At 40.5% G+C, this 140,195-nt stretch overlaps 3 protein-coding genes across 3 annotated transcripts in view; 2 read left to right on the forward strand and 1 right to left on the reverse strand.

Moving 5' to 3' along the window:
- Positions 1-13,175, forward strand: part of LOC113407004 (E3 ubiquitin-protein ligase HECW1-like) — a 373,262-nt gene extending 360,087 nt beyond the window's left edge. Inside the window, exons 26-28 of the mRNA XM_026654044.1 lie at positions 1,107-1,221; positions 2,689-2,887; positions 13,064-13,175. Coding sequence (XP_026509829.1) covers positions 1,107-1,221; positions 2,689-2,887; positions 13,064-13,175 — 426 coding nt within the window. The remainder of the gene's footprint in view (positions 1-1,106; positions 1,222-2,688; positions 2,888-13,063) is intronic.
- A 12,653-nt stretch (positions 13,176-25,828) lies between these two features.
- LOC113407008 (serine/threonine-protein kinase 17A-like) lies at positions 25,829-79,557 on the forward strand. Its single transcript, XM_026654054.2, has 7 exons — positions 25,829-26,096; positions 46,097-46,309; positions 63,143-63,287; positions 76,353-76,479; positions 77,882-77,930; positions 78,015-78,194; positions 79,198-79,557. The coding sequence occupies exons 1-7, from the start codon at positions 25,918-25,920 to the stop codon at positions 79,529-79,531; spliced, it is 1,227 nt and encodes a 408-aa protein (XP_026509839.1). The 5' UTR covers positions 25,829-25,917; the 3' UTR covers positions 79,532-79,557.
- Positions 79,558-95,168: 15,611 nt separating this feature from the next.
- LOC113407009 (cytochrome c oxidase assembly factor 1 homolog) lies at positions 95,169-113,047 on the reverse strand. Its single transcript, XM_026654056.1, has 5 exons — positions 113,017-113,047; positions 105,550-105,651; positions 101,366-101,517; positions 98,926-99,002; positions 95,169-95,491 (listed from the first exon to the last, which is right to left on the reverse strand). The coding sequence occupies exons 1-5, from the start codon at positions 113,045-113,047 to the stop codon at positions 95,395-95,397; spliced, it is 459 nt and encodes a 152-aa protein (XP_026509841.1). The 3' UTR covers positions 95,169-95,394.
- Between the last annotated feature and the right edge of the window lie 27,148 nt (positions 113,048-140,195).

Consider the following 140,195-nt stretch of genomic DNA (forward strand, 5'->3'; position numbering starts at 1 on the left):
GGGGGGGGGGGGGGCGGCCGGAGGCTTTTTTGCCTGGGGCAGCAAAAAAGCCAGAGCCGGCCCTGCTCCCATTGTTTCCAATGTTCCCATTGGTTCCTAGGCTGCCCAGGCGCATTTGAAAATTCCCATAGGCACGTATCTGCATCATTAGGCACCTAAGTACCTTTGAAAATCTGACCCCTAGCCACTAGTGGCTGTTCTAAGCAATAAAGGCTTTTTGAAAGATGTTGTATAAAATACTGTAGTGAAGTATGGGTTCCAAATTTTCTTCTTCTGTTGGGGGTTGGAGTGTGAGGAAGTACAGAATGAACACATGATTGAGGAGGAGAACTTTCCAGAGATAGTGAGACATACTATATCCCTAAGGAACTCATCACAGAGCGGTTTGACATCTAGCATTCTATACTATAAACTGTGGCTAGCCCTAATATATAAAATGCTGGATCTCCAGCTTGTGTTAATGGGCACTGCTCCATTGAAGTCATTGGAGCTATGTCAATTTACGTCAGCTGAGGATCTGGTTCCAAGAGTTGCACTGTGGCAGAATTCATGAAAGTGCTTGAGCGCCGCAAGAACTGACAAAGGCTGAAAAGCTGTATATTTGTCTCTATATTCCGTGATCATCCGAGTACTGTACAGTTTGTGAAGGATTTTTTTTTAATACCATTAAGAAGATAAACCTCAGTTTAATCATGCATGAAGTACTAAGGCTGCTATCTTGTAACCATATTCTGACACAGACTAAAAGTAATAAAGAAAAATATACCCTACATTTTGCAAATCTCATATGCAGTTGACCATTTATATCACTTTTCAGAAGAGATGCTGTAGGAAGAAGTCCTCTGCACAAACTATTTCCTTTTCCTTCTGCTGTTCCATTCTGATCATATCTCCTCATAGATCAGCATTGTTTACAATTAAAATTCTCAGCAAACTCACAAAAGAAGAGCAACTGATTTATTAGCAGGTGATTGGAATCTAACTGCTGACATGCACTCTTAGTCACAGTAGGCAGCTAATCATCAGAGCCATGACTGAGTTTTTCTGAGACAATGCATCTGCTGTACCTCCAGTCAGAGTGGACTCAAGAATGGTTTGTGTTTTAGGTTGTAGACTCCAGGCTCGTCTCCATTTTTGATGCCAGGGAGCTAGAGCTGGTGATTGCAGGCACTGCAGAAATAGACCTCAATGACTGGCGTAACAACACAGAATATCGTGGAGGTAAACTATCTACTCATACTTAGTAGGATCTTCATTATTATCAGGCCACATCCTGAGATGTGTACTCAGTGTTTGCTCTAATTTTCCTGAGGGAAACTCCCACTGAATTCAGACGGTTTCTCTCAAGAAGGACTCAATGAAAACTAAATAAGGACCTCATGATTTGGCCAATAGACACGTTAATACTAGAACAGGTCTTGCAGTTTCTACTCAGATCTTACTCAGACAAAATTCCTTTGACTTAATGGGAGTTTAGACTGAGTAGAGACTGCAAAATTTAGCATATACTTTATTTATATTGAACAATATGAGTAAAATCCTGGCCTTATTGAGAAAATGGCAAAATTCCCATTAACATTAATAGAGACAAATTCTGCTCCCAGTTACACTCTAACAAAATTCAGCGCTAAGTTAAAGCACCTAAGTCAAAGTGTTTCACTCCTTCATTGAACACCAGCACTAAATGCCCTGCCCCGACTAGTTGGACTTGTTTTGTTTTGAACAAAGAGCATAGTGTGTGCAGGAACTGTTGAGTAATGGGCAAATGGGTTGTCCCCCCAGGTCCCTCGGCTCTGCAACACAAAAGAAAACTCAATGGAGTTGATCTGTCCTCCCCCATAAACACAAGACGCAAATTTTGGCTGCTGGCCGATCACCAACTATTCTTACCTATTTGTTGCTTAAGCACTGAGCTACTAGCTATAAGGAGGGTTCCCTATAATGGTTTTCATGTTTAACTCTTCTGCGTAGAGTGTTATTTAAATATAATTATTGAGCCAGATTGAGCATGGGTTCATTCTGGCTTTCACTAGCATGATCTCAAGCCCAGAGCTGTGGTGGGAAGTCTGCCAGGGAAGGGCTTGCAGCAGCCATGGTATTGGCCATGAAGAGGGTATGTCCCCTTATCGTGATTCATACCTAGGATGCAGGGAGCTGGGCCAGCACTTTCCTATGCTAGCTTCACGATCTGGACCATTGATTTCATTTCTTTACCCCTCTTATTACATTGTTTTAAAGAAACACCATTGAATGTTATCTGCTATAGATGTAACAATTTATCCAGTTCTACAGCCTTGGTTGTATTTGGGAATCAGAAATGTAGCCTTTCCATCAAGCTGTCATGAGCCATATAGAATATCAACTTTAGTCATTTATATTTATCATGGATAACCACAGTATTTGCCAAAATGTTTTGGGAAAGGGCTGTATACGTGAGTTATAAATGTGAGCTTTGCTGTACATGGAATTTTGTAGTTTCAAATTAGTTAGCTGTATTAAGTTATCCAGAGGTGAGAAGACAAGAGGGCTAAGACATAGCTCATCAATCATTAGATCAGTCCTTTGGCTGAGGTTTTGTAGCAAGAGAAGCTAATAGCTCACATTCCTTTTTGTGGAAATGTATTGAAATGGTACATCATCAGATCCAGTTCCCACTTAATTTGAATGTTTCTAATCTTTCTCTCTCAGGTTACCATGATGGGCATATTGTAATACGGTGGTTCTGGGCAGCGGTGGAGAGATTTAACAATGAACAGAGGCTACGGTTCCTGCAGTTTGTCACTGGAACATCTAGTGTGCCATATGAGGGGTTTGCAGCCCTTCGAGGGAGCAATGGTCTGCGGCGCTTCTGTATAGAGAAATGGGGGAAAATAACATCCCTTCCAAGGTATGTCTGTATTATGAATAAAATCTTAAATGCTGTGGAGAAGATGAGCACAACACTTCATTTCAGTGTTTCTAGCAATTAATGAAAGTGAATACAAGAGCAGCAAAGGACAAGTCTCACTTCATCACGACACAGCCACTGAACCTACAACTGCACTCAGTGAAGGGTGATTTCTTTTGGTATCCTTTATATTTAGAGATGGGTTGAAACCAGACCTTCACATTTGGAGTCCTTTAAATAGTAGGGAATGGTCAGGATGCTAATTCCTCAGATCCAAACCAAATCTTTTTGTGAGATTTCAGAGCTTGTGAGATTTCAAAACGTGTCTCTGATTCAGCCAGATACCCATTTCCTAGCCCAAGTCCCAAAGGGATTCAGATCTGAACACCTCCACTGGATCTCATTTGTTCCATTTTGTCATCCCACTATTCAGCATGTCATAGACTCATAGAGTTTAAGGCCATAAGGGACAACCAGATCATCTAGTCTGAGCTCCTGTATATCAGAGGCCACCAACCACCCAGCATCTGCACACAAAACTTGCATACTAATGTGTATGGGACCATTAGGAAGCTTAGTGAGGAAATGGGCTGTAGTCAGTGTGATGAGTACAGCTCAGTGTGGGAGGGATAGCTTGCTAAACCCAGGGTTGTGAGTTCAATCCTTGAAGGGGGGATCTGGGGCAAAAATCTGTCTGGGGATTGGTCTTACTTTGAGCAGGGGGTTGGACTAGATGAGGTCCCTTCCAATCCTCATATTCTATGATACCACCCAGATTTATATATCCATTCTAATTGGCTCAGTATGTGCAGCTGAATGATTTACCCAGTTCCTAACAGATTGAAGCTTGCTTGAGAACTTGCTGAGGCTCACCCCAGACAAGACTGGAATAATGCATATAGGCTGTGGGAAGATTTTGGGAGAAAGGTAGAGGCAATTGTCTTGGTTTAGGGAAAGTGCCTGGTGTTTATGACATAGATTCACTGCCTGGGCATCTTGTTGGATTCCACAGCTGCACCAGTGGCCAAGAATATTTGCATCCATTTGTGTCCAACCATAATAATAACAATAATACCTAGCTCTTATATAGCACTTTTCATCAGTAGATCTCAAAATGCGTCATAAAGGAGGTCAATATCATTATCCCCATTTTACAGATGGGGAGACTGAGGCACAGAGAGGTGATGTGGCTTGCCCAAGAGACCAATAGCAGGGCCAGGAATAGATCCTGGATCTTCTGAGTCCTAGTCAGTGTTCTGTCAACTAGACCACACTGCCTTCCATCTAGGTTCTGACTTCTTTTCTTGAATGTGGATTCACTATGTCTAGCCATGCTTTTGTCTCCTTGAGATTGTACTACTGCAATGCACTCTATATAGGCTACATCTTACCACCATTAAGAGATTTCAACTAAGGAAGTGCCCTATTTGCTTAACATTCCTCATTCAGGGAAGACCTCTCACCTGTGCTTCAAGATCTACATTGGCTTCCAGTTCATTTCCAGAAAAAAAAAAATTAATGGAGATATCCTATCTCCTAGAACTGAAAGGGACCTTGAAAGGTCATCGAGTCCAGCCCCCTGCCTTCACTAGCAGGACCAAGTACTGATTTTTGCCCCAGATCCCTAAGTGGCCCCCTCAAGGATTGAACTCACAACCCTGGGTTTAGCAGGCCAATGCTCAAACCACTGAGCTATCCCTCCCCCCTATGGATATTCAAAGTGTTGTTCTTGCCCTATAAAGCCCTCAATGGCTTGGGACCTGCGTACATTAGAGACCACCTCCAGTTAAGAACAGCTGAGGTGATCCAACATACAGTCCTTTCAGGAAACTGGGGGAATTAGCCCTAGTTTCATCTGCATCGGGAATTAGCCCTCGTTTCATCCACCAGTGACCAGACAACCATGTAAGCTGTATTGGTGCAAACCCCATTTCAAGCAGTGGTAAACTGCACTGTTGCCAACTGCAATTTACCATATCTGCATTAGGGGTTTGCTCCAGTGCAACTGTTCTGGTGGGTGGCCAGGGATGGCTGGAATCAGGGCAAATCCAAAGGGTAGACAGGCCTGGGAGGGTGCTGCTGACCTTTGATTTTCAAGGAGAATCCTTTGATTTTATCACATGCTTCCTACTTTGGTTTGACAGAGACCAAGTCTAATGACTTTCCTGGCATTCTGCAAGTCCCATTTGTTTTCCCGAGTCTTTGAGAGGTCCATAACCACCTCTATAGATGGGCTATAGAGGTGGTTATGGACAGTCCTGATTGTGAACATGAAGAATCACAAAAAGTACAAGTTCCAAGTTGTGCAGCATTTCTGTAGAAATCCATCTACATTAGACTTCTCTGTGTGAAGATGAGCGGGTTTTGTAGTGTATATAAGAAATGCCAGGCTGACCTGTCAAGGTCTAAAAAGGTAATTTGCCTCATTCTGCTCTGCTTAACTTTCTGTGTTAACCTAGACATTGCTTATAACCTAGATTCAGTTAGCCTCAAGATATTCAAGTTAACTGCCTTAAGTTTGTCCACTGATTACTCAAGTCTCACTCTCCCCCGAAGAAGCCTTCTCTCCAGGTCAGAGCTACAGAACCCTCTAGAACTTTCTGAGCAATGTGATCCAGAAAAGTGAAGCAACCATTTCTGATGGGGGAAAAATCCAGATTGTTCACCATGAACTACCATCTTTATTATTTAATAATTGTAGAGCGCTGTTGAGTGCATATAGCAGTCAGAAATATAAAAAACACCAGGGCCAAAATGCCAAAAACTGGACACTGAAAATTAAGCTCCTAAATCCACATCTACTTGAACTTTTTATTTAGATGCCTAATTATGGATTTGTTTAGAGGGTTAAAGAGCATCTGACCATATCCTCTAGGCACTTGGGCATAATTTAAAAATGCACACTAAGTGTACCAATTTAAGGTAACTCACTACGAATCCTTCTCCCACTCAAACAATTCCCCACCTCTACATTTGCGCTTATCCCCCTCCCCCATTTTCTAATGCATGGGGAAAATAGATGACCCTTTCTATGTGCCCTAGAAGTAATCAGATTAGATCAGTTAGGTGTTCAAATATGGATTTAGGACCCTAACTTTTGGCTTGAGTTTTTTCATGAACGCTACAAGAGTCTTAGGCCCCAGTCCACCAAAAATTATGACTGTTTCTTCTGCCATAGAAATCTGCAAAAAGTTGCATAAACCTCCAAGCAGTTGGCTTCTTCAGCTGGGCCTGGCACAGAGATGGATGTGGGGTTGCTGGGTTTTAATGGCTAGGTCTGGTCTGAACATTTCCAGATGTTTTACAGAGTATCAAGAAGAGTTTTAAATATTTTGTAAGAACCCAGGGCTCCCTCTTTGGTCTCTTCTTCCTTCTCCTGATAGCTGTTTTAGATGTGTGACTCTCCCATATACATTGTCCTTATGCTTTAGTGATGCAGTGTGCAATTGCTCCTGTTTTGTTTACCAATGAATACAGATGTAGTAATGCCTAACACTTGCCAGAACATGCAGCACTATCAGCAAAGACACAGGGTGTGAATTTCTGAGGTGAAATGTTACTTGTAATAGTACTAAAATTAATACATAGCACTCATGGTAGGGCTTTCTGGAAATAGCAGTGTAACCGCAGTGGCAGGAGGGGCCATCCACCCAAGTACATACCAAAGGCTGGTCTATACTGAAAACTTACATCAGCATAGCTACTTCTCTCAGGGATGTGAAAAATCCCCCCTCTCTCCCAGGAGACAGGTGTTTAGACCTGACCCCCAGTGTAGGCTGACAGAAGAATTCTTCCATTGATGTAGTTACTGCCTGTTGGGGAGGTGGATTAACTACAGTGATGGGAAAACCCCTTCTGTTGCTGTAGTGAGTGTCTACTCGGACGAGCTACAGCGACAAAGCTGCAGCAGTTTAAGTGTAGACACAGCCTAACTCTAGCAGTTTAAGTGTAGACACAGCCTAACATCTTGCAAAGGATTGTATGCAGGGTGCCTAGCCCCTCACATTGTCATGGGTACACTTCTATTTTTAATGCGGTCCTCAATTAGAGCTAGCATGGATATGTATTCTCAAGATGGAAATTACACCTCCAGCTTCAGGTATAGACATATCAACAGTAGTCATGACTTTAGAGTGGTTTGGAAGATTTGGACTCCAGGAGCTTTATTCTAACCTCACTTATGCTGGTGTGAATCAGGAATAAATCCACTGAAGTCAATAGAGCAACACTGGTGTGAAACACTGGTATAAGGAATATCAGACCCAACAGGTGGATTATTTCTATTATGCATGGGAAATGAGACATAGGTTATTTTATTCTAATCTACATCTATGTATCACATTAGAATAAAGGCAGCCAAAGCAGAAAACAGATCAGAGATATTGCTCTACTCCCAGACCACAAGAACGTGACTCTGCAGCAGTATCCAACCAGAGTGTGTCTAACTCCTACAGGACTCTGTCAATGTAAAACTATGGTTTGTTTTTCCTCCAGACTGCTGTAGCGAATCAAATGAGATACCACAAACTAGGTAACAGAGTCCAGGCACTTAATGTTATTTATGCTGGTTTCTGTTCTTCAGGCCCGAGGTTTACTCTCCCTGTTTAATATGGAAGACTCCCCTTTGAAATGCAGCAGTTATACATTGACTCCCAGTGCTTGGTTTTTAGTAAGTTTCCCATGGGGGAAAGATCGTTCTACTGTTTGGGTTTATAGCTGGATGAAGATCTGAGAAAACCTCTTCCCATCTATAGCCTTGTTGAAGCAGGGGAAGCTCTTATCTTGTATCATGCAGATTTTTGGCTCTCAGCCAACTCCCTCCGTCTCTCAAGAACTTGACCTTAATTCCCCACCATACTGTAATGAATACCAAAAAAACCTTCTTATATTAAATCATGTAGCTGTGTCTAAAACTAAGGAAACAACTTCATCTGAAAAGTATGTGCAAAGAGAGGGGAAAACATTCTGTTACAGCTGTCTGAGAAGACAATGCCCTCTGCTAAGAGCTTGATCCTGAGAAGTGCTGAACACTTATACCTCCCATTGGGACGCATCCTGAAATCCTTACTCTGTTTCTCCTTCACAGTCAGGCAAAACTCTCATTGGCTTGAAGCAGAGTTCTGCCTAGGTAAAAATCAAATAAGGACCTCAGGATTCGGCCCAGCGATTTCAATAAGAATTGCAAATAATCTGTACCTGAGAAGCCTTTACTTTCTCAATCAACATAGAGAATTAGCTGACTTTCCTTTGAAAGTGATTTTAGTTCTACAAAGTAATTTATAAATACCAGCATATTGTCTGCAGTTAGCATATGCAGATTATCAGTACATATTTGATCTTACATAAATGATCTCTCTAGGTCCTAAAATATTTATTAGGCACCTGTCATCATAATATCCAGAACTGCCATATAACAATTAAGGTACTGGATATACAAATAACAGGATATAAATTCATCATTTCCCCTTTTCCTAGTGGTGTGTGTGTTGTTTTGTTATTTTTTTAATCCTTGGTCCTTCTCCTCCTCCTCCTCCCCTCTCTTTCCTTCTTGAGTCCCTTCCTCTCTCCTAATCGCCCTATTACAGTTCAGTCTAAGGGAGATGATTATGGGATATAATATAATTCTCCTATTCGAAGTATAGTTCCTATATTGTTGTTCTTTATATTCTCATTATGTATATGTTTGGCAAAATTTTATGCTGACAATAAAATGTTACTAGGACAGTCAAATATCCAAGGCACAAACTGATTCAGATATGTGACCCTTGGAAAACTGGTCCTCCAGTAAAGGAAGCATAAACCATTTTTGTTGAAGACAACAGAAATATAACCTTAGAGCCCCAGGTCACTTCTTAAGCAAAAAATTCCCAAGAGGAACCATTGAGTGTTTCCCTTCACAAACAAAGAGGAACAAACCTAGATATGTGTATAGAAGATCTGAGAGATTTGAGGATTGTGGCTGGGAGTTAGTACCTCTCCCTAAAAAAGCAAGGTGAGAGGAACAAGTGGCCCATTTCTGTCTCTCTGGTACTGTTCTGTCAGAAAGCAAGCCTTATTACAGCTGACGGGTTAAATCCATAAGTTTGACAGGGGAGGGTTGTGTGTGCATTTGCTGCCTTTGGACTGTCAGCATTATAAAGATTAAGGGACGTGACAAAAGAAGAAGAATGCCAAGAGCTTAAAAGCTTACATGTAACTTTTAGAGAGGACATTTAAAAGGAGAGAAGTAGCAGTGGAGACACTAAGAGATTTAGAGATTCAGACCCCCACAAACTACCAGGAGTTATAACTACAGACTGCAAAGAAGAAAGAAATTTAAGTTATCAGTTGATAGTTTTTCTCCCTTCAAGACAAGAGCATGATAAGTAGGTCATAGTTTAGATTACTTTATCTTATGTTTTCTTCTAAAAGTGTAGGAGTCAGTTTCATAAAGGTGTAAATACTCTGCTCTTTCGAGTTTGGGTCCTCATACTTGCTGAATATGCTCTCATAAATGTCAACAGGCTAACAGGACTAGCTAGAGGCTTAACTGAAAGAAGAAAGCCTATTCGCAAAATGTAATTATTGTTTCTTCCCTTGCTCATGCAGCATTTCCACTCCAATACACACAAAGGGCCGAATACTGCAAAATGCTGAGCCTCTCCTGCCATGTTCTGATTACAGTGACATCAGGGGCCTTAGAGGCTGCTCAGCACACCTTAGGAAGTGCTCAGCCCCTTGCAGGATTGGGCACAAAGTTAAGGGACTGTGACATTACAGAAAATGTCCCTGCCTCTTAATTGACCTATGTGCTTAGGAATCACATAACATATAATATAAACAACCCAAGCGCTGAGTTGAATGCCTTTTGGTTCAGCTGGAAAAGGAAAGGGTTTCAACTTTCAGTTGCAAGAAGCAAAATTAATGCCTTCTCAGCAATACTGAGAAGGAACAGGGAAGGCTTATCTTCCTCCTGTCTATCCCCCTCCCCAAACCAAAAATCAGAACTTGTCACTGCATTACATAAGCAGACACTTGACACCCTGGGCCCAGCACATCAAGCCTGTCCCCAGACTTTGGCCCTTGCAACAAAGAACAGGAAATGACAGCTGGCCCACTTACAACGCTGCAGAAGGTCACACGGAAAAAATTTGTTCTTAGTTACACTGGTGTAAAACTGGGCTGACTACATAGATTAATAGAACAGAATTTAACCCCATATTTTGTCCTTTGGCAATGTATGGTACCTGCATGGTAGTTGGCCTGAGAGTTTCCCTTTTTTATTTGGTTGTTTGGGGATCTTTTTGTATGACAGATACTTTTGGGTTAGAGGGTACAAATGTTTTGTTTGGATAAATGTCCAAACATCTCCAGACATTTTGAGGTTCCCTTCCCTTTTTTCCCTCCAATAGTTCTTCCCCCGTTATATGACCCTGTAATAATCTGTTGTACCCGCCTGTCCTCCTCTACATAAGCCTTTGTCCTGTACAAACCCGTAATCCGATGTTTGCTTGTATGTCCAACGAAGGGCCATTTGTATGGCTCTGAGGACACACAGCATGTTAGGTCCTTGCCTTCCATTCAAATTGTAAAGGAATGACACAAAGAAGATTCTTCTCTACCCCGAAATGCTCTTTATGTGTGACACTCAAAAGGTTAATAATGGCTTCAGTTTCGAGGGACTTTGTTTCGGAGAACTGGTAATAGGAAAACAAGTAGGTCTGTGCTCTGAATCTGGCCCAGATGAAGAGTGACTGAAAGTCATTAACATCAGAAGCTTGCTCACTGGCTTGATTGAAATGAGTTTGATTATCTCAATCCAGTTCCTAGTGGACAGGTGTCCATATCACAGTAAACACCATTGCAGGTAGCACTAATCAGCACTTTTGCTGCTAGTCTCAGCAGAGTCCGGTGACTGAATGGACCAAGGGAACTCAACCACCTTCTAGCTCCTGAACAGGGTTGACACACATTGGTAGGGCTTAGTGGGGATGGCTGAGGAACACAAATAATGGTAGAAGGCTACTCATCTCTAATGCATACACCACACGATGCACTAACTTGTGAAATGTATTATAATAATGACTTTATCAAGGTTCATTTATTTCTCTAACTCCTTTATGTTCCCAGTTCACTTTCAAAGGAAATTGCTTTTATTGCATACTCTCTCAGAGAATAACCAGTTTGCAATTTTTTATTCAGAAAAACTAGTAAAAGCTCTCCTAATTGAAATGCTGCAGTGCAATGGAGACTATGCCTCTGGCTGTTTCAATTTCCTGATAGCTTTTAATGATTCACCGTGAGTGCTTGATAAATCTCCCCTTTCAGTTCTACAAGTCTCATGCCAACTAATCTGCCTTCAGCCTGGTTTTTTTGGTTGGCCTAACAAATGAGCAGCAGAGGATAAGAGGGAGTCTACTTTAGGAAGGGCTCTTCTGCTTCAGCTCGTAGGAAATAATATGCATTAAAGGATGAGATCTGAGAGCTGGAAGTAAAACAAGGTAATAGATTCTAAAAATACCAGGAGCCAGATTCTCATCAATCACCATAGCTCCATTGGCTTCATTGCAACTCTGCCATTTTACAGTAGCTGAAGATCTGGCCTGATGTGGATATGAAATACCAGACATGAACAACACCTATCACCATGCCTAGGGCTTTGGGGGGAAAGGAGACATATATGTGCACTCCCTACAGAGATAGATTAAGCACAGCATGATGGATTACTAAATAGCATGGTTTTGAGGCTGTTGGGGATATTTGTAAAGGTCAGTGTGTTTCAAAACTAAAAAGCAAATAGCATTTTTATGCTGAACTGACTGGAACAATTTTTGTTAGTAATTTAGGATTAGCCTCCCGTTCTTGGGGCCTCCTCCTGCTCCCATAAAAGTATTTTAAATCTTGAGGATTTTTGATCACCAGGGTTACTACAAGAAAAGGAAATAGTAAAAGATTTAGCAAAGCCGGAATACAAACGGAAATCTTTCCCCCGATTCAAGCGTGATTTAAAACTAGAATTGGTTGGAAAATGGGGATATTTTTCATGGGAAATGTGTCCCGTATTTTGTTGAAAAACGTATCAACTGGCTTAAATTGTAAATTTTTTGTGAGAGGGACATCTTGTCTGTGTTTGTACGATGCCTAGCCCAATACATAGATTCTGACCTGCTGTACAGCACAGGCTATAGAACTTCCCCAAATAATTCCTAGAGCAGATCTTTTAGACAAACATTCAATCTTGATTTTAAATTGCGAGTGACGGAGAATCCACCACAACACTCGGTAAATTGTTCCAATGGTTAATTACTGTCACTGTTAAAAATATACGCCTTATTTCCAGTCTGAATTTGTCTAGCTTCAACTTCCAGCCATTGGATCTTGTTATACCTTTCTCTGCTAGACTGTAGAGTCTATTATTAAATATTAATACCTCATGTAGGTACCTATAGACTGTAATCAATGGGGTCCTCATCCCTGACTAGGGCTCTGAGATGTTACAGTAATACAAATAAAAAATAATAATAATATTTAAAACCCAGCTTTATAACAAGTGAGTTACAGAAACAGCATTCTGCTTTCTAGAGACCTTCCTCTTTCAGGCACCCAAACCAGTTGGTTTTATAGTGTTTCCTGTGTTCCCTCTGAACCTACAGTTGTTAGTCCTGTCTTATTACTCTACTCAAAGGGCCAAATTTACCAATACATTCCAACCGTTTTATAACTGTCCTGTAGTGCAGAGCTTAATGAGCCACTTATACCGGATGTATAGCTGCTTTGCATTTCTGGAACAGCACAAAACAACCAAAGTGGCACCAGTGAATATTACTCTGTATGAAGTCTGAGGCCTTAATTCCACAGTGAACCCCACATTTGCACAGGGGATTCACCGACATGGAGCTCATTGCAGGATCTGGGCCTAATGCAGGCTCTAGCCTGTCATACAGATACTTTCTGTTAATGCTTAGTTTGTCTATGTATATATATATAGTTCAAATTGATGCATGTATATTTTTAAAATATCTTCTGGCTCTTTGGATTTTAGAGGCTTTTATTTTAACACTCAGGCTTTATTTAATTAAAGCTTTTTAGCAATTTAGAGGACATAAGTGAACTTCCGTCAGAATAAGCAGTGTTTTCTCATTAATATATTTGTTAAAAGTAAATGAAACTTACCACACTGCATTTTTCCATTTGCAGGGCACACACATGTTTCAACCGCTTGGATCTTCCACCTTACCCATCTTATTCTATGCTGTATGAAAAGCTGTTGACAGCTGTTGAAGAAACTAGCACGTTTGGACTTGAGTGAGGGAATTCAGGCACTTCTGGTATTTTCCTGGCTGATGATATCACCTTCCTTCCCCACCGTCATATGATCTTCGTTTTCCATGTTTTTATTTATGAAAACAAAAACCAGGATTGACAAAAGCTGTGCATGAAGAACTGCCTCCCTAAGATCTAACCTTCATGCTTTCATCCTCAGTTTCCAATGGACTCCTGTATGCAATAGAAAAACAACTGTCTCAAGGTTTCTGTATGTCTCCACATACCTCCATTAATAATAATGAAAATACAAATGCAGGTTATGTTACACTTGACCAAATGTTGATAAATGTTTACTTCCACCTACGTTGATTAAAAAATAAATAACCTCATCAACCATTCCAAGCTTCTATATGCCTGTGTCTTCTAAACAAATCCACAGTTCATCTTACTTCTTACCAGTTGAATTCAGTCCTGGGAGGTGGTCAAGCGTTTCTTTCATCCATCCTTGTTTTTCCTGTACATATCGTCCATCATAGAGATATCTATGAGTAAAACTGAAATTTTTATACATGGACTCAAGATCCACATCAACCGGAACTGGCCCAGGCATATGATGCAGATAAGACATTAAAAAAAAAAAAAAAAAACCTGTAATGCAATGCAAAGTATTCCAGTGGTTGCTATGGATGGTTACTTGCCGTACTGGAAAGAACTTGCACTTCAGACATTTTGGGAGGGGCATCTCTATTGTAATGTTTACCACACAAGAAGCACAAATTTGTGCACACTCAAGAAGGATGTCTCATTATGTAGCATAAAGTATAAGGATCCCTTACCTAAATATTGTACATGACAAAGAAAAGGGGACTAAGAAGAATGTTCTGCTCTTGTTAATATCTTTGGATTCTGTTTACTGATTCTTTGTTATCTGATGTTTAAAACACATCCTTACAAATGAGAAGTATAGACAATCCCGTCCCTTATATCAGAAGCCATTTATTTCTTGTCAGGCAGGGCTAACTTCTGGTTGTTGTTTTTTCCCTTTGTTGTCAAATGCAAACCTCCATAGCCTCAGAATTGGTTGTGCACAGAAGGGTTTAGACAAAGTTCTATTAAATGTGCAGCTGCAGCGAGATTGTATCTCTCTTTTGCTTAAGCATTTGTAGCAACTCTTCTTGGAGTGAAGCTCAATGACCCACATGGCCTCATTAGGTACCAACAAATTAAAGATCCAGTTCTTTTCTGGTGCTTAATTGAGACCTCAAATTCTTTAATTTTGTGGGCTTCACCTTTCAGCTCCAAAGCCAGGAAAGGCAAGGCACACAGCAGCATGCTTGTCTTTGATGCATATTGCTGAGGCTATTACAATCAAACCCACAACACTGGTTGTCTTCAACTTTTAACCTTTGCTGCCCTTGTTTTCCAAAACTAATTGTGGATTGAAAGTGTTTGTCTTAACTGGGAAAATGTGAAGTGAGCTCGATAGGGTCAAAGACTACCCATAACAAAAACTAAGTGAAATATACAGGGTAATTCTGTCTTGATAGGAGCAATAGCTCACGTGAAAAGGATGGCAGTCAGATACCACACCCATCTGTGTCTCTGTTACTATGCTCATTTTATTGTTATACTTCCAGGAGCGGCGCCAGGTTTTTGCCACCCTAGGCGGCAGCGCTCCGCCTCTGAGCATTCGGCATCAGGGGGTCCTTCCACTCTGGGTCTTCGGGGCACTTCAGCGGCGGGTCCCGGAGCGAATGAAGGACCCGCCGCCGAATTTCCACTGAAGACCCAGAGCGGAAGGACCCGCCCGCCGCTGAATTTCCGCCAACGGTGGCAAAATGCCGCCCCCCAAATCCTGCCGCCTTGGCGACTGCCTAGGGTCGCCAAGTGGAAGCGCCAGCCCTCTATACTTCAGAAAGCTGTCAAGTTTATCGACTAATTCAACATCCAACACATTCTGTTCTTATAAACCTTCCCTTCAAAGAACATAGGCCCAGCCTTTCCATGCGTTTTTACTGACCGACATATTTAGCTATTAATACGTTAATGTGTATATGATTGTTTTCTAATATTTTTGAATGATTTTCTTCTTGATTTTAAAATTAGGGCATGTCTTAACAGTGACAGGTAAAGACATGCTTCTAAGCAGAAATACTATATTTTGGTTTAATCAGAATATGAATTTTTAAAGTGCTCCATTAATTCTACGTCACTAATATTTGATGGCCATTTAACAGTATTTTTATTATGTGTTTCTTTTAAGTATTTATTTTAGAATACACATTGTTATTTATTTATTAAATTATTTATTAATTTATTTATTAATGTATTTGTATTATGGTAGCCACTAGGGACCCCAACTATGAATCAGGGCCTCATTGTGCTAGGCACTGTACACTCGTGTAAAAACACAGCGTCGGTCCCAAAGAGCTCTCAGTTATATAGTCAAATACTGTGGGTGTTATCGCTCACAATAATTATGTAACCTGCTTCTTTATGCATCTGTTACATCACGGTGAATTATATGAGAGTGCATTATACCAGGATTGCCACAAAGGTTCTGGCTCTGATGCTGCAGCGTGCTCAGCAACCTCAACCCCATTCAGTAGGAGCATCTCATAGGTTGGGTCCCAAAGGCCAATTTTTTGTGCAAGATTCCTGTTTCATCCCTGATAGAATCATTACAAAATAACATGCATTATATTCATGCATTATCTTCAACAATACAAGAAAATAAGCAAAGACAAGTATCCATCTGGTTGGTCCCAGGTTGGCGAAAGAAAACTGTACATCAAGAGCTGTCTCGCTAATATAAAAAAAAAAAGGGGAGGGGGAATTCTAGCCTTTACATAACTGTATAGTTAGAATTTTTTAAAATATTAAAATATTTCAAAGCTGTATTTTATTAAAAAAATAAACTATTTTTTGTAGCATAATAAAAGATATTTGTATTTGCACAGGCAGCATCTAGCCCCAGACTGAAACAAGACTCGCTCCTGAATTCCTTCTTCAGATCAGGTTCTAACATGGGCCATATGCTAGGGGTTAGAATAGGTTGTAGGCATCTACATACTTGACAGTTATCATGTCAAGCAACTTGGTGTTCTGGATAAAGAAAATATGTGGCATGGCCAGCTTCTTTTCCATCAAAATCTCTGGCAAAAGCACTCCTGCAAGTGCACGGCATGGAAATATTTCAAAAAAGCTGTTTTCTCAGATGATTCTGATAGCATCAAAATGGAAACACCCTGCATATTCTTGGATCAAAAATAATAGTAGGGGAAACCAAATGACTCTTTTTCTGCATGTCCTCATAATCCTTCTACACATGCTTTTGCTAGACTTGTCACCAACACATTGAAACGGGGAAAAGAATACACCATATTTTATCTTTTTTTTTTCTCCTCCAGAAACTTCATCTGATCCTATCTTTTTAATTCTCTTCCCCTGAGAAAGTCCTTCTCAAGTAATTTTCACACATTGACATCTCTGGGATATCATTTCTTATGATGGTTTGCATAGTTAACATCTCACAACAGGAACACCCTATTCATTCTCTCTTATCCATTTATTGATCCTTTTTTTCAAAAACACATACACAAGAGGAACTGTTTTCCCATGTTCTTCAATTCAAATTCCACTACTTATCTATAAATGAGAGACAATTCTGATCTCTCCACAAGTCTGCACATTAATCGTAAAAATTTGGGTTATTCATGAGAGCCATTTTTTCTCGGCCCTTCCCCAGGAAGGAATAAAAGGTTTTCCACAAGGAAGACTACTGTGAAGCAGATTAAAGATGCACAGAACAATCATAACCCATTCAATTCCCTTCTTAAAATTTTGTGTTCTATCATTATGCTAAAATTTGATACTGGTATCAATACACAGATTTTAGGCTGCGAGAAGGAAAGAATAGAAAAACAGATAAGTGTTGTAAATGACAGTCTTTTAAGTTCTGGGGTCCAAAGGCACCACAAAACTGAAAGCAAATAGGCCAGTCTACATTTAGTTTTGCATAGAAACCATGAGTTTTGTAAAGTTATGATGAGAAAATATAAATGTTCCCCAGTTTGCTCAAGTGCATATGAAATTTCAATGAACTGTGGTCGAATTGTGAATTTGCAAGCTAAACTGAAACCCAGACTGTTTTGTTTTTTTAGGTTTCATCGTAACAAATGTTTGACATAGCCTCAGTTGGAAAAAGTTGGAGATTGAAATCATCACACCAGGTGGGGTAGGGAGTAGAGAAAAGGTCATAATTTGGAGGAGTCAGCTAAGACCTTTGAGCAAAAAATAAAAAAAGTTTTCATATGTATATATACTTGAATACTTAGATATTACCTGGCAGGTTAAATTCATCCCTGGTGTTAATCCTGCTGATATAGATGGGGTTCCAGCAGGATGAATTTGGCTTTAGAATTCTTTGGTTAATTTATGTTAAAATCATGAATGTTCAGCCTGTCTTCATAGCAACATGAACAGGGCTTCCCAGTGAAGATTAAACACTTTCACTCACATGCAGACCAACAAACCTTTCTACAACAAATGTGGTGCTTATTATTATTATTGCTGTACCTCGGAGTTTGTTATTAAAAATGACTGCAATATACTACAAGTCTGGGATAGGTTTTCCAGCTATAACAAGATCCAAAAAATTGGATTGTTACGTTCTCCCTAATGAGTCATGTAGTCCCTTTGTTCTAGAAGACAAACAGATGCCTGTAGATAGTAGGTACTAGGTATAGTAAATATTGTACCATTAGCCAAATTCCCTGCAGCTTCCAATTAATCTAAAAGAAATGTCTATTATTGTTTTGTTAAAGACTTCATACAAGTCAATGGCAGTAAAAGTCCTGGTTATTGGACTGATTTTGCTTATATTGACAGGAAAATGTCACATGATACTCAGGCTGCGCTTTCTATTCAATCATATCACTATACAGGAATGTCAATAAAATCACTTTGTTATGGCATCATGTGTACTGTTTATTAACAATAGTTTCTTTTGTGCAAGATGCATTTTACTATAATGGGGTAAATTCATACCTGGTGGAGCTCCATTGACTTGAGGAGTTGTGTTTGCACACACCAGCATTGGATCTGGCCTGATGTCTGCATTGCACAGTCTCTCAGGGCTTGTGTATTATCTCAGATCCCCACATGCATAGCACCAAAAAGTGTAAGTACAGAAATGACTGTGGGGTTGGCAGCAGCTTCAATGGCCTGGACATGTGCCCTTGAGTGTATGCAGACAGGGCCCCATATTCCAAGAGCACCATCCTAGGGCCAGCCCCAGCTTGGTAGTACAAAAGTTTGTTTTATTTTTTAGAAAGTATGCTGACAAATATGATGACAAAATGCGACTACTAGATAGCACTGTGTGATCAGTGGGTAAATGCTGATTTCTTAACAATTGCTGGGCCTGTGGTAAATGACATCAACTAGACAGAGAAAGCCCTGGAGCTCCTGCCATACTTTCACTAAGGTCTCTACACTGCTCTGGTTTCAATGTAAATGAAAATCAGGCCCATAGTGTTCTGTGACAGCTCGTTTAGGTTAAATACAACAGAAGCCTGTGGAGAGCACGTCAAGACTGCAAATAGCCTTCAGTGATTTTTGCAAATTATTGATGTTTTAGGGTTTCACATGATAACAGCTTATAGGAGGGATTAGACTGCAGGAATTTTTATCTAAAGTTTTATAGCTTTAAGCCACAAAACACTAGAGCTGCGTGAGAAAATTCTTAGTGCCAACAAAAAAATCACTCTTCTGTTTTTGTGAAAAGCAAGCACTTTGTGGATACACCTTGACCTTTTATCTTTTTATTACATGAAAACAAACAACTGCTTTTCCAGGCTCTTGTACGAGTTGTTTGATGCCCTGAACAGTGACCCTGCTAATGAAACGAGGCAGGGGCAATGAAAAAAAAATTTAAATTGTACACTGTATTGGAGCACACTAGTTCAGTCTATTTCAAGAATAGGCTGCAGCTCATAGTCTGAGAATTGCTGGTATAAATTATTTTAATTTTTTTTAAGGTCATATTTAATTTTGCTTCAAACTACTCTTGGGAATGCTGGATCAAGTTTGAAGGATGAGCTCCTTTTGCTCATTTTTCAGTCCTCAAAGCCTTACAGTCATTTACCACCAATCTTTAGCTAAAGCAGTATAAATTATCATGCTTCCTAAAACCATCATACTCGGATAACAGCTTTTCAGGAATGCAGCAGTGGCAGCATTGGAATCTTCTGTGAGATTTTGGGTACAAGCTGTGATTTGATTTTAGTATATCTTACATGGCCTTTTATTGACAACTCTGTAACTTGTTAGTGTGTTTGTATTTCTAGAACACTGCTGAGGACAAGCACTGAAAAAAGTACAACTTTTCTGATCAGTCTGCTTTCTCTTTTGAAAATAAGCCTCATAACTGGTGATGAAATCAGTTCATCTTTAGGACCATAGGATTTGCCTTACTTGATCGGACCAATGCTCCATTGTATCCAGCATCCTGCATCTGGCTGTGATCTATATCTGATGTTGCAGAGGAATGTGATATCCTCCCATAGTTCCCAAATGGTGTAATGTTGTATATGGGAGAAAAAATTCCTTGCTAAGCCATCAACCTAGCTATGAAGAATAAGATTTTATTACTTTTTGGACATTAAGTTAGGTGACTATAAATTCAAAGAGACGTGCTCTTGAGGCTTAAAATAAATAAAGTTATATAAATGGAAAGCATTTTTCCATCCAGTCTTATACTATAATGGGATATTCCAAGTGCTTCCAGGCATCCTGACTTTTATATGTGGTCCTATTCAACCATGCTCACATTTTTAGTAACAGATATTTAGTGCAAACAATTAAAACAATTGTTGTAGCATTTACCTGCAGCACTCAGATTCTGGGTGACAACTGCTGCAAATAGCAATCCATGTCCAGGTGTAGGAAGAGTCCCGGGAAAGGATGTTCGTAAGATCTTCCTACAGAGAGCTTAATCACCTGTTCCACAAATTATTCAGTTCAAACACTGTGCCAAATGAGTGGCAGTTTAGATAAAAGCTTCCACCCACGTCAAATAGTAATTCAGGAATCCGGCAATAATGATGCAAATATGTGCCTAATGCTGCGATCTGTGCATCTTTGTTTAAACTGCAAAGTGAATGTGAAGACTGACGAAATTGCTACAGTTGTAGCTGATAAGAAACCTAGTTTCCCTGCTGTCCTCAAACTACTGAATCAGCTCAATTTCATCAAAAAACAAAACAAAAAAAACCCACAACATCCTCATGCGAACTGATTTTCAGAGGTGGTGAGCACCCACAGTTCCATGTGAATTTAGTGGGAGCTTTGGGACTCAGGCCTTACATGTTGACAAGATGAATTCAAGAGTACATGGCTGACGTACCTCAGGTTAGGATAACTATAGTATATCAATTTAGAAGAAATAAAAGAAAACACTTCTGCATACAGCATGTAGTCAGATTAGAATTTACAGTTGCAGAAGAACATATGGTGTTACATACAGTACTATCACTAGATTAAAGAATGAATTTTATTAACATCTGAATAACATGCTGAGTTATATATGCTAGAATAAAGGATACTCAAATATGCTTCAGGTATAAACTGATCACCACGTTGGTCAGAGAAGGAATTATTTCTTTCACACACTGTTCAATTGAATATGTTCAATACTGGGAAGAGAAGGGTACCCTCATCTGAAGAATTAGTCTACCAGACTGGAAGGACCAGTAGTCTGATCTAGTCAGGCAAATTCTATGACCTATACAACATTGTTTGATCCACTTCTTAAGGGCAGAACTAAAAATAGGCTTTCACTTTGGTGCATGCAGACATAAATCTAAAAGGACATTCTCCTAAACAAAGCCCGAGAGGCATTATCCTCCACTCCACTTCATTCTCTATTGCTTGCAGGCCAAGTACATCTCATAAAAAAGAATGAATTCCTAGAACATCCTACGCTGAAAGGGAAAAAATGTTGAACCATAAGACACTAATAATATCAGCAGAAACGACTGTTTGTTATGCTATCTGAGTGTAACTGAGCATAACAAGAGCTCTCCTCTACATTATATGTGGCTAAATACTAACACAGAGGCAAAAAAAAAGAGGAATCACACACAAACTTTCTCACTGTGCAGTAACTGTGATCAATCTAAATATATCTATTAGTTAGCTTCTAAATGGATGAAACTATGTTCACATAGGCTGAAATTCACCCCTCTGAGGATGGCCAGCACAAGGCTTATTTATTCTACACCATTTACATGCCACATAAGTCCTATTTTTTAATACTTAAGTGAGACTAAAGTGGTGTATAGGCCTTATGCTGGCCCTCTGCACAAGGGTGAATTTCACTTATGCGCTACAGTGCAGTTATATACTCCATAGTAGTACATCATGGCTGAGCCATCTACAATATATGCCAGTTGCTAGAGCTATTGTGTAGTGAAGTGGAAGGTAAATTGACTTAGTCAGTCCACAAGACAGTTAAACAAAATGGTTCTTCTGTTCACTGCCTTTCTATTCAGCAGGTAATTCTGATTAATGATGCAGCAAATCCACCTTTCTGTTACTTTAAAACATTGAACTTCAAACAGCCTTCTTTAGGCCTTTCCTACCATATGGTGGAGAAAGAGATAAACACATTAAAGAATGGCAGGAATTGGAATTTACACATTAGGATGTATTGTAGAGGTTTATGAAAGAAATCTGAGGTTTTCTGAATGTTTATCCAAACTGGAAGAACCAGTCTGAATCAAACTATGAAAAACTATATATATTGGTGTATGTATCATAATGTCTGTAACAACACGTAGGTGATGGAACTACGGTGTGGGGGGTGGTGCAGCACCCCCCCCCCCCCCCCCCCGGCTTGAAGGGTTTCCATTATATACAGGGTTTACAGTTTGGTTCAATGGTTCTCAGCACCCCCCACTATAAAAATTGTTCCAGCACCCCGTAACTACCTGTGTAAAACAGCATATTCAGCAAAAACACACACATGTGTTTTGTACTATATAGAAAAGGAAGTCCTGAAAGAACCCACTGCATTTGTGAGAGGACAAATATTGACCCTACTCCTCTGGGCAGATTACAATTGAGGTACTTGTATTTTGCTTACCTACATTTCCCTTGCAGTTCCATTTAGAAAACACATGTATTCACTTCCTGTTCTGAATTGTTTTGTGGTGTTCTGTGAACTACTGGACAACTGCTGTTTTGGGCTGGTTTTTCACTCCAAATATGGGTGCATTTCAATGACTGATGAATTGATAATTGTGTGTAGTATGTAACTGTTTACGTTTGTAAAGTATTTGAGATCTTTCAGGATGAAAGACAAAATCTAAATAGCAGATCTACTGATACTGATGGAAAACAATGCTGGGATGTGTATGTAAACACAGTTGGCTAACTAATTTCATGGGTATTGGTTATCCTAAAAATACCACATATAATTTAATAACAGATATTTGGAAATAAAGAATAAATATTAGTGAATTGAATATCAAAGAGTATAGTAGGGACATATTCAACTCTAATTTCTACTTGCTGCATCAATAGTGAACAAAGGGTGTCAACATGGCTCACACTAGATCCTGCTGGCAAAGGACATGTTGGACAAGGAAGGCAGGGTGGAATATACAATTTACCGCTCTGTAGAAAAGGAACAATATGGACCCTGTCTGCCCTATGCAGCCCACCTTGGCCATATGTGCTGTAATGTGCTCTATTTAGTTCTACCATTGAAGAGATGATGCTTTCATATTCTGAAGTAGAATGCAGCCACTTGTCTCCAGAAATTAGGTGGAATGAACATATTACACTGGTACTTTCCTGCTCAACACTGGCTACCTATTAGCTTTTGGGTGCAATTGAAGGGGTTGATTGTGATCTTTAGGACCTTAAATGGTGTAAGACCCTGTTTTCTAGGAAACTGCAACCTGCCTGAGGTGAAAATAAGTAAAGAGGGAACATATGGCAAGAATTAACTGTTCATTTCTAGACCTACATGTTTTTGAGGTAGAAGTATTCCAGGGAAATAACACCACATTGTCTGGATGTTAGTTAACACCCCTAATGTGCACTTTCAACCTTAACAACTTCCTAACTAATAGTTAACTCCTAGTTTTTATTGCTTAATAATAATATTCTGCCCCAATTACCATTTACACAAAATTCTGTGTAAGATATGCACTGAAAATGTCAGTATCTAACACAGCTCTGATTTCTGTGGCTTTTCAATTATTTTATATGTTGTTTTTGTAATTTATTTTTAAAAGATTTCATTTTGCAACTCTGACTTGGCATTTGCAAAACTACTCAGTCATCAATTTGCTCACTCACCCTTGAATCATCATTGATCAATGACTGGGGTGGTTTAGAATCCTTTCCTATATGTGGGGCCATTACCTCATTAATCTTTTTTGCTGCAGGCTCTGGATATTGGCAGGCAGTAGCAAAGGGTGTCTTTGTGCATTTAACAGAGACAAATGCTTTAGCAGTGTCTATTTTAAATGGTCGTGTCACAGAAGGTTTTTCTTCAAAATGTACCTAAAGCAAAATTGTAGCGCTTAGGAGTTGTTAGGTAGGATAAAAATGACCATTCCTCTAACTTCTTCCAGTCATACTCTATTTCTTACCCACTAGACAACCACACTTCCCTCCACGAGAAAACTCCAGTTTCCATAGAACTAGACAGTGAACTGGGACTGCCCTATCAAGTTAGAACATATTTAGGAGCATAGAAATTCCCTTACCAGATCAGTCCAGTAGTCCTTCTAGTCCAGTGTCCTACAATATACAGTAACCAAAAGCATCACAGGAAAGTGCAAGAAACCCATAATGAATGATTATGGAATAACCAATTTAATTTTTTTTTTAATTTTAACCTGGTCATAGCAAAAATATTTGCCTAACCCCAGAAGTCAGTGGTTTGCTAATGGCTGGAAGAAAGTTCATAATCCCTATATTTTTTATCCTATTTAATGTAACTATATATGTTTTCATTATCCATATCAATATCTAATCCTTTTAAAAAAGCCTGTTAAACTCTTTGTTTCAATGATGTGTGACTGTATCAAGTTAATCATGGATTGTGTCGTGAGGAAAAAGTATTTAATATTAATATTTCTTGTAATGTATTGTCTTTCAGTATAGTTGGCTGTACCCTTGTCTTTGTACTGTGAGGCTAAGTAGAAGCACTCAAATTGCCTATACTAGTCAGTTTGCTGTATCTGTATCACATCTTTTTAAACAGTCCTAATGTTTTCAGCCACTCAGTGTATGGAAGTCTTTCCATGATTCTAATATATTTTTTTAAAATCTCTGGTCCCCTTCTGTTTCTGCTGGAGCACATACTCCAGTTCGTCAAGTCCACTTTATGCCTGTGCAGGATATCTCTCCACCAGCAAAAAGCTGACTGAGGTAGCTCTGCTGCCCCGGTCAAACTGGCATCCAAGGAAGATGGGAGATGGCTTGTCTATTTAGTCTATAAGCTTTTTGGGGCCCTGTGTCCTATTATGCATTTGTACAGTTTAAGTAATATCTGTAGGTGCTACTGTAATACAATTAATATTGAGTAGTAGTAATGTGATATTCTGCCTTAATCCAAGCAAGCAGGCCACCGTGAGTTCTAGAATCCCACATATGCTGTGAGCTGCTTCTTTATATTACAGTAGCATTAAAGAACTGCATGGGCTGTATTTGGCCTATTGACCACAGTTTGACCCTCACTTATAGCAAGCATTATGTTGCTGCATTACCGTTCTTAACAATGTTATCATGCAAAGAGGAATGGGCTGGCTTATTTATTTTCAACACAGTTCTGGCTTGATATTTTTGGCCAGGACACAAGCCCTGTTTTTTATAAACACACACACATGAGTGCACATTCCATAGGTATACACATTACACACACAGCCTGGAGTGCTCAGCATGGAGCAACATTTCCAGCGTCACCAGCCTCTTGATTTTATCCCTAGTCTTGCAATATTTGGTGCTTTACTTAAAGCCTCAGCTCCTGGAGTCGGGTGATTTCTAGGCTTCATGTTTTCAAGCCTTTCTCAGCAACCATGAAGGCTAAAGTATCAAAAAGCAGAAGACAATAAGAACCTGAATTTTGTTATAGTTTTCAGCTTTGTGATGTTTTAATCAGTTGAGGATTTGGGGATGTGGCTATGAGGGGCGGGAGAGGACGCCAGGACTTTTAACAGGTGCAGTTAGCCACGCTGCCACTGCATCTCCTTAGTTCAGGTGCTGCTGTGTCAGGGAGGCGAGGCAGCTTGTGCAGGAACGGGAGGAGGCTGTTTGGGGGAAACGCAGCCCTCTCGTTTGCTTTCATTGTGGTCCCCTGCGTGAACGGGATGAGCACAGCAGGTGCGGGCAGGAGCCCAGGGCGAGCTGCCAGCCTAGGCTCAGGAAGGTGGCTGTCCTCCAGGCTGGGCAAGCGCACGCGCGCACACACAACCCACCATGAGCCGAGGCGGCGCGTGCGGGGCCCGGCAGGTGGCGCAGCCAACCGCCACTTCAGCCCTGCCGCTTTTTTTGGCGTCGCGGCAGCCACGCCCCCTCTGGCAAAGGTGAGGCAGTGAGGGGCGGGGTTTCGCCCCGCCCCGCCCCCTCCTTTCGGAGCGGCGCGTGTGGCACGGCTGGCTGCCTGCACAGCTGCCCGCTCGGCTCTCCGGCTCGGGTGCTGCTGGCTCGCGCCTCGACTGTTACCCGCACGGACAAGGGCTGCGCTCGTGCCCCCGCTCCCCGCCATGAGCCCCGAGGAGAAGCCCCCGCCGGGCCGCTCCCGCGGGAGCCGGGCGCCACCGTCGCAACCACCCTGTGGCCGGGGCCGCCGGCGGGGCGGCTTCCTGAGCGAGATCTGCACCTCGATCCGCACCGAGCCCTTCCAGGAGCGCTACAGCCTCAGCCCCGGCAGGGAGCTCGGCAGGTAAGCGACGGGCCGACCAAACCCCTTCCCAGTTACGGGGGCAGCCCGGTCCGCGGAGCCCCCAGCCCGGTCTGTCAGGCAGCTTCTCTCCCCCCAACACCCCCGGGGAAGGGGTCAGACGGTCCCGGTGGGCTCCGGTGCTGGTGCACCGCCGGCTCCGCACTGCCCGCGCCGGACACTCGGTGCAGCGCACTGCACTGCCCGCGCCGGACACTCGGTGCAGCGCTCGCCCGCGCGGCGGTGCTGGGGCTCTGCCGACTCTCCCCTGATCGGTGTCACTGGCCTGGGCGCAGGTGGGAAAATGCTCCACGCAGCCCAGTATGGGGGCGCTCCCGCTGGCCCCGCGATTGGCTCTGGCCAGTGTGGTCAAGGGCAAGTAGTGTTGGGCGCTGTCTGCACGGGAGCCGCTCGCTTTCCTGTGTCCCCCCCCAAACAAGAGCCAATGCAAAACACTTCTCCTTAATTTACTTGGGGGGTGTGTGTGGTGGTGGTGGTGTTGTTACCTGAACTAGGTCAAATGTGACACAAGGGGAAAAAGACTATTTAAGGGAAGCAAATGGTTAGAGCAGGGTGGCGAAGGCAGGTGTTTTTTTTTTCTCCAATTATGCTTTTCTCTCAGCGTGGGATTTTCACCACTCCTCAAAAAGAAAATAAGTTATGAAAAGTTTTTTGTTCTGGAAAGTGACTCTTGAATTGTGTTCCATGTTTGTGGCTCAGCTCTTTTTATATTAAGCTTCCTCAGTGTACACATACATTTTGCATTTTGAACTTGGAGAAACTCATATTAAAAATAACACTTCTGTCTGAAAGTTTTACCACATCAGGGTGTTGATCATATATGATGACTGTCACTGAAAGAGATTAGAGAGAGAAGTTACTTTCTCTTTTTTTTTTTAGTTGGCTTCATTTGACAGCACTCTGTGTAGTCAATGACACATTTGTTCCTGTATAGTCAGTAATCCTTTTGTTTGCCTGGGTCTTTCACACAGCAATAGGGAAAAGAAACACTTCCTTTGGAGGGGGGCAAAATAGAGATGATTGTGACTCAGGAACAAGTATAGTTGCTGTTAACTACTTTTTTAAAACTCTTAAAAATTGTCTAGACTTCAAGTTAACTTTGGCATTTTAACAAATCTAATTAATCAGAATGATATTAGCAAAATATAACAGACATCAATATCTATATAAGGAGAAGGTTTCTATATAGGTCTCTTTAATGTAGCAAAGAAAGGTATAATAAGATCCAGCAACTGGAGGCTGACCCTATGTAAATTTGGGCTAGAGATAATGGACAAATTTTAAGCAACCGTAATTAACCATTGGAATAGTTTAACAAGGAATGTGCTGGATTGTCCATCCCAAAATCTTAAAATCAAAATCGGGTGTCTTTCCAGAAAGCACACTCTAGTTCAACCATGAGATAAGGGCTTGTGATGCTGGAGTTACTGGGTGAAGTTCTTTAGCCTGTGTTATACAGGAAGATCAGACTATATGATGATCCATCCTGGCATAAAAAAATTGTTAATTTAAGGTTAATGGGGCTTCATACCTTTGCCCTGTTAATGGGGGGGACGGGTGGGGAAAGTACTGCAATAAACTTTGTATTGTATAATTAGGACAAGCAAATCTCAACAAGATGTCTTTTTACATAGTCATTTACTGATCAAAGCTGTACTTTAAGACATTTTTTTCCATGACTGCTGTGACTCTATACCTGCGATTTTCATTAACTGATCAAGTTAAAACGAATAATGCCTTTTTGGCTTTTTTGTTCTGCAATAGTCTGCAGAAATTTTGGTTCATACTGTCCCCTTTTCAACACCACAAAAGTCTCTGAGATCCTTTTTCCTCATAATATAAAGAGATCATATACTTGAGTTTGTAGATTTAATTTCTTAGCTTAATTCTGAAGATTTTTTTTTAAAGTAGTGCAAAAATTTAAATTGTTGGATCCTGGATTCAACACTAGCATATTCATAAAGAGGGAATTTTTGCTCACTGTTGCAAAACAAATGTAGTGAAATTAAAAGGCTCTTTGCCATTTGTCACCATATTGTTATTAAAAACTGATGATAAAGCAGGCTAAATTTCATCTGTGTCAGTTCATAAAAGGTGCTTTCGCTCTGAAATTGAATGCTTATTTTTCTTAATGACTTAAGAGTATGGGTTTTTTATAACACTTGTTAATGTGTCTAAGAATAATTCTGCAGATGAATAGCAATCTTATTTTTCAGGCAAAAAGCATCCCTTGTGCACACAAACATGTTGTGTTTATTTTAATCCCTGTTTTTTTGAAGGGGGAATACATTAGATTTATGTGTTTCAAAAGATTACCTGTTCAGCTACTGGGTCAGGCAGCAATCCCACCTTGACCAAATACAGCACATGCTGGAATAAGAAGACTAGTTCAGGAAGAAATACCAAAAGAGTTCTTATTTGTTTTTGTGCTGCCTCCTTCAACACACAGATTGGAAAAGTTCAAGAATGAGAATGATTTTACTAATGTGAAGCTTTCCATATTGCAAGTACTGTTCAAATATCAGTACTGTTGACTTTGAAAGCAAATTTTTATGTTCAGATGTTTTCTGCCATTTTAAAACTACTTGAGCTGATATAGGAGACAGAACTGCATTGCAGACTTTATAGAAACTCCTAATCTTTTTTGTATTCCCTTGATTGGAATGCTAGTGGCAGTTTTTGTTCTTTTTATAAAATTACACTAGCATGCAACAGGTCTTTTACTTGAAATCATGGACACATTTATGGCTGTATTGTTAGCTCAAGATATAATTAAGTTTTGTCCCTAACCCCCACTCCCATCCACACATAAAAATCTCTAGTTTGAGTTAGGTGGCATCTTTGGGCTTATCTATGCAGTGCATTAGTCCACACCAGAGGGGTATAAATTCTAGTGCCCACTAGCATGTCGTGCATTAACTGGCCCGTGTGAACGTTGCTGGTGTGCAGAAAAAATTATTTACTGTGCATTAAAGTAGGACTGTTTGAAATGGAACTATATTAATGAATACTGGGGAAGTTTTAGTTGCATACCATTATGCCCATCTGGTGGAGAGACACCCTCAGATTTGGGGGTGGTGAGTTAAAGCTCCAGTGATGCTGCTGCTGAAACTAGTAATGCAGTGGGGATGCTGCAAGATGAGTTACAACTTATCTGCTAATCAAATTGTTCTGTGCTGGTAATCAGACCTCGGTAGCTTCAGTGATAGTGTGACAGTATTTTGAAGTATGGTTGCTCTCACTGGAGATAGGCTACCTCAAGTGGCGTAACATGAGTCTACTACCCGTTGCAATTAAGACCATTGTAATAGAAATGCCATTGTAAAATGGGGAGCAATATGCTTTTTAATAAGATTTCTTTGTAGAGATGTTAAATGGTTTTATAGCTATTACAGGTCTGAATACTTACTGTTTCGATTTTTGTCACGAGCCCATTCTATATTGTGAAGCCAAAAGCATATCCAAAAAGGAAACCTCAACCTTAATTTTCCTACAGGTTTGCTTTCTTATTTTTTCTAAAGTTCCTTTTAAAGGTGCTGACTTGCAGTGTTGATTTACATGGATCCTAATCTTTTTGCGAGGAAGAGAGGAGTGTAGCCGTCAGACTAATAGTACTTTTGCAGACAATAATATGCTTATTAAATTTCTAGACAAACTTATACAATTCTTAAGTTTATTGACGTTTTTGTTAAGTGGCCTGGAACTTGCCATGCACCAGATCAAAGCTCATCATCTGCTAATGTCAAAAACTGTTCTGGCTTCTCAAATTGGTCAAGTAGTGTCCACCTGACACTGTGCTGCTTTCTCATCAGAAAGGCAGTTTGTTTTAGTTCTTTCAATTGCCCTCAGAATAGGTTTTCCCTGACAAAAGATTGAAGACATATGGGACTCTAAAGTAAAGTTCTATTGATTCCCTCAGTTCACTTTTTCTTTTGAATAAAAAGGACATACTGAGTCTCAGTTATCATGAACTGAGAATAACAGGCTCTAAAGAAGCACTGAGCAGGTGGAACAGCATAATAAGGAAACTTGGTTTCACACTCTGGACATTTCAAATGTAGAGATGTGACTTCATGTGCAGACTGACACATGCCTTCATGATAGTACCCAGATGTATAATGAACTTAATCTATCTTAATGTTGTGAGTCTCAGTTCTTGGTCTGTGATACTGGATGCTTGTTGTCCGTCCGTCCGTCCGTCCCCCCCCCAGCAATAAGAATTTGTAACTAGAACATACGCTGAATGTTTGCCACATTTTTGTCTTATGCCTCAGTTATCTGAGACCTTCTTCATACAAATATAACAGGTGTGGAACAGACTCGGGGGATGTGATGGACAGAGACGGGAATGGAGAGAGAAGTTGCTGGCAATTGGACCCATCCCTTGAAAAGAAATTCTGAGATTAAAACCTTCTTGCTAAAAACAGTCTTCTCTCTTACCCGTAACAACAGAAAAAGTGTGGTGTGGGAGGAAATGCACGCCAGACAAATAGCACTTGTGATGAATTAATTCTATAGCTAATTTTATGCAGTTCCGTTCCTTTCAGACAATCTCTTTTTAAGCTTTCTAAAAGATGAATATGCTCATAGAAGTCACTATTAATACTGCACCCACAGTAGTGACAGGAGGTTTTGCAGATCACTTTGAGAAAAGATTACTTAAAGTAATGTCAGATTCTCTGCTGCTCCCTAGCAGAACCCATGACAACCCAAAATGTGGGTAAACATATGATGTAAAGCGTTCTTGCTTCATTTGCAATTACTAAGACTTTTTTGTTTCCTTTCTGTAAGCCAGGATGTGTGCCAATTTAAATAATGCTAATGATGGTGGTAGTGTGAAGAAGTGACCTTGGGCTTTTTAGTTATGTGTTATTTCAGAAAAAATCATTTTCAGTTTGAAGTAGGATTTTTATTATGAAGATTGTGTGATAAAACATGAACTGTAGACTAAAAATTAGTTTGCTTTTAAACACGTTCTTTGTCATGTTGGAGTGTGGATGTCTTTATTTCTTACCTAGTATTCTCCCCCACCCCCAATCCGTTCCTTTCTAACTTTAGTCATCTCAGTTACCCCCTCTCTTAATCACATGGTGCCCTGAACTATCACTTTCTCTTGGTTTGTCCCCTTGTTACTGTATTTTCAACAGTAAATTCACTTGCTTTTCAAGAATTCCCTGTTAAGACTTCAAAGTAAGACTTTGAAGAAAGGGAAAATGAGGAGAATCCAACTTGGAGCTTGTCTGAACACTTGGTAATATAACACAATGCTTATTTTTTAAAAACCTATCCTGGTATATCTCTCTCAAAGTACAAATTTATATCAACTTCAACTTAGATTGCCCAGCACATTTTTGCTGGATTTTTGCTCTGGAGTTGCCTCAAGCATGAATCTTACTAGTTGCATAGTAACTAGTTTCTAAGAATTATATTTGTAAACAGTCTAAATGTCTATGTAACCTGACCCTTTTAATTAAGTGATGCATCCGGTGTCTATCTAGCTCAACTGTTCTGTAAATATGTAGCACACACTGTGTCTTATTTTCCTTCTTTGTGAATAGATATTGTATTTCCATAGTGACAAATGTTTTGGTTAATCTGGCAATACCAGTATTTATATTAGACTTCCTCTTTGCTTCCAAAACAGCTTTTGTATGCAGGTCTGAGCAGCTTCTTGTGCTTCATGAAATCAATATCTTGTTTTTAGAGAGAGATGAAGTATGACAAACTACTTTGGTCAAGAGTTTAGTGTGTGCTAAATTGTGAGTGGTATTGACTTTGTGGTAATTTGAGGAAAATTACACATTGAGATTATACAAATTGTGACTCCAGCAGTCAGTATTTAAATCATGAGGATTAGAACTTTTTACAGGATGTGCTATTAAAGGGTCAGAGCCAAACCCAATGGAAGTCTTCCCATTGATTTAATTGATTTTTTGCTCTGTCACAAATACCAATAGGCCATGCTAGGTTTGTTCCTACAAAGAACTGATCTTTTGCTGCTGTAAAGGGGCAGCATCAGCATGGATTATAACTACTTACTGTTGAAAATTAGTTTGCTGCAATACTTCATATTGTAAACGTGGCATTCAAATTTCTCAAGTTTACATGGCTTCATTTTGAAGCAATTTAGAGTCCTTTCCAATGATTCTCTAAGCAGAGTTGGTGTCATTCATGATCCGAATTTAAACTTGAGAGCACTTTTTACTTAACCGACTATATGTTTAACATGTTATGACATTAGCTTTTTAAAAAGAACCACTATGCATACATTACTTAGCTCTTTAGAGTGTGCAGCCTTCTGATCCTCTCCACATGATTCCCATGGTATCCTTCCCTGCCTGCCCTTTGCTTTTTGTTCTTCCTTTTCTTCCCCTACCCCTTCCAAGCATGCTTTTGAGTCCATCTCAGGGTGCTTAGCACATTGGGCAGTTTTTATTCTAGGCCCTGAGTGGCCAATTCCAAAGGTGCTGTTTGACAATGATCTTTTAAAAATAGGTGTTGGTTTCAATCTTTTAAAATATTCTAAGCATTTTTGTGGGATTTTTTTTTTGCAGTGAAATACAGTAATGTTATTTTGTAGTTGAGATTTTGTTTCTTGCACAATCAAATTTATTAATGGTTCTATCAGGTAGCTTTGTATTTCCTGACACTCTGCATTTAAAAAATCATAACATCTTGACATATGTATTAAATATGAAGAAGTTTCTCAAGAAAATACTTACTTTGGGCCTCACAGTGCTTCAAAAACCCACATTGTTACTGTCCATGTGCTTTTGCGAACATCTGGTCAGTTTACTGTACTTCAGTTAATGTTTGCAAATGGTATATTTGAGGAATGATGATGATAAATATACCTTATTAAATCAATGGTTGCAATTCAGATTATTTTTTTGTGGGGTGGGGAGCCTAAATGTCTGTGGTTTTTATTTTGTTTCACTTAATTGATTGTGAATTAGCAATCCTGAAACTGAAATACTTTAGTTTTCAAAAGGTACTGGGAGTCCACTGAGGAGCTTGCCTTTACGGTACTGAATAAATTTTTCATAAAAACAATACTTGATGCTGGAACATAATTGCTGTGCTATATCAGACCAGTGGTCTGTCTAGCCCAGTATGCAGTCTGAAAGTGATCAGTCCGTTCCCAGATGCTTCAGAGAAGTGCAAGAAACTTCAGAGTGAACAACTCTGGAATAATGTGCCCTATGAGAAGTTTCTGCCAAACTCAGTTTAGAATTGACTTGTATGCTGAAGCAAGAGGGATTTTTCATCTTTAATTGCTTGTCATCTAATGCAACCATGTCTGTTCTCATCCTTTTTACATATCTAATTCATTTTTAAGATCTTACTGTATATGTATTTGACTCATCTCACCATAGTGTCTCATCTCACACCCCCCAAGTTTTGTTTGAGGGGGAAACAAACCTCTATTTTCTGCAACTGTAAAGAGTAGCTTGAAACATGGCAGGTTTTTTTTTTTTTTTAACGTATGAGGGTGGGCTGGGGATAGCTAAGATTAAAGCAGTGTGTGTTGTATTTGGTTCTGAAAGCTCAGAGGGTAGTGTTAATTCTGCTTGTAGGAATTAATTCCATGGTCTAAGTCCATCTCATGACAAAGTTTTCTCTCGTGCTTTCAGTTCTCCTCCTGTTCATAGACAATTTGATAGAGGTCATGGTCATGGGGAGAGATGCAGTTTCTTGAGGAACTAGGGTCAGGCCTGTGAGGAGCTGATGATATTAAGAATGAGACATTTTGAATTGGATTTTGTATTCATTGGAGCTAGTGTAATGAGTGGAACCCAGAGGTGCTGTGATCATAGTGTCAGTTGCTGAGCAGATGGGCTCTTTTTCTTACCAGTTGAAGCTCTTAGGCTGTTTGCCTTTATTTATAGGTAGGATTTGCAATAATCTAATTTGGAAGTCATGAAAACATGATTATTGTGACCAGATCAGTTTGATAGGATAGGGCACAGTGTTCTGGCCAGCTGCGAGAGAACATGGGTGTCTTTCACAATCATGGATAGCCAAGAGTACCCCAATGCTATTCACTGACTCTGCAATCTTCAGGCAGATGCATTTGACCAAGGTCTCAAGACCTTGCCTTCTCCAAACATCTTCTCTTTTCTCTCTTGTTCGGGTTTAGTTTCAGCCAGCTGCTCCTCATCCAGGTATTTGGACAGCTGGCAAATAGTAATGTTGACATCTGAGGCAAGGGAGAGGTCAGCAATACACAAACAATACCAGCTCTACACCTCAGCCCATATGTCTAACCAGCAACTTCAGACAAGTATTGAATAAGATAGAGTATGGGATTGACCCTTGCAAGACTTAATAGGAGAGGCCTCTGGACATGGAGAAACAATGGTCCAGCTCATCCTTTTGAGTTTAGTCTTGGAGAAAAGACTAAGTTTCAAAGATACCTTGGGCAAACAAGTTCCATAGATTAATCATGTTTTTTGTGGAAAAATATTTTATCTGTTTTTTTAAAACTTTGAAAGCTTTTATCACGTCCCCTGGTTCTGTTATGAGAGGTCTGTTTAACTAGGTCTGTTATGAGAGGTCTGTTTAAATAGGTCTGTTTGATTGCGTATTTAACATTCATTATTTTGTGTATCTCTGCCATTGCTTTTTAATTTGTTTCCTCTATAAATTAAACAGACCCAGTCTTTTCAATCTCTATCCATGCCTCTAATCTTTATCACCTCTTTTTGGATCTCATTTATTTCTTCTGTATCTCTGAAATACAGTGAATTTACACCCTTACCTGGAATATTGTGCCAACATTAACTTATCTAATTGCATTAGTAAATATGAGAGTGCTCAATGCACAGGGGCAGTCAAAAAAGCAGATATTTTCATCAGGGTACAGGCGAGTCTCATCTTACATTGGGGTTCCGTTCCGCAGTTAGCGCGTAAAGCGAAAACCGCGTCTAGTCAAAATTACATTGAGTTGAATGGCGGGCGAAATTGCCCGCATTATAGGTACAATATTAAAATTGTTATTCCCTTTATTTGTTTTTTGTTTTTGCCAACCGCGTAAAGCTGAAATCACGCATGTTAAATGCGCGTAAGATGCAACAGACCTGTATCCAGAATAACACAATGGTCTTGTTCCAGAGAGGTTAGAGGTAATTTTAAAAGCCACCAATATGTAGAAATAGTTCCTTCTGATGTGCACTCACTTTCATTAGTCAACAGTAAAGGTGCTGCCTATTCATCTATCTTTACTAGGTTCCTCTCGGGATTTCTTTCGTCTTCTATAGTCTGTCTTATATAAAATATTTGAAGATAATTTTATCTTCCTATATACCCTCATTTCCAGATTGTTTGTTGGTGAACTGGGACATCCCACTGTTGTTTTGGGGTTTTTTTTGGTAAGGGGAAAATTTACTTTCCTTTTTGAGTTATGGTCCTTATGTGTATTCCATGGGATGGGTGGTGGTGGTATGTGCTCCATATAATTGAGATCAGAAGATTCTTGCTAACCATATCCTTAGGTCCACACTTACCCCTTTCTCTTTATGTTCCAAACTGAGGGCAAAAGGGGCAGTGCAAGACTGAACAGCTCTCCAGTTCTTTTCTGCTGCCTGTGGTCTGAGGTGGAACCTCTTCATTAGCTAGGTTCTGCATCTAACTGTAATTAACAGTAAATAGTTTAAAATGTAGTTTATATTTTTTATAGTTCACATAGTTCTTAATAGGGTTTGGTGGGTCTCTACCTACCTGAACCCTTCCCCCTCCACACCTCTCCATGGAGTGCCTAGTTATTCCCAAGATCTGCAGATTCTAAAACTGCGTGTCCTGTCCTCAGGCCTTCCTGGTCAGTGATGACCACCTCAAGTGCCTCTACAGCACTGCAGCCCATTTCTGTGGGTGAAAGGAAATTCTGCGCGCATAACATTAATTTCTGCAAAATTCTGCATTGCGCAGTGGTGCAGAATTCCCCCAGGAGTAAGATTGATAAAATAATTTTGTGACATTGTAATACCTAATGTGCACATTAAAAACGCCACAGCAATACCTGGGGGGAGGAGGGCACTGAAGCTTGCAGCATTCTCGCAGCTCGGGGCACCGCTGGATCAGCCCATGCCCGGCAGAGAGGGCACTGCTGGGGGCAGCCCTGCAACCCCCTCCCCCCACCTGGCTCTGCTTCTCTTGCAGCTGGCTGCAGTGGTGGGTCTGCCCAGGAACCACTGGATCTGCCGGAACATTTGGATCTGCCCTGGCACTGCTGCTCTCCTGGCAGTGATCTGCCAAACTAGCCGCACTAGGCAGCACCTAGTAACTGGGATCAGAGCAAGGTGCACAGCGCTCAGCCATGCGCATGCAAACGATCCCCCAGCCCACAGTACTCCACTTCCAAGGAGAGACAGCAGGGTGCCCCCCCCCCCAAGCCAGGGGTAGATTTTGAACTTGTTAACAATTAAACGGTTAACTGATATAATTTTAATAGTTTAAATAGTTTTAAACGATATTTCCATCCCTATTCTTCAATAACCTCCAAGTTAGGACAGACTCTACACCCCTGTAGGGAGTTTCAGAAGCTCACAAGGAGCACGGTACCATTCTCCTGGCTCTGAAGGGCAGAAGCGCCCCAAAAACAATTCTAAGTGCAGGAGCTGGACTGTCCCCAATACAGATGAGGGAATAACAAAAGTAGATTTCTCTTACTCTGATGGTACCAATGCACCATGAAAAGGAGTTGTTGGTACTGAAGACAGCAATGAGATGGCACTGCACAGAAAGACAAGCCAGTCTGTTCACTTGCATCAGGGGATACATACGAGGACCCCAAGGAGATGTCCATCTATATGGACTTGGAATCCCCAATTCTGTTGGAACCTGTTCTGACCAGGAAGGTCTCCACACCATTGGTCCAGAGCATGCAAGACAGGGAGAGCCACTCACCAGTACAGTCTGCCAGTTGGGGCATAATAAGGCCTCTGGCACTGACAGCACCATCCATAGAATTCGAAACTGCCACTGCTTCTGGAAAGTCAGGTTTTGGTAGGAGATCATCACCACTCCCATAGAGACAAAGGATCAGACCAGTCAGAGGACCCAGAGTCTCATAGGCACCATCCTGATTTCATAAGATTGATTGTGCACCTGGAGGGATTGTGGTACCTGGAGACCAGTGGTACTCTCCTCCATGGTGATTGTCCCAATTTGTATTTGACCCCTCAAATTGGCCTTACTGGAGACCATCGGATCCATACATGCAATACCTTGAATCCAGATGATCCCATTGGGAAGCCAAACAACCCTTCGTTCGCAGAGAAGATCTCGAACCTCCTCAAGAACTAGTGGAGGAAGAGGAGGAACTAGATCAGGCAGAACCACCAGCCCTGATGAGACTGTCATCTTCATCTGCAGATGTGATAATTGTACTAGCCTCACCATCACTGCCTAGTGGTAACAGGCAACTTGAAGATTTACTGAGGAGGATTGCAGACGCATTCCATTCCTCATAAATTACTGGACATTTTCCAGAAACTGGTACCATTAATGAAGCCATCTTAAAATCAGCCAAGACCATCTGGCACACTCCAGCCACTTGTGCCCCCACTCCAAAAAGAATGGAGAAGTACTTTGTGCCATCTAAAGGGCAGAATTTTTATTTATATGCCCTGCTCTGAATTCATTAGTAGTACAAGCTGTTACTGAAAGAAGTAGACAGTGTCTACCCCCTCTGATAAGGAAGCTAAATACTTAGACCTTTTTGGAAGAAAAATATTTACTTTGAGTGTTCAGTTTCACACAGCAAATTACCAAACCTTACTGTCAGAATATGATTTTATTAATTATACTAAGTTTGAGGAATTCACTAATTCCCACAAAAAGATAGGCTGCAATTCCAAGCACTCATTGAGGGTAAATTGCTAGCCAGATCATCCCTTCAAGCCTCAGTTGATGCAGCAGATAGAACGTCCTTCTTGATGGCAACTTCTGTGGTCATGCATTGGGTGTTGTGCTACTGTCTCCTTCCAGGTTCTGACCACCTCAGTCCCAGTCGACTGTGTCACAGGCACCACCAGCCAAGAGGCAATTTTGAAGATTTGGTCGAAGGTCTGATTAACCTCCCCCGACAACTAGTGTATATTACACAACCTACCCAGATGTTTGGCCACCGACTATGGCCATTTTACCAAGCGTGGGCATCCATCACCACAGATCACTGGGTAGTGGAGATAGGACATTCTAGGTATATCATCCCCTTCATCTCCATCCCGCCTACCCATCTGTCTTCCCCGTCCCTCTTTAGGGACCCTTCTCACGAGCATCTTCTACGACAAGAAGTAAACTGTCTTGTACAGCTAGGTACTGTGGGACATGTTCTAGTACAACTCAGGGGGAAGGGGTTCTATTCCCACTACTTCTTGGCTCAAAAGAAACATGGAGGATGGAGACCCATTTTAGATCTCCAAAAACTCAACAGATTTGTACGTACCCACAAATTCAGGATGGTCACGCTGACGTCAATAATTCCAGTGCTGGAAGAAGGGGACTGGTTTTCATCCCTCAACCTATAAGATGCATATTTTCATATCACTATACACCCTGCACACAGACGATTCCTACGGTTCGCAGTAGGGAGAGCCCACTTCCAATACAGAGTGTTACCATTCGGACTCTTGACAGCTCAGAGAGTCTTTACCAAAACCCTGGCTGTAGTAGCAGCACACCTACACAGACAAGGAATTATGATGTTCCCATACTTGGATGATTGTCTCTTGAAGGGTTGCACTCAAGCAGACACTTTTCCATACCCGAAGGCTACAAATAAATCAGAAGAAATCTACTCTACAACTAGAATTCATCGGAGCTTACCTAGACTCGATAGAAGCCAAAGCTTCGTTACTAATGACCAGATTCTCCACAATGACCACTCTCCTATTGGTAGTCACAATCAGTCTAAGGGGCTCTGCACGCACTTGCCTATAACTATTAGGACACATGGCAGCCTCTATCTTTGTGGTCAAGCACGCATGACTACACATGCGCTGTCTCCAGGGATGGCTGAGCACAGTCTATGTACCATGCACGCACAGTCTAAACAGACTCCTGTCACCACCACCAAAAGTCATACAATCACTACAATGGTGGCTAAACCCACGCAGTGTGTGTGCGGAGTCCCATTTCACCAAGACCCAGCATCTATCCTGATCACTACAGATGCCTCACTGATTGGATTGGGTGCACACTTGAACCAACACACAATCCAAGGGAAATGGTCTCCTGCAGAGTCGTTATTACACATCAATCTACTCGAATTACGAGCAGTTCAAAACATGTGCCAACATTTCCTACCGATGATAAACAAATCAGTAAGAGTAATGACAGACAATGTAGCCTGTATGTTCTACATAAACAGACAGGGAGGCGCTCAATCTCGTTCCCTGTGCACAGAAGCCATAACATTATAGAACTGGGGCATTATCCACAATATTACCATTACTGTGTCGTACCTCCCAGGCATGATGGCAGACAAGTTGAGCAGACAGTTTTCCCAAGAACATGAATGGGAACTGAACAACAACATCGCACAACGCATATTCCGCAGGTGGGGGTCACCACATATTGATCTGTTCGCAACATCACAAAACCGCAAATGTCCAAGGTTTTGCTCACGAGCAGGACTAGGACCGCAATTCCTAGGATATGCCTTTGTCATCCGATGGAACACGCCCATCCTTTATGCATTCCCACCGATACCGTTTTTATCCAGAGTGATACACGAGATACAGATCGACAGAGCCTGGATCATACTGATGGCTCCGGTATGGCCCAGACAGAGGTGGTTTCCATACCTGAACAGCATGGCGCTTTGCACCCCGTACACCCTTTCTCTGTGTCAGGATCTTTTCTCTCAGGACGAGGGTCATGTTCTTCACCCGAATCTACGAAAACTCCACCTGAAGGCATGGCTCCTCCATGGCTCCATCACGATGAATTAACCTATTTGGAAGAGGCTAAAAAGGTGTTGCTAAACAGCAGGAAACTTACCATGTATACCATTTACCTCCATAAATGAAAGAGGTTCTTCTCGTGGTGTCACGACAGACCCATACCGGCACTTACAGCGCCAATACATTCGATTTAGGAGTACATGTTGCATTAGAAACACATGGGGCTATCTATTAGTTCACTTAAGGTGCACCTCACAGCCATAGCTACTTTTCACAACAAGATAGATGCACGAAGGCTGAAAACCATCTGATTACAAAATGCTTCCTCGCAGGTATTCAGAACATGTACCTGAAGTCTGCAACCCTACACCAGCATGGGACCTAAAACTAGACCTCAGAGGCCTTACCAGAGCCCCTTTCAAACCACTTGCTACCTGTTCTCTACTACATTTATCAATGAAGGTAGCGTTCCTGGTTATGATTACTTCAGCACGTAGAGTGGGTGAAATTGGGGCCCTCATGGTCCATCCTCCTTACGCCATATTCTTTAAAGACAAAGTGACTATGCGACCACAGCCTAAATTTGTATCGAAGGTACCTTCGTCATTCCATCTCAATCAACCTATCCATCTACTTACGTTTTACACTAAGCCACGTGGGTCTACACAGGAATCTCCACACTCTAGATGTTAGAAGAGCACTAGCATTCTACCTAGATAAAACAAAACCTTTCTGTAAGTCTCAGAGACTCTTCATTTCCACCACTGAACGATCGAAGGGCGCAGCCATTTCGAAACAAAGACTATCAAAATGGATTTCAAATTGCATCCATTTATGTTACCAACAACGAAATATAGAACCCCCGACAGGGATCAGAGCCTATTCTTACATAACGTTCCAATCGGAGAACTATACTAAGCTGCTACTTGGGCTTCCATACACACATTCACAAACCACTATGCAATAACTCAGAGTTCAGAGACAGATATGATACTTGGGCTTACGGTACTAGCCTCAACTGTACAGTCAACTCCGAAACCCATCCTTCCATAATGGGGTACTGCTCCCATAGAGACAGCACTCAAAGGAGAGGGGGTTACTTACCTGGTGCAGTAACTGAGGTTCTTTGAGATGTGTTTCCCTGTCGGTGCTCCACTACCCGCCCTCTCCCCATCCCCCTTTGTTTTGCAGTTCACAGAAAGGACTCTATCGTAGAGAAGGAACTGAGGAGGTCGGGATGCATGAGCGCTAGATAAAGCGCCAATGGTACCGCAATACAGCTACTGCACACATGCATCCTTACCAGGCACTGCTACCAAAAATCTCTGATCAGCAGCGCCGGGACGCACTGACACCTGAAGTGGAGCACCCACAGGGACACACATCTCAAAGAACCTCAGTTACTGCACAAGATGAGTAACCTTCTCTAACCCCTAGAGGAATCCATTTACTTTCAGGTCGCGCAGTTTAACAAGATTTTACTACCATTATTTAATATCACTTCTACCAAGCTGTGGCAAAAGATTTTGTTCAAAGAATGGATTAAGTCGAAGGACTTCATCAATTCATGAATTTCAGAAGCTGAAAGCACAGCTTGTTTAAAACCCACACAAGGGAGCTCTTGCATGGGGCAGAGAGTTGAGAGGAGAATATGCAGAAACTATCTTAAGTATTTTTAAGGTGTTTGTGTGGAAAGATTAGCAAAGCATGTTGTATTTGAGGTGCTTTTCAATAAGAATCAAATTTAAAACTAACCAGTTTAAAGGCACTACCTCCAGATCTTGAACTTTGCCTCTTTTTAAAAAAACTTAATTTCACTGGTGGCTTTTAAAGTCCTTACTTACACTTGCCCCTTTGTATTGATCTAGTTTACTAGTTATTGCCTAGTGTAGCATTTATTTTTAAAAGCAGAGATACAAAACTTCTAAGAGTATTAGAAAATATTATCATAGTCTGAGAACTAATCAGACACTTATAGATCTGTGTTTTTTTGTAAGAACTGTTTGTATTACACAAAAATTGTTGCATTTTATTTTATAGTTGTATACACAGGGCTTGCAAATGGATTTTTCACTTGGCGAGTGCCATCAGTTTCCATACAGTCTGAGCTTTTGTTTTAAAACAAAGGCTGTAGCTTGTCGTGTTAGGTCTTGGCCACTAGAAAATGTGTTTTCACTTTTATTTGCTTGTAACCATTTCTAATTCTATCACTTATACTTGATATCACTTAATATCCTATTTTGTTTTTGTTTTGTTTTTATTTTTAATCTAAACAAAATCAGGTCTAGTTTTGACTTAGTGATTGTTAACTCTAGTTAAAGTGATAAGCTGTCCTTTGTCTCTATATAGGAGCATACAAACCTTATTATTCCTCTGAAAAGTCGAGGAAAGGACATTGCAGAGCACGTGCTTTTGGGAAGATTCGGGGAGGGGGAAGTGTTGGGGTCATCTCTACTGGGTATTACCAGAGCTCCTGTATGCCAGAGTGTGGCTGGGCTGTAGCATCCAGGTTGCTGCAATCATAATTACTGAGTCAAACCTGCTTAACACACATTCAGTGTATGCTTGTCTGCTGGCTGGCAGGGTACAGGCTGTGAGCCACAGCAGAATAGCATTTAAGGCACTCGGTTACAGGGCAGGCAGTGAGACAACCTCTGTGGGGATTATGCCCCACAACATGACATCCTCCTTTATGGCTGAACAGCTGTTTCATTTATAAAGGGACTGGTGGTGGAGAAATCTTTGGATCCATCTGTGTCTCAGTGGTGCCAGATAAGAAGAAGAAGAATTATTATTATTTATTTAGTGTTCTAAAAGAGAGCTTGCTGACACAGACCATGACCCTGAGGTTCCACCAGATGAGCACCTGGGGTGTGGGTTCTGCCTCTTCCCCTTCTGATGACGCTCCGCAGTTCTGTGACCTGGTGGATTGCATGACATCTGCATTGAATTTACCTTCAGTAGTAGTGGAGGAAACCTTCTATCTGGTGTTCGACATTCTTGGGGCTGTCTCCAAGAATAGGATGTCGTTACCAATTCTCCATGGTCTGCTGCAGCCTGTTCAGACTATTTGAGCCACTCCTTCCTCTTGTCAGCCTGTTTCCAAGACGGCAGACGAATTATATCAAATACTCCCGGGGGGCAGGGGGGTTGTATTTTCATACACACCTTGTATATAATTTGTTGGTGCCTGCTGCCAGCAATGGTTGAGGTCTGAACAAGCATATTCCATTCCTGCTGATAGAGAGGAGAAAGAAAATTGATTCCCTAGGAAGAAATGTGTTCTCTTCTCCCACTGTTGGTATTAGGGTGGCAAATTATTAAGCAGTTATGACTCACTATCAGTTCCACCTATGGGAAATTATGCTATTGTTTGTACAAGATTTGCCAGATAATAAAAGGATGTTGGCAAATGTGATCCAAATGGAGGGTCAAAATGTGGCTAAGTATGCTCTCAGGGCTTCGTTTGACACCTCGGCCTCTTCTGCTAGTACATTGATTTCTGTAGTTACTCAGAGGAGACATGCTTGGCTTCTCTCCTCTCTTCTGGCTCTGGATACTAGAATTAAGGTGGAAGATCTCGCCTTTGATAGGGATGGTCTTGTCAGTGAAAAGACATGAATTACTGGAAAAGCTAAAGGAGACGAGATCAATGCTCTGTTCTTTAGGCTTGATTCCTTCTACTGGAAGACTTCCTACTCTTTCTTCCCATTATTAGAGACAGTATTATCCATAGTCTTCCTTGATTTATTTCTTGTCAAATCAAAGAAGACATCAGCAGGCTGTGACTTTCCAGAGCCACCAGAAGAAGTCGTCTTTCAAATCAAGTCCTAAATCTCAACAATCTGCTTCCTCCCTGTCATCTTCATTGAACACCAAGCCTCAGATTTGATGTGAGGATTGAGAATTGAGAACCAATCAGCAAGGATCCTTCCCTTCCTCTGTTTGGAGACAGGCTAGTCCATTTTTATCAGCAAATGGAGGTTTATTACATCCCTGAAATTACAGAAAAGGGCTATTATATTCAGTATGAGAAACTACGCACTTTCAGTTCCCCCTACCTCTCCCTTTCAGGGAACCCTCTCACAACGCTGTTCTACTTTCAGAAGTGCAGAAATTGCTTCTGATAGGGGCTGTCAGGGAGGTGTCCAAACACCTTGAGGAGTCAGGGGTTTTATTCTCGATACTTCGTAGTACAGGAGAAGAATGCAGGGGGTGAGGGGAGGAAGGAGTTAATCCAATTTTAGATTTAAGGAACTTGAACAAATATATTTAGAAGCTTTGGTTCTGTATGTTAATTCTGACCTTTATAATCCATTCACTTTAACTGTGGATTAGTTTGCGACTCTTAATCAGAAGGATGCATATTCTCATATTTCTGTCAGACAGTCATCAAAAGTACCTTTGTTTTGTGGTGGCAGGACACCATTTCCAGTACAAGGCGCTCCCATTTGGCCTGTCCATAGCACCAAGAGTATTGTACAAATTGCCTCTCTGTGATATAGCTCAGCTGAGAAAGCAGGAGATTTTTGTTTACCTATATCTGGATGATTGACTGTTGAAGGCTGCTGTTCACAAAAATCTATTAAGCCATATCGCTTATACAATCGCCCTTTTTTTCAGACCTGGAATAACTACTGAATGTCAAGTTGAATCCGTTCAACTCAACATTTTATTCTTTAGGTGCCATATTGGACTCAGAAAAGCCTTTTTACCACAGGACAGGTTTTTTTAAATAGTGCAGTATATTTTAAACTTTCAAATATGTCAGAACTCAAAGTAACTTTCTTTCTGAGTCTCATGGCTGCTACTACTTGTGTGAATCTCCTTGAGTGTCTCGGAATTAGGCCAGTGCATCATTGGATGTCCAGATTTGGCTCGTTGACCTGAGACCATCTTCAAATGTTAGTCAACATTTCTTGAAATGTTCCGGACTCGCTGATGTGGTAGGCAGTCAGAGCTAATGTCCTCAGAGACTTCCAGTTCAATCCCCCTTCGCCATCAGTGAGGGTAACTTCAGATGTGTCAAACAATGGTTGGGGGGATAGGCACAACTGAGTCATTGTACAGTTTGAAGATCACTGGGTTTCTCAGTAGAGGGGCTTGCACATAAACATGTTGGAGTTAAGAGAAACTTTGTCTGGCCCTCACGTTGTTCCTCCCTCACATACGTGGGAAGGTTGTTCAAGTAGTGATGTAAAACACAGCCGCTGTAAAACGCAACAAATGGGGGTACTCACTCCGTTAATACCGTAGAAATGTGCGGTCCGTGACGACTTACCAAAATTCATGGAGTGCCCCCCCCTCGGCGAAAATTATTGTGCACCCCTGCTTCAGGGGCTGATGCTAGATTTGATAGAGTAGTTTTTCAATTTCTATTAAGTTCAGGCTCTGGTTCCTCCAGGCTATTTTCAGTATTACTTATCCTACTACTCATAAGTGGGAATATGCAGAACTACTCAAAGCAGAAATTAAGGTCAGTTCAGTGTTCTTTGAGATGGCTCTGCATAGCCCCCTCCCCCGTCTTTTTGTTCTGTATTTCTGGCTTGGTGGTGGAAAGAGATGAGATGGTAGAGGGCACTGTGCCTCCTTATATAGCCTTGCTTCAGAAGATTCAGGGATGCTGGGGTTGGGCGGGGGGGAATAAGAGCACAAGCACTTTAACAGACACTGCTTGGAGATGGTTCTCCTGTTAGGCATCTTTGTGTGGCACACTACATATAAGTGGAATATGCAGAGCCATCTTGAAGAACTCTGGTTACAAATAAGTAACCTTCACTTCCTGAATTTTTTTTCCCCCTACTGAAGGGCTAAATTTTTGTGGATACATTATGGTACAGTGAATAAACTTAAAATATATTCCAGTTTGAGGTGTTACTGGTTCCAGCAGTATCCCCTGTTTTAAATGTAGGGAATATCACTGATACAGGGTAAAAACTCTAAATTTGGAACATATTCTAAATGTTAGAAACTGTAGTTTCTTTTGAGTTTTCTAAAATATTAAAATTTGACTAGTGATTTTAATACTTAAATTAAGGATCATCCATCTGATTTAATATTTTGCTTTAATTCCAGAGGGAAGTTTGCAGTGGTGAAGAAGTGTGTCAAGAAAGATACAGAAAAGGAGTTTGCAGCCAAATTCATGCGAAAAAGAAGAAAGGGCCAAGACTGTCGAATGGAAATAATCCATGAGATAGCTGTCCTTGAGTTGGCACAATGCAACCTTTGGGTCATTAATTTACATGAAGTTTATGAGACTGCAACAGAGATCATCTTAGTTCTGGAATAGTAAGTACTAATCTCATATTGTGGGGTCTTATGCTTTTTTCCCCGTGTGTGTGTATGTGACATACTCACACACTAATTTCCTGAATTATTTGCTGAAAGTGAAAAATCTAAATAATGTGCACCCAAAAGACAAGAAATTTGAAAACTGATATTTCACTGCTGAGTTGCTATAATCATCTGGTTTTCAGATCTGGAAGAAAGAATGAGTAAATCAGGAATTACAAGCAATTTGTGGGATCAAGTGACTATTGTGGACTATATCATTTTCCCTAACCTAGTTGAATTTATAATCTATTTGTAATAGGTTGCCCTGTTTGTAATATACTTGTAGCTTTGTGGTCATGTGATACACTAACTTCTCTAGATGTATTATTTCATTAGAAAAATTACTATAATGTGAAGACACAAGACAGGAGATTCTCTCTCTTGGTAGAAATTGGGGTGGAAGATGCCAGACATGTGCCTGCACATACATGGGCTCAAACATAAACATACTGGTTTGGCTGACTATGGGCCTGTATATCCCTTTTGAATACAACTCATTTTCGCCTGTGCTGACATCTACCAATGGGTGCCCCTTCTAATAGTGATGTACTTTAACCACTGCCTTACAGCATTATTGCAGACAGGTTCCTAGAGAGAGCTGAAACTTCAATTATTTTTCTGTCTCAAGTAGAAATATAAACCTCTTACAGAAAAGATTTATTCATTGGATCTGCAAATCCATCTGGAGTCTCTGCCTCTTTCTTGCTAGTTAGAGTGAAATAAAAGCTAGTTTGAAGGAAGAAGTTAGCAATGGCACTGTGCTTCAACTACAGCTTCCAGTTTGTATTCTGCCACTGAAGATACATGGCATCTTGAAGCCCTCCTATTGGAACAGATATTGCTGATATCCCATTTGTAGTATGTCTTCTGCACTGGATTGTTCTGCTCATAAGACTGTTTTTTTTCCTGTGCACCAGAGAAGAAGGCAGGTTTTGTGGTTAAGGCCCTAGGCTGGGACTCTGAGATGTGGATTCAATTTCCTGCCCTGCTACAGACTTCAAGTGACTTCCCTAATGTCACACAATTTCTCTGAGCCTTAGTTTCCCTTTCTGTAAATTGGGGGTAAAATGTGTTCTCCCCGTGCTCCCTAGAAATTTTATCTGTTTAGACTGTAACCCCCTCAATGCTGGGGCTCTTACTACATGTATATACCTCACTTAGCATAACAGAGTCTCAATCTCCATTAAATTCTCCATCGGCTACTTTAGTACAAATAATAGAAATCCCTTCTGTTTATGCTCTTCCAGTAGACTTATTCTAGCTGAACCAATGCTAGCTAAATAACTTGTGGTCTGGCAGTTCAGTCAAAACTTTACTTCTGTCAGACAGTTCTAGTTCCTCATCTTCTTAAACACTAGATCAAGCAGTTTCAAACATAAGAATTCTTTAAAATGACTCTTGTCACCTTGACGCTCAAGACAACTTCTAGTCTTTAGCTCTCTGGGCAAAGTGAGAGCAGCAGCTTCAACAATTTTTTAAGATGGCTTGTCTGGCAGGAACAAAAGTCTGTGCTCCAACAGTACCCTATTGGGAGAGAACCTATCAGAAGTGTGGGCGGGGAGGTTCAGGATCAGACCAGTCTGAGTAACTTGAGACTCCTTTCATCTGCCCGTTCTTCTTCCCTTTTTCCACTTCTCTCCTCTCCCTACAAAAAAAATAAACAACAAAAACCAAAGTTTCACAAGATGAATCTGCAGTGACTGGAGCCTTTTTAGTCCTGAGTCTTTAATTATGTCAAAATGTCCATAGATCACTGCCAAAAAGGTGATGAAATAAATACTTGTTGCGGCTAAACTGTAAGAGTTATGGTTTCTCCCAAGCCTCTTGTTCCTCTAGATGTTCGTTAAATGACTAGGAGAGAGTAGTTATGGTGCTGGCAGTTCAGAAGCCATTTACGTTATCTGTTATTAGTATAACTCATTGCCTGCCTTGGTGAGAAGCCTGGTTTTCAAGTTTCTCAGATTCTTGTTCATAGGCGAATGTGGATTATATGAAATTGTGATTAGGACCTTACGCTTACCCATCCCCATCCATCTGAGAAGCTCAATTAAATTGAAGAGAAGCTGTAGAAGATTAATAGGGATTTGTTTTTAAAATAAATAGTACACTACAGAAGAACCTCAGAGTTACGAACACCAGTTATGAACTGACCAGTTAACCACACATCTCATTTGCAACCAGAAGTATGCAATCAGGCACCAGCGGAGACCAAAAAAAGCAAATACAGTACGTACTGTGTTAAACATTAAACTACTTAAAAAAAAGCAAAGCATCATTTTTCTACTGCATAGTAAAGTGTCAAACCTGTATTAAGTCAATGTTCAGTTGTAAACTTTTGAAAGAACAACCATGTTTTGTTCAGCGTTACGAACATGTCAGAGTTACTAACAACCTCCATTCCCAAAGTGTTCGTAATTCTGAGGTTCTACTGTAGAACCTCATTATAATAGGTATTTTCTAAAAAATGTCAACTCTTTTTATATATTCTTTACTTGCACTACAGTATGTAGATTGTCTATGGATTGTAATTGAGTGAGGTATAGAAAACTGGAATGGTGTCTGTATTTAGTTTAGTGTCAGTGATATTTAAACAGAATAGCTAGTTTCAAAATTTGAATCCAACAGGGATGTGGTGTATGCTTAGACACCAAATCCAGAAGTAAACAATTGGGTTTTTTTTTTGTGACACATGTAATACAGAACTGCTGGATTTTTGATAGGAGGAGTTAATACTTCATTACACATAGAAAGCACATTTAGGATTGTAAACTACAAAAACACACTTCCACTGACTTCAGCAAATATATCTGGACACTTTTCTAATGTCAGCATGTTCCAGTGACATGTTGAAACAAAACTGGTCTGAGTGTTAGTAAACTTCTGACCTTCTGGATTCAGGGGATTAATAAACATACAGTTTAGACTGCAAACTCTTTTTAGGGCAGGGTACTGTCTCTCTATGCTCTTGTGCAGCATGGTAGCAAAATGTGGCACCCCAATCTTAATTGGGGTGGTTGGACACTACAGGGGGCCCCTGGTATATGTCAGGGTTGCGTTCTTGAAAACGGCGACGGACACCGAAATGACGGATACTGGGGAATTTTTCCCCATAAGAAATAATGGCCTGCCCCACCTCGCCTCTTCCTGCCCAGTTCTGCCCCCTCCTCTGAGTGCGCTCTGTCCTTGCTCCTCCCCCTCCCTCACAGCGCCTTCCGCATACTGGAGAAGAGCTGTTTCGCGGTGTGCAGGAGGCGCTGGGAGGGAGGGGGAGGAGTTGATTGGCGGCCCACATGGCCACTGGCGGACGGGAGGCGCTGTCAGACGCTGGCTGCCGGTGGATGCTAAGCACCCACAGAAAAAACACACAAAAGGTGAAGCAACGGATATGCGGATCGGGACCGACGTGAATCGGAACATGTTTCCCTGTTGATGAGCGACGGATACGCGAAACAACAGATGAAGAGGAGACATGTACCAGGAACCCCCTGTACTGCAGTAAATACCAAAAAATCCACAGTATTTTATTTATTTATTTATATAATATGAATAAATCCTTGTATTAAGTGGTGATTTAAATTGTTTTCTGAGGGAAGAATATTTAGGAAATAGTCTCAAAAACCGTGCCACCTCTGTCATCTATTAATACTTTTGCAGTGTCTTTGAAGGATGGGAGAGGGAAACTTTTTGTCCACATCTATAAATCCTTCCTTCCTTAAGTGGTTTCAACAGCATTTTTTAACGCAAATAACAAGCTAGTTATTTCCATCAAGATATTTATAATGCACCTGTTGACATGATGCATAGGTGCCCATTTATGCCTAACATCATTTAAATAGGATGTAATTAGTTTGTCTAATCCAGAAAAAATAGATTTTAGGTGGTATAAATATAAATGTCTAGTCCACTTGCTTTATGGTGGTGGCCAAAGTGAGACCTGTTGCCACAGAGTATTTCAACTTTCATAAGGATCCCAACAAAGTAATGAGTGCAGCTAGTTGTGAACATGTAGCATGAAAAGTTTCAAGTATTGTTTCAAGTTTAAAAGTAATAGGGTCCACCAGAGTGGAAATAATGGTATATAGTTTTCATATTTCCGTCTGGGATCTTCTATCAATGGGTACAGAGTAAACTGACACTCCCTCCTGTGGGTCATTTTTTATGTGGAAAGCAAGGCTTTTCTGGCAGTGGATAGTTTGACTTCCATCAGATCTAGTTTTCTTGTACAAAAGTTGAACTGAGGCAAATTGTGTTCACTTTGGCCCCAAATTGCTACTCATGTCTTCCTTGGCTGTCACTCCTGCCAATTCATCATATCCATTTACACATGACTACCCTTATAACTATTGTAAGGGGTCCTTCTAATCTTCTCACATGAAGAGCTCTGTGTAAGCTTGAAAGCTTGTCTCTTTCACCAACAGAAGCTGATCCAATAAAATATTACCTCACCCACCTTGTCTCTCTAATATCCTGGGACCAACACAGCTGCAACAACACTGCATGCAAACAGATAGTGACAGCGAGGCTTAACTGCAGCCATTAAGTTCCAGTCAGGAGCTTCAGATTAATCACTGTGTAGCTTACACATCAGAACAGTTTGGCTACACTGTACCAGAAACAGTAATGTTATGCCAATTGTATGTCACTATGTCAGTATGGAAATGAAACTTTCTAATTAAAATACTCTGAATTATATGGCTCTTCTGGGTATATCTCTGCTGCTTCACATTGCTGTCTCTAAACAACTGATTTTCTAGAAAATATTTTTTGATATACTAGGTTGTGCTGGCCGGCTGTATTTAGACTAAACTTCTCAGACCAAGAACAGTCAATATGTGCCTTATGTAGTATGAGACTGTAGTACAGTCTTAGCACTTCATGAAGAATAAAATGAATTCATGAGAATATATCTTTTTGCGGTGCAATACACATGAAGACTGTTCTTTCATATTAAGCTGTGCATGATGTTATGAATTCATTAAAGTTTAATGACAAAATTTGCATTGTTTTAAGACACTGATAGTTACATGAATGTAAAAGGTGACCTTTTTCTATAATTGGTCCTAAACACACCTGTGAATTGTGGCCTCAAATGCTGTCTTACGTTTTTAACACTATTTTTAAAGATGTCAAAAGTAAATAAAATATCCCTTGTAGATAAAGTACAAGATTTTTTAAACTTAAAAGGAAATCCACTTTTCTACGAAGTATCTTGTAGAGCTATTTAAAATTTGACACTGCAGATTCCTTTTTTCTTTCTTGTACTTGCAAGGACTCCAGTAAAAATATAAAATAAGTATGACACTCATGCAGCATGGTATTTAGCTGCTGCCTTATGTAATTTGTGGGAAGAAAATAAATTCAGTACTTTTTTCATTTAAATACAAGGCATACTGCCATAGAACTGAAAACTTCCTGTGTGCAAAACATAACCTAATACAATAAATATGTACTACCTACTATAGAAGGTGACCTTTTTATTTCCAATACAGGGAACAAGGTAACAGTTGCCTCTGATATAGGGGTTCCCAAATGTGGTATGCCTGCCCCTGGGGGTATGAGAGACATCTCTGGGGGGTACATGGGAGAAATTGTGCAACAGCGGATTTTACTTATTACACCTCTACCCCGATATAACGTGACCCGATATAACACAAATTCGGCTATAATGCGGTAAAGCAGTGCTCCGGGGGGGCGGGACTGCGCATTCTGGCGGATCAAAGCAAGTTCGATATAACGCAGTTTCACTTATAACGCGGTAAGATTTTTTGGCTCCGGAGGACAGCATTATATTGGGGTAGAGGTGTATTTATTTATTACATTTTCCTAATAGGCTACTCAGGCGAAGCTTTAAAATTCTGTGGGAATTTGTTATATAAAATACAGTAATTAATTTACTTCAATATGTACCAACGAGAACACAGATATACAGAGATGCTGACATACAGAGCCCTCACCTCCAATCACCGTACAGCGTGGGTTCAGTTGTCCAGCAACTGTCCAGTCTGAGTTCAGAACTTAGTCAGGGTTTTTTTGGTTGTATATGTCACACTATAAATAGTGAAATATGGACAGATGGCTAAAGGCAGGTAGTGTTAAGAACACAAAAAGTATCAGTAATGAGACGGGTAGGTTTTACGCGGGCAGCTGGTAGATTTGGAAGGGGGTACGCAATAAGAAACGTTTGGGAACCTCTGCTCTAATATAATAGGATCATAATGTTCTTCCGCATCCCTAGTGGAAAGTCCAAGGTGAAGAGGATCTATAACATATCTTCACTGGTACTATAAGTTAACCAGTAGCTGATGCTTCCTCCTCTATCTGATTAGCAAACTCCATGAAGTGGTAGTTAAGGTTGAGGCAGGATACATTTCATCCATGCAAAACTTTAAGAATGGAAATAAGTTAATGGGGGGAAAATTGTATGTTCTTTTCTAGCTTCATATAGTCTACAACAATATTGACAACGGACATGAAAACTACTCCATAAGGCTTTCACTTCTACTTCCAGCAGATAACACTGGAATAGAGAAATGTAGGTTGTGTGTTGGGAGATGGGAATTGATATATGACTAATGTGCCAGTCAGCAGTCTCTCCATTCTGATTATCCATGCTGTTGCATTTGTCAATTGTAAAGAGACATGTCCCTTTGCTTTGTATTGGTCTCTGTCACCTCAGTATATAATGATCTATAATAAAGAAGTGGGGAGAAAAGTTAGAGCACCAATGAATGAAATTATGCTTAGAATTCAAATGAGCTCAACAAAAGATGTTGAAATCTTGTGTTAGTCATGGAGGCCAAAAGCACTTCACCATCACAGTCCATTTTGAAGTCCCAACCACCAGAATTGTTTTGGGTGGTACACAGTGTAATGAATCTTCACCACTTTGATACAGAGTAGTGTTTAGACTCATAAACTTTAAGACCAGAAGGGACCATCAAGATACAGATTAAGATTCTGTCACAGGTATTTTTAGTAAAAGTCAGGGACCGGTCACGGTCAATAAACGAAAATTCACAGAAGCCTGTAACCTGTCCCATATTTTTTCTAAAAATATCGTGTGTGTGGACAAAGAGAGCGATTCTGGGGCTTGCAGCTGCTCTAGCCGTGCTGCTGTTCCTGTACCAGGGGCTGACCTCTGCTGCTCCAGCCCCAGGGGGGGATGACCCAATCCCAGCTGCTGCTCTGGTGGGCTTGGGGACTGCTGCCCCAGAAGTAGTCACGGAGGTCCTGGAAAGTCAAATAATCTGTGACAGAATTGTATCCTTAATCATGATAATCTAGTCTAACCACCTGCACATCACAGGGCACAGAACCTCACCCTCCTGTAGTAGGCCTTTATCCTCTGGTTGAGTTACTGAAGACCTCTAATCTTGACTCAAAGACTTAAAGTTACACCATTTACTCTAGTTCAAACCAGTGAGTGAGCCATGCCCCACACTGCAGAGGAAGGTGTATCCACTCTTACTTGATTTTCCTCCCACTCAGCATTAGAATCAGGTATGGAGGTTACATGAGCATCTCCCAGCTGTCTTCCCCAGATTTCTAGTTTAAAGGTCTTTTAATTAATTGTGCCAGTTTTTATCTCAGAGTACAGTCCTCTGTCTGTGAATGCCTCCCAGTGGTCAATGCCCTCCTTACGGCACCATTGCCTGAGCAGTCCGTTGATTATCATAATCTTGTCTCACCTTCACTCTCCTCTGGGGACAGATAGAAAGCCACTGAAGATTACCCGAGCTTCCATTTCTTTAAGTATCTTCCCCAGCCTGGCGCTGTCTTCCCTGATGCATTCCAGCGAGAATCTAGCAGTATCACTTATTCCAACGTGAAGGACAATACGTGGATTCTTTCCTATTCCCATTAAGATCCTCTTTAGCCTCAGATCCAAATTCCATATCTTAGCTTCCGCCAGACAGCACACCCTTCAGTTTTCTTTGTCAGCTCTGGTGATAGCCTTGTTGCCCTTCTCAATAGGGAGTCCCAATCACATAGACCTGTCTCTTCCAGGTGTTGGTGTAATTCTCGAGCGTTCCCCCTTCTGTTCTTTCTGGCTGCAAGTCATCTTGTCCTCTTCTTGGAGTCATTTGCTATCCTCCTGGGGCTCCAAACTCTGGCTACCTCCATTGACTCTTCCCCTCTTCTTGTAGGACTAGTCACTCTTCTCTTCTTCCTTGCCTTCCCATCTTCTGTTACTGCTTGTCTGTCTCCTTCATTTTGCACCTCAGCAAACCTGTTCCTCAGCTCTATTTCTCCTTCACTAGCCAGTCTTTTTTTCTGCCTTATTCTCATAATCACATGCTTCCACTGGCCACTTTCCTCATCCAGTAGTTTACCTTCACAGGCTCATTAATAAAATTACTTATTTGATCAAGATTGAAAATCTGTAATGGCAGATGTGTCAGGGAATGGAGGAAAACAAGACATATGCTTTGATTTATTTGGCTCACTTTACTCACTAATCAGAGGGGTAGCCATGTTAGTCACCCACGAAAGCTTATGCTCCAATACGTCTGTTAGTCTATAAGGTGCCACAGGACTCTTTGTCGCTTTTTACTCACTAAGGTTCTGGAGCTACTTGGTGAGTTCTGTGCACTGACCTTGATTTAGACCTATGCCATCTTAGCTGTTAAAATCTTGTTGACATTGGATCAGTTATTCATTTTGGAATGTTGCCTTCCAAAAGGGAAATTGTAACACCAGGTCAAGAGCTCTCTTTAGGGTGATGCCTGATCGGACGGGAAACAGGAGCTTGAGGTTGTATCAGTAAACCTTACTGTCTGGGCTATGGGGAGGAATGGAGTTCTAGCCCCACAATCCTGCCGCTGAAGATACTTGGCCATATCTGTGCTGTTTTCTCTTAGCAGGGGCTTTTCTCTCCTGGAGAAAAATAGTTGATTTGAAGATTTTTGTAAGAACAAGACTTAAGGGGGGAGCTCAGTTGGACAGGGATGATCTGATTCCAGTTGATTAGTGGGACTAGATCCAAAGTTGAAACAAGAATGTGAATCCCGTTTATCTGTATTGTTGAATAGGAGAGTACAGAAATCATCTTTTGGAACAGAAACTCTCTAATCTTTCTATTTTGAGGGGGGAGGGAGCTACTGAAAAATTGTGGTGGGACAATTCTGGCAATACCTCGAGTCCTCACACTTCCTTGCTCTGTTTCACTCTAGCTTTTAGGACTGGGTATTTATATGGAAACTGCTGGCCTCATTCAGGTAAGAGATGAACATTAGATCTAGCTTCCTTTTTATACTCTTGACCCCAGTGAGTGTTTGGATACTGGTAGAGATAGATGGAGTTGCACTAGAGTGACACACTTTTTCTTCTCTGAGAGGTCACCTAAATTGGGTAGTTATCTGCAAGGCTCTGATGGACAGGGTACAACAGACTTTTGTTGTCTCCCTTCCTGTTAATTGAGTGTATGAGCCCACTAACACAAAATGAGATGGTTCGTATTGTGATGCTGTCAGTATGCTGATCAAATTGTTTTCCATCTATTTCTTTGGACCTGGATACTGTGATCATTCAGATTTTTGCCTCTGCTGACATAGCTGGTTGAAGCTCTGACTGGATAAAATGTGTTGGTGGGCTGTGGGAAGTTACAGAAGTGATGCATGACTTCTCTATTGGCAGAACAAGATCTAATGGATGGAAGCTGAAGCAAGACCATTTCAAATAGGAAATAAGATGCAAATTTTTGCAGGTCAACATACTTAGAGATGTAGATGCTTGAAAGCTCTTAAATGAAGATTGGATATCTTTCTGGAAGATACTCACTCCAGTTTAACCATAGATTATTGAGACTGATCATGAATTACTGGGTGAAATTCTATTCCTTTGTTTTGTATGAAGTCGAGACTAGCGGATCACAGTGATAACTTCTGGCTCTTAAATTTGAGTCAATTGCATCGTGATTGTCTATTTAAACTAATTTTTTTGCGATCTTGAGGTCATGTTGTATTCTTGGCTGATTCTAGATATCCCTGAATGCTTTCTTTCCTTATGCCATCTCATTAGATGCAGACTTCCCCCAATTATATACTTGTCTCTGTCATCTTCAGACTACTGCAGTGTGCTGTATGAGGTTACACCTAAGGAACACTCAGTAAATGTAGCTAGTATAGAATGCAGTTGCCTGCATACTTCTAAGGGTCTGTCTCAAGCACTTATTGCTCAGCAAATCTACAGCATTCCACCATGCTGCGCATTGTCGATGTGGACCCTGTGTTCTTGTAGACATACGCTAAGTGATGTGAGGATCATGGAGCACAGACTCGTGCGTTCTAGAAACTACATGGGTTTCCAGTTACCTTCCAAGTTAAATTAAATGTGGCTTTTGGTCTATTAAAGCTTCTTCTGGATCCTTTGCATCTTACAGACGATCTCTTCCTTTGCAACCTCACCCAGTATTTAAGACTAGGGTGGGATACTTGCATTGATGTTCCCTAGATTTGTAGACTTGAGGCCAAGCATTTCTCAGTGGATTGCCCTGTAATCTTGCATTGCCTTTACTCTCTTGTGCAACAAAACCAGAGTTGTTTAACTTTCCAAGTACATTGAGGCATATTTTATTAATTCAGTCTTTTTCTGATGGGATGGATTAAACAAAGGATCTCAGTATATTGTGAGTTAGGAAATGAGTTTAGTCCCTTTTTTACATTATTGTAAATTTTATTAAATTCTGATCTAGTGCACTGTTAAAATGTGGTGGGGGGGAAAGTAAGCACATTCCTTGGCTGAGTTTAAAGGCAAAAATGTTTTTGATTTGTAGCCATAATCAGTGATACCTTTAAATTTTTAGTTCTTCATTTCTCACTGTTAAATTGACTAAATATTTACATTTTAGTAATCATTAGCAATAAGATTTCATTTGAAATTTCAGAAAAAGTACTGCTTGGTACTTACTTGTCTCTACTATACTGCCTTGTTTATGAAAGCGACTCCAACTGCTATAGCTTTTATGTTTTGAAAAAGACTCACCTCTTGAGTTGTTCTACTTCCTCTGAGCCTGTTAGTTAAATTACAGGTGTAGTGTTGAAGACATAAGCATCCAAAACTTGTGCTTGTTACTCTTTTTTTTTTACTCTATCTAAATTGTATGTATAACACCAGTAGTTATGAAGATTCTGCTACACTGCAGTTTGTGTTTTGTTTTCCCATGAGCATTTCTTGTGGAGGTAGATGAGGGGGTTGGGAGAAGCTCCCAAAACTGTAATTCCATAATGACTCTTCATTCAACAAGCTGCAATTTAATAGGCAGTTAAGTTCTTGAAGAGTAAATGTTGTTGTGATAAACATTTGTGTATGTTAATTGGGTATATGGTACTGTTCTTAATTATTTTTATCAACATTGAGTGGACTTAATATTGCAAAATAAGGTGTAAATCCATCAGTGCTTCATTAAGTAATGATATTGTGATCTTGTTAATTCTACTTCACATTACTGCTTTGAAACAATGATTTACACCATTTTGTACCAATAGAGCCTTTTTACATAAGAGAATAACTACCTGTCTAAATAAACCAACTTATGGGGTTACACCATGTCTATAGTGTAGACATTTATAGTTAGGAACTGAGTACGCTTTATCCTTGTAGGGGGTCTTGCTTTAAATAGTGCTTTAAAGTCTGAGTGTAAAAACTTTTTACCTAGTAAAACCAAACCCCTCTTCTCCTCCCGCCCCCCTCCCACCCCCCCCAATATATATATCCTGGAACATTTATTTGTTAAAGACAGTGAAAAGGTTATACTGTCAATCTGAAACAAAGCAAAAAGACTTCTCCTCCCCCACCACCAAAAATAATATATATAAGATGTCCCCGTTTGCTTCCATATCTCAGCAGTGTCTATATAAGTCGTCCTGTGTGTTTAGACCATTTGACTTTTGAAGTATACGCACATATACTTACTGAGAACCATGCATGGATTTCTGAGCTTTCTGTGGCCTACTTAAATTGTAGGAAAAGAAAAGGAAACTCTCTTGTTGGAAGTAAGAATGGGTAAATGTTAATACTGGATTCAAGCAACTTTATTTTTATTTAGGAGATGTATAATGAATTCATTATAGATATATATGTGCAAATTGTGTGATGTTATAAATTAGCTATGATAATAATCTGACATTGCTGTAAATTTATTTTAAGCATACTATTGTTTTTGCTTCCAATAACCGGAACTGTAGTATAGCTAGGAAATACGTAAAACAATGTACTGTAGTGCAATTGGCACAACTTGGCATGAATAGTCAGTAGACTTTTGTTGGAGTTCATTATGACATTGTACTTCTAATAACTTGTGACTGTGTTGGCTCATGGCTAGCAGACTGTTTTTGCTTAAGGGCATCATTATGCTCACTGTGCCATAGTGATACACACAACAGTCTTGCAAAAATTTCTCCTCTTGTATTTCTGTAAAGGGTCACTAGTTATTTTATTCAACAACACATCACAGTGTGTTTAAATTCTATACAAATATGTCACCACCATATTCAGAGAGTGAATTGCCTGGAAGAAGTTGTCCTCTTTCTGTCCTCTAAAGAGCAAAAATTAGTATTCAAGAAAAGCTTTGTGTGAATTTTGAAAACATTTCTGCTTCATATTTGCAACTGCTCTTTTATAAGACTTCTGAAATTATATAGCGTGTCCAAAGTATAAGAGAAAATCCCAGCACATTAGGTTTTCGTCAGATACTAAAGGCCAGATTTGAACAAGTATTTAGGGACCTAAAGATGCAAATAGGTACTAGTGTGATTTTTCAAAAGCATGTAGGAGCCTAACTTCCATTGTGTTCAACTTTTAAAAAGTATTAGGAAGCAGGAGGGCTCAGTGTTCAAAAATGTATCTGAAGCACAAATTTTAGCTGGAGTCTTGAACTGCATCTTTACATGAAAATAGTGATAATTTAAAATAAATGTGTTTTTAAAAAAATTTGCAACCTCACTTACATGCCTAGCTGAACCTCTGAGGTACTGATCTGCACAAGCAAAATCAGATTTCAAATATGTTTTTGTCCATATGGTTGTACTCATATTACATTTTTTTTGTTAACATAGTTTGCTTGTTTGTACCTTGAGGTAGACTCCAATTTCTACCAATTCCTAAAAAGGGGGGAGGGGAAGCAGCTCTATAAGCAAAGAAAATTTGTAGCAATTGAAAACTTACTCCCCTTAAAGTTGGCCTGCCCCTCAGTGACTATTCATGGGTCAAGTCCATTCGGTGAGGACTTGCAGCAAATCAGAGATCTTTCCCAAACATCACAGCAGATGGAGCTGACTTTTCTACTGCAGTGTGCTTACTCTGCTGCAAGACAGCCAAGTAACTTGACCTTTCTTGCTTTATTCACCAATACATTTTTCTGTCTTTTGATTTGTTTAAATAATAAATGAGTTTCTGGGTTTTGTAACTTTTGTGAAACTGAATATTTTTAATTTATAATCCCACTAAAATTCAGCCACAGCATAGTTTATTCCATCAGATCCTTCTAGTGATGGCAAAATACGTTGCAAGTCCAGATATTATGAAAAATGTGTAGTAGTGCTGCAACTTTGACTCAGGATGTTTGTAGTTGTTTGGTGTATATAAGATTCTCAAAAAGGAGAAAAAGAAAGCCTAGACTCCAAAGGCACTTCTCAGAAAGTGGTATAATGCTCTTCATTCCCCTCATACCTCCTCTTCTGCAAATAACAAAACATCGGGAAGATGCAAGAGTGTAGATTACCAATCATGCCATTTGTATTCCCACTAATGCAGCTAATCGTTGAGTGCTCTGGTGCCCTTGGTACAATCAATCTTCATCTCAGAAGTCTGAGGTAGAAGGCATTTTTAATGTTTCTTAGAAGTCTTAACATGTAAGTACTCAACAGTTGAGAAACTGGTGGACATAGTGTATTTTAATATTCCAGCATCTTGTGCCTTTCTTCATAATTCAGCCCATCACTATGGCTGACCCAGAGATTTGCCATCAAGACTTACCTTTCCAGGGAAGGCATTAGGACTGATCAGTTCCTTATGTGTAAAGGCCCAATCCATCTCCCACTGAAGTAACAGAAGCCTCTGTATTGACTTCAAAAGGAAGTTGGCCTAGGCCCTTAATCTTCTGCAAAGCAAAGAAGTAATTTTGAGTGGTCTTATGGATGGTGCTGATGGAAGGAAAGGAAATGGTGCACTTCAAAGGGTATGTCTACACTTCAAGCGGGGGTGGGTGGGTGAGATTCCTAGCTTGAGAAGACATATTCAAGCGCTAGCTCTCATCAAGCTAGCATGCTAAAAATAGAATGTAGCTGCGGGAGCACAAGCAGCCGGAAGGGCTAGCTGCGCTGCGTACGTATCTAGCATCTCTGATAGACACTCATTGCTATTTGCACTGCTTCCTTGGAGGTTTTTAAGGCTCGGCTTGACAAAGCCCTGGCTGGGATGATTTAGTTGGGAATTGGTCCTGCTTTGAGCAGGGGGTTGGACTAGATGACCTCCTGAGGTCTCTTCCAACCCTGATATTCTATGATTCTATTTTTAGCATGCTAGTTTGACAAGAGCTAGCTCTTGAGTATATCTTCTCAAGCTGGGAATCACACCCCCAGCTTAAAGTGTAGACATACCCTACAAGGAGCCTGGTGCATCACTGGATTTTCACTTTACATTAATATGTTGAGAGCTCAGACTTTGAATATACTAAGATGAGAGAAACTAGCTTTTTATGAAGTTTTCATATTCTAAGATTACCATAACTTGGAACCTATAAAAATGGCAGAATCTAATAAAACAGTTCTTGGGTTTAAATGCTATAATTGCTCTACATTTCAGTGCAGAAATCTTTTTGTGTGGAAATACTCTCTTAATAGAGGAGGATTTTCATGTTAGTGTAACTGCAATAAGGGGATCTTTCTCCCAGTGCCTCAGTTCCTGAACCTGCAACCTTTTTTTTCCCCCCTGAATGTAAAAGACAACTATAGTAGGTGGCTAGTCATTTTTGATGACCATATTTTTCCTACTACTTCACTTTCTTTTCTCTACAGTTTAGCTGACAACGCCAGCAAACAGTATACTAACCACTATATATAGGGCCCTACCAATTTCACGGTCATAGGATTTTAAAAATAATAGATTTCATGATTTCAGCTATTTAAATCTGAAATTTCATGGTGGTGTAATTGTAAGGGTCCTCCAAAAAGGAGTTGTGGGGGGGTTCGCAAGGTTATTGTAGGGGGAGTTTGTTACTGCTACCCTTACTTCTGCGCTGCTGCTGGCGGTGGCACTGGCTTCAGAACTGCAGCTGGAGAGTGGTGGCTGCTGGCCGCGGGAGCCCAGTTCTGAAGGCAGAACCGCTGCCAGCAGCAGTGCAGAAGTAAGGATGGCATGGTATGGTATGGTATTGCCACCCTTACTTCTGTGCTGCTGCCTGCAGAACTGGACCCTTAGTCAGCAGCCGCCACTCTCTGGCTGCCCAACTCTGAAGGCAGCAGCACAGAACTAAGGGTGGCATGGTATGGTATTGGCACCCTTCTGCACTGCTGCTGTTGGGTGCTGCCTTCAGAGCTGGATGCCCGGCCAATGGACACCACTCTCCAGCTCTGAAGGAAGTGAAGTAAGGGGGGCAATTCTGCTACACCCCCTAAAATAATCTTGCAACCCTCTGCAACTCCCTTTTGGGTCAGGACCCCCAAGTTGAGAAATGCTGGTCTCCCCTCGTGAAATCCGTATAGTATAGGGTAAAAGCACACAAAAGACCAGATTTCATGAGGGAAGACCAGATTTCAAGGTCCATGAAGTATTTTTCATGGCCGTGAATTTGGTAGGGCCCTAACTATATATCGTAAAATTTTGTGAGAAACCTATAAACAGACAAAACAGAATGCCAAGAATGGTCTGCATAAATCATGGTTTAACAGGATTTGCTTAAGCCTGTCATCTGCTAGTTGGTGATACTCTCATACAGAGCTCTACATTAGTTCTTGTAAGTCCTAGTATGCAGTTAAAGATTTTTAAAATCCTTTTTTTGGTTTGTTTTTATGTCTGATAAGACTTGATCTAGAAATTAATGGCCTTAAAGGCTCATTGTAGACTAACTTGTCCCTCTTTTATTTTATAGTTCATTGACCTTATCAGTTGTGTAAATTATGTATGTTTTTAATTCACATTGCTTAATCAGATGTACATTTTAATCTTTTAAAAAATAATTTTCTATAAAGAGAACAAATTAACGTTTTAATATTATAACATATGGCACTTAATGTAGTCAGATATTTTTTGAATTTGTAGCCTTATTTTGAAATATAAATCTTATACTAATAATTATCATTCCAGATTGCTCAGTCCAGTTGTGAATAAAGATTTTTTTACAGGAAAAAACATAGAAAATGTCAATGGAGTAGAAGAACAGTATTGTAGAACAGTAATTCCTTCTTCTTGAGTTCCATTGCTATTACACTGAGAAGACTAGAATTATATGGTATTAGGGATTTGTAAACACTTGACATTTTTACTGATGTATCGATATGTAATTATCAGAGAAAATTTGTGCCTATGTACAAAGTTCATTCACTCACTCTTCCCATCTTTAAATGCTCACACTATGGTGAGCATGCTGTTGATATTGAGAGATGATACCATGATATTGAGAGAATTTGCTTGCCAAAATTGCTTGCTTTAGGCAAGCAGAACTTTGTAAGGCTGATGTGTAAAAGTCATTCATTCTAAAGAACAGTAAATAGTACCATAACCAAAATAGAATGAAGATTTCGACACAGTGTCATTTCTTTTGAAATTAAAATAGATTTTTTTCTTCCGTAGTGCTGCTGGAGGTGAAATCTTTGACCAGTGTGTGGCTGAAAGGGAAGAAGCCTTCAAAGAAAAAGATGTTAAGCGGCTTATGAGGCAGATTTTAGAAGGAGTTTCGTTTTTACACAGAAATAATGTGGTACATCTTGACTTAAAGGTAAGTGTTTACTTTTCCCATAGAGTATGTCCACCCTGCAATAAAACACCTGGCTGGCCCGGGTCAGCTGACTTGGGCTTGCATGAGGGTCCCAGAGCCCAAGGTCCAGCCTGAGCCCAAATGTCTACACTGCAGTTTTATAGCCATGCAGTCTGAGCCCTATGAGCCCAAGTCAGGTGACACAGGCCTTTGATTGCAATGTAGACATATCCATAGTTACTTGTTAATATATGCTGACTCAGTGCTATAATGCCTTACTAATGCTAATTTATAAATAAAAACAAAGTTCATATACGTCTATGTACTTCCCAAAGCACAAAATTCACCTTTTGGGGATACAGTAGAGATTAGCAATTTTTGCCTTACATGATAACATTCTGAAAGTTACAAAGTGTCTATGAAATATGGACCTTAAATTGCTAATATGTTACACAACCAAAGGGATGAAGTTTCTGTCTTACTGTTGTTAAAAACAAAACTAAGCTTCATGCAGTGTTCCCTCATTAAAGTGGAATTTAAGTATATTTTTGTGCTCTAGTAACATTTTTAAAAAGTAAATTGGCATTTATATAGACCTGGGTGACAGTTTGTGCTTTGTGAAATTTGGAAAAAATTGGTTAAGAAATTGTTAAAAATTAATTGAACACAGCATGCTGTAACTGCACTGAAAATAAACTTACCATTCCAGTATTACGTGCTCACAAAAGGCTGCTAAGCAGCTGTACTTGGATGCATCAGTCCATATGCATCGCATTATGATACTGCATTTGACAACTTAGTATTTTAAAAAAACTTCAAAAGCCACTTAAGTCAACATTTGCCAACTGTTGCCATTCATTAAGCAGAGATTGAAGTATAAACTGTAGTAACTGCTGGCTAAGGCTGACTTCAGGTTGAATAGTTCAACCATGTGATAAAACCTTGACTGAGATTAGGTTCCTTTGGTCAGGAAACTCATTTATGGTTCCCATGGCAATTATAAGCTGGTACTTTTTCTGCATAGGTAGTATCATTTTGCATTACTATATACAGTCTGGTGCTACCTATTTATAAGAAGACTTATTTCTGTGGGAGTCTTAACTTAGAATTTCTTGAGTTTTCTGCACAATTTTTAATGATGGAATTCATTTTTCAATGGTGGAAAGTTTTTTGTTTTTGTTGTTTTTCAAAATAAATACCATAGTTACTTGTCTGGTTTTATTGAGATTATTGTGGGTTGTTGAGCAATATAATCTTTAAGTACAGAATGATAAAACTACTTGGCAAATCCGAATGTAGAACTACTATAAAACTACTTCCAGCCTACCCTGAAGTAGCCTAGTTACCTGCATTTATATATTATGCATTCTGATAGGCTTAACTTGTTTACTGTACAGCAAAATCTGATATAATTTGTTCTGGGGATAGCAGCCAAAAATGACAGGGGAGCATGAGAACTCAGGAAGATTAGTCAAGGAGATTATTGGGTCCAAGAGATCTTGCCATGTCAGACAAAGAATCTGTCCTGGCATACACCTTGAATGAGTACCATGCTCTTTTAAATTCCTAACAGAAAATAATACATTTGATTTTGTTAAAAAACAACAAGGAGTCTGGTGGCACCTTAAAGACTAACAGATTTATTTGGGCATAAGCTTTTGTGGGTAAAAAACCTCACTTCTTCAGATGCAGGTTTTTTACCCACGAAAACTTATGCCCAAATAAATCTGTTAGTCTTTAAGGTGCCACTGGACTCCTTGTTTTTGTGGATACAGACTAACACGGCTACCCCCGATACTTTGATTTTGTTGACACCTGGCTGATGTGTTGCCTAACCTTTTGTCTCTGGGGAACTGGTTTGAGACTCTTCCCCAGACTCAGAACATGTCTTTAGTAATATCCTACAGTAGAATAACTTTAACTTTGCATACAGTGTTGCCACACATATTTTACCAGAACAATAATGATCAGTAAATTATGAATTTTCAGATTATTCCTAACAAGGCATACTTTTGTATGAAATTTATCATAATCTTGTAAAAGGATTGAACATAGGGGTGTACAGGCTGTCACACATACTAAGTTTTGAAATCTTTTAAAGCAAAGGAAATGTGATGACCTGATCTCAGTGACATGGATGCAGAAACAGTGCGACCACATAATGTGGTTAAATGTGGAGGCTGCATCTTATTTACCAACGATTGCCTAACTGGCATACCCACCTCAAACTGGCTGATAAGGTTGTTCCAGTGTGGGTCTCAACTGGAACCAGTGCCCTCTAAGTCCTCAGCCCAGCCAAGGGACCCTGCTGGATGCCTGAGTCCTGACCCACCTCCTCTCTTCCATGCCAGAAGTAGAGTGGTTGAGATGAGATGAGTCACAAGTTGTGCACGACAGAGGCATACAAAATTACTATGCAATGTGACTGCCCAGCCCCAAATCCCAAGCAGCTACTGGGTTACTTAAGGCTCTCACACCACCAGCTGCACTGGAACCTGCCATAGTTGCAGCAGTTGTAATTTAAATCCCAAATCAGACCTTCTGGATGTTGGATGGAAGGTGGAAAAATCATTTGGCAATCTGCCATTTTTGCCATATGGGAAAATACGCTTTCAGACCGCAAAACTGGTGAACAGCCTAGTCCCCAGCATCATAGGAAATCCAGCAGACCAGTTTAAGTGTGGGAAAGGTGGAGCTGAAACAGGGAGCAGACAATGGCTACCCTACCCAAGTAGCAAACTGTATCATCCACCAGATGGGAGCCAATCACCTGATCCTGTTCCACCCCCACCCCCCCAGTAGCATTGGGCAGGATGCTCCCTAGAATCTGGCCCAGATGTCCTCCCCATACCCTATGGCACAAGGAAGTCGGGGAGGGGAGGTGGAGAAGACCAGCCTTCAAACAATGAGGGTGAAGGAATGGTGGGGAACAAAGGGGAGGGGTCACGTGGAGCACTTCTTTAGCTGCTCCCTTTGGAAATCGTTCTCTTCCCCCTGCCACAGTCTCCACTGCTCCTGGCCCCACAAAAGCCCCACCCCCAAATGGGGGTGAGTATTTATAGCACCATGTAAATTGAACCCAAGTGAATTGGAACTTTTGAGACTTGTCTACTTGTTTATATCTAAGTGAAGCAGCAGCATAAGAATACTTTAAAAATCTCTAGTGTAAACATCTGCTGATGGTTTGTGAATGTTGAATATTAATTTTTCTGCTATATTCTGTTGCTGCTGATCTATACCTTATTGCATTTTGTAAGTAATGCTACCAGCAGATTTAAGTCTTAAACTGAACAACATTGAACGCACAACGCCATCTGGAAAACTAGTTTATCAGCTTAAGCAGATGTCTCACAATATTTACTATCAGAGATGCGTCCATAGGGCTGTTTGATCCTGGCCAATCTGATTTTCTTTCTAAACCTTTATTCAATTTATCTTTGGGTTTGTGTTTTTTGTCTACAGTCCATTAACTCAAAACTCTAATCCCAAATATAAAATAAGTCATCTGTCCCAACAATTATTCACTGGATACTTCTAGTAATCAGCAACAACTTAAAGAAACAGTTTCCTCTCTGATCTGTGTTGTTTTTAGAGTTTTATAAGACTCATAAGGACTGATCAGGTGAGTATATTTACACAAGATATATACGGGGGAGGGATAGCTCAGTGGTTTGAGCATTGGCCTGCTAAACCCAGGGTTGTGAGTTCAATCCGTGAGGGGGCCACTTAGGGATCTGGGGCAAAATCAGTACTTGGTCCTGCTAGTGAAGGCAGGGGGCTGGACTCGATGACCTTTCAAGGTCCCTTCCAGTTCTAGGAGATAGGATATCTCCAATTTAAAATCCCTCTGTTATTTTTGCATGTGTAAGCATGATATTTGGCCATACACAATTTGTTATGTCATAATGTGACAAATTATGTAACATCACGATGGGGGGTTGTGCATCTGAACCCATAGTGTGGCCCAATGGCGAGAGTCTGTGGGGCCAGCAATAGGGGAACCTGGGCCCTCCCTGCTCCATTGGGTTCCAACCCAGGACCCTCTGACTGGCAGCTCAAATTTGTTGCCTAGGGTCAGAGGCAGATTAGTGAGTAGCTAATAAATAAAAAGCAAGAAGAATGCATCACAAAATTAACTTGCAAGTGTATTTGAATTTTAATCTTCTAGTACACTTCTAGTAAACTCCTCTTTAGCATATTTTGTGAAAGTAGTGAAGTCTTACTAACATGGATCCTTTTTACAGTCTAAGTCAAGTCTTTGAAGGGGGAAAAGACCACTGTTCTGACTCCTTTTTTGGAGAGCCCAATAATGTCTCATTTAATAATATTGGCCAATGAGCTCTAGGTTAGGTTAAAAGTTAACAAAGCAGTGTGTTTGAAGATCCATTGACACCTTTTCCTTTGGATGGTAACGGTTTCCTAAGGGCATGCAGGATAGTCCATTTTACAAGGTACAGATCTGGAAATCAAACTTGAGTTCTGTTCGCTGCTGTGCTGTTGATTACCACGTGACTTTGAACTCTTTCTTCCTTCATCTCAAGAGTGGGAACGATAAGCTTATCCAGTAATTTAAAACACTCTGAGATTTATTAAGTATTACTAATTTATGTTGGCATTTGGGAGGCTTGCTTACACAGAACATATTTGGCAAGCAATGTGTCTAACTCCGATGGCCAAAGAGTTAATGAATCTGGCCTAAAATGTTTTCCTTATTCTAACACTAGTTTCATTTCTTTTGTCTGGACCAAACAAAGAGCTTTAGAAAGATCTATCCAGCTTTTTGTGGTGGTTGACACCTCCACATTAGGTCAGACTACATCCAAAAGAATTAAATCAAAACAGTTGTCTATATGTGACTGATATTGTTACAGTTTAGAAGAATTGTCTTCTAAGAATCAAGTTAAACTCTATTCAGACCAGTCTATGGTACTGACAGCCTCCTTCAGACCATGTCTGTCCCATGATATTTGCAATACTTCCACTGTGAGAATAAATGCTGTTGCATTTTACACTGTAGAAAAGTCTAACTTTGAGTTGGCTTACCATGGGTTCAGAGTTGCCACATGTCCCTCTTTTCCCCTGCAGGATTTGTCTCTTGTCCCACTGAGTGGTTATCATATCCTGACTTCAGTAGAGGTTTTCTGCCTTTTTAAAAAAAGCAAAATGCAATGATGCAGTATGATTTTATTGACTTGAAATGAGAGTAAATAAATTGGATCACAACATTGCTGTACTGCTTTTATTTTAATCTGGAGTTGATGCATAGGTTTAGGCTGAAGTTCTTTCACTCCCTCTCCCCTGCACCCGAGCCCATTTATGTTGGATAAAAGAGCCAGAGTAGTTTATTTTATATTGGTGTTTGGTTGATAAACTTAATCTCTGGGTGTGGGGATGTTTTGGGGGAGGGGAATTGTGAATGGAGAAGCACATGGAAAAAGGAGAAAATGTAGGGAAGGAGGAAGAGAACCCAATCTGTGGAGGCGGGGGGAAAAGGGAGTAAGAAATAAAAACATAGGAAAAGATGCACCATTTATCTGTAAGAAAGAAATGAGAAAGCGGAGTGAAGTCAGGAAGGAAAAAGGTCAAGTAATGCTCTACATACAGCACCGTCCTTCATCCTGTTTATCTACTTCTCCTGGAAGTGCTTGGGCACCTTCTTCTCTGCATGAAATGCCCTCCCCCAAAACCAAAATTACTGCATTCTTCACATCAGTGCTGCAACTCCATTCCTGCTATGTCTACCGTAAAGTGTCTAATCAGTCTCTTAGAATGATCAGATAGCTACATGAAACTTGAGTTCTTAAGGCTGAATGCATCTCTCTTAGATAAAGGTAAAGCATTATACACATGTTGTAATTATCTCAAAAAACAAGCACTAGAAACTCAAGTTCACAATTAAGGTTAAACTTAAAAGAAATTAAAAATGTTAAGTTTGAGGATATGAAGAAGAAATAAATTTAATCTGGGACTATATGACTTTGTGTATAATAGTTTTAAATTATTTAGTAATAGCATGGCATCACTACAGGGTAGAATTAAGGTTATATTGGTACCCTACCTGCATTTCCATTCTTTTAAGCATAACCTTAACTCTGAATTTCTTGAGTTTGCCATGTTTGTGTGTTTACTCTTGAGTGAGTGATATGTAATCCACTTTATTGCCAGTTCAGTGTAGTTTTTATCTAGGAAAAGCCTTGTTTTTTCTTTTGAATATTAAAAACTTCATAGATGAACATGAATCAAGAAGCCCCCATAGAATGTTTACCTGTGATATTTCTAATTATTTGAAGATATATATAGTATCAACATTTCAATCTCCTTTGAACTTTTATGGCCAGATTCACCAGTACACTTTGCTTTACTCTGCTGAAGCAATGCAAAGTGACCAGGACATACTGACAGGTTTTCCCCCAATTCCTGACGTCCATGTTCCCCTCCAGGCTCTAATTTGTACGTTGTTCAGGATTCACTGTCTTCCCTGAGACAGCTTGGCTTATCTCTGTTTTGAAAGCGGGGTCTTTGCTATGCATACTTCTAGCTTCACTCCCATTGAGCACAATAATAGTCTTCTCTGTAGAAGAATGTTATTCTTCAACCCCTGTCAAAGTAATTTTCAGTTACAAAAAATGGCAAATTAATAACCATTTAATCCTTAATATTCAAATGTAACCAATGCACAAGATTTGAGTTGTAACCATAGGGGAATTTTGAAGAGTCTGCATTATTCTGTTAAGACCCTTTGGGGCAAAGCAATGATCTGACGGGGTGCTTAATTTATTAAAAGGACCCATTTTTAAATTTTTGACTAAATTAATAAACTTAATTCCCTGTTAACACTCAAATTTTGCATTCAAATGTTATGAGTTGGGGAGGATACACTTCATTCTTCATACATAAGTGGTTGAATCCCTGCTTTAAGTGCAAAATTCAACTTAACCTTAACTATGGAACCATGACAGACGCTGTCATAATAAATAACAATGAAAGCAAAACTACATATTATGTGCTTGGCTTATCTATATTACCATATATTCCTATTGCCATTACCTTTCTTTTTCCCCACCCTCTGTGTTGTAAGCTATGCCCATCTGTTGCATCCTGTCGTTATTCATATTGTAAACTGCATAAAACCTATTTCAGTCCTTTTAATTGCAGGGGGTTTGGCCTTTGGGGAGGGGAACACTTGGTAGTGCGGGTATTTTCACCTTGCGCTGGCAAGCTCTTCAGTGGATAAACCTTTTCAAACTCAATCAGTGTTTTAAATACAGAAAACAAGTTGTGCGAAAATTAGATGAAAGCATCTTGTAGAAAAGGGAATATATATTAAATTATTTACATTATACTTGAATTGTGAATTAAGAGCAGACAAGGTCAAACTCAACACTACTTTATTTGCCTTAAAGAACTCATACTGGACTTTGAGAGAGCTTCTGAGTTCATTAGAAGCCAATGATGCCTTTTCAAAAGAGCTTGGAGTTAATTGATATTTCAGTAAGACTTAAAAATAATCATAGTTCTAATTAACTTGTTTTGTGGGTGCATTTCATGCTGTGTAGCACAAATGGTAAGTTGTCTATTGTGACAAAGTTTCTCCCCTATCTTGGTGGGTCCTGCGCTTATTGGCGGATTTTCTTGCCTCAGAGATTCACCATGTGGGTTGGAGAACAGCCCAGAGACCTTCCCCTCTGGAAGAACCAACAGTCCAGGTCAATTGGGAGGTTTGGGGGGAACCCAGGCCCGCCCTCTACTCCGGGTTCCAGCCCAGGGCCCTGTGGACTGCAGCTGTCTATAGTGCCTCGTGTAACAGCTGCATGACAACTACAACTCCCTGGGCTACTTCCCCATGGCCTCTTCCAAACACCTTCCTTATTCCCACCACAGGACCTTCCTCCTGGTGTCTGATAACGCTTGTGCTCCTCAGTTCTCCAGCAGCACACCCTCTCACTCCCAGCTCCTCACACTTGCACCACAAACTGAAGTGAGCTCCTTTTAAAACCCAGGTGCCCTGATTAGCCTGCCTTAATTGATTCTAGCAGCTTCTTTTTAATTGGCTCCAGGTGTCCTAATTAGCCTGCCTGCCTTAACTGGTTCTAGCAGGTTCCTGAATACGCTAGTGCAGCCCCTGCTCTGGTCACTCAGGGAACAGAAAACTACTCATCCAGCAACCAGTATATTTGCCCTCTACCAGACTCCTGTACCCCACTGGTCTGGGTCTGTCACACTATCTTGAGCAATATAACTGTATCCTGTTTGTAAAAAGCAATGGATGTCATTGAAAAGTTAACTTATTTTGGCAACTATACCTCACTTACTAAAATCCTGATGACTTTTCTTATAAGGCTTACAGTTCTCATGAAACATTGCCAGTAAAAACTTCTCTCACTTAAATGTTGCTTTCTCTGTTTTCCCTTTCATATATCAACTCAGTTGCCCACTAGGAGGTATGTCTAAGGATATGTCTACACTGCAATCAGAGGTGTGGCTATCGCAGTGGCTCTCAACCTCTCCAGACTACCCCTTTTAGGAGTCTGATTTGTCTTGCATATCCCTGAGTTTCACTTCACTTGAAAACTACTTGCTTACAAAATCAGACATAGAAATACAAAAGTGTCACAGCACACTATTAATGAAAAATTGCTTACTTTTTCTTTTTACCATATAATTATAAAATGAATCAATTGGAATATAAATATAGTATTTAAATTTCAGCGTATAGCATATAGAGCAGTATAAACAAGTCATTGTCTATATGAAATTTTAGTTTGTACTGACTTTGCTAGTGCTTTTTATGTAGCCTGTTGTAAAACTAGGCAATATCTAGATGAGTTGATGTGCCCCCTGGAAGATCTCTGCATACCCCTGGTTGAGAACCACTGGGCTACACTGCTGAGCTAGCTTTTTTTCTAGCTGGCTTGAATAACAGTGGCAATGAAACCATGACAGGCTGTGCAAGCCCGTATGGGACCCTGGGTACATACCTGAGTGGCTAGCCCATGCTACTGTGCTGCTGCAGCTTCCCTGTTGTCATTTGACCTTGCTATGTCAAAGCTAGCTTGTGTACATCTACACATGTTGCAGCCACACCTCTGATTGCCATGGCATGGAGATCAGTATATTTGGTTTTTTCAGTACAAATTAGTACAGAACAAACCAGAATTCTAAAACAGGCTCCTGTACAGTGCCATAAGCTTCAGTGTGACAACCTAGTGCCACTTGGTGAGAGAATTTACTATTGATATATGCAGTTAGCATGCTCTATGTATTTCCTTCTTTGTGACAACTCACTTTTGCGAGAATGGAGGAATTTATTAAGGCTAGTACAGTATTTAAAACTTCCTAAAGTGTCCTAAAAATGTAGCAGGCATAACTGGGCTGAGTATTTTTAAACGTGCTTGAATAATACTTTACTTTCCTACCCAATAACATAGAATCATAGAAGGTGAGGGTTGGAAGAGACTCAGGAGGTCATCTAGTCCAACCCCCTGCTCAAAGCAGGACCAACCCCAACTAAATCATCCCAGCCAGGGCTTTCTCAAGCCAGGCCTTAAAAACCTCTAAGGAAGGAGATTCCACCACCTCCCTAGGAAACCCATTCCAGTGCTTCACCACCCTCTTAGTGAAATAGTGTTTCCTAATATCCAACCTAGACCTCCCCCACTGCAACTTGAGACCATTGCTCCTTGCTCTGTCATCTGCCACCACTGAGAACAGCCTAACTACATCCTCTTTGGAACCCCACTTCAGGTAGTTGAAGGCTGCTATCAAATCTCCCCTCACTCTTCTCTTCTGCAGACTAAATAAGCCCAGTTCCCTCAGCCTCTCCTCATAAGTCATGTGCCCCAGCCCCCTAATCATTTTCGTTGCCCTCCGCTGGACTCTCTCCAGTTTGTCCACATCCTTTCTATAGTGGGGGCCCCAAAACTGGATGCAATACTCTAGATGTGGCCTCACCAGTTCCGAATAGAGGGGAATAATCACTTCCATCGATCTGCGGGCAGTGCACCTACTAATGCAGCCCAATAGGCCGTTAGCCTTCTTGGCAACAAGGGCACATTGCTGACTCATATCCAGCTTCTCATCCACTGTAATCTCTAGGTTCTTTTCTGCAGAGTTGCCGCTTAGCCAGTCAGTCCCCAGCCTGGAGTAGGGGACTCTTCCGTCCTAAGTGGAGGACTCTGCACTTGTCCTTGTTGAACCTCATCAGATTTCTTTTGGCCCAATCCTCCAATTTGTCTAGGTCACTCTGGACCCTATCCCTACCCTCCAGCGTATCTACCTCTCTCTCCAGCTTAGTGTCATCCCCAAACTTGTTGAGGGTGCAATCCATCCCATCATCCTGATCATTAATGAAAATGTTGAACAAAACCAGCCCCAGGACAGACCCTGGTGCACTCTGCTTGATACCAGCTGCCAACTAGACATTGAGCCATTGATCACTACCCATTGAGCCCAATGATCTAGCCAGCTTTCTATCCGCCTTAAAATCCATTCATCCAATCCATACTTTAACTTGCTGGCAAGAATACTGTGGGAGACCGTATCAAAAGCTTTGCTTAAGTCAAGATATATCGTGTCCATCACTTCCCCCATATCCACAGAGCCAGTTATCTCATCATAGAAGGCAATCAGGTTGGTCAGGCATGACTTGCCTTTGGAGAATCCATGTTGACTGTTCCTGATCACCTTCCTTTCCTCCAAGTGCTTCAGAATGGATTCCTTGAGGACCTGCTCCATGATTTTTTCAGGGACTGAGGTGAGGCTTACTGGTCTGTCGTTCCCCGGATTCTCCTTCTTCCCTTTTTTAAAGATGGGCACTATATTTGCCTTTTTCCAATCGTCCGGGACCTCCCCTGATCGCCACGAGTTTTCAAAGATAATGACCAATGGCTCTGCAATCACATCAGCAAACTCCCTCAGCACCCTCGGATGCATTAGATCCGGCCCCATGGACTTTTATATGTCCAGCTTTTCTAAATAGCCCTGAACCACTTCTTTCTCCACAGAGGGCTGGTCACCTCCTCCGCATACTGTGCTGCCCAGTGCAGCAGTCCGGGAGCTGACCTTGTCTGAAGACCGAGACAAAAAAAGCATTGAGTACTTCAGCTTTTTCCACATCATCTGTCACTAGGTTGCCTCCCCCATTCAGTAAGGGTCCCACACTTTCCCTGACCACCTTCTTGTTGCTAACTTACCTGTAGAAACCCTTCTTGTTACCCCTCACATCCCTCGCTAGCTGCAACTCCAATTGTGCTTTGGCCTTCCTGATTACACCCCTGCATGCTCAAGCAATATTTTTATACTCCTCCCTAGTCATCTGTCCAAGTTTCCACTTCTTGTAAGCTTCCTTTTTGCCTTTAAGCTCACCAAAGATTTCTCTGTTAAGCTAAGCTGGTATCCTGCCATATTTGCTATTCTTTCTGCACATCTGGATGGTTTGTTCCTGTGCGCTCAATAAGGCTTCTTTAAAATACAGCCAGCTCTCCTGGACTCCTTTTCCCCTCATATTAGCCTCCCAGGGTATCCTGCCCATCCATTCCCTGAGGGAGTCAAAGTCTGCTTTTCTGAAGTCCAGGGTCTGTATTCTGCTGCACTCCTTTCTTCCTTTTGTCAGGATCCTGAACTCGAACCATCTCATGGTCACTGCTGCCCAGGTTGCCACCCACTTCTACTTCCCCTACCAATTCTTCCCTGTTTGTGAGCAGTAGGTCAAGAGGAGCACGGCCCCTAGTTTGTTCCTCCAGCACTTACACCAGGAAGTTGTCTCCAACACTCTCCAAAAACTTCCTGGATTCTCTGTGCACTGCTGTGTTGCTCTCCCAGCAGGTGTAAGGTTGATAGAAGTCCCCCATGAGAACCAGGGCCTGTGATCTGGAAACTTCCGTTAGTTGTCCGAAGAAAGCCTCGTCTACCTCATCCTCCTAACATTTTTCCACCACGACCATACCACTGTACAGAATTGGCCTGGAGATTTTGGAGAAGGTTTTTGTGCAGATTCTAGAACCACCAGCAGTTGGTTGGCTGATGCTTGCTTCTTTCTTTGTCCCTACAACCTTCCCAATTCACAGATTGATGTGGGAGGTCTTCCAGAAATATAGGAACCTGTAACTGTGTGGATTTCGTAGGACCCAAAGATCAACCAGATGGGGACTGTGAATAGTATGTGATCTTTTGGAAATATCAGTGACAAACATAAATTAATCTTTGCAAAGAAAAGAGAAAAACTTATGAAAACGAGTATTCCTGACATACTTAGGTCATCAAAATCCTGAAGATCCATAATTTTGGTCTTCATGGTCCCCTAAGACTGACTCTGGTAGTACTCATAATATTTTACCATGGAGCTTTTTTAATGATTACAAACAAAATTTTCAAGGATGACACACAAGGAATTCAGTACTTCAGGAGAAAACAAGTTTATCCAAGGTTAGCATTTGACTTACATGTTGATTCTTAAAGTAAACAGTCCAAGTGCCTGAAAAATAGGTGTTTTGTTTAACACTTTATATTCTTGTAGATGGTAACAAATTTAAATGTTCTAAAATAAAAGGCTTTTAGTTCTAATATCAAAAGCAGAATGGAGGTCAGACACAATAGATAAAATTGCTGTATTTCAAAACAGACTGTCCAAAATAACTAACATGCTTTTTTTATATCTTTAGAGTTGAAGACATTGAAATAAAAAATGGCTTAAAATGTCAACATGTCTTCTAATAAATTAGAGCTCCACAGTAACAAAAGCAAGTATGTGATGGCAAAACTATTGATGGAGTTTCCACATATAGATGGTGTTAGGTACTATAGGTACTGGTGTATTTTCATAAATAGTCTGAGAATGGCAGACGTTTGATTTCTCAGCCATACAGATGCATCCTACTGTTGGTCTTTTTTTTTCCAGTGTAAGTCCTTAACTAATGGAGTCTTTAAAAAAAAAAAAAAAAAAATTTTTTTTTTTTTTAAATGTATTGGAAAATGCATCCTCTTTATTTTTGTGCTCAAAACAACACTGCACTCCTACAATACTATAGTCAAGTGTAGGTTTGAGTGCTTAAAAAGCCTGGTCATTTGTTTGATTCTTTTGTTTTTCAGCCCCAGAATATTCTGCTAACTAGTGAATCTCCTTTGGGAGACATTAAGATAGTTGATTTTGGCCTTTCCAGAATACTGAAAAGCAGTGAAGAGCTAAGAGAAATTATGGGAACTCCTGAATATGTGGGTAAGTACAGTAGAATCTCAGAGTTGCAAACACCAGAGTTACAAACTTACCAGTCAACCACACACCTCATTTGGAACTGGAAGTACGCAATCAGGCAGCAGCAGAGACAGAAAAAAAGCAAATACAGTACAGTAACTGTGTTAAATGTAAACTACTACAAATGTTTAAAAAAAAAACAAAACAATTTGACATGGTAAGGAAACTGTTTCTGTGCTTGTTGCATTAAATTAAGATGGTTAAAAGCAGCATTTTTCTTCTGCATAGTAAAGGTTCAAAGCTCTATTAAGTCAATGTTCAGTTGTAAACTTTTGAAAGAACCACCATAATGTTTTGTTCAGTTACGAACAACCTCCATTCCCGAACTGTTCATAACTCTGAGCTGCCTCTCTGGATTTGGATATTGTCTGGATGTAATATTTACAAAAGAAAGGGAAAACCTTCAACTTTAGACAATCATAATCATATACATTTCTCTGTAACAATACAAAAGATGGATGCCTTTACCGTCTATACAGCTCCAAATGCTAGAAGATAAAATGTTTCTGTATGGAATCATTAGACATTAAGAAAAGTCCAGTACAAATACAGGACCTTAAGAAAAATCTTAATACATTAAATTATAGCTTTAAAATGAAATCACTGGAGCCACTAACACCCTTGCCCTTCGCATTTAAAAATATAACTTGAACTTACACTGTCAGAATTATTTGGAAATAACTTATGTTCTGTGAGTGAAAGAAACATTTGTCTGCTTTGTTTGCAATCTATAATATGAGCTGGTCCCTGAGTTTCCTGCAGTGCTGTGGAAGTGGGGGGACAATTGACATCTGGCTGTAGAACGAATATCCTTCTGGGAAAATGGCTTTTCTACCATGTTCAGTAGTGAGATCCGCACTGCTATTGGTAGCATACTCATTAATGCTCTGTTAACTGATCCTGGGCCTGGGTGGTAGAACCACAATGTGGATTTTTAGAGCTGTTCACTCCACCACAGAGTTGAGAGTGCTTGCCAAACTGACATGATAGGAGGTAGCTTTGTAAAAGTCTTCCCTTTCCACAGGAGTGGAGCTACCAATGACCACTCACATTCTGAATCATTTTAGTTGCTAGTAGGAAAGATTAGCCAGTCTTAGGTAAGCAGAATAAAAAAAAAAAGTAAAAATCAAATAATCGTAATCTGTTATAGATTTTTAAATTTAATTTGGTCCAGATTTTCTTTCAAATGTTCTCGTCATATTCCAGATTATTCAAGATGGGTTGCATTGTTAAGTCTTCGAAATTGCCTGGTTTTGAATTGTAATACTGGCTTGTAAAGTATGACTTTGCATATAAATGAGTAAATATAGATTAGTTCTATTTTGAACAAATAATAGAATCTACCTTACGCCTTTTTTCATAATAGCGCCTGAAATTCTGAGTTATGACCCAATCAGTACAGCAACAGACATGTGGTAAGTGTAGCCTTTAATATTTACAACTTTTACAAAATTGAACTTAAAAAGTCTTTTTACTTGACTTTTTTTTTTTTAATTTAGGAGCATTGGAGTACTAGCATATGTCATGCTAACAGGGATATCGCCTTTCTTGGGAGATGATAAACAAGAAACATTCTTAAATATAGCACAAATGAACATAAATTATTCCGAGGAAGATTTTGACCTTATATCAGAGTCTGCTGTGGATTTCATCAAAACCCTTTTGGTTAAGAAACCTGAGTAAGTTCAGTAAAAAGCAGTCTGTTCCAGAGACTAAATGAGTTCTAAATACTGCTACCAACTAAAGCATTGTCTGAGTCATTCATAGATTAGAGATAGTGTAGATGAAGACCTGCAGTGGAACATTGTTAATTTGCACTTCATTATGTATAACCATGTTTTGTGTCTACAAAAAGACACATTTCCCATTTCTCATAAATGAATGCTGTAATGAGTCTTGTATTGCTAAGACTTCATTATTTTTTTTTACAAAATACACTACATAAATTGTAGTAGCGGTAATTTAAATAATTAAAACTGAACTTTACTTGTCAAAAACTAAATGAATAAAGTAAAATGTGTGGTGTAGTATCCTTGCTCTTTTGCATTTGTTCACTGACTACTTTTGCAAAGTTAGTGAGTTTGCAGTTAACTTCCCAGTCTGTGGATTAGTGACGTGTTTTACTGTCTTTTGTTGGGCTGACTGTTATTAAAATATATTTTTACTTGTGAACTGAGCAGATTTGACCTGGTTGCCATTGGGAGGCAAATATGAAGCCCCACAATGCTGCTTCTGTTCTGAAAAGTATCTGTAGTATTTTATTTATTCCTCCCTTTGGCTCAGCAACTGTCTGCATAGTTCCATAGGAAAAACAACAGTGAGCAATATCAAGGATGCAAGAATTTCACAGCTTGGTATAAATCATTATGTGTATAATTAGACTGCTGCTCTAAATTTTAGATTTCATAGGATTTGATAGTTAGCAAGGTATATAAAACAGAGATTAGAGGATTTAAAACCCTCAGCTATTTTACTAGGTGGCTGTTGCTCCTGATTTTTTTTCTTTACAATTGATGTTTTGTTTTGTTAGTCAGTTCCATAATTGATCGGTCCTATTTAATGCAAAGTCATATCCCTAGAAGAAGCTCTTAATCTTTCTAGTTCTTATCCAAGTTCCTGAGTTTAGTGTTCCTCATTTGACACTTCTGACATTCTTTTGAATGAGCCTTCTTTTCTCCATAGGGAACGGGCAACAGCTGAAGAATGTCTGCAACACTCATGGCTAGCACAAAGTGATATTCCAGACCCTGTGTGTAGCATTAAGAGTACAGCAGATGAGGTAAATACTGTCATCCAAAAAGATGGAGATTCTGCCTCTGAAAATTCTACGGATGCTGAGAAAACTGAAGGAGAGGAATCAATAGTGACAGAGGAACTAATTGTAGTGGCTTCGTATACACTGGGACAATGTAGGCAGTCAGAAAAAGAAAAAATAACTGAGCAGAAAGCCATTTCCAAACGATTTAAATTTGAAGAACCATTGCTGCAAGAAATACCAGGAGAATTCATTTACTGAACTGTATGGGACTTTGTAGCTGTAACTTAAAGGGAATCATTCCTACAAAAAAAAAAAAAGTTCATGTCCAAGTGAATCTCGCCTTGATGTGCAACAAACTTTCTAGGTAAAAAAGAAAACGTTGATAAAAGGCAGCTAAGAAAACTATGCCAAGCTTTTAACTTCATAGGATGCTTAAACAAGATTTCCAAGATGGCTGACAGGAGTGCAACAGCAATAATGGCTTACTTTCTGTTAGGGAAGGTGGGGAGTTTATACTGTTCTTGATATTTGATTCATTCAAACGTTGTCTTCAGATAGTAGGGAATACTTACTAGCTGTTCATGTTCTGGAGAAGCTGATGGTATGAGGAGTTTCATCAATGACAAAAGAAATGCTGAAGACTCATTTTTTGATTAATTTTCCATTAGATGTAAATACACAGGGCCAGATTTGCCTCTGACATTCCTTTTTACATTGATATAACCCAGTGATTTCAGTGGCTAAGTTCTGATTAAGAATGGTGTCAGAAGAGTCAGGCCAACTGAATCTACACTCAATTTTTTTTTTAAATTCTGAGTTTTGGAGTTGGGGTTCTCCTGGAAGAGTCATTATTGTGACTTCTTCTCATTCCTCTAATTGCCGTCTGTGGAGGAGAGAAAGTCCGTAGACTCAGTTGACCCCTTTCTATTTAATGTGGTTGTAATAAAGCAGGGAAGAGATGTTACATCAGCTGAGGAAGGAACTCCCCATTACCTGAATAGAATAAATTAAGGTCTGGGAAGCACCTATCCTTCAGATACCAGGGTAAGGTGGTATATCTATGACTGGACAAAAAGTAGGATTGGGCAGCTGTATAGATGTGACACAGTTGTCAGTGAGGATGGTCCCTCTTTAGGATAATTTAGGGACCAACTGGGCAGCAAACTTCTGACAGGTTCTGTGATTTACAAATGCCAGGACCTCAGATTGAGCCCTTAGTTTTCTGAGATGTTTCAAAATCAATGCAGTTCCAGTTCCAAAGTTCCATTTTTGTGTAATTGAAGTTACTGCTATTATCTCATGTACTGTTAACTGTTCAACTATTTATTTTGTTTCCCCATGTTAGTCACAATTGCTTGATAATAAATCCTTTATAAAGTTTTCTTGCTATGATACCACAAATAGGAACTCTGCTAAATTAGATTCTTCTTCACTTCCACAATACTCCAATTTTTTTTCTACTCTCATAGAACACAAACCAGAATGTGCTTACCATTTAATTCTTTGGTACTACCAACCCAGAGTTCCCAGTGCTAAGTGCTAATCTTGAAAATTCTAATCTTCACACAAAAGATAAATGGTAGTTTACTAATAAGCACAAGTAGGTTTCGTTATAAATGTTTGTCTGAGCTAGCTGTTAATGTGGTTGTAATAAAGCAGGGAAGAGATGTTACAAACATCTAGAAGAAAACGGCATGAAAAGCAGTGTGACCTAGAGCTAGAAGCTGTATGTGTCTTTCCTTAATGGCTTCGAGCCAGCAGTTGGTCTGATTGCTTTCAGCTGAAGCCACATCAGGAAAATTGCATCTATAAACTACTATATTCCATCATACTTAGCTTGCTTTGTCCCTGCTGAATTATAAACTGAATATTCATGTAGATAGGGCAGCATCTCATTCCGTGAAGACCTTTCATTTAATGTACAGTAGTTGTGTACTCAAAACTGATCCAAACTGAGTAACTTATTCATATTGTAACAGTCAGGTGATTGATTTGTTTGAAGCATTTAGAGTTGTACATTTGTTACATTAAGATTACTCCTCCTGCAAATAATACCCATCAATACTTTTATATCATCAGAGTTAAGTTTTCAAGCAAGATTTTGGATAGCTATGGAAAAACTAATAATAAAAACAAAGTTCTAACAAAGGAAGGTTACTTGTGTCCTAGCCTACATTCTAGATTTGTCTTTCTAGACTATGGAAATGACCAGCAGTGGTCAGATTACGGCATGTTATTTGGCGAACTCAGTGCTGATCCCCACCAAACATTATTGCATGGATTCAGGAGTTGAAGTTCTCTCTCAGTAGCTTTTGTCCTTACACTTGGATCACTTGACCAAAGCAGCTGCGTTGGTCAGGATATGTCAACTCTCAAAATTCACATCAAGCACAACTAAAATGACAATTTCTGACCCACACCCATAGTATCTGGGGAAAATTTAACTATTTTTTTACACTTCCTTGACTAACACAAACTGAGCAGTAAGAATGGGATGTTTGAACATATGCTTACGCTGTAAATCTACACTGTCTAAAATAGAAGATACTGAAGAGGGAACATCTGACTTTGCCATGTTCAGATATCTGAATACCAACTAACAGTTTGTAATTTCCGTTCATGGTATTTCATTACATAATCATTTGATGCAGGACCCTTAAAACTATTTTAATTCCTGTGTGTAACTATACAGTAGGCTGGTTAATAGCAGATTTTCAGTAATACAGGTCAAGGAGAGAGATTGAGCTGCATATCTTTTGTCCTATGCCTTTTAGTTTCTATTGTATGGTAGTGAAACTTGAAAACATATTTAAACTAAATGAGTTATAATGTTTGTTACAAGGCCAGCTTCCTTTGAATTGGCTGCTTTGAGATTTCCAATGTGCTGCATTTTTTTGTTAACTTTTTGTGCCTTAAGGTGGATTTGTACAATACTTTTTAAAGTCATTCTGAATTTGTATAAATTTATGTAAAAGTTTATTAGTTTGTAAGTTATAAACAAAGCATGTTAAGTTGGTCTATATAATGGAAAAAATAAAGTTTCTATTAATGTGTTATTGAAGGGCTGTGATCCAGTTCCACACACAGCTGAAGCTTTCATAGTTATTTCCATTCCATTGTAAATATGTACAGCTGTAACTGAAGTATTGCTATTTCTAAGGCATAGAAAGGATCTATTCCTTTTATTTGGTATTAATAATGTGTATTTCAGAGACTCACTATGACAATGTACAAATTTGAAAAAAACTAAGCACAGTTTCAGGTCTCTAAAATGGAAAGGGGAATGCAGCTCCAGTCCAAAGAATCAACTTATTTCTACAGGTCAGTGATGTGTTCTCATGCTAAGTATTTCAGCAGCTTCCTAGGGGACAGGTACCATGGTGTTGCCTGGATAAATTTTGTAGCATACCAACCATTGGGCTGTCTGGAGGGACCTGTCAGAAGAAAGTGTTGGAAAACAAATAGCTTAGTTGACTTTTAGAAATTTAGATAATGCTTAGCAATTTTAGGTCTCTGGTATTAGAGACCTGCACTGATATTCTGGTCTGTTCTGCCATATAGTAAGTACTGTGTATGCTATATAATAAACAGTAAAAGGTAATAGTGGCATAAAGGAACTGGAGCATGGCTGGAATAAGCCACAGAGAGCACATAGCAGTGTTAGCTGGTTCTAGAACAGATTTCAGAGATCCAGTACTATGTCTCTACTTGTCTTCTGTAATTACAGCATTTGTAATTATAGCCATTAAACACAGAAGAGACCTAATTAGATAATCTTCTGCTGGCCACTGCAAGATTGTTACACTAAATCTGATAAGTCCAGGCTTTTTAAATGTACTAGCTCTTGGCATATTGTCACCTTCCAACCAAGGATCCCAACACTTTATAAACATTAGTGAATTTTAGCTTCTTCATAACTCATGAGTTGAGTGAGCCTTGCACCCATTTTATAGATAGGGAAAAAGAGACCAAAGTTCAGTGAATTGCCCATTCTCTCATAAAGACACTGACAGAATTGGAAATAGAACCCAGACTGCCTAACTCATATGTACAGGAACTAGGGGTGCTGCTGGACACCCTGGCTTGAAGTGGTTTCCATGATACACAGGGTTTACAGTTTGCGTCAATGGCTCTCAGCACCCCCACTTTAAAAGTTGTTCCAGCACCCCGGCCTCACTTCCAGTCCTGTGTCCTAGTATCAACATTTTTTCCACAGTGACTTAGCCAGAGGCACCTATTAGGAGTATGTACTGTGCCTTTAAGAGCAGAGCACACACTAGGAAGAACCAGTTGGATGCAGTCAAGTCAGCTTCGCCAGATATCTAGCTAGGAGCACATGACTCTCCTTTGTCTTATGTAACTCTGTTTTAGTTCTAATAAAGCCTTACTTCTAAGAGTCCAGACTCTGCCTCCTTCTTATGAATCCACAAAACGCTTCATGGTACCAGAGTGAGGACAGAGAAATGGACTGTGGTGAAGGAATAAAGGGGTCATCTTGGAGATGGAGTAACTAAAAGCTCCCCTGGGGTTGACTCTCTCAGTGCAGCAGATTCTGGAAGAGATTCAAATTTTGATACATATGAATGCAAGCAGCTGGCTTTGAGAAAGAAGGTCAGCAGAATATAGCAGTCTTCTTAAACCACTGAGGAACTCGAGGCAATGGATGTCTTTAGCAGCATACAACTAAGGCAGGCAGAGAAAGCAAGTTATGACACAATTTTGCAGAAAAATGAAGAGTATTGCATACCTCAAAAATGAAACATTGTAAAAGTGTAAGTTTTACCTTAGACAAAAGAAAGGAGAGTCCTTTGAAGAATTCCTAACAGAGCTGAAGCTAATGAGCCAAACCTGCAAGTATGGATAGTTGACCGATTCAATTATAAGGGATCAAATTGTAAGAGGAATCAGAGATCCAAGGCTGCAAAAAAGACTATTGGAAGATATGACTTACTTTGGATAAAGCAGTAATACTGTGTCAAGGTGGCAGAAATCATTCTGAACAATACAAATAATGGAAGAAAAACAGGACACTGCCACTCTGGATAGAGTGATGGGGGTGGGGGGGAAGGCTGGCAAGCAGTAATCACTACACAAAAAACAGAAGCAGGAAAAAAGCAAAGCAATAGAGTTTGCACGGGATAGCTTCAAGGATTGCACAAGATGTGAACACAAGCACAGACCTCAACAATGCCCAGATTTTGGTGAACAGTGCTATATTTGTGGGAAATACAATCATTTACCAAAGTCTGCAACCAGAATCAACAACTGCAGAAGAGGAAGCAAAGCATTCATGGTGAGCAGTAATCCAGACAGAGCGGACAGCAGAACAGAAGAGGAATTCTACCTAGGAGCTGTAAGGGAAAGGAACAGATGAATGCACAACTTCTTTAGAGACTAATGGGACTCTTACAACCTAAAACTGGACACTGGTGCTCAGGTAAATGTTTCAAGATTTTTAGTATTAAAAGGTTGAAGGAAGAAAAAATAGGGAACATTGTGATCAAACAGGTTAAACTGAAAGCTTATAATGGGGAACTCATTCCTACTATAGAGGTATGTGTATACTAGAAGGGAAGATAAAAAAATCAAATAGAATTGCTAAACTTTGTGATTGTTAAAATGGAATAAAGCACCTATAGTGGGTTTAAAAATATGCCACGCCCTTCAGCTGATACAAGGGCCTACACAGGGTAGAGGAGATAAAGGGACACGTCCAGAGCATTTGATAAAACTGAAGCAGCAATGGGGGGAGTCAGACCTAGTGTATGTCAACTTGATAAAGTATTGTCCTATCTCAGGATGTGGAATGAATTAGCTGAGGCTACGGCTAATGATGAGACTTTACAGAGGGTAATTAGGGTTGTTATCCAGGGGTGGCCAGGATATTACATACCAAGTCCATATTTCCAGTTCAAAGCAGAACAGTCTGCTGTGGCATATTGTTTAGAGAGAATAGTAGTGCCTAAGATGTTACAAAGCTGGCATGCTCACAAGAAAACACGAAGGACACTTGGGTATGGAGAAATGTGTAAACAGAAGCAAGAGAGATACTGTACTGACCATAAATGAACAGTGAGAGAGAGAAAACTGTTATGGTGTGAAACGTCAAAAATACCAACCTAAACAGAAAAAAGCACCTATGTTAATAAACAATGAATAGTTAAGAGCATTGTCTAAAGCTGGTGTGGATTTATTTACATATGAAGATTGTTCTGATGTTGGATTATTATTCTCATTACCAGAAATTGTTTCGATGTGGTACTTTCTTAAAAACCATTGTAATATGGGCATGAAAGCCATATTTTCCAGCATGGAATCTCTGAAGTTATCCTGTCTGGATCATGATTGACAGCTTGGACACAGATTTTAAAAATTCGGTAGAATCATAGACTAGCAAGGTTGGAAGGGACCTCAGGAGGTCATCTAGTCCAACCCCCTGTTCAAAGCAGGACCAATCCCCAGGCAGATTTTTGCCCCAGATCCCTAAGTGGCCCCCTCAAGGATTGAACTCACAACCCTGGGTTTAGCAGGCCAATGCTCAAACCACTGAGCTATCCCTCCATTAAACTGGATGGGTTTAATCTAGTAACACTGAGTCCCAGGTATCCTCAATCCAATGGTTTTGTGGATAATGGTGTGATAAGACTTCTTAAAGTCAACTGACTCAGGTACAGTTCCATATTTGGCTCCACTGGACTATATAGAGAGCAGCACCAACGACTCATGGACTGTCATCTGCACAGAGTGTTTGGCAGGAGGTTGAGAACAAGACTCCCTAGTTTAGTAGTAATCCCTAACGGCAATACTGACTTTTTGTATAATAACCAACATAAGTGTAGAAAAAAGATGTATTCTGACAGAGGGTCCAGTGTGTGACGAACTTCAAAAAGATCTCACAAAACTAAGTGATTGGGCAACAAAATGGCAAATGAAATTTAATGTGGATAAATGTAAAGTAATGCACATTGGAAAAAATAACCCCAACTATACCTACAATATGATGGGGGCTAATTTAGCTACAAGAAGTCAGGAAAAAGATCTTGGAGTCATCGTGGATAGTTCTCTGAAGATGTCCACGCAGTGTGCAGAGGCGGTCAAAAAAGCAAACAGGATGTTAGGGATCATTAAAAAGAGGATAGAGAATAAGACTGAGAATATATTATTGCCCTTATATAAATCGATGGTACGCCCACATCTCGAATACTGCGTACAGATGTGGTCGTCTCATCTCAAAAAAGATATACTGGCACTAGAAAAGGTTCAGAAAAGGGCAACTAAAATGATTAGGCGTTTGGAATGGGTCCCATATGAGGAGAGATTAAAGAGGCTAGGACTCTTCAGCTTGGAAAAGAGGAGACTAAGGGGGGGGATATGATAGAGGTATATAAAATCATGAGTGATGTGGAGAAAGTGGATAAGGAAAAGTTATTTACTTATTCCCATAATACAAGAACTAGGAGTCACCAAATGAAATTAATAGGCAGCAGGTTTAAAACAAATACAAGGAAGTTCTTCTTCACACAGCGCACAGTCAACTTGTGGAACTCCTTACCTGAGGAGATTGTGAAGGCTAGGACTATAACAGCGTTTAAAAGAGAACTGGATAAATTCATGGTGGTTAAGTCCATTAATGGCTATTAGCCAGGATGGGTAAGGAATGGTGTCCCTAGCCTCTGTTTGTCAGAGGATGGAGATGGATGGCAGGAGAAAGATCACTTGATCATTGCCTGTTAGGTTCACTCCGTCTGGGGCACCTGGCATTGGCCACTGTCAGTAGATAGGATACTGGGCTAGATGGACCTTTGGTCTGACCCGGTATGGCCGTTCTTATGTGTTAGCATCTCTGGGCTTCAAAGGCTCTATGTGGATTCATGGTGGTACTTGCTGGGCACAGAGGGCAGTAGTGACTTGTGAGGTTGCCCAATGATCTGATGAAGTACAGACTCCTAAAGGACATCGATTTTGGAGGCACAGGAGACATCTGCAACATCTTTCTAAAGAATACAGGAGGATAAGGAGGCAGATACTTTACTGACAGCTACAGGACAAAGCACAGAGAACTGCTGGAGGATCCTTCAGATCAACAAACAGAGCAGTCTGCTGATTCAGCTAGTGCAAGGACTAAAGTGGTGCCTCGTAGATCTAAGAAACAGTGCAGAGTGCCTGAAAGATTATAATATATAGAGATATATCTCTCTCATAGAACTGGAAGGGACCCCAAAAGGTCATCATGTCCAGCCCCCTGCCTTCACTAGCAGGACCAAGTACCAATTTTTGCCCCAGATCCCTAAAGGATTGAACTCACAACCCTGGGTTTAGCAGGCCAATGCTCAAACCACTGAGCTATCCCTCCTCCCGAAAGGTCATTGAGCACTGCTAACAAAGTTGAGTGTGTCGTGGTATTTGTAAAGAAACAATTGGTATATATGTTAAATTGTTTGGAATTGCTTTTGCTGGAAAGGGGAGGTGTTAGAAGCATGTGCTGGGCCTTTATCAGCAGAGCACATGCTAGGAAGAACCAGCGGGAAGCATTCAGCTTCACCAGACACACAGCTAGGAATACATGGCTCTCCTTTTGTCATATGTAACTGTTTTAGTTCTAAAAAGGCCTTACTTCTTAGAGGCCAGACTGTGCTGCCTCCTTATGAACCCACAAGACACCACAGCTCCCACGGCTGTTCTTGGAAGACTATTCTGCAGTTTAAAAGGACTAAACTGGTTAAATTGCTCTTCTGTCAATTTTCTTATTTACTAGTATTTCAAATAATACCTGTGACTAAAAATACAGGAAAATTTGGTTTGTTTGAGAGGGGTGTCAGTGTAGCTTGTTTCCTGTGTTATGTGGGGTTCTCACAGAGCAGCACCAAGAGCAAAGCATTTTTTAAAAAATAAAATATTAAAAACACACAGGGGCAGGGGAACCCAAAACAACTTAAAAAACCACACTAAAGTTGTTCATTCTTGTGCTTTCTTTGAGAAGCAGGATTACAAAAGCTACCTCATTTATTACCATGATTTTGATTCCGGGCTGACTTAATCTCTCCCACCCTCAAAGTGGTGTATGTTGATGTTGGCTATACATAACTACCTCATAACCTTAGAATTGCCTCTCCATGTGCAGTGATTGTACAGTCTGTTTCACCATTAGCCCTACTGGCTGATAATCACATCTGAATGCAAGATTGTTGCTTGAATGGGAGGGCAATATGGTATAAGAACAGGTTTCTGTTTAAATGCCCTCTCTCCAAGCATCCCTTGCATAAGGTCGGTCAGCTCACGAGCAGTACAGCAGGATCACACTAAGATTTTGCTTGTCAGAAATAGGCATCTGTAATAGTTTGTATCATTCCTTTGTATGTGCTACTGAGCGTGCATCACTTCTCTTTTCCATTTCTTCAGATGGTATGTTCAGCTCTATGGGAAAATTGTCACTTATGTATGTTAGAGAACTTTGCAATACAGTACAGTACTTACAAATGTTAAACTGACCTAGGGATTAATAAATATGTAATAATTACAAAAATTCTCCCTCTGTTAGTGTCTGCCAAGCCTAGAAATATTTAGCTACCCTATTTAGGACCATTATTTCAGAACTGTATTGAATTACAAAAATTCCTGAAGCTGTAGGGTGTAATTCACTGGAAAAAGTCAAGTTCAAAATATTAAGTGTTGGTGAATTGTGTATAAAATGTATTTAAGACACATCAGTCTATAACAGAATAGATATATTGGATCAGACCTAAACTCCACCTAGTTCAGTATCCTGTCTCCAATAGTGGCCCATAGCAGATGCTTCAGGAAAAAAATACAGCTAAATGAGTGATAATTTGCCCCCTACATTAGCGCTAATCCTGATCACTAATAGTTAGATTGGTTTAAACACTGAGGTTTAATTGACTTTCCAGAATTTGTTAGCAATAATAATCATGCTCACACACTATATACATATCCATCCCTTTTTGAACCATATTAAGTTCTTGGTCTCAATGAATTTGTGTGCTTATGAGTTCCACAGTCCAACTATGCATTGGGGGTAGAAGGGAAGTACTTCCTTTTCTGTTTTGAAGTTGTCACTTCATTTACTATTCCTGCGTGGTAAGACCGATGCAGCCACACACCAAAGTAACATTTTGATAATGTTCTGTTTCCATAAGCTACATACAATTAGATGCTACATGCTATTCACGAGGGAAAAAACTATAAGGAGGTTAAATAATAAATGACTAGAAGAAACAATGAGGATTTTATGATAGGTAATAAGATGAAGCTCCATAATCATTTACTTGCTACAGTCTATCCTAGTAAAATGGTGGGGGAGGGGTAACTTTTATTCCTTTTCAAGGAATGCTTCCCTACAGGTTTGGGAAACCATGCTGGTAATGAGGCAATTGTCTGCTTATTTGAGATGCTGTGATTACAGCAGATTTGGTCTTTGCACCTTTGACCCTCCCATGCCCCAGTGATTTGCTCCAGGAATGCTCTCTCAGCACTGTAGCCACAACCTTTCACAAGAGACACCTGCATCCCTCTTCTGACCACAGCTTTAGATTACAGCTCCCCTGCAATTCACTGTGCTTAACCTAGCAGGTCTGACTAACATGATCTTTGCTCTCTCTTCAAAGGCTGTGACCAGGGTATACCAGCAGTTATAAGTGACCAAACAGCTTTTTCAAAGCAGAGTACATTTATTTAAGGGCAAAAGCACACAAAGAAAACACAAAATGATAAAAGGTTGTCAACATACCAGAAGTTGTTTTTCTTCTGGAGGGAGGTTGGCAGGTTCAAGTCCTTCCAATCCTTCAGCAGGGTTAGCCTACCTTGGACAAAAGGTCATGTCTGTTTGCTGAATCAAAATGATTGCCCCTCTGTCAGGTTAAACTCAGCCTTTTATACCAAAAGCCCTTTGTCTTCTTGGGCCTATGGTTCCTGCCTGAATCAGGAGCTGATTACGATGCCAGGGATCCCAGTAATTATCCACTATATTTAGTTCTAGAGGAGCTGTGGTAACTCTCCCCCATGGAGTAGAATTAGAATACAATGCCTAGCCCCCAACAATCCATAATATTAGTACAATAGTTCCCAAAGATACTGCGTGTTCACTCTTTCATGATATGAACAGAAGTGGTTGCAAAAGTTTTTCTTGTGTGGATTATTTTGTTGCGGTCTTCCTGACAAGTAGGTTGAGTAGTTCCTTAGGAGGAGCACCTGTCTGCTATGTGAGCTAGTGCTGGCACAATGTAAGAAACCCTCCTGAACTGCTGGGACATCTACTTAGTGGTTTTTTTCTGTCTGGCAAATCTCCAGGTGAAACTGAATTGGCATACTCGGTGGCCCAACTGCCATGGCCTTTGTAAAACAACTGCTTTGATATTTAAACAAAGTAGCTGATTCTTTTCACTCATAATATATTAAATAGCTAAAAAAGAAGTTTGCTGACAGATTTATAAAGAAGCTGAATTAAGATTTTGAAAAACAGCCTGATTCTCTCCTGTCTGACACCCTGTGTAGCAGACATGCCAAACCCACGAAAAAAATGCAGAAATTGGGCTGGTTTTTGGTTTAATTGGCTTGTGAGTTGCTTGTTGGCCAGTTTTTGGCTTGCCGCTCGTAGCTTGTTGCTTCTTTTTTTCGATCAGCTCCCGATAAGCAGGGGAAAGCAGGGGCAAGTAGAGGCAAGGGGTGCACAGCAGGTCTACTACACACGGGGGGGATCTAGTCACATAGAGTGTTGGGGTTCTTAGATATTGACTTGTTTTGGCCTTGTTTTGAAATGGGATTAGTTTGATTTTTGGCTTATTGTGAAAGTCGGGGTGCTTATTTACCACGTGAAAGTTGGCAACTGTGCTGAGTAGTCTTTTTCCCCTGTGCAAAGTGGGTGTAAACATGTTGCCAGAGCCACTTTGCACAGGGGAAAATGACTATAGAAAAGGTACAAAGCAGTGCAGCACTGGATCCCAACTGGTGATGGCAGTTTGAGGAGGCTATGCGGAACAGAAGAGCCATAACTAGCTTACTAGTGATATTAACATAGTGCCTTTAGACCCAACCTGTGACTGGCACCTCATTGTACAAATAGTAAGAGGCAGTCCTTGCATTGAAGAGCATACAAGATAAAGAGCCAAGAGACAAAGGGTGGAAAACAGTAGGATCAGCCCCATTTAACACATAGGGAACTAAGTCAGAAATTAAGTGACTTGCCCCATATCACACAGGAAGTCTGTGGCAAAGTTGGGAATTGAACACACATCTCCTGCATCTCAGTCGCATGTCTTAGGGCTGGTCTACACTGGGGGGGGGGGGGGGGGATCGATCCAAGATACGCAGCTTCAGCTACGCTGTAGCGAATAGCATAGCTGAAGTCGAAGTATCTTGGATCGAATTACCTGGGGTCCACACGGCATGGGATCGACGGCCGCGGCTCCCCCGTCGACTGCGCTACCGCCGCTTGCTCGGGTGGAGTTCCGGAGTCGACGGTGAGCGTGTTCGGGGATCGATATATCACGTCTTAACAAGACGCGATATATCGATCCTGGATAAATCGATTGCTAAAGACATACCCTTAGCTACAAGAATGCCCTTCCTCTTCTAGAGATGTGGGCCTGAAAAGGCATCCATGTTATACTACTTAGCATTTATATGGTGCTATATGTGATCAAAGTACCGTATAGACATTAAGTCATTACAACACTGTAACTCACTAACCCACCTTTGTCCTATGACTGCAGACATTAATTGCCCACTTCATCTTAAATGGTCTCTTGCAAGGAGCTATTCCTTAGGCTTAACAATCTGTCCCACCTTGTATTTAGCTATGACAAGCTGATTATCTTTCCCAGACCTGAAGAGCTCTGTTAGCTCAAAAGCTTGTCTCTGTCACCAACAGAAGTTGGTCCAATAAAAGATAGTACTTCACCCATCTAATTTCTTATATCCTGGGGCCAACATGGCTACAGCAACATTGCAAATATTAACTAGGCAATCATCCAGGTCCTAGTTAAGCAAACAAATATGGATATAAATATTTTATCATCCCAGCAAATTATATTTACAAAGAGACAATAAATATTAATACAATTGCTTCTAAATAAAGATAATCTTGCCTTGATTGTCAGGCTGTTTGTCTTGCTACCTCCCTTCTGCAAGGGTTATAAATTCTCTACTATGGAAGTTAGTAAGTTCCTACACAGGAATGAGGCAAACCCCCCTAAAGAATAAACCCATCTTAGTAGAACTGATGGGAAAGGGAATCCAGTATTTTGCAAGATGAGGCGTTTGTTACTTCTGAACTGTATGGGTGACAAAGAGTGGATTTTATTTACCAGACTAATGATTCTGTCATTTCTAAATGCACTGTTAAAAGATTGTTTTAGAAATAAAAACTAGTTAGTGGCCAAGGACTGGATTAGGTTTGTTTAGCAATTGCTAACACAATATAGTTACGATGCATGAATTATTTAACAAAATGAAGTAGCAAACCTAGGATTTCTGCTTCAGATTCTCTTACTTCATTGTAAGGAAAGAAGAAAGGAGGGGGTGTCATGCAGGAGCCTTTACTGAGGTTATCTTGTCTTTTAGCAACTGTTAGCTGTTTCAAGTCTTTCCCCAGTTCTTTTGGCTTCCTCCTAATGCACCTGTGTCCCTCTTTAAATTAGCAGCTGTGGGATGGGCTGTGCCTAATGGAAACCATATGTAGAAATTAACTGATTGGGTAAGAAGTCAGGTTCCTTTTTTCCCCAGTACATGCAGGGGAGAGGAAGCTACTGTACTGCTATGACCCTACTCTACCTCTTTCAAGATCAGCAGGTATGCAAGTTTATGTATACTAATAGATTTGTAATGGGGGAAAGACCAAAAGTAGGGCTTTTAAATGTAATTGACACACAGTCTAGTTTGCTCCCAATTGTTATACTACAGTTACTTGCCAGTACTTATAGTGTCTCCAAGGCAATCTCCATTCCCTGGCTTTTAAAAAAAAGATTTAGAGGAAATAGGGTGTGTGAAGGAATAATACATAAGGCATGGACTATTGAGAGCCCTTAAATGAACATATGTTCATCTATCAGAGAAGATGAAGAGACACCATTAAAATTAAAGGGAAGCATTACCAGAATCTTACAGGGAAATATAGGGAACTTTGTTTCTAGGAATCCTGATTCCATAAAACAAACTAAGATGGTTAAAATTCCTAGTTTGTCCTCAAAAGCTGTGTGAGAGCCCTTCCTCCAGGGTCCTGGATAACTGAGGGTGGAACCCAGGTACCGTGGTGTTAACCTGTTCTGATCCAAGAACAAATAATGGCTCTCCTGAGACCCTTGCGAAGCTGCAGCTGGAACATAGTATACATCTCGTCACCTTCTTTAAAAAGGGAATTGAAAGGCAATGGGATGATCACAGTGAAGATGTAAAGTACTTAAGCCTGGGATTTTCAAAGGGGCCTACCGAAGTTAGTTGACCAACTCTCAGTGATTTAACTTCCTAAGGCTTCTCTTGAAAATTCCAGTATGAATGAGCAGAGAATGGTGATAGAAATGAGTGGAACTGTTCTGTGTGTAAGTACAGGGTATAACATGAAGTGATACATGGAAATAGAGAGGAACAGTGTAGAATGGGGTTCAGACTGGAATTTGGTTTCCTAAACCATTTTATTCTAAGAAGACTTCAGTACTCTTCGTATCTGTGGCTATGAAAGGGTCACCTGACAGAAAGAGAGGCTGGCTCAACTGTTTCAAAATTGCAATATGACCTTTGGATGGCAATATTTAAATTCTCACACAGTTCTTCAGAGTTTAGACTAGAAGGGATTGTTTTGACTCATTCACGATCACCACTAGTCCTACTGCATGTCTCAGAAGTGCCTATCTTTTCTTTCCTTCTACTCCTGCACCTTGAGGTGCAGAGGATATCCATCAGTTTTTGCCATTTATCTTGGTCTTGTGCTGGTCTGTTCAGGCTTCTGAGTGTCATGCTGATGAATTTAGCTTCTTTCTCTACTGTTCTACATCATGTTTCTCTAGGTTACCTCTCTTGCCAGTTGGTAACCATGTTATCACTTCATGTGGAAGTTAAGCTGATGGCATCCTTAAAGCATATCCTAAATATGTCCATCCTTTTGCCACATTTGATGTTTTAAGTTGGTGTGTTCTGCTTAGAATATCTGATGATGTAATAAACTCTAATAGATTCTGAACATCTTCTGTAGGCATTTACTTTGGAATAAGTTGAACTTTTCATCAATTGCTGTTGTAGATTTCCATGTCTCTGCTCCATAGAGTAGGACAGACATGATGCCAGTGTTTAAAATAAATAAATAAATAAATAAAATTGTATTTTTGTATCGGTGCTGATCATGCTACCTTTTCATGAACTTGAAAAGATTTGGAAGTTGTTTGCTGCGTTTGATATTAGTCGCTTGGCATCTAGCATGGTGTCGCTATCACTGCACGTCTCGCTCCCCAGATAAGTAAAATGACTGACTGACTTCTGGTATTTCTCGGTCTACTTTGATGGTGGTTTTTGAAACATTGATAGACATATATTTTGCCTATAGTCTGCCTTATTTACTAAATGAGTAATATACATATTTTTTTAAATTGCAAGTCATATTTCATTTTTAGTAAATCATATAATAGTGATTTCTCTCTCCAACCTAGGTCTCGTTGTCTTTCCTTGTAAAGATAGTTCAGTGAAGGTTTGGCCACTGACTTACTTCACCTAAAAAGGGAAAACCACCTATTATTTGGTTTCTCTGAAAATTTGACTAGTCACCTAGACTTAGAAAGCAAATCAGCTGTCCAGATTTGAGGTTCATAATCATAAAGAAATGCAATTTACCATCAAGAAAAAAAATCATAGCAGCACATACAAGATATAACAATGTGATACTCTGGAACAGTAATAGTACTGTAAAATCTTTATTTTGGGTTTCTGCCATACACACAAATAAAAAAGAATGAAATTAACAATACCAACACTGAGCTCAGTGCTAGAGAAATAATTGGACTGTAAGATTGTCCACTTAACTGAAATTGTCCATTTGTGACAATACTGAATGTACACAGTAATATGCAACCAATCAATAGATCCTCAAGTGACAGGATGTGCAAAGTAGCTGTCTTTCTTTTTCACCCCTCCTGTGTGTTGGTGCTCTCCACACACGAATGGTACACTGGAATATTCTGACCATCCCTGAGTTTCAAGGTGACATCTCGGAGACGCCAGCTGATACAAACCAAAAGAACATTTGACTTTAATTGACCAATTTCATACTGTGGTGATGTCAAGTATAAAAACACTAGGCAGCAAGAACCAAATCATTTAGTGTCATTAAATGGGCTTTAAAAAGGTTTGCAGATGCAAACCTCTAAAAGACACTTTCCTTGATGGCTTAACAGACCAAAAAACTACATATCCTGGTTCTGCAACACCAATAACATCCTGACAGGGTGATTGGTGTGTGCTTTTTTTTAAAAAATTTTTTAAATAACTTGTCTTTTTCCTTTTACAATCAGCCACTTCTGCCTATCAAGACTGCAATTAGGTAGTCCTTCGCTAATCTCTGGTATTGGATCTAGATCACATTGCTAAAGAATTATCCTAGTTAGGGAGGCTTTGACACCACATTGTTACTGAATGTGATTGTTGATACAAGTATAGAAGCCCATAGGAGGAGGCAAGTATGCAAAGAGAATAAAATGACTCCATTTAGAGAAAGAAAGCTGTACTTCTGGGATACGCAAAGGTGCACCCTCTGCTCTTCAAAGTTCTGCTCTAAGCCCACTTTCTGAGAGGACTATCAGTGTTAATCTGCCAGCCACGAATAACTTTTGCTCCTTCAAGTATACGTCCCTAAGGGTGCTCCACTGTAGGAAGCACACCCACCTGTGCGCTCTCGACTGGAGAATGCAAAGCCATGTCCATGGGCCTGCACCGAGCAGACCCTCATGCCTCCATTGGCCTAACTGTGCCCATTGAAATAGCAGGGCTGTCCAGAAAACAAGAACTCCATTTTGTGAAAAACGTGTGAGGTTTCAGAATTTGTTTCCATTCCGATGCAGAACAGAACAAAAAGACCTTTCAAAATTTTGACAGAAAGAAAAAAACCCAGAATAGCCAGGAGGTTAGAGCACTCATCTGCGATGAATCAGGCAGCAGGGACTTGCGTGGATGTGGAAGACCCAGGTTCAAGTGCCCTAACCATTGGGCCGCTGGCTATGGGGGATTGTTCACTCTCTCTGGGTTTTATCAGAAATTCCATCCTAGGGCTGAGAAACCTTTCTGATGAAAACTAGAACAACAGTAAATTAGGTAAACAGATAACATTTCTGCAAACAGTTTTGGTTTCAATCCATCAGCATTTTCTGAAAAACATTCTGTCAAAGTTCTTGAGCAGCTCCAGTCAGCAGTAGCCATTAACTTAAGTGAGAGGAGTAGTGTCAGGCCAATGCTGATCACTTTTGAAAATCCCACACATACCGTAATACAATTAGGTTGCTGCACCTTTGTATGATGAATCTATAGTCTGGTCACTCCAGGTCCAATTTTCAAATACTCCTATTTTCAAAAGTGACTTTAGACACTGGGGCCGAAGTCTCTTCTTTAAAAGTGATCTAAGCTCTTATGTGTCTGTCATTTTTTAAAATAGGACTTAGGAATCTAAGTCACTTTTGAAAATTTGACCTTCAGTGTCTTGTCATTGCTGTTTCTCTTTCTAGATTCTAGACTGTCTGCCCATTATCAAGAACCATGTCAGATAACTCAAGTATAATATAGCTATTCCCAACAATGGCTTATGCTGTTCTGTTTTATGGAGCACCTGTGTTTGAATCACTGTGATCTGGTTCAAGGACACATTCATGTCTCATCTATTACAAAATGGAACTGTCAGGAACCAACTATATTGCTACCATTTGCTTGGCACAAATGTGGCCAAATACTTGTGTGATGAAGTTTTACTGGCATGAATGTTTCTGGGAAATATATTTTAAGTTTGCACTGGGGTATGTTTGGAGAGTGAATTTGAAATTTATCTTAGGACTTGTCAAGACGAACAGTGAGTGTACGGCAGACTGGAGTGTAAATGTCTGTTGCAGCAGCATGCCACACGCTGTCTGTGTGGACTCTGCTACTGCGCACTAAAAGTTCCCCAGATCAAAGTGCAGAATCAGGGTCCACGTGGACAGTTAGTGCGCTGTAGATTTACACCCCAGCTTGCTGCGCACTAACTGTCTAGATAAGCCCTTACGTACTTATATGGCCCCATTCACCTAGTATCTGATACGCAGGTAGTATTATCTCCTTTTTACAGATGGGGAACTGAGGCACACAGGGACTAAGTGACCTACCCAAGGTCACCTGTAGATCGTGGCAGAGCACAGATTTAAGCCCAGGTCTCCCAAGTGCTAGGCTAGTACCCTAACCACTGAATTTTAAATTTGGTTTCCACAAGAATTTTCAACTACTCTTGGTAAGGCTTATCTAATTATGTAACAGAGACAATCCCATAGTGCCAGGTGCAACTAAGCAAAACTGCTTTGGTTTTGGAGATCTAACCACAAGACACAGGGAAAACTGAACTAACAAACGTTTTGTACCGACTTTCAAGAACAAATAAATGTGGAAACTGTAGATTGTTCAGAAATTCTTCAATTCGCAATAGAGATCAAACTTGCTGAATAAATTATTGGTTCCTAATTATTCTCTCAGTTCTGGAAATCAGTTTGGCCTTGAGAAAGAGGGGGTCTGGGTTTAATACTGAAAGCCCCACATCCATAACACAGATTAGTATCTTGGAGTACAAAGAAATTTCCATTTCACCCCAATACAGCCTTTCTTTGAACAAAGAGAGACCATATTACTCAGGTACTTGAAGAAAATGACACAATCCTTAGCTCACCTCACTGGGTACGTCTGTGCTGCCCCTGGGATGGAGCCTCCCAACCCTGCTAAACATACTCCTGGTAGCGGGGCTCAAGCTACCACGCTAAAACTAGCACAGTGGACATTGCCACTCAGGTGGCAGCTCTGGCTCTCAACCCCACTTGACCCTCTGGGTCTGAACTCAGGTGTCGAGCCACAAGAGCTGCAGTGCCCACAGGGCTGTTTTTAGCGCACTAACTTGAGCTCCACTAGCACAAGTCTGTTTACCAGTGGTGGAAGGCTCACTCCCAGCTGCAGTGTAGACATACCCATCGCATCATGGCATTGCTGTGGTCTGAGAACAGTAGAAGATATCACAGGCCTGTTAAAATAACTAAGGACAATCAGTGTTAAACCTGGTGCCCAACTATTTTAGCATTTTTTTTTGTGTGTGAAGGGGGAGAAAAAGGGGGGTAGATTAGACTCAGTGGGCCTATTATGCACTCCAGTATACTGGGTTACAGTTAATAGAGGACCGTTTTCAGCACAAAGTTCTCAGTCTAATGTCCTCATCCTTTTGTATTCTGTGGATAAGAAATGTAAATTAGTTAATAGATATTGTCACTTCCATAATGACAGCAAGTGAACACAATATTTCATAAGCTCTTCAAAGGCAGATTTCTTATTTCTATAATCTCAGCCATTTTGATGACTATAAATCAAAAATCTGGCCCTGTTGCCCCTGATTCTCCTACTACCCTGAACACTCCACAGAGTAGCCTTTTATTCATACTCACCAGTTAAAGGAGAGGTCTCTTACTGAATTGGTATGGAGATATCCAGCTGATTTTGTTCCAGATACTGGTATCTTTAACTGCAGATATATAAAAGTTAGTTGAACACTTTCAATGGCTGATGTTAGTGAAATGAATGTTTTATTCCTTCCTTAGTCAATAAGATAAAACTGAATCACTCCCACAATTTTAACATGGATACTTCAGCTTTTCAGCACTTTAGAGAGTTTCATTAAACTTTTTTAATGGGGTGTGAGTGTATCAATTTTGTCATACACAAATCGGTGTTAAAAGAATGTTCTATGTTATGACTGCAGCCATATAAAGAAAGTCACTTACTCTCTGAAATATTTGAACTAACACCCTTTCTTTGCAAAGCGCTAGGAGATCCATGGATGACAAGTATTACATAAGAGTTTATTATAACAAATACAGGCACGAAGGCTGGGATAGTCAAAGCTACCCTTCATTAAATTAATGGGAATTGGATAGTAAAATCCTGCAGCAGCTTTGAAAATTCTACCATTAAAATACTGTAACTTAATAAATTAGGCTACCGCTGCAGTATTGCGTTTCTGCTAAAACATTCAGCATGGCTGAAGAAAATAAATATGCTTTGTCTATTCTTGATAGACCATCAAAAATGACATCACCAAGCCTTCTCAAGCAGGTCTAGCTGGCAGGAGTTGGGCGTGCTCTGGAGGTGGTACAATAGCCCCTGGGCCTTGCTGTAGCAACCCACTCTGGCTGATGAAGGATCATTCACTGGTTTCATATCTCTGATGAAATAATGCTCCTCATCATAGAGGGCACTGAGTGACATGGTGGATAAGAAAGCAGTTGGCTGGTCAGAGGAATTAAATGTGACTTGATCCTGAGACATTTCAATCTTTGTAACATTCTTAAAGGTGACTTACAAAGGAAAAAATGAATTGGAGGTTGGTGGATCCCCACTTCTGATCTATATAAAGGAAGCTTGACATTTTTTGTCTATGCTTTTTATATTGGAAATTCAGCTCTTGCCTGGAAGACTCTAAGGGCAACTGGAGAACTAGGAAATTCATAACACTACAGATATCATGTAACTGGATCCTGATTTAACTGAAAGGGAAAGTGAATTTTATTCAGTCTGTTTAAAACTTGCTGCTTTTTATTTTCTTGGTTAACACCTTTAACTCAAATGCCCTACAGCCAGCTGGAAGAAGATATTTGTCAAAGATTCAAAACCCTGTGCTCCTTTCATTAATGGCTTTGAAAACTCTCCGGATGCATCTGAAACCTCTAGCAAAAGCAGGGAAGACCAGACTAAATACCCTTGACCTTCGTTTTGTTTTTAAAAAGCCACTGGCTATCTACACCAGTGGTTCTCAACCAGGGGTACATGTACCCCTGGGGGTATGTGGAGGTCTTCCAGGGGGTACATGAGCTCATTTAGAGATTTGCCTAGTTTTACAACCGACTGCATAAAAAGCACTAGTGAAGTCAGTACAAACTAAAATTTCATACAGACAATGACTTGTTTATACTGTTCTATATCCTACACACTGAAATGTAAGTACAATATTTATATTCCAATTGATTTATTTTATAATTATATGGTAAAAATGAGACAGTAAGCAACTTTTCAGTAATTGTGTACTGTGACACTTTTGTATTTTTATATCTGATTTTGTAAGCAAGTAGTTTTTAAGTCAGGAGAAACGTGGAGGTACGCAGGACAAATTGGACTCCTGAAAGGGGTACAATGGTTTGAAAAGGTTGCGAGCTACTGATCTCCACTGATACAAAGCCCTAGTGCAGACACAGCATAAAAAGTGACCTTTATCAGTCTGGCTTTACTCTGCTTCAAACTAGTGTGAGCTGTGCTGGTGCTAGTCACACTTTACAGTTGTGCAACACATCCACACCAGGACTAACCTTTTCAAAAGCACCCTCAGTGACTTATGTACATAAGCTACATTGAAAGTCAATTGGTCTTAGATGCCTAAGTGACGCAACTGCTTTTGAAAATTGTATCCTCTGGCTTTTTTTAGTGGCATAGCTATTCCAGTAGCTAAAAACCCCAAGATAGGCAAGGCCTTATGTAAAAATAAAAAACAAGCAGAAAAAAATCTTTTTGGGTGGGGATGGTGAACCTTTTATACAGCATAAAGAAGCATCAGTGGGTGCACACACCATTTCTTTCCTGTATGAAACTAATTAGCACAACATGGAGGAGTAATTCTTGCTATTCACTCCTCTACCATATTTCAAATCAAGAGACTTAGATGCCTTTGAAAGTTTCACCCTAAGTGGGCAATGAACACTCATCTATGGGGCCTGTGCGCCTAAATCACTTAGTCGCCTTTGAAAAATCTCCTCCTCACTCTCCTCCCCATCATTACTATACACTTAAAATCCATCTTTCAGAGCCATGTTTCACTGGCAGGCTCACTGCTCTTACCTGTGCTCTGGCCATGTCAACGCGATTATTCTTGTCCGTCAGTCTGATGTTGTGAACTTTAAGAGGGGGAGCCCCCAGTGCCTCCAAGGCTACAGGGTCATTCTTAAGCTGCTCAATAGCCAGTTGATAATACTGTGTCCTGGCAAAATTTTCTAGATCAAAGAAACAGACCATTGTGGAAGGAAGTCAATATGGGGTTGAAAAAAACAAATAAAAGGGAGACCTAAGATATATATATTTTTTTTTTTTTTAAACCAACTTCTGTTGGTGAAAGACATGAGCTTTTGAGCTATAACTTGAAGAACTCTGTGTAGCTCGAAAACTCGTCTTTCACCAACAGAAGTTGATCTAATGAAAGTTATTACCTCACCCACCTCGCCTCTCCCATATCGGACCAACACGGCTATAACAACACTGCAAATAAAAGAAAAAAGACATTCTCCCGCCCCGCACCCCCCATTTTTTTATATATAGAATATAATAAAATATGCACACAGAAAACCCTCCAGAGAGAGAATTCAACCCTATAAATAGTAATAACCAGCCATGAGATACCAGACATGATTCCGAAATCTGAGACTTTTACATTTGTGGATTGCCAAAAAGAGAATCCCAAGTCTGCACTACCACCCGTTTCAGTGGTGACCGCAAACAATTCTAAATGTGGGGAAAACAACTAGATGGACAACTACTGACTAAAGATGATCCCAACCCCCTAAATCAGAAACGTTGCAGCAGAAGGAAAGTGTTGTTCTGTAGCAAATTTAGGTGAAATAGGCCCTGGATTTAAGACCTTTCAAATGTCCTTTACAGGTAAGAGTGGCATTATGGGCAAGTTTCCATGCTATTCTGACACTTGTAGAGCAGTAGGAGGTGCATTCAACAACATTCTGAATGGATTCTAAACTTTAAAGGGAATTCTGGAAAACATGTAGGAACTGAGAGAACTTCTCTTACATTGCTCTAGGAAGGCAGTAGCAGCTGCTGCTACAGAACCTTGTGTTATAGCTTTAGGGACTTTTGCTTAAACCTTGCTTAATCCTATAACACGAGTGGAGGAAACATTAATTTTAAAAGGGTATCATGAAACATATACAGTTGTCACCATCAAAGTCAATGTGCTCCCAGTTACTACATCACAGTATGTGAAGTATCACAGCAAGGAAATACAGTGAAATAGTGTGGCAGCTGAGGTGATAACTGGAAAATATTCTTTCCAATCCTGACCAATGTATAAAATAGAGTTGTCGGGGTGTGGGGGGGTGGAGGACTAGTGGGCCTTCTAGTGCTAGAAAAATCTTGAAGCAAACTTTTCAAGCTGTGCATGCTGAGAGCGGGATTTTCAGATGTTCTCAGCACTGGCCTAGCTTCATTCCCACTGACTTTAATGAGAAGAGGGTTAGGGTTAGGCTAACACCGAATACTTTTGAAAATCCCACCCTGAATATCTAGTTCCCACCTTAGATTTAAAACAGAGGACCCAAATCATTTGTTTGTCCACCTCTTTATATTGCTCTGGGAGTGCAACGGGGTTGGAGGCTGTCCCCAGTTGACAGAGGCAGCTTTGCTGGTTTCTAGCCCAAGTTCTCCCATAGCCACTAATGAGGGCTGCAGCTGGCCATTTTCTGAGGGAGGACAGCCTCTGAGGGCCATGGATAGCAGTCAGCCAGGCTGCTTTCAATACTTAGAGGCCATCCCCAGCATAGAAGCAGACTGAATCGGGAAGCTGCAGCCAGTCCCCCTTCACCCTGCTTCTCAGCTGTGCACAGTAGACAGTGGTATCTTATGATTATCTTGCCTGAAGTATTAACATAAATGCCTAAATGTGTGTGAACTTAGATATCTATAGCATGAACCCAGAGCAGGGGTTTCTAAAGGGCACAACAGTTGGCTATAAGGACTACTGTTTATCTCCTCACAGAGAGCCTGAAATTGGAGCTCAGTGGTTTGTAGTGACAAGAAACTTCTCGATTATTGTGCCTAAAACTATTTCAGCATGACACAAAACTTAAATGGTGGGAGCAGTGGAAGCCTGGTTGGGTTGTTTTCTCCCTGGCAATGTCTTCGGGGCTCTGACAAAGCAAAGAGAATCTTTGTAGAAAAGGTCCAGAACAGGAACAGTTATATGCAGATATATAAGGAAGTGATGTAAACCACTGGGTACAGCAAAGGGAGAAGTCAGGGGATCCTAGATTTAAATGCTACTCAGCTATTCAATGTACAACATGGAGGAAGTCCCAGGACTTCCTTGCGCTTCAGTCATCTTGGCTGTACACATGAAGATGAGGAAGGGGAACCAGAACTTCATTGAATCCACATGATTGGCACTGGTGCTTAGTTCTCCTGGGTTAACAAGCCTTTAAGGTTAGAGATATGAAACTGTATTAGCTTGCAAGTCAAATAGTAGCTTCTGTTTCTGATTGATGCTAACAAAGAGGGTAACTCTCATTAAAGGCTGTACTTTAGTGATTAAAAGCCCAATTGGCCTGTAATCAAAATATCAAAAACATTATGTGGCTATCAACATCACACCAAAGCAATGGTCCTTAATAGGCTATGCATATTTCACTTGAACATTTCACCGGACAATGGTTTTAATGATGATCAATAGACACATAAACTAAGTGGATTGTTAGCTAAATGATTTGGGAAAGGAGAAAGTAAATCTATGTCAAGGGATGTTAAGAGAAAATGCTAATATCCCTGTTAAATCCAGCCTCTCTATTTTAAAACATGTCAGGCTTATCAGTCTGCCTGAGCTGCAATTCAGAACTCAAGTGCATGAGTTGTCTGAAATACAAGTTGGCTTTCCAATGTTGTCCAATTTGTTATTAAAATATGTCAAATGAAGGGAAGGTTTCACAACTACTGAGGGCTTCAGAAAGGAGTTTGGCCACCCTTCCTGCAATGTCCTCAAGTACAAGGCTAGGCAAAAAGCAATATAAACTGATAGTAACTACAGTAGAACCTCAGAATTACAAGCGGACCAGTCAACTTCACACCTCATTTGGAACTGGAAGTGCACAATCAGGTAGCAGCAGAGACCAAAAAAGGCAAATACAGTACAGTATTGTGTTAAATGTAAACTATTATAAAAAAGGGAAAGTTTTAAAAAAAAAAAAAACTCACAAGGTAAGGAAACTGTTTCTGTGCTTGTTTCATTTAAATTAAGATTGTTTAAAAGCAGCATTTTTCTTCTGCATAGTAAAGTTTCAAAGCTGTATTAAGTCAATGTTCAGTTGTAAACTTTTGAAAGAACAACCATAACCTTTTGTTCAGAGTTACAAATGTTTCAGAGTTACAAACAACCTCCAATTCTGAGGTGTTCAGAACTCTGAGGTTCTATTGTACAAGGGAAAGGCATGAGACCCCGAGGACTAGAGCATTCTAATAAATGGAAACAAAGCCTGTTGCTTCAGGACTATTAAATGTCTGGAAGTCACTAAAAAAGAAAATCAATTGCTTGAACTAATAACATTAATAATTCCCAGCCAATTAAATCTAGCAAGTAGATCTGTCTGTCATCTAACTGTTTAAATTAAATTTAAATTAAATTAATGGAGATATCCTATCTCCTAGAACTGGAAGGGACCTTGAAAGGTCATCGAGTCCAGCCCCCTGCCTTCACTAGCAGGACCAAGTACTGATTTTGCCCCAGATCCCTAAGTGGCTCCCTCAAGGATTAAACTCACAACCCTGGGTTTAGCAGGCCAATACTCAAACCACTGAGCTATCTTCAATAGACGTTGATGCTCAGCACCTCACAAGATCCATTTTGAGGGAACAGCACCATAAAGTGGATGTATTACAAACTGACCAGAATTCTAATGGTTCACATTTCCCTATTTAAGTGGTGTTCCCCTGCCCCTTCCCCCGCATTTCCCAACAACAAGGATTTTTAAAATCTAATAGAGAATAGAAACCTACATCTGTTTTTAAATAAATCCTTTTGAGACTAAAGTAACCATGCTTCAGAGAGAACTAGTATTAGAATTAAATAAAGCCTAGCCTACAAAATAAGGGACATTGCATTGGCAGGTGTGATTAATAAAATCTTTAAGCTCTGCTGCTCTTCCCTCCAATCCATGTTTATCAGAATCTGAACTATTCTTATTTGTCAACTGTACAAAGGGGAATGATGTGGAGAGGGCAGAAATAAGGTTGCTAATAGCAACAGGACTTACTTTGCATAAGATAATACATCACAGCACATCCCCCACCACTTAACAGCCCCAGATAAATAGCCATTTGCTGTAGTTTTCTTAAAGAGGCTGGCATTTTTCTCCCTAGGAAGAGAAAAAAAGAAAGAGACACATTTATTGTATGAGGAAAACTAAGATTTTTTTTTTGCCAAAGTTCTTTCAATATCCCAGCAAAATAAACCGGAATGAAATCACTGCATGTAGCAATCAAGCTCTCTCTGGGGCCCCACAGTACATCCAGAGGAAACCTGTGATGAGAACTGGGCACCTAAGCAGGATAGAATATGTTTATTCACTTCCTTTTGCGATGCCACCACTTCACTAATTGCCAAGAAGAAAATGACCTCCCTGGTGTGGCTGATGGCCAGAAACACAGCATATTGTTCTCAAGGCTTACCATACATACTCAGTAACACAGTGCAAGTATTCAGGCTTGAGAGGCCAGATTTATCCCTAGTGTAACTCCACTAAAGTAAATATGCTTGCACCGGAGTCAATTTTGCCAGAAGTCTTAAGCTACAGAGCCAAGCTACATCACTGCCAGTAAACATAATGTTGCTGAGATTTGAGTTTGTTGGGTTTTTTTTTTTTTTAAGCCACTGGTAAACAGGAAGATTCTTGCAATCCTATTCTTCTCTAATCCTTTTCCTTTACCATCCTGCCCATTTGATGAGTCATGGTTGTGTATCTGTCTGAATGACAGCAGAGTAACAACTACCTCCTAAAGAGTCAACCTAGTAGAAGTTCTTTGGCTTGGCTACCAAAGAGTATTGCTAAACCATACGGCCAGGAGAATCCTATCTAACACTCTTCCCCAGATCACTCCTTCAGGCAGGTTGTGGCAGGATGAGCCATAAACAAGCATCTGAATAGCTGTTTCCTAAAGTGTTTCCATCACAAAAACGGGACAATGGACTGTTGGGGGGGAAACAGTCTGAACCTCATTTCAAATGTGAAGCAGTCTTGTTGACTGAAGAGTGTAGATGTCTGGAGTTAGTGTGGGCACTACTACTGGATGCTCTGATAAATTATAAAATTAGTGGTCTTAAAGGTTTCAAGCCCAAACCTTTGCCCTGCTGAAACTCTGCAAATGGACTGCTTAGCTAAAGCTGTTTAATGAAGCATAGCACAAAGCCAATTACAGAAATATGATCGAGGCAAAGCCACTTAATACATCTTATGAAAATGGTCAGCATATCTCCCAAGAATGCATTAGTCAGACCTTGCATCATCTGAGGAACCACAGTTTAAGAGGGTGGAGTGACAAACAAAGGAACTCTTTCTCATAATGCTACGCGCTAGTGTGTGACATCAGCATGATGTCTGGTATGTTCCCTGTCCTGCCTCAGAGATTGATTGTTTGCCTGAATTTCCCTATCCTATCCCCTCAAATTTTCTAGCTGAGGTAAAGGAGGAATTTAATAACTAACCCAGATATCACTTTTGTCTATTGCCTAATGTGCATAAACAACTTTTAACTGTGTATTGTTACATTGTACCATAGCATTTTAAAATCGTCTTTGCCAATTAGATCGCTACGTTGAAGAGTAATTTCTTATGTGGAAGAACTGTTCTGAAATCAGAATACTACATATTACTTTCATAGCCACAGCGCTCTACAAGTCCTCCGATAATATAAATCTTCAGAAGAGCCCTCTTAAGTAGGCAAGTATGATCACCATTTTACAGATGACACAACTGAGGCAGAAAGATCATGTAACTTGAAGTCCCCATAAGGAACCAGTTTCAGAGCTGAGAACAGTCCCCAGGTCTGCACTAAGACCATTAGAGCATGCGAGCAATCCCAGCCTCTCCATCCTCCAACCCTGCCTACCCCACCTTTCCCATGCAGGCTGTTGCTGACTTTTTCAAAGAGACAATGGATTTTCGTTGGTTTTGACTCCCCTCTTCAACTCTTGTCCTCTTCCCCTGTCATTGCCCCCCTTCTCTAGCTCCTCTGCCTGCACAAGTGACCCCCATCTCCTCTTCTTCCTGACCGATCTTTCCCCTAGTCTTGCTCACCTTTCCCCTCAACCTCTCATGCTACTCAAGTACCTCACAGAGAGTGGAAATAATAAAATTCTTCTTGTTGAGAAGTGGTACTAGAGGATTCACAAGGACACACTCTTCTGAAAGGAAAAGCAGAACTTCTCCCAAATATACTTCTTAATGCAATTTTCTGCAAGAAATACCTCATGGTGTATGTTTGTGTAACTCACATCTCTTATTATGGCCAACTTGGTGTGCTGCCCAGTTGTTCCCCTCAGCCTATTATGATGTTTGCTCAACCAGACGTACAATAAAGCTGTAAACTGGCCAACGCTACCACTATTTTAGAAAAAGTCTGTCTTTGATCTGGAAAGCTGATCATTGTGTAACATGCTGTGACCTGAGGCATTTGTTATGTCCCTTTCAAAACCGTGGCCTAGAAGTGCCAGGCATAATTTTCTTCTTGCAGTGAAATTCAAGGTAATAGTATGCAAATGTCTGTGCCCACTAGGCACAGACGACAGCTTGCTGAGGAAAACAGAAAGACACTGAAATCTAGCACCAGTAAGCATCATAGGTAATACACATCAGTCTTGCATAAACCTAACAAAGAGCTGTAGTCAAAGGATCTGCTACTTGCAACCAAAATGTCTGTGGTTCATTAGGCATCACAGTCTGATCAACTCTCAAACAAGTGTGATGGAGAGAGAGAGGCATCCATGTCAATTAACGGGATACTTATTTTATACACCTGCTATAATGTTCACCCTTCTTTACATCCAGTGGGTCTAGTTATACGTCTCTGCTAGGTCGCAGTCTACACAAACATTAACATTTCCCTTTTGTGAACTTCGAGGAAGCAAGAGGCTCAGCTGCTTAAATCTCACTAATCTTTTAAAAGATGAGATTCACAAATGCCGTTTGGCAAGAGTGAATTATGAACTCAATAGTTACTGCAGCCCTCTCAATCACACCATCTATCTGAGGAACTTATATGCCCCCCCATTGGCAGAGTGTCTGAACACTTCACAATCTTTAATGGATTTATCCTCGCAACACCCCTCTAAGTAGGGAAGTGCTACTTCCCCCACTTTACTTATGGGAAACTGAGGCACACAGACTTGGCCGTGTCACACAGGACCTGTGGGAGAGCAGGGTTTCCCAAATCCTAGCCTGTAGCACTCTAACCCATCCTCCCACATACATCTTGTCTGCTATGATGATATATACCTGGGACAGTAAATTACCGTAGGAGATTCAAAAGGCCAAAGCTAGCTAGTTCTTTTTACTCCTGGGGGAATTCTGCACCACTGCTCAGGTGCAGAATTCTTTGCTTCCCTGCAGAAAAATATTTCTGAGGGGACGCAAAGGAAAGCCACAAAAGTAGTTACTTGTCCCTGGAGGAGTAGTAGTTACTTGCCTGGAGCAGCCAGCAGAGACATAAATCAGCACTGAGGGGGTAGGGGGTACATGTGTGGGGAGATGTCAATCACTGCCAAGGGGTGGGGCTGAGCGGGCCTGTGTCAGAGAGCGAATGAGAGAGACTCTGGCTGGCTATTGCGTGGAGGGGCAGGGCTTTGAGGTGTTTGGAGGCAGTCTCTGTCCCCTCAGGCAGAGCTTAATGTAGCAGCCTGTCTGCTTAGTTGTTCCCAGGGCCGGCTCCAGGCACCAGCCGAGCAAGCTCATGCTTGGGAGGGCAGATTCCAAGGGGCGGCATTCTGGCCGCCCTTTTTGGTTTGCCGCTCCTGCCGCCCTGTAGGGGGCAGCGGTGCGGAGGAGGGGAGCACCCTGCTGCGAGCGGGCTGCGCACTCCGTCTGTCCCAGCTGGTGCCAGGTCTGTGAGCACCCCGCTGAAGCCCTGGCCACCCCCCTTTTCTCTCTCCCCCGCTCCCTCCCCCTCCCCCCGCAAGCTGGGACACGTCTGCAGCGCCAGGAGCCCCCCCCCCCCCCCCCCCCCCCCCCCGCGGTTTTTTTTTTTTTTTTTGCTTGGGGCGGCAAAAAAGCCAGAGCCGGCCCTGGTTGTTCCCATCCTTAGTGAATTCCCCCAGGAACATAAAACAAGTGTAAAAGTTTTAAGGCTCCTTTACATTGCCAGAGTGGTGTAAAGGAGCCTTATTGTAAATGACAGTATGGCTTTATAAATTGTGAGTTTGATACCCCAGCCCTCACTTGCTTTTCAGTTGCCGATGATATAATACTGAGCTAATGGCTGCGTATATTTGTTGACTAAAAACTAGAAATAAAGGATCAAACCTAGCTACATTACTGTTAGACAAAAGGGATTTGTCTATATCCTCCAATGCTATCCTTCCCATTCTCCATCCATTGTATTGTAATTTAAATGAATTACCAAAATAATTGAAATTGGTGTGATTATATTGCATTATTTTGACAAATAAAATATGCAGAATTTTGCAATAACGTGTTTGGCCCAGAATTCTCCCAGGAGAATCTTTAATGCATATTTTAACAAGTCTCCAATGAGCTGAAAAGAGAATTCTGATCTCTCATTTCCTCAGACAGCACAACAATTCAGCTACCATCTACCCTATAAGTGTATTAGACAGTAAGTTTCTTGTCGTGTTGTCAACTGATGAATGGTGCAACCAAGGCATGCGCATGCAAGAGGGCTTTTGGAGAGAACTTTTCAGTAGCAATTCAGGGACTTGTTTGTTGGGCAAACTACATCCTGCTGTACCTCTGTTCAGTGGCGAGGGTGTACATTTCCATGAAATTTTATTATTTCATTCACCAGGGGTTAATTTCCTTTCCCTAATCAGGATGACTACCTGTGAACTATAGGGTTAAAAGATCCTATCAAAACACTTTACACCCTTAAGCAAGCAACAACTGGTGACTTTTTAAGTGTGATCTATAAAATGCAAGTGAGAAAGAGGATTTTGGGTTCCCGAACATGTATTAAGATATGAATATTAACAAAGACCAATCATCAGGATTGTCATTCTAGTTCTGCTAGCTATCTGGTTTTTGCTAAGATTAATGAGGGGTGTGGGGGGAGCCATGCTTTGTGGAAAGTAGCAATCAACTTGGGAACCCTGTGGTCTATAAAGGAATCTCGGAAAGAGAGAGAATGTACATGTCATTCACAGTACAGGATGTAATAGTAACAAGGGGGAGGGATAGCTCAGTGGTTTGAGCATTGGCCTGCTAAACCCAGGGTTGTGAGTTCAATCCTTGAGGGGGCCACTTCAGGATCTGGGGCAAAAATCAGTAATTGGTCCTGCTAGTGAAGGCAGGGGGCTGGACTTGATGACCTTTCAAGGTCCCTTCCAGTTCTAGGAGATAGGATATCTCCATTAATTAAATCTAAAAGGGGGAAACAATGAGAATCTGAGCAGGCCCTATAAGCGCAGCAACCTGAAGTTAGGACATTGGCAATGAGTATTTTTACTTCCCTGTTACCAGCCATTTTCTATAAAGAGGTCTTCACAGCTAGGGTAAGAATCTGTTAGACCACTAACGGGCATGTGAGTCAGCTTGTGAAAAACAAGCGCAGATTTCTTCACAATTGCTATTGAAAAGCACCAGTTCCAAGAAGACTGACACAAAAGGAGGAAGTGAACTACTTTGCAGGAAGAGTCTTTAATTTTAACATCAAGAGGAAAGCTAGGCTGAGATTAATGCACATGAAAGAATACTGAATCTACAGTATCAAAAGAATGGATGTATGGTTCTCACCAGAGAACCAGTCTGAAAGCAGAGTTGCTGGGCAACTTTATTTCACACAGTGAAAACGTAATGTAAAGATACAGGCCCAGGAGGTGGTTATGGTTCGGTTTGAAGCTGAGACCGACTAAGGGTTGGAGTTCTATAGCACTGAAATATAATAAGCCCAGAATGGTGACAATTGCACAAGTTCATTTCAGCTGTCTCAAATGGTGAAATTCTCTCAAAAGCTACTGTTCTCATGAGACTTTGGCTTATTTTGAATCTGAGCTGGAGGACCTTTTATAGATTCATAGATTCTAGGACTGGAAGGGACCTCGAGAGGTCATCGAGTCCAGTCCCCTGCCCTCATGGCAGGGCCAAATACTGTCTAGACCATCCCTGATAGACATTTATCTAACCTACTCTTAAATATCTCCAGAGATGGAGATTCCACAACCTCCCTAGGCAATTTATTCCAGTGTTTAACCACCCTGACAGTTAGGAACTTTTTCCTAACGTCCAACCTAGACCTCCCTTGCTGCAGTTTAAGCCCATTGCTTCTTGTTCTATCCTCAGAGGCTAAGGTGAACAAGTTTTCTCCCTCCTCCTTATGACACCCTTTTAGATACCTGAAAACTGCTATCATGTCCCCTCTCAGTCTTCTCTTTTCCAAACTAAACAAACCCAATTCTTTCAGCCTTCCTTCATAGGTCATGTTCTCAAGACCTTTAATCATTCTTGTTGCTCTTCTCTGGACCCTCTCCAATTTCTCCACATCTTTCTTGAAATGCGGTGCCCAGAACTGGACACAATACTCCAGCTGAGGCCTAACCAGAGCAGAGTAGAGCGGAAGAATGACTTCTCGTGTCTTTCTTTTAGAGAGAAAGATGTTTGGCTTCAGGGAGTCCCTGACACTTGAGGCGGTTTAGATTTTAGACTCTGATATATGTGCACCTCTCTGATTATTTATTTAAGACCTTATCTTTCTGTCCTCATTGAGGTTGGCCTAACATTCCTCCACAGGTGTGGTAGAGAGTAGCAGTGAAACAAAGGGCACTTTCACCGGGTGGGGGTGTGTGTGTGTGTGTGTGTGTATAACATCTTATTTGTACATGTCTCAGATTACAGTCACTGAAGTGACAAAACTCGGAATCCCAGTTCTTTGGGGGCAGGGGCTATCTTTTTGAAGTATGTTTATACAGTTACTAGCACAGTAGAGCTCTGATCCATGACTGGGGTTCCAGGAACTACTGCAATACAAATATAATAATGGAAGCCATCACACTGAAGACTGAGGGAGCAGCACAAAACCTAAAGTAATAATTGCTGATTAATTCTCTGACCTGCTCATTGGCCCTATACCTGTGTGGAACTCAAGCATAGATGTGCCATAAATCCAGTCAGCCAGAGGTTTTTATATTTGGAAACAGTGCTGTTTTAAATGAGCAGAGTGGCACCTGTGCTTTCTCTGTGGCCAAATGTTGAGATTTGAAGCATTTGGTGTCTGAAAATCAGGTGACTTATTTAGGTGCCCAAGTATGATCTGAGTGTCTAAATTCAGGAGGCTGAAGCTATGTCCTATGCGCTTTTTGTTTGTTTTTGTTTTGTTTTGAGAACCCCTCTGCCTCTTCAGCAAGTCTGAATTCAAACTTGATCAGGTTACAGATTCAACTTTTGTGAAAACAAGTCACTTAAGTATGAAGGACACAGAGGATCAGGGAGATGGCTGGGAAACACCATACATCTCCTCATGTAGTTCACTCTTACCAGCTCCTGACAAATTCAGCTTACCCAGAAGAATGAGATGGAAATAACTGTCCATGACTCTTGTAAGACGAAACAGTGAGTTGTTTGGTATGTACAAGGCAGCTGGGTCTGATCTGGTTTTTCTCCCAGTAAATGTCTGGAGACACAGGGCTTCAGAGATGGTTTGTTGATAATGCCCACAAAATACTTTCTTCCCCAGTGTTGTCACTAAACAGGGGAAGTATAAATAGATGCGATAGGTCTGTTTCAACAGTAATATTTTAATTCACTGTTTTCCACATGTCTTCACTGACATTGTGCTAGTGCATTTTGAAATGCAAATGAAGACTTTGCACAAGTTATTTACCTTGAGTTTAAGTTTACAGTTACTTAAGTTTACAGACAATCAACATGAAGAGTAACAAGGGATGGGTTTGTTTTTTTATTATTATTTCTTCCCCATCCCATTTCAGGAGGAGTATTTTGACATTTAGAGAGAGAGATGCTGACTTGACTTTGAAATATTCTCACCAGGATCAGTCCACAGACTCTTCTCTAGAAGCTGAAAATGCTTCCAAGGAAGCTGTCCATCTAACAGGGAGATGAAAGGACTGTGTGCTCTTTCTGGTGAATTTTAGTCTATTTTCTGCCTCTATCTCTAGTTAATTAACTATAAAAACTAGAGCAGCCAACATAATTATTAAGAATTCATAATAGCCACCCATCCCACTCTCGTCAAATCTTGCAGATATATTTCATATCTAGGGAAATGTCTAGAGAATGTGTGTGTTATGTGGCTCAACCAAATGGCATGTCTGCTTTCCTTTTCTTTCCCCTCAGCTTTCTGTATTCACACCATTCCGCATGTATTCACTCCCTCCCTAGACTACTCTTCTATTCTTCCTTATTGGCTTTCTCCCATTTCTCAGACTTTTCCTTTCTTCCAGTGCTACCTATCCCCCTTTCCGATCACTGCTGTGCCTTCTCCCCTCCTTAGTCTTGCCACGCCCCAGGTTACCCTTCTGTAAAATGGATTTTGTTTACCTCAATGGGGACAAGGGAGCAAACGGACCAAATTCTTCTGTTTTTTCTCCCAAATCCCACTGATACACAAAGGTTCCATCTCTAAATTTACAAAGTGCTTTCAGATCCTAGGATGAAAGGCTTATGTACAGATTAGAGCAGGGGGGTCCACCGTCGACATTTCTGAAGATAAATGCATCTACCATCACCCATATTGAAACAATATGGATATACCTTAAAGACCCGAAAATAGGATGTGTTACAGGAGAAGCAGAATAATTATAGCTGTAGCGTGACCCATATTTGCTGTTAAAGAATGGCATTATAGGTTAATACCTACTAATCTGTCATTAGCAGTCCTAATTGTATGCCTCTGTTTAAAAAAAAAAAAAAAAAAAAAAAAAAAAAAAACATTAGCTTCTTGTGTTTAAAGGTGAATTACAAAAGATTTAAAGAGTAAGATTTCAGAACAAGAAGAAAGTACCCGTTGTCAGATTTTAAAATATAATTGGTATGTGTACTTTAACAATATTTGAGATGTTTACCTGAGAAGTCTAAGGTGCAGACTTCCTGGTTTCTCTGCAAGCATGAGTGACATCACAAGAACCATACTCAAAGCTTTGAAAGAATCATTCTGTTCTAAACTCCTAATTTAATTCCCTAAATGCCCATGAAAACTGAACAGATACCAACTTGCCAGGCATGTCTATCACAGAACCAGTGAATCATCCCTGCCACATATTGGCTCTAACAAGAGCTGGTGTCAAAGCACAGCTCTCAAATTACCATAGAAAACTTACTTAAGAAAATAGTGATTATGTTACTTGAGCAACTATCTTGTGCTGTCGATATGACAGGAAAAATATTGCTTAACAGGAGCTTGAGAGAGATGGTCTGTCGAGCAAGGGACACTTTCAGAATGTGATGTGTGCATACATCTTATTTGTCCACAGCTCCCTAGAATATGATCACTGAATCTGCAAGACGAGTGATAATTTAAGAGTTTGTAAACCATTTCTGAGTGAGAGATCAAAGAAACTGCAGTGCCTGGAATGCAATAATAGCTATTTAGTTCTCAGATCTGCTCGCTGACTAGCCATCTGTGTCCAATACACTGATGTGCTACATACACTGAAAAGTTTCCAAAATTAAAGGCATTGAGATGCATATCTTTTTTTATTCAGCCAATACAATCCCAATATGGAAAATATATAAACAGAAAAGTTACTGTAAAATGATAAATTTTACAATAAAGAGCAAGAAAAACAGAAGAAATTAAAAATTACATATTTCTATTAGAGAAGTGCCCAGAAGCACCAACAAAAGATCCTGACTAAAGCTGGTCAGCAACTATCCAAAGAAACAGCTTTTTGTTGGAAAACATGGATTCATCCCAATCAATATGTTTGATGGAAATGTATCTATTTAGACGAACTTCCTATGAAACACTGGCAAGGGTCTAACAGAACCCTGTCCAATTTGCTACTGGAGACCCCATGGTTTCCAGGGTCCCTGCTATGGAGCCAGGAGCCTGGAAACCACAATTCAATACCTGCTAAATCTATTAAGGAAAAAATAGGATTTAGCAAAAATAGAGCTTAAATATACTGCAATTTAAAAATAAGTCTGAAACACCAGCAACATGGCAAGATTAATAGGGAATGTGACATAGAAACACACTACTCTAAGCAGAGAAGCAGCGACGCTATCATATACTTAGAAAATTCCTCTACAACCTCAGGTTTTTCACTGAGACAGACTGAAGTTGGTAAGTTCATAGACTGAGCTTGTGAGATCAGATGTGGAGGTGAAAGAGGAGCAGGAAAGTGGCAAGGAAACTGCCCCACACACGCCTGATCATTTTTCACACACTCCACATCTGTTGTCAGTACCTTGACTTAATCTAAAGAATGGCATAACTTCATTCATGGACCGTGTAAGGAAAAGGGTGTGTTGGTCGCACAAAAGGCAGCTGGTTCTGAGTCAGCTTCTCTCCATAAAAAGGAAGCATTTCAGAAATGTATTGTTACATTATTTTTATGACCTCTTAATTTATTAATTGAATCTTAGGTGCTTGTGTGGCCTCAAATGCCATAGTATCTAAACAACTCACAATCTACTACACCCCTATGAGTTAACTCCCCATTCGCAGATGGGGAATTGAGACAGAGAGAGACTGTGGTACATCTATAGCGCTAGTGGGAGCGAGCCTCCGCCTGCATTGACAGACCCAGATTTGAGAATTTATTCTAGCAATAGCTACGTAGACAACATTTGTAAGTTGCAACTTGGGCTACAGCTCAGGCTCTGAAGCTTTCTCTCCTCCTCCCCCCCCCAGGGTTGGATGGGGCAGGGTTCCAGGGATGGTCAAGGAGCAGGGTGGGTGGATGGAGAAGGGGTCCTGGGGGGGGCAGTCAGGAATGAGAGGGGAGGCTGGATGGGGCAGCAGGGGGCAGTCAGGGGTGGGGGTTCTGGGGGCGGTCAGGGAGGAGAGGGGGTTGGATGGGGCAGTGGGGGGCAGCGGTGGGGTGCAGTTAGGGGTGGGGGGTCTGGGGGCGGTCAGGGAGAAGAGGGGGTTGGATGGGGCAGGGGTCCCGGGGGCGAGAAGCGGGGAGGGGGGGGGGATCGGATAGGGGGTGGGGGCCGGGCCATGCCTGGCTGTTTGGGGAGGCACAGCCTCCCCTAACCAGTCCTCCATACAATTTCTGAAACCCGATGCAGCCCTCAGGCCAAAAAGTTTGCCCGCCCCTGCACTAGCCCATCCTTCCTCTCCTGAAAAGACGCTTACCACCCTGTGAAAGAGGAGCCTTGCTAAACAAAGACAAAGTCCACTTTCTATAGTGAAGTTACATTAGGCAGATGGGGCTGACCCTTAGCTCCTTGATGGAGCTATTACAATTTTTCCACAGCCCAGGATCTGACCCATAATCTAAAGTACTACAGTCCTGTTTTGGGGTCTGCAAACAGCACAGCACATTCTTAAATATTGTTAGTGGGTAAGATTTTCAAAAGTGGCAAGTGATTTTGTGGGGCCCCAGTTTGTGGGTGCTCAACTGAAGATATCTTAAAGGGGCCTGATTTTCAGAAAGCCCTGAACAGTTTGAAACTAGGCCTTTGACACTCTCTCAAGTCAGGTACCCAAACCCAGTTGCATCTGAATGGGCTAGCTAATAGCATTTATTATTCCCCTTATATCAATGGCTATAAAACTTCCAAGCATTTGTTTCTTGGGTTTTAAATGTTTGTTCATCATAAATTCCAGTATTTACAAATAAGTTTGTCCATAAGGTGTGTTTTTACTCTGTTCCAAAAGAACATTTAAGTGAGCTGGAAATCATTCCTTTAATTACAGTGGAAGAGACTCATCCCCACAGACATCCTAAATTGAAGACTGTACAGGAAAGACTTTGTTTTCCACCATAAGAGATAAATATTTCCATATGTATGTTTTCTTATTATTCATTGTCTCCTGTTCAATCCCATACTGCCATCTCTGCAATCCTGCGGGTGCAGAGAGCTGAGATGGTGATACCATCACTATAGAAAATGTTGTTTTAAAAGATCTCAAATTAGATATGAAACCATTTGATACACTCACTACAAAAAAGAAGTGTCTGTGTCCCATTAAGTATTACATCTATTTGTGCCTTAGGTAATTCATATGGAGGAAGTAGGGGTTGGGCAGGGAGCTGTCAGGACTCCTGGGTCTTATTCTCAGTTCTGGTTCTGACTGACTCACTGTGTAGCTCTGGCCAAAACCTTAGCCTTTCTGCGTCTTTGTTCCCACGTGTAGAAACAGGCATACTAATGCTTACTGTTGGGATGGTGAGGCTTCTATGTACGTAAAGTGCTTTGAGATCCTAGAAGGAAATCCTTATGAGTGTAAGTTGTTTAAGTATAATATGTACATTATAAAGGGACACAACTGCTTGCTTCAGCAGCAAAATATAATAATCGCCCATGGAGGGGGGAAGGAAATGGGACACCTTGAAAATAAAAATCAAATGGCATGGAGGTGTGTTATTAAAGGAGCAGAATAATTATAGTAGCTGTAGTTTGTACTTATTAAAGAACTGACGAGCCTGTTAACACTTTGTTACTAATCAGTGACTGTTTCTTAATTGTATTCCTCCGTAGACAGGCACAAAGGCAGAGGTGGTGGAAACAGTCACACCTTCTTTTAAGTCAGTTTGGAAGCTTAATGTTTGTTTTTCATCGCTTGGTAATCTGTTTGTGTACTTCCTACTTGTATCTCTTCCAATTGGTTCTTCCCTAGTACTATAATCGAGCTCTTATATAGAACTTTTTCATCAGTAGATTTCAAAGCTCTTTACAAAGGATGTCAGTACCAGGAGTCCCATTTTACAGATGGGGAAACTAAGGCACAGATTGGTGACATGACTTGCCCAAGGTCACCCAGCGGCAGAGCCAAGAGTAGAAACCAACTCTCCCCAGTCCCAATCCAGTGCTCTAACCAGTGGGCCACTCTGCTCTAGCAACATAAGAAATAGCAGGCCATATTCAGACATGGTACAAGTAGGAGCAACTTCATTGAAGCCTCAATTGATTCCAGTAGAGTTCATCTGTTTATATCACAGCAGAATCTGTTCCATTGTGTCTGTTCTTCTTACTGTCTGAGTTTATGCAAATGACAAAAGAAAAGGCGGGTGGGGGAAAGCAATTGTTTGCCTGCTTCTTCAAAAAAAAAAAACATACACTCTCTAAAGTAGACAGATGCCTTAAGACCAGATCCAGGGCATCAATTCATCTTTTGGGTTCAGCTGAAGCATATAAAACACTCTCAGGCTTTGCTCTAATGGTTTTTGACACTGTCAGGCTCCCTTCAGTGAACTACTGCGTTGTAACCAACTTGACAGCAACTATTGTTCTACCTTTATTAATACCGTATGTGCTATCTTCAAAATGACATGTTCCAAGGCCAGGCCTCAGCTGTGCTCAGCTCTTGCTGCAACAATGCAAGACAACTGTGCAGGCCTCCTGCTGATAAAAATAAATAAATAAAATTAAAATAACTGTTTTTTAAAGTGCGACTGACATGTCTTTTTAGGTTTCAATTGCTGTTTTGAGGTAATTTCTTCCCAGTGCCTTGAAATTCTGAGCATCTCTTCTTATAAGTTTTTTCTTTTTTGGCTTCTCAAGGCAAGGGTTCTCTTCAGTCCTTTCAGGGTTTGTTTGTATGTTTGTTTAAATAAACTCAAGTTCCAGAAATGTGAATCTACAAAATAATTAAACTTCAGAATATTTTTACTCTTTTATTTTAATGTAGATGCTTTTCTACAAGGATCCTAGTCTCTGCTACAGTCTTTTTAATTCAGTTAACTATGTTTACTTTATCAATAATCTGATGCACATCACAGAACCAGAAGTGTTTGATCAGCAGCGGGGGAATCAATAACTTCAAGCATTTGGCAGCTTTGTGTAGAGGAAATCATTTGTATTCTTGGTTTAAATCGATGACCCTGTTTTCTTTGCTGCTCCAACAGGAAATTACAACCTCACTGAACATTTATTTGGATAGTGTCTTCTGCAATACGCTTGCACATGTTCAGGGGAATACAATACAGTAACCCTAGTAGTGCTTCTGTGGTGATTTTTGTTTTGTTTTTTAATTTTAAAGACAATGTATTCTACAAACCATACTACACTTTGGTACACAGATCTCCAGGCTGCAGGCACTTTGATTATTTGGAAGAATATTCATGATAAAACAAAGTATTAGAGAGTCTTCTCAGTTTCTAAAAGCACTATCCAAAGGTGAAGAAAAGCCCTTTAGACAGGATTTAATAACTAGCCAATGAATTACACTGCATGCAAAGCGTCATCTTTGCAAGTCAGCAAGATGCTCTAGTTTTCCAGAACGTAACTTGCCATCTTCTGTGATGTTAAAAATTTCAGTTGCAATCCTTTCACGCTAGTCAGACCAACTGATGCCAGTGTGAATGAGTAATATTGATGTTCGCTTGAAGTGTGAGTGAGAGAGAAATTTAGCTCTGAAGTGTTAAGTTCAATTTTATGAAAACACCAGTCTCCTCTAGCTGCCCTCTATATACACTAAACACTTAAAACACTGCTGCTCTTGTCAACATCTTACCCCTACTTCCCATAATGCTCTTCCAAAGAGGTAAAATTGTTGGAATCAATGGTAATAAGTAAAGCACCAACACCTATGCTTGACCAATCTCTTAGCTTTTCCTCTCATCAGGTTTGTATTAGCCATTTCCTACTAGGTGCTGAAGTTCGCAGACACAATTACCTCCCCCTTTAAGCCTATGTTCATCACTTTCCTACAATGTGACAAGACTGCCAACTCTGAAGTTTGGTATTCCCAGGCAACGCCCAAAACAGAGTACTCTAGCTTGTAGTACAATAGAATGGGCAGGGCTGGGCTCTCCTTGCACTTCACTCTTCCCATTACTCATGAAAACAACTTTTGACTCTGAAAAATATTTTTATAACCTTGGGAATATTTTCATCTGTTCAATAGGTTGGATCAAGATTAGATAGAATAAAATATTAATTGTTAAACATAGCTGCCACCGCCACTCCAATTTACTATGCACATTACTGTCTTTTTTTTTTCCATCTTGTTTTTAGCAGCCCTTCTATGCTCACTGTTCTTCTGGCACAAAGTAGAAATACTCATTTTCAGGTGGTATTTCAAATGTATTATTAGCTATGTCATGGCTGGCCCCTTCTGATGTAACATGCCAATTCCACTCTGCTTGGAGTATGCAAACTGGAAGCAACACACTGCTGTTAATCCCCTATTTTGTTTGTTGTAAATTCTCAGGCCTAAGGCTGGCCTCCCGGATCCCTCTCTAAAATGGTTTAATAGCTTGTAGTAGAAAGGCAGTCATGTTCACCTTATTCCCTCCCTTAGGACTCCAGCCGCTCTAGCTTTTCCAGGCCTTGCCAGCTCTTCCATCATCCAAAGTGAGAGCACCCCTTACATCTTCTCAGTTTGCTGCATGCCCACATGCACTCGCTCTCTGCAGTGTCCAGCTACTAACTGACAGAACAAACAGAGGTTCCACATTGAGGAACAGGCCTGGTATCCATTGCCCAGCTGACTCTGTTCTATGAAGTTTGTCAGCGCTAACACACTTACAACGTGCATTTCTCTTCCCCTTGAGATGTCACAAGGACAAGGTCATCCTTGCAGGTTGTACAATGCTGGCTGGAACCTTTCAACATCACAGCTAAAAATGTTTTAAATTGGGGGGATGGGGAGGCAAGAGGGAAAATAAATTGCTCATTCCATAAATATGAACGGGTGGGTTTGGTTTTATGCTTATGACTGATAGTGAAATTATGATTATATATAAAAGATAATGGAAAAACTGTGGAGTGACCCATAGCATTGTGTACACAAAGAGGAGTGGATTTTCTGCCCACAAAAGCGAGGCCGCTCTGTTAGACACAGTACGGTGTACACCGTAATCAGTCTCTTGAAGTGGTGAAGGGTGTGTTTTGTGACTAATGCATTTCACGAGTGTGACGAGCCACTTTCATCATGCAGGTTGACTTTACTAGATAAGTAATTTTAAAAAAAAAATTAGTTGCCAGAGCATGTACCATTGCCCTTTTAAGGCTGTGTTCTTCTGCATGCAGAAACTGGTTGGGAATCAAAAATGCTGATAAACCTAAAAACTGCACTTTGCTTCAAAACAGAAATTGTGTTTTCTATAACCCATGGTCTTCGGGGGTTTTCCCCAGGAGCCAAAACGTGTGTCTCATGTGGTTTGTGTTTACAAAAAAGAAAATATAATTCCATATGGGGAACAGAAACTAGATTACACTGCAGGAAAAGAGATTTAGTGCTGCATAGTTAAAGTTGATTCAAATGAAAAAATTAGATCAAGAGCTGCATCCTGAGTTTAGGGAAAAACAGATTACCATTTGGCTCAGTTCTCGCAGTATAACTGAGGGCCCAATCCTGTAATTGTCACATGGTCCCAATTCTCCTTTCACACCAGTTGTATACTTGTGTGTGTGTATATGTGTATATATATATATAAAAAATATGGCTCTCAGTTATGCTTGATTTTATACTGGTGGAAGTGAGCACAATCAGATCCTATGTTTGGTAGGAGAGTGTTTGCAGGAGGCGAGTCCTTAGCAATTTATTCAGTTATAATTAGTTATACAATGAAACATTTAAAAAAGCAAAAATGTGTTATACGCTGCTCCTGCCACCCTTTCTCTCTCTCTCTCTCTCTCTCTTTCTGCTTCTAACCACTGAGCAAATAACTTGTACTCATTGTTTACATTTACAATATTTATAACTAAGAGCTCTATTTTGTCATGCTTATTCCCACTGTGATAGCTCCAGGAGGGGGTCCCACTGTTTTAAATGGGACTCACCCCCCAGTAAGGTAAGTCTCTGTGCATGAGAGAGTGGCAGTGTAAGGCTTATATGCAAAAAATGGTAACAGTAAGATAGCAAAGTCTGCCTATAGATACGCAGGGCTCGATTCTCAGTCAGTCTGTTCCTGTGCAGAGCCCACGGACGGGGTTGGAAAAGGGGCAAAGTGGGCTTTAAGCTGCATTTTCCCATTGCCAGTACTCTGATCCAGTATATTCCGGCTTGGGGTTGCTCCAGCTTGCTCTCTGCTTCCCATGGGCCCAGATAGCCAGAATGGAATGCACTGTGGACACACCCCTCCCCTAGGCCATTTTGCTTTCCTTCTACTCTCCACCCCTGACAACCCCCTATGCCAAGGGCTTGGAGTTGGGCTAGCAAGGGCTGTTCGACACTGGCAGGGGAGCTCCCTTAAGTGGAAGGTTTTCCCCAGAGGGTATCTAGTGCTTTTTAAGGACCCTTTATACCAAAAGGTGTAGTAGAGGAGAGAATTGGCTCCACAATGTCTGGGTGTCTTGCCTGCCCATGCCCATAAGTGGCTATTAATCACCATATACAGTGTAGAGTATAGCTGAGGTAAGTGGGAAGAAAGCAACCAATAATTTTTAAAGTAGCCAAAAAGCTGCTTTATTTTAAAGGGGAGAGAGGGAAACCATACCCAAATCAGCTCATTAACCGTGATTCTATATGTGCTATTGGTACTTTATGGGACTGAGAGTCTAAGCCGGTACACTGTTGTAAGTAACAACTTGCTCGTTAAAAATGGATAGGAATGTTTTAATTAATCCCATGGTCGTGACAGAAAATTAAATCTTTCCTCCACTATCCAGCAGTTACACTTGCAGGAAGGGTTAATTATCTGGTAGGAGGCAAACCTGGCAGATACAGAATTCCACTCCCCAGGAAATGGATACAATATCATTTTTGATGGGCCAATCTTTCCTTAGTCCAAATAAGCCACTGATTTAATATGAAGAATCAAGTGGTTTGAGCTCCCTGCTGGCTCCTGCTCCCTTGCATTGTGCCTCAGTTTTCTCAGCCAGGACGGTTTGATTTTTAAAATGTACAATTCAAAGCCAAAAATGGCATCTTATTGCCGGAAAAGGCAATCACGAATGAGAGCAACGGAAAAAGAGAGAAGGTTCTGGGATTTGTAGGAAGGGTATTAAATGTTCTCTGACTCCAAAAGAAGGGTTTGGGGACAATCTTTTCAAGTGGCATGCGGGCTTCTGGGGAAGGGAATGTGGGGGGAGGCTAAGAAGAGCACAGAGGATTGCTAACCTCTAGAGCTTCAAGGGAACAGTGAAAGAGCAACGCTTTATTCAGGTCTGGCCTTAAACACAAGCAAAGTAGGGGATGGTTAGATCCCCATGCAAAGAGAAAATCATTGGCTATCCTATGAGCCCTAGAGAGTCCCAGAGCCCAGGCACCAGCACAAATCTGAATGTCTAGAGTGCAATTTTATAGCCCAAGCCCCGTGAGCCCGAATCAGCTGACACAAGCCAGCCGAGGGTGTTTTTATTGCAGTGTAGACTCCCTAGGGGGCTGGATGTTGCACACACTCTGGGTCCGATCCACTGGCATGGCCCAAAAGCACAGAGTGCAAGTCAAGTGATGTGCAAAGGTGATTTAAAGCTCTCCATTGCATTGCCCTGATCCCCATGCTGCTCTAACTTACAAAGGCCTGCAACAGACGCAGGGTCAGAAATGCAGCCAAGGATCAGCACAGTATAGGGGTGTCCTGACCATATCCCCTTTTCTGTAGCCATGTCCCCTTCCCTCTGCTGCATTAGCAGCAGGGAGAGGGCGAGGCATATGTCAATGGTATGGAACTGCAGGATCACTCTTGTGCTTGAGTGATTCCTGCCAGGGGATGGTTTAAAATGGGTTTATGGCCTGAGTATACTCCCGGAGCAACGCAAAGCAGCTTGAGGACCTGGCCTGGTATATTCAGTGCCGAATGCATAATTTTGAGACTGTACGCTCTTTGGGGCAGGGACTGTGAGTTACACTGTACAATGCACAGTGGGGCGATGACCTGGTCAGCCATTAGGTGCTATTACAATATAATAGAGTAGGCTACTGGATGTATTATTGTTAAACTATCTAATTAAGGATTCGTATTGACAGACTAAGGGCTTGTCTACACTTAAAACATTTCAGTGGCACCACTGTAGCGCTTCAGTAAAGACGCTACCTATGCCAACAGGAGGGGTTCTCCCATCGGTGTAAGTACTCCACCTCTCTGAGAGGCAGTAGCTAGGTCAATGGGAGCATTCTCCTGTCGACCTAGTACTGTCTACACCAGGGATTAGGCTGGTTTAACTGTGTTGCGGAGGGTGTGGATTTTTCACATCCCTGATCGATGAAGTTATGCCAACCTAATTTCCTAAAGTAGACCAGGCCTTAGTCAACTTCTACCTTTTGATCAAAAGGGAAGTGGCAACAACACAGGGCCACAAGGGTGTAGGGCGCCAAGAATGGGGAAGACAGTAGATGATCCTCAGGGATTCAACAAAACCACTCATTTTCCCCACCCATGGGCAACACTCAACACTATCAACACTACTGTACGTGTGTGTTATCTATGCCTACTTTGCAGCAGGACTAAGTGTTAGTAAATATGACTTGCAATTTCTAAACATGATGTTTAAAGTCCCATTATAAACATCAGGTAGCTGACAACAGAAAAAAATCCCCAATTTTGTCCAACCACTTTAAATTAATTGGAAAAAACATGCAGATTTTTTACAAAATTAAACTTCACCACATGTGCAGAAAGAGGGTAACTGACTAATTAGCAATTTCAGTCTTACTTCTAAATACAGCTTCCAACTTCTCAATATAACTTGCATACTAGGAGTCCTTGGTGTCTGACTCTTGCTATGTTTGCAATAATGAATTAATCTACAATGGCCCATATGTTACTACTTGTTTGTTTGCCTGTTTATCCATTATTCATGAATTCGCCTACCTGAAAATGCATGCATTTCTTTTTTTTCTAGAGGCAGCTACTTGTTTGCATGTGTAGCATTTTTGCTTACAATGGGACACTCAGTACAGGAGTTGGAGTTTTCAAAAATAAAATATTATTCATGCTGCAGCCAAGATCTCGTTTAAAAAAAATATGAGAGGGTAAGACAGGCAATGAAGGGCAACTTTCAAGATACGACTAAACATCAGTTAACCCTTGCCAATACAGTACGCAGCATTTACCCAAGTGTGTGTACAGCACCTGGCACAATCCTGATTGGGGCCTCTGAGCGCTACCAAAATACAGATTATAGATGATAATAAAACAGTACTTCTTTAAAACACCAATAAAATGTCTTTCGTCCATTGATCTTAAAGCCTCTAATCAAATCACTAATCACCTAAGCCTCAACAATAGTCTTTGAAACGTTAGACCTACCCTATTTCTATCAAACCAAGCTCTAAATAATCAATTGTATTCCTTGCTCTCCGCTTTGTTTTTGACAACAGCGCCCTCTAGTAACAACTTGCTCTAGCTCTAAGTAGGTATTTCAACTATTAGTTATGTCCCACAGTACATATTACATCACCTTTCCTGAGAGACATGTCTGAACAGTTCCCCTTCTCTTGCTTTATCCCTTTCATAATGTCCTTCACATTCCTCTTTCAATATTTGCTGTTTCTCTTTGTGATGGCATTCAGTCGATGGCATTTAAGAAAAGATTACATAGCAAAAGGGTTACTCTTGGAGCTGGTTTCCTCCACTCTCCTAGGGAGAAACTGTAGTGCACCGCTCTCAGAAAAATTCAAGCAGCTGCTGTTGGTTTGGGGAAAGAAGGAGAGATGCCAACATACAACAGGTTCTGTTGTTTTCCCTGAGAGAGCGACAAACGTAGTGAACAAAGAACAAAAATAGACTTCATATCTAGCATGGTCTGGTTGGGACTGGGAATACAGATACTTGTATTCTATTAGAAACCATACCACTTGTCTACTGTGCTCTTTGCTTGCCTAGTTACAAATATTGGGCCCAATACAATGGCCACTGAAGACCCTGGTTAAGATTTCTATTCACTTCAATGGGCATTGAATCAGTCCCTTTCTGAGGTTTCATTAATTAATGTTTTTGAAGTGCTTTCAGGAGCTCTTTGGATGAAATGTCTGGTTCAAAGCCCTCTGAATTAAATGGGAGTCTTTCCTTTCACTCCAACACATACTTTGGATCAGGCCCTGTAAGAGCCATCTATATAAAAAACTTTTGGGGCAGAGGTTGAAGGAACTCGGTGTGAAGCCGGGGGAGTGGGAGGGGAAGGAAGGAAAAGATTTCACCTCTGACCGCCAATGCTCAGATCTGTAAACTTGAAAAGCTTTAATGGAAAAAAAAATTGTATGTCAGGTTGTTGTTTTCCATAGGCATGGTGAAGTAGACTGGGATTATCCCTTACAGAACACAAGCCAAAAAAGGCTGAGCCGTTAGTTTGAACTTTGTTTGATGAAAGGTAAATGGCAGAAAAGTCAGTTGTGATCTAGCTGCCATGCAAAAAAACTGCATGTTTACACATGCCAGCTCTAATGTGATTTCCTGATCGTGTATTATATTGATCGGTCTTACTGTATAGATTTCCCGAGAATCATACTCCCTATTGCTAACTTCAAGAGATCAAAAATCTTTTTTCTTTTTTTTTTTTTTTTTTATTTATTTTTTTTTTTTTTTTTTTTTGGTCCGTTCTTTGTTTTTTTTTTTTTTTTTTTTTTTAAACTCCTCCTGCCCATCCTCAGGTGTGTGCATATGACAATTAGTGTTCCCCACTCTCCCACGTGTACTGGATAAGGTGATTTTGGCACCTGTTGCAGGAGCTCTCATCCCCACATCTGCCTGTCTCCTGCCCAGCAATTAATCCTGTCCTTCAGCCCCCCTCAGTTCAAACCCCAGCATCACCACCTCATCAGTTCAGCCCCCCTACTCCATCAGCCCCTACTGCCCTCAATTCACCCTCCCAGCACTCACCCCATCTGCTCAGAACCCAGCATCAATACCACCTGTGCACCCCATCAGCCCCCCCACACCCCTCTGCAGCCCCCAGGCCATAGTTCAGCCCTCCAGCCTCCCCTCTACTCCTCTTAGGGTTCTTCACCCTCCCAGGGGGGCTGGTGGGGTCCCCTCTCCCACTTCTGGGGCTCCCACTGTCAGCTCCACAAGCAGGGGGCAGGGGAGGCTGACCGCAGGAGCCCCAACTGCCTGGAGCTTACAGCGATTTCTAAGTAAAATTAAGCCGCGTCTGGGGAAAAAAAAATCCTAACATTTGAAAGTTCTATTGCAAGATCACTCAAGAGGCTTAATTTTACTTTGAATTTATTGTGAGAGACGTGATTTCTATCAGACTTTCCTCCTAAATAAGAGACCTTCCCACACTGGTCAGAGAAACCATTATAAATGAACCCTGTTAGCATTGATAATCTGTGTGTTTAAAACACTGCTGTGCTAGGGATCTGATCCAGAGCCCATAGAAATCAACTGGAATCTCTCTATTAACATCTGTAGGCTCTTCATCAGGTCCTATTTGCATTATCTGATTGATTAAATATAAGTAAGGATATGAGTCCGTCACAGAGGTCATGGATTCCATGATTTTTGGTGACCTCCGCAACTTCAGCCTTGCGTGGCAGGGCCCTGGCTGTCAGCCCCATGAGGTAGAGCGAGTCGCAGGTGGCGGAGTTCCAGCGGTCAGCCCTCCCCCCTCTCAGGGCAGCAGGGCTTGGACTTCCATGAACTATTGTTTGTTGACCGCAACCTCTCTCTGACTTTTACTAAAAAATAACCATGACAATATCTTTAATATGTTATAAAATAAATACAATCATCTTCTATTGCTACATTATTCTCCATCCTCCAGGACCCCAAAACGCTACAAAAACAGCAAAATGCTGTACAGTTTGCTAGATGCTTAACTTGTGAGGCTATGTTCAATAACTGAAGCATATTATGTACAGAATAAATTGTACCAACGTCCTCAATAAGTTTAGCCTAATCCTTTTTATGTCAAAGATTAGGGCAGATAACTAAGTGGTAAAATACTGGATGTTAAAAGGGTGAAACACTAATAATGTTGAATCAAAGCCTAGTGTACTGTTGATGTTACCCAAATAACATAGTTAAAAGAACAGGAAATAATTAAAGCAGATGGGAAATCTTCTACTGATTATCCAGGTGGGACTAGTACCTCGGAAGTAGCTAATGCAACATCATAATGAACAGTAGAAGTCAGTGCAAGCAGGGACTAGTCTAGTTTCACCAAAATAGTATGATTAATGCTGGATGGTGTTTCTCTTAGTATACTTCCTTGAAGTTCTAAGTCTAGAGAAGGCAAGAATTATTGGGAGATTCCATTGTCACATTTACTGTAAGAATCTGAAATATGAAACTATTCAGGGTGGTCAGAGGTTTCCAGTTAATTCCGAGCAGAAAAGAATAATCCAAAGAAAAAAAAATTTTGCACCAAAGGAATCTGTTTCTGAGCTTGCCCTACAGATCTGACAGCTTTGGGTTGAATAACAAATTCCTGTTTGTTTGTTTTTCTGCCCTCCAAAAAACAGCAAAACTGAATCCAAAGTTTGCATCTGATCCTCCTCCAACTGACCTCCATTGAGAGTTCTGCCATTGACTTCAATCAAAGCAGGATCAGGCCCTTAAGTTCGGAGAAGAGGGTTGAACCTGTGGCATTGTGTCCTACTCTCTTTACTGCCATGCTAGAGAAGCACCTACCTGTGATCTGTGTGGGTGGGGAAGGGCTGTCTCTGCAGTTTCTGGGGGCAGAGCTTCCCCAAACGTGTGGGACTTCTCAGAAGATGAACATTCAGATACTGTTACGTGGACTCCCATTCTGCACTCTCAAAGCTCACCCCTACACTAAAGAGGATTTTTGGCCCTGACAGTGAAACAGTGGGGACTTGCTGCCACAGGGGATGGGAGAGGGGCAGTATCATAAAAATCACTGAAGTGTCCTAGACCTCCTCAGATGTCCTGAGGATCCTCTGGCTCTTTGTATATTTGCATGTGCCCCGGAATCCCCATCTGCACCCAAAGAGATAATCAGCGGGGAACTCCACAAAACGGTAGAGTTTTTCCACTTAGCTCTTCCCCTCACACAAGTTTTTGAAGCAGGAGGGAATGATTTGGCCCTTGATTTTTTTTATTTAAATTTCACTAATTTTTGTGATACCTATCACCATGACAGCTAGGCAGCCTAGATACAAGAATTAACAAACTCCTCCCCCTCCATTCCCTTGGACCAATTACTTATGCCCTAACCAGAATGGTTTAAACAACATAAATAAGACTAACTGGACAAAAATCTAGAAAGGAGGAGGTTGGGCCACTTTTAGAAAGAAAATGCAGAGGGGAGACAAGTCAAGGGGCAGAAAGGAGAAGAAAGATTTTATTCTTCGTCTCTTCCTGTTATCTCTTTCCCTTTTTTCCAAACCTCTTTGCAATTCTTCAGCTACCATCACTACATATAATTCAACAAAACCTAGTCTCTTTCAAGTTATAATGAATTAATGCTTCCCACCAGGACATTACAAGCTTTCTAAGGTATGGACAACTGACAGTTTAGCAGTGTTAGTAACTGCAACAACAAAAAGAAAATACCCTATTGTCCACCCACACACAGCAATGGAAAATAAAACTTGTTATAGTTGAGAGCTCAGAGTACAGTGCCTGTGAAAACTGCAACTTCTAGTAGAAGTCTACGTTATTTGCATTTCCTCTTGTTACATTCGATTGCTGGGTATTTATTAAACAAAGCACTCTCTTAAAGTTGCAATGTTTATACTTAACATTAATAAATTATCAAGACATGATTGCTTCAAAAATCCATTGCCCGAGGTCAAGCCTCAGAAATGGAAAATGTAATTTCAGAAAAAGATGAGAGCAACTGCTGAGACATGTGAATTTTTAATCACAGGTTAGTACAAATGACTAACACTTATGTAACATAATTGCTTTGCTATTTAGACCTGATATTTGTATTTCTGGAGATAAAGTTCAAAACTTAGCCATGTTCTTTCTACTTTCTCTTTCTATAAAAATCAGAGGGGCTGCTGGATTCTGGAAGAAATTTTTTTTTCTTGATTCCCATGAAAAAATTTTCATTGAGCTTTTTTTTTTTTTTAAAGTAAGGAAATAATGCTGCGTGATGGATACAAATGGAGATAGTCCCAGGAGCACTGCAATAGTTAAAAGATCTGTCATGTCTAGAACTATATGAACCTTTGAGTTTCATCTAGTGTTAACTTGCATTACAAAAGAATTGCAGCACTCTAGTACCATCACCTTTATTTGTATTGAAATCTATGTAACATACGTACAGTATTCTAACAGATCAGGTTTGTTTCATGATGTGTCAATACAGGATTATGTGTAGTTGTGACTCAACATTGCCATTTTGGTTGCACCATCATGATGAAGCAAAGGTTGTAAATGTAAGATCAGGATGTTGCACTCGTCTCTTCCCCTTTCCCACTTCCCACCCTACCCCCTTTACTGTTATGAGGAAAGCCTTGTTTGTGTATCTCTGTTTGGAAAGGTATGAGGCATAAAGACCATTTTCTGCCCCTTGTGGGAGGGGCAGTTGGTTTGTGGGGGTTCCCACATCATCACTCCAATTACTCAGCACTGCTTTGTGTGTTGGCAAATTCAGGGAGCATACAATTCATGGACAGCAGGAACGGCGCAGTGGCTGGGGCACTGGCCTCAGACTTAAGAGACCAGGGTCAATTTCCTGCCCTGTAACAGACTTCCTGTGTGACCTTGGGCAAGTCACTTAGCCGCTCATGCCCCGGTCCCCAATCTGTAAAATGGCGATACTACTTTCCAACCTCACCTGGAGGCAGGTATGAGCTTAAAAAAAAAAAATCAGCTATTTGGTAGCCAATTTTACATCCATTGTGTTGGAGCAGGACTGAGGGCCCTCATTTAGTCTATCTGTCCCCTGCATGTTGTTGCTGCTCTTAGGAAATACAGCTGTCAGTAGGTTTTCCTGGCTGAAAAAATATGTTCATTAAGGACAGAAAATATTTAATTAAATTTTAATTCATAAAGTGAATACTACGAGGTTAATTATAGCTTTTTAAGAGGCAGTGTATGGGATTTGGAGAGATTACCTTCTGGTGTTTTGCACAAAGTGCTGTCTCTTCTGCAAAGCTCTAATTAGCTGGCTTTTTTTTTTTTTTAATAGCCAGTTTCCAAATGATTGCTCAGTAGCTCCCATTTTGTTCTTCATCAGCAGTTTCTCCAGCACAGCTGCTTCAGAAGAGGAATATCCCTCCAGTTTGCATTGCAGGGAGCAGACAGATTATTTATTACAAAAGGTGCAAGCTAATGGAAGAGCAAAATGCAGGCCAGCCTAGTTCAACACCTGCAATTGTCTCAAGAGAGGCTACTTGTAAATAAATAAAGGAAACAAACCAGAACCGGGGGGGGGGGGAATAGACCCTTTGCAGATATGGGCAAGCAGCTACTCCAAGAGCACAATTCTCTTCTTAAATCTGCAGTGTGCGTCTCCAGTTGTCTAGTCTGCTTTCCATACCTATGTCAAACTCCAACTGTCATCAATGGAAGATGAGAACACGTGAAGAAAGCAGAATTTTGGAGCTGAGATCTATTTTGTGGCTCTGAAGAATTTTTCCTCTAATCCTTTAGTTGTCTTCAACCCACTTTTTTTTTTTTTTTTTTTTTTTTTTAAAAATTTTACCTTTTCTTCAATTGCCTATATTTTAAATCTGGCTACTTTCCAGTAATGTGCTGGATGCCTCAAAGAACAAGGGTAAGGCGGTCTGTTCAGCACATCATTAAAGCAAGGGCACATATACTACCCTAGGAAAGTTCTCTGTAAACATATGGAGTAGCTTTTTCTTAGATCCCGACTTCACGCTCTTTGCAGGTGATATCACATGTGCCAGGAAACCTCACTGCACACTGGAACCAGACTACTGAAGTCTGTTTTGCTCTCCATGTTTTTAATATTATGCTACTGAATGAGTTTTAACAGCAAGTTAACACTGTTGGTTATTAGTGGGTAAAATTTTTCAAAAGTGCAATAGGTGCTTAGATGTGTAAGTCCCATTGATTTTTTCAATGACCGCTAGCTACTAAATGCCAAAGCCACTTTGGAAAATTTTAACCACTGTCCCTTAACATAGCAACTGCTTTGCTGCCCATGTGATGCCCACCCAGCTGGTGGATCTCTTAATCCACATTGCAAAGAGCCACCACAACTGTTGGAATCTCAGTTGAGAGGCCCAACACTGAACAGATAGACACAGAGATACTTTTCATGGCTATAAATAGTCCCCAGACCAGGTAGGAGGCATGTTGCTCAGGCAATGTGGGATAGCAGGCATTGTCACTGCCCAGCCTGTAATAGTTCTGCAGTTAAATGGAAGCCTCCCATCCAAAGCTGTTGATCTATCATCTTTCATGAGTACTAAACTTAGTTGCGTGCAAAATGCGCCCCGCCTTATGACTCTTGACTCAGCAGGGCATATGATGTTCCAGCATACTGTATGCTGGTGACTTCACATGGAGTGGGAGCTGGTGAAGCTTGAAGTTAAGACTAAGCCAAGGGCTGGGTAAGTTAGCAGCGTACTATATGCCGCTCTCACTCTGGTTATTGGAGGGATTCAACACCTTACTGGACTTTTCAAATCCTACATTGTTAAAGGATCCTTCATCTAACTCTGCATGTTTGGGGGCCCATGAATGTGCGTGTGTAAAAATGATTTTTTTTTCTAGCACTGAACAATGGTTTTAAGCTGCACTTATTCTGACTCCTATGTATTAACCTAATGTATATGCACAATGGGCCGTATCTTGTGACCTTATTCATCCCCATTCAGTCCAGTGGTCTATCTGTTCGGTGGGGCTAAGAATAGCATCATGTGTGCCTCCCTATGAGAGTGGGTGATACAAAAGCACTGCTGTGTTTGTAAAGGACCAAAGCTTCGCCCTTCTCTTGTCTTGTGTGGTTCTTGAAATAACAATGTGATCTGATAATATTTTTTTTTCTGAAAATTAGATCAATTCCAAGTGGGTGCATGACAGGAGCAAATAAAAAATAAACAAACCTAAGAAGCATTCTCTAATCACTTCTAACTTTTAGAGAGCCGCCAACACCTCTTGGGAAAACATTCTATTTAGAAAACTTTGCTTATGTTCTCTGAGTTCTTCCCCTGACTTATTTAATTAAAATTAAATGAAACTTGTATTAGAAAAAACAGAAGCTTGGTTGCTTAGGGATTCAGATCCAGTGGCTTATTCCTTTCATGAAACCTAAATCATGTCCACTGCATCATAGCCATCACCACAACACCTAATGGTGGATTATAACCCCAAATAGGGAAACAAAGATTCTGCTTTCAGGAGCATTAAAAGGGAAATACCGACTGTGATCTATGTAAGTGTAGAACTGTCTTTAGGAATGTGAATATTTACCTGAGGCAGCAGTCTCTGAAGATGAAATGTTGATGTTCAACTACAGAAAGGAATCCGCAGATTTCTGTGGCAATAGGAACTCTTCAAGTTCCAGAACTTTGGTGCCACCTAGTGGAGGGATTTTAAAATATTATTCGTGTCCATCAATTTATCTCCTTTTTGAAAGCAATAAATTAAATACTTCAAATCAGTGTAAATCCAAATGAAGATCGCCATCTCTCTCTTTTTAAACAGCCATGAGTATATCACAAATAAAAATTAAGTAGTCATAGGATAGTACTCTCACCAGGTTAGTGACAGCAAAAAATATAACTTTCTTAACTGTAAAACAGACTTTGGAATTCTGCACAGCTAGGCACTAATTTTTCCTTCTATTAAAAGAAACATGCAATATTTAAAAAACTGCTTGTCCTTGGGCATTTCCTCTTAATAGAATACCTCCAAAGAAACAGGGCAAAAAATCGTAAAGCTCATCAGGTTCTTGAGCAGGGGAAAGCTTCATTATAACCAGTGGAGATCTCTCCAGGGACCAAAGCATATTAAGCACTTAAATAAGCACTATTTTGTTCTGAGTCCAACTGGTCTTGCTGTCAGATAAACTTAATCTCCACATATTAATACACACAGCTTGCAGGCTTGCCATTTATGTCCTAACACAGCAGTAGGATTTTCAGAGGGATTTGTTCCCTTTAAAATTTAAATCCAAGCTACAAACTGCAGAGTGTGGTTTTACCATGGACATTGCTGAAAAACAATGTAAGGTTAGATAAAACATCTAATCCTGAAAGAATCCCAAAGCCTTCTGTATTACATAATTATACTATCCTATAGATCACACTTACATATCGAGCTATAAGGAGACTTACTAATATAATGTAAAAGATGCACAGTGGGAGTGATTCACTGTCCGGTCAATGGCAGATTGCACTGAACAAGCCCTTAGAACTGGCCAGCGGAAAGAGCACATTACTGACCTTATTAAAAACTGTTTCAGTAGGGCCGAGAGGGGGCAAGCCAAATTGCATGGGATCCAAGGAAGTGTTTAGGGAGCAAAAGTAGAGGCACCAGGTCTAGACATTGCTTAAGATGCTTGGAGGCAAAGGGGGGCTGGGGATGAGGCAGTGGATGGATTGGTTGAAGACTGCAGAGAAGGGCTTGATGAAAGAAACTGACAGTCAGAGGCAAGGAAAGGACAAAAGAAGAAGCAAGAGGTTGACAGACCGGAGAAGGTAGGGCTGAGTGATTACTCCAAGTAATACTGGCCTTTTTACATCACACTGGAATTGTGGAGGGGAAATGGTAGCATTACTGGACTGTACATAGAGACTACACAGTTGTACATTGTGGCATCTTGACTAGAGTGGGAAGTTGGGGTGGGAAGGGTCAGACTTGCTTTGATTGTAACCTCTTTGAGGTAGGGACTGCCATTTCTTATGCGTTTGTACAACACTGAATACAATGGGATTGGGACCTTTAGGTGCTACTGCCACATAAATGTAAAATACTAATAAAAATCAAAGACACTAGAATCACTGGCCTGATGGTCTGTGGGCCATATGTGGTGGGTGGGGGGTGATAGTTTATGGCCCACACAGAAATGTACGTGGTGTGGAGCAGATGGCAGTCAGTGTTTCCCATTTATAGGCAGAGGTAGGATAGGGACATGAGGTCAGACTTAAGGTTTTGTAAATGGGCAGTGTGATCACTTACACTTGCACATTTATTTCAGCAACTCTATGAAACGTGAGGTAATTTGAATATGGATTTAACTGCCATTAACTGCTCATTTTCATACTTTTAAATGCTTACTGTTTTTTAAACTGCAACAACCCTTAGTGTACACACACTAATATTAAGTAGCAACTTGTTCAATGTTTAAAATAGAGTCTTGCCTGTGATATTACTGTGTTCTGATTATACAACGCAACAGTGACCCGTCCAAAACATGAGTCATAATTGGCCAACTCCACTCCAGTGGAGCTCCACCTACTTACATGAGCTACTTACATATAGCCCAATATATGTAATATTGCTTTTCCATGCAATAAACTAGATTTATTTTTTTTTACTATATGGTCTTCTTGAAATCAGTAACATAATATCCTACTCACTAAAATAGTGTAACTAAAAATATATTTAAAATGAAAATAGCAGCTCACTCAAATCAAAACCATTCTTACTGCTCTCAGAATAGTATTCATACAACTGTACATGAAAGATGCTAAAAGTGTATCTGAAGTAAATTGCAATTGTCCAATTCTCTGAGTCCTGGAAAGAGCAATTAATACGGATTCTCCTTTGCAGAACTGCTACCTGATACCATTGTATGAATAATAAAAATAGGGTTAGTAATGTAGGTATCCCTTTTTTGGCTACAACATCACTTTAAAAAGTGTTTCTTCTCCTACGAAAATGAATTTAAAAGCCTTCAATGTTAATATAGTTACTTAAAAAGAACGCTTTGTTCCTAAGCAAATGTTTAATATATTTTGATCCAAAGGCAGAGTATTTGCATTAGTGTTCCCACTGGTATATTTGTCCTTTTGTGTCCGTGCATTAAGGCTCTGTTTAAAATCTGTCTATGCCCCTAATCTGCCTGGAGAGCTTTTTCTGGATATTCAAAGCTACACTCAAGCCTATAACAAAGAGGGGGAGGGAGAAGAGACAGAGAGAAGTGTTATGCATAAGTTCAACACAGCCTTCTCACATAAACACACACAATTGTCTAAACTACAAGGCATGGCATTTCCACAGCAAGCAGTTTCTCCAGACAACTGACTTATAATTAGGTCCAGTAAAAGCACCTTGAATCCGGGGTCCAGATGCATTCATTCAGGTCTATCATTGCTTTAATCTATCCACGATAGAATAAAAAGTGCTCTGACTTTCTGATGTGGGGTTGATGGAGATCGGCTAAAGAGCCCAGTGATGCTATCTAAGGCTTATGTGACAACTGCATAAACCAGATTACCAGTTCCATCAATTCAGAATCTTTGCACTTACTTCAATATCTGCTGTGGAGCCACTGCTGGCTTAACAACAACAGATGAAATCCTGGCCCCACAGCTGTCAATGGCAAAACTTCTATTGATATGAATAGGGTCAGGATTTCACCCAACATATTCAAGTCCATATAAAACTAAGAGCATAACAAACTTTAACAAATCCCCAGCCACCTTGAGTTACACATTTGCCTACTCAATGCAATACTAGAGTGAGCAGCAGAGGTGTGACAACAGGGATAGAACTTCCTGCTACCAAAGCACTGTCTCCTACCCCATGAATTCAAGGACAGTCTCCCTTAGCTGACAGCAGTATAGGCCCCATCAGATGAAGATGAGCAGTTCTGAAAGGAATTGAGTGGGACACTATTTTCCCACCTCGTGAAAATTTGAGATATTACAAAAAAAAATCCCATCCAGAATCAAATTCATAAAAATTTGAGGGGAAAAAAGTCAAAAATCAGTTCAGTCAATTTTTTGGTTTGAATTTTGACCAATTTTTTTATTCCAATAAACTTAAATTTAAAAACAGTCACTTTGAACTGGAATTTTCATTTTGAAATGTCAGTGTTTTTGTGGGGTTTTCTCTCCCCCCCACCCCCAAAATTCCAGTCAAGATATTCGCAAAAAGTTTTGGTTTAAACAAATCAGCATTTTTCAACAAAACACCATTTTGGCAAAAAAAATTCCCAAACAACTCTAGTTTTGACCCATCTGATATAGGGCAATTTTGGAGGAAAGGATTAGAGGACATGGAAATCTAGGACCAAATTCTCTGCTGGGATAAATGGGCACAAGTCAACTGACTTAAACAATTTTGCCCACTTGCCATAGCAGAGAATTTTGCCAACCCAGTCTGGACAGATGCATGGATAATATTTCACTCCGAAGGACACATGACAAAGAAATGGTTAAAAACAAAAACAAAAACAAAAAAAACCCACTAATTTTGTCAAAAATATTAGAGCTGGAATGAAACACAAAGTGGCCCTGCAGAATGCCTAGAGGCCTAACCAGGTGTTCAACACTGAATAAATTATTCTTATTTCTTTTCAAAGGTACTGTAAATTATACAGGTTGCCATTTCATGCCAAATACAAACTTAGAACAGCATGAGTAAATCCATTTCATAATACTGGATACAGACCTTCGAACTAGTCAGCCTAGGACTGCATTAGTCTCTGGAGTTGTAGTTTCTCCTCTACACAATCATCTTAAAAGGAGCTAATGCTTAATTACATGCATACACAAAAGGATAAGTACCATTGAGTCTAGATTTCCTGAGCATTTAATTCAGGTATTTTTTTAAAACTGACTTGGGGGTTATGCAGGTCTCAAGAAAATGTAAAAGTATACTCCCCCTTGCGGCACACACTTCTTATTAATAATGGGAATTATACTGGGAGGGAAAAATATGCTCTAGTCCTACTTTGGCCAAATGTAGAGTATTTCAGGTGCACATTCTCTACATGTGTGTTATATACACCAATCAATACCTTCCAAATTATATTTTGCTGGAAAAACTTCCCCCACTGCCTTATCAGACTGTATTAGGTCAACTGTAACATGTAATTATAAAAATCAAATCAATTAGGTAGTCTTATTCCATATTAATCCCATCAATGCTCTATTTATTCAGTGTGTTCTGCCCTGCCCTGCCCTTTCTGGTATTACTATTTATAATCCTCAGCTCCTCCTGCCAAAAACCTGCACCACCACTCAGTTTCCTTGCAAATTTACTTACTATCTGGGCTTGCATTTCAGAGGCCAGAAAACCAATGCCATGTTGTACAACAGGATCAAAAGTGTTGCAAGGTGGAGACATTATTATCCATTCCCCCCTCCCCCCCACAGGAATGTCATGTAGTGGCTTAAGCCTGGGAGTTGGGAGGTCTGAAGTTTAGTCACTTATTTTCCCAGTCTATAAAATAGGAATACTATAATTTCACAAAGGGGTTTTGAGACTTAGTTTACATCTTTAAAGTGGTTTGAAGCACCCATCTGGAAAGTGCACTAGAAGTGCAAAGTATTACTAATGATGGAACTAGCTCTTTCCTTGCATGACATTTAAGGAGAGTTGAACGTCTTTCAGAAGATGACATTGTGCAACAGCTTTAAAATGTTTTAAAATTCCTACCATTTCAGAACCTTATTACCAAGTACACTACAAAGAGAGAATGTGTCCTAGTGGTTTTCCCAGGACTGGCTTAAAGTACCATCAAGAATAACCGGAAACTGAACTTCAGTAAAGTTTGCTTGATCACGGACAGAGCTTTTTATCTTTTTAGATTTCATTCTAGGTTTGTTTCTCCTTTTTAATGGTGTCATCATTAAGGGCTATTAGGAAGTTGCCTCATGTTTATGATAGAAGTACAGTATGCAGTAATCATAGGAGGCTATTGTTCAAAATACAACCATATACGAACACTTCAAGAATCCCCTGGGCTGTAACTCAGAAGAATGTATTTATTAGCAAACTCTTATTTTTAAAAGCTTCGAATCAAGACATAGGTCTTTTCAGTGCTAGACCCACTTTACAAACCATAAATTCTGCAGTGTGCTGATGTGAGACTCTGCTTCAGTAATAAAATTGTTTGTTCAACTACAAAACTTCCCCCCATCCACCTCTACTGCTAATCAGAAATCAAGATGAAATAGCTATAGAATGATGCGTATGTTTCTCTTAAACCATGTGGTTTCTTTGTGGTGTTTTCCCAGCTCTCCCTAATTCTCAAAGCAGAAAAACAAACAAGTCATTCAGTTTCAATGATCCAACATTACAGTTAGCCTCCAGCCCACTACGAGGCCTTACTCTACATTTATTAAGCAGGAAATGTGTGAAACACAAAAATGAATAAAATACTGTCAGTTATTCTTGTAAAGGGATTTTCATCATATGGAGAAGACAAAAGGCTATTTCATCCTCTGAAATGCTAGTTTTTATTTGACACTTTCTTTATGTTATAAGGAATCTTTCAGTTCTTTTCTCCTCTTGTGCTTTCTCTAATAAAAAGTACCATAAACAGGCTACTAAGAGAGTAGGGTTTACATCTGTAACTAAATGAGACATAGGAGCTTTCTCTTCTAATACACTCATTGCTTGCTGCCTCAAGTAAAGTCACCTCTGTAAATGAGACTGTATTGCAGAGCAGTTTTAAAACTCTTTAGTGCATAGTAAAATGCTGTCTGCCAAAGGTTTCTTAAAAAAAAAACACATTAAAATTCAAAAAAAAAAAAAAAAAAAAAAATCACAGAAGTTAGAGGTGGCAAAAACCAATAATACCAGCGGATCCCCCTGATTATATACTTCATGTCATCAGTACCAGCTTATTCTCCTGATAATATACTACAT

Source organism: Terrapene carolina, unplaced genomic scaffold (genome assembly GCF_002925995.2).
Source record: "Terrapene carolina triunguis isolate 2854851 unplaced genomic scaffold, T_m_triunguis-2.0 Scaffold179, whole genome shotgun sequence".
Taxonomy (NCBI): Eukaryota; Metazoa; Chordata; order Testudines; family Emydidae; genus Terrapene; species Terrapene triunguis.

Excerpts from the sequence above, each read along its gene's own strand:
- LOC113407008 (XM_026654054.2), top strand. The coding sequence starts at position 25,918 with ATGAGCCCCGAGGAGAAGCCCCCGCCGGGCCGCTCCCGCGGGAGCCGG. Across the intron at positions 26,097-46,096 it reads CCCGGCAGGGAGCTCGGCAG|AGGGAAGTTTGCAGTGGTGA; the intron begins GTAAGCGACGGG and ends CTTTAATTCCAG. Across the intron at positions 46,310-63,142 it reads ATCATCTTAGTTCTGGAATA|TGCTGCTGGAGGTGAAATCT; the intron begins GTAAGTACTAAT and ends TTTCTTCCGTAG.
- LOC113407009 (XM_026654056.1), bottom strand. The coding sequence starts at position 113,047 with ATGGACAGTTATTTCCATCTCATTCTTCTGG. Across the intron at positions 105,652-113,016 it reads TTTCCATCTCATTCTTCTGG|GGAGAAAAATGCCAGCCTCT; the intron begins GTAAGCTGAATT and ends TTCTCTTCCTAG. Across the intron at positions 99,003-101,365 it reads TTGACATGGCCAGAGCACAG|TTAAAGATACCAGTATCTGG; the intron begins GTAAGAGCAGTG and ends ATATATCTGCAG.